Source organism: Fundulus heteroclitus, chromosome 7 (genome assembly GCF_011125445.2).
Source record: "Fundulus heteroclitus isolate FHET01 chromosome 7, MU-UCD_Fhet_4.1, whole genome shotgun sequence".
In the NCBI taxonomy this organism is placed as follows: domain Eukaryota; kingdom Metazoa; phylum Chordata; class Actinopteri; order Cyprinodontiformes; family Fundulidae; genus Fundulus; species Fundulus heteroclitus.
The window spans coordinates 7,920,003-8,029,928 of record NC_046367.1 but is presented as its reverse complement, the minus strand read 5'-3'; the positions used below and the strand labels follow the sequence as shown (position 1 = coordinate 8,029,928).

Sequence of the window (109,926 nt, the reverse complement as noted above, 5' to 3'; positions counted from 1 at the left end):
AAAGATATCACATTTTAATAAGTAATGAACAAAGAAGTTTCTTCATCTTAAAACCTGTGAGTTTTACATTAAATTCAAAAAGCTGCTTGAAACTGCTGTAATACAGTGTCAAATTTTCTGTCTGTATAGCCTGGTTTAGTGTCATTAGAATAACATTTTTTTTTTACATGATAAATGTTTCCTCCAGGACTCATATTGGAAAATAATGAAATCAAAGCAGTGAAAATGCTTACAGTATTAGCCTATGAGCCACCTAGAACAAAATCATATGTGCAGGATTATAAATGGGACTGCCTCAGTTTATGAGTGCAGTTCAGGTGGTGCCCTGCAATATCAGCATAACATTCATGTGGAGTACCTGTGAAGCACTGCTACTTGAAGCTTTGTGATGAAGTGGCTTTAATATAAAATGGTCTCCCTTTAAATGTTAAATTGGCCCTGCAGTATCTCTAAATGATTTTAGGAATTTAGTTGATTTTAGTTTATAGTTAATCTCTACGATTCCAGAAATTTTCATTGAATTTTAAATTATGTAAAGTGCTTTGAGGTGACATGTGCTGTGAATTGGCACTATATAAATAAAATTTAATTGAATGTGAAATGTAGGGTGGTACATTTTGCTTCTGTGCATTATTGTATTTCACGTTTCTTGCTCAAAATGTGTGTTTTATGTTGTTTAATTTTTGCCTTTTAATGTGAATTGTTTGTTTTTGTCTGTTTTTCTATTTTGTGGCCTTTTTTGACAGCAGGCTGTCAGGAAATTAGGGTTTTGGGGGAGAAGGGGAAGAGATGCCCGGGACGGCCCCATCACAGACTGAAGCCTCTGAGCATAGGTCGGGCACTCAAACCTGGGATGATTGATTATTTTTGGGAGATCAAGGACCAGATTGGAAATTTTTAAAAATGCTTATGGAAATCTATTCAACCAGGAAATTCTAACTCAGGCACAAACAAGTCTTCCACATTGTCAATTACCATACTGCTAATTTAGTGATGAAGTGGCCATCACTGAGTTCTTAATTGCAGTTTGGACCTGTCCTGTTTTGTGGATGAGTCAAACCACACAGTGAAGAACGAACACTGGACATACTGAATAATGGCCATGTAAAGATGAACGGCAGCACCTGTGGAAGGCTCGGCTTCTTGTGTTGCCACAGGAACAGTTTCTGCGTGTGAGGACCATCTCAGGTCCTGAGAAATGGTGGTCCCTATGAACTGGAAGTGATCAACAGTGAACACTGTTGTTGAGAATAGAGAAAGGAGACATTGTGGGGAGTGTTTTTCCACTGTTTTGAGTGGTTTAGGCTCCAGGTGGTTCTGATGATACCGGTGGACCAGTCAATCCACCTCCGGGTCCTCTGCAGACTCGTCATTATCCTGGATCAGACCAGTAACATTGATTATCAGGAGAAGATGCTCCTCAACCTCACTTTCTGCTGCCGGACAGTCAGAAAGTTAGAGATCCAATGGCAGGGAGAGGCCACCTGAAGCTGGGTGAGCTTCTTGGAGAGCATGTCTGTGTTGATGGTGTTTAAAGGCTGAGTTGAAATCTACAAACTGAAACATGGGGTACATCCCCTGGTGGTCGAGGACGAAGTGTAGTCTTAGCTTGACTGATTGGTTCTTCCAACCTTTTTGCCCATAAGCAAGCTGCATGGGGTCCAGCAGGGGGATGTCATCTTCTTCAGATGCTTCAAAATCAGTTGCTCTGAGGATTTCATGATCGCAGGCATCGGGCCAACAAGGATGTAGTCAGTGAACTCCATAATGGTGTGTTCCTTGGGTATTAGGATGATCTCTTCCTCAGAGATCTTTTTTCCAGTATGGGTTGGCCTCATAGCCTCTTCGTTGGTCCTACTCAGCCTCTCAAATGTTAAGGGAACCATAGTTAATTTAAGTTAATATGTTATTAACCTAGGTTTTGGAGCAAGGCCATGACTACACCACAACTCTACTTACCCATCGGTCTACTTATACCCAGTTCACCCATCCTTCAGTCTGTCAACGTTCAACAATCCATTCAGCACAGAAACTTCTTCTCATCCTGTGACCAATCAGGTTTCTTGCCGTAACCTTCTGCGCTCTAGGATCTGCGATCCTCACTCTAAAAACATACTTCCACATCAGTTCCAACCAGATGTGGGCTTTTCTCTTTTATCAAGACTAGTGTTGTTTTTTGGCCCCGATACCGATGCCATCTGTTTGTGTATATATGAAGAACTGCATACTACTTAGGGTAGTAGAACTTTTTATTGCCTACCTGGAATGGGTGACAATAGTTGAATAAACTTTTGGCTCTCAAAGGTCAAAATAGTGCAATATTCGTGAAATTATAACATGTATAATAGTAGTGCAACAGTAAGACGGTAAAATTACATTAATAATTGAATAATCTCCTTTAAACCCTGAGTTTTGGCTCTCAAATGGCAAAATAGTGCAACTTTCATGAACTTATATAACATGTATAATACTAGTGGGGAGAGAGAAGGCTGCGTTCAAGTGACATACAAACATCAAAATAGTATCGGTGGCCCTATTTGTTGGTACTTGCCGATACCGATACCACCATTTTAGTGCTGGATCGGGGCCCCGTCCGATACTGGTATCGGTATCAGTGCAACACTGATCAAGACCCAAGACCCATAGCCGTTACTCTGTTTGAGGTGGAAGCCAATCCATCTCTTCCCCCACGCAACATCAGGCCTCCATGATTACCCCACCACACATTGTCACTGCATCCATGCCACAGAGTCCCTCTTCTGTCGCTCCAACCTGCCACAACATAAAAACATAGGTCATAGCAGGCCTGGATTGACCCAGCCAATGGGGTATCGCGCACGTGACGTCACCGTCTCAAGAGCAACGCCCCTTTTGCCGCTTAGGTAGGGCATACAGGAGAGAACGCGCGGATAACCCAGCTATTACAAGCGCAACAGAACCAGCGATATGACCGACTTTACAGCCGTTAAACTTTCCCAAGACGATGTCCCAGGCACACGGATTACTGGTCGAACTGTCGAAGAACACACCAACCTTCAGCTCAAACGATGGCTTGAGGTTCGAGGGCTTAAAAAGACTGGAAAACTGGCCGAGTTGATGAACGGTAAGCTTTGTTTTTTTTTCCTGCGCGGCGGTCATGGCAGCGTCGGCCGTTTTTTTGTTTGTTGTTGTTTGCAATCACCGTCCAGGAATGGGTATATGTTTAATGTTTGTCTCATTTGAAATGTTTTTGAGTAAGCTATCCTGGTAGCAGGCTATAATGTTATCGCCTGCTACCATGATAGCCTATATGCTGTCATGGTAGCAGGCGCTACTTTATTAACATGTCGGCCACCAAAATACTCTTACCTTGACTTGATGTCGCTGGAATTGGGTCAGGATGTTCTTCGGTTGTGCCCTTTCCTCAGACAAAATGCTTGCTACACATGTACTTGAATTTGGTAACTTTTTCCCGGTTGAACTGTTGTGTAGGCCGACCGCCCCGGTGTTCCAAGCGCACACATTTCTCCTTGGCAGTCTTGAAGAAAACATCCTTCATATGCGGCCGATCAGCGTAACTCGAGTCGCTGTTGCACGTTCCATAGCAACAATGTTTAAAAACCATGGTCTTAGATTTGGAAAAAGCAGTCGTTTACCGAGTAAAACCTAGGCTAACGCACGTCTCTTTTACAGCAAAACAACGGCGGCTTTCCGGAGTTTGCCCCACTGCGTACCACGTGATGTGACATCATCGTGACGTTGTGTTTCTAAAAATAGCTCGCGCGCGGTACCCCATTGGAGCTGATGGGCTGCCATCTTGCATGGCTCCCTCACACGCCCACAGTGCATTTATATATGCTGAGGAAGTATTATGCCCATCTTAAATTATCATAACTACCCAAATTTCAACCGGATTTTTCAACGGCTTGGTTTGTTACAAACGGCAGAGAGGTAGTTGTGATACAGGATGCTGTCACATATTGAAAATACGCGTTTGCATGCTGAAATACCGTGTTTTATGCTCTTTGATGTTTTATGCATATTGATAAATGTATAAATTAATACATTTTATATTTTAATACAGAATAAAAAAATATTGTTCATTTAAATGTATTTCACTCTCTCAAACACACACATGTACACACAAGCCTGAGCCTTCTGTACACACCAACAACAATAATTTCTTCATATTTTGTGCATGCTAAGCAAAAGGCGTAGAAAAGTGATCTTTAAAAGTTCCAGGTCATTCCAGTGTCTTACATTCATTCCCCTGCTTGCAGCTGGGGCGACCAGCTTCTAGCAGTGCTGGTACTCTGGTCCTCCAGGGTACTTCATTTTACAATGTGGTGCAGCCTTAGTTTGTAAAATGAGATAAGCATGAAATTATGGTTTTCAATCCCAGGTTTCTGCAATGTGCTCACAGAGTAAGAGCACATCGTCTGAACGAATCGGTGATCTGTACCGCATGATCTCCTTTCTCCCTCTTGCATCGTTTCTCCCTCTTGTGTTTACTCCCACTGGCTCCTATGGTAGTCTAGAGTAGGAGAGACCCATCCAAACATGACTTGGGTAGGTTGAGGGCAAGAACATGCAGAGTCTTCATTGCTGACGCTTCAAGAGCGCATCTGCCCATTTCCCTCAACCGCCTGAGACCTGATGTGCTGCTAACCGAGATGTCTGTGAATTTGGGGTTGATGATAAAATATCCAGAGGGAACTGCCTAGTAGTCTCCTTGTTTTCCTTTGACAAGACATTCTTCATCCACACAACAGCCCCTCACTGGATATTTTCTTTTTCAGACCATTTACGACCAAAGGATCGTAATTTGTGATAATGCAAACAAGCAGCCGTGTCTGAAGTCCTCCAACAACAATGCCACGTTCAGTTACATAAATCTTCCTTTTTCCCCATTGATACTCATTTTGAATTTCAGCAAATCAACTTCACCATGTTAAGAAACCTGTATGCAGAGTTGCTGCCATGTGATGCTGAGTCGTTCCTTATGCTAACAATATTTAAACAAATGAAGCCTAATGTGTTTCAGTCTGAGTTTAGACTTGTTTTGCGTTCTGATGTCCAGGGTGTTCCCCACCTCTCACCCAATGACACCTGGAGATCAGCACCAGCATCCATGCACGGATAAGCAGGTACAGTCAATGGATGGATTGCATTTTGATCACAGTTACTTGATTGAGGGCAGTTTGGTGATAAAAATGTACAGTAATGCATGTAAACGTTTAAAAAAAAACCAAATATATTTTAAAGGCTTTATTTCACAGCAATAATATGCATTTTGATGAATTGGGTTGTATACCAAAATGTAAATTTAGCTGTTTATAACGCCATAAAAAAAGCAATTAATGTATATTTATTTATTAAGTAACTTTAAATTCAGCTCAGAATTTTTAAATTTCCTTTTTGTAAATCTGGATGTGCTGAGTAGAGAATGTAATGGCGTAATAGCACCACCAGCAGGCTGTGCATACAATATGTGCAGAATACACAGCTACAACGTTTAAGGAATACGCCCCCTACTGGCTTCAGTAAGCCGATCAAGAAAAAATCTGCTGGATATTTAACTAGACATTTAAAGACAGCATGTTATAAAACACAAAACAAATGTACGTTTTTAAAGGAAAATTAACAAAACTGTTTTAGCAAGTTCTTCATTTAATTAAAAAAAATCATTTCACAATAAATGGCATACATATTTCAAAGGCATCAACAATCATAAGAGAAAAATACAATACTATAAAATAAACCAAATAAACATGTATGGCCAAAGCTAAGCAAGCAAGAGCAGATTGAAAACCCATTCACCTAATACTCTCAGATCAGATGCTCTGCATCATTTAAAACTATTAAATACAGGCTAAATTAAATATGAACTGTTTTAGAAGTCTGGTCCATGACCAGAATATTTTGGAGGCACAGATGGAGATTTGATGAATTAATGCTTGGGAGTAGTGAAGACCAAAGCCAAAGGCAGTCACATCTTGTGTTTAATGCTCCAAGTTACCAAAGCTTCAAGTTACCCAATCGCTTTTTAAAAAATTCTGGGATCTGGGATCTGTTTGTGCTTGTATTGGTCAATTATTTTTTACATCATCCCTTATCTTTATTATCATACTTCAGTCACACTGTTGTGCATTTGTCTTTTCAAAGACATTAGGCTGCAGTAAATATTCCTCCAGCATTACCTAACTACTATTCTTTAACATACATAACACCTGATAAGTCAAGCTGCCACAGATATATCAAAAATCCTGCATGCATACTTCACATTTTCCTCCACTGCAACAGAATCAATAAATCCTAGCGACTCACATCGCAACAAGGACCCAATAATGTGCTACGCTATGCTGTCTGTGCTGATGGATTCCCTCACCTTATTATGATGGATGCTAAAAACTGAAAGTGAAACTGACAGCTTGTGCTATTTTCTGATTCAATTTACTAATAGTTTCCCCAATTGGGGGCACCCATAACACACCAAAATGTAATTTCCAAACAGTCTTTGGGTGCTTAAACCTGACAAAGATTCATATGGTGACATCACGGGAAAAGTAAGGACCCCCTCCTCACGCAGCAATATTCAGAAATGCAAGCAAGAGAAAATTCCAAGATGTGATGGGACTTAATGTTTCACAAAACCCTCTTAATTTCTTCACATTAAGACTCACATAGCACACTGTTTTTATTAGCCCAGAAAACGTAGCAACATGGCAAACTACGACCACTGAAGGGCAAGAGGTTGACAGCCATGAGCCTTGTTGGAGATAAAAAAGATACATTTTTGTTTCTGGATGAAGTATGTGCATGAGCTCAAGAAATATATATATATATATATATATATATATATATACATACATACATACATACAATGACATGAGTCAGGTCAGTGCCTCAACATGAGTCCAGCATTGACAGCGTACATTACAGAATAACATGATGTAATAGACTTTTCTATAGACGTTTCCATATTTCAAAAGTCCAAAGCCTGATGGTATCCCAAACCCAGCTCAGCAGCCAAATAGAGTAACCAGCTGGAAGCATTGGAGGAATATTTATACAAAACAATTGTTAATGACCCCAAATGCTAAATGCTGTTAATTGTTTTTTTTTTTTTTACATCCCACTGTTCTGTCGCAACATAAATGACAGCAGTCATGCACAAACAGGCACATTTCAGAATATAAGTTAGAACCTCACGTTGAACACCATTAGTTACTGCTTATCCACTCGCAGTCGTTCAAATAAATGCCTTGACAGAGATCCTGCTGTGTGAAGAGCTTAGAACTTCTGTGCGGTGTAGTTTTAGCAGCAACTGCATGCCCCAAACTCGGGGATCACAAGGATTCCTCGTCAGATTCGCTGTCTGTGTTGGCCTTAGCGAGCAGCTCCAGCTCCTCGCCGTCCTGCAACAGCAGAAACAAAGAGGACAACAGAATGAGTACAGGGGGCGGCCAACTCCAGGCGAACGACGTGCGCGGACTGAGATATCGGCCACATTTACACTGGATTTACAAAGCTTAAGCACCCTCTGTTAAGATGACAGGTCTTTCTGATGCAACAAATGAAGATGGCCTGGGCTATGAGGAGGTAACGGCCTGAAACTGAGCCGCAGCTCGCTAGCCAGACCACACAGCGGTTCAACAGGACAGCTGCCCCTCACAGCGGGCCTTGCCATGGTTGAACAGTGGTGGAGCGCCTGTGCTGAGCGTCATATACAGAGGTTGTCTTTTGAAGACAGACGTATGAGTGCTGCCAGCATTGCTGCAGAGGTTGAAGGGGTGGGGGGGGGGGGGTCAGCATGTCAGTGCATGGCTGTCGTCTCAGAAGATACCTCTTCCAAAGATGGTGCACAAAAAGGGCTGTAGATAGTTTGCTGAAGACAAGCAAACTGAGGACGTTGGTTACTGGAGCCATGTCCTGACACCAAGAGGAGTACAAAGAAAAGTGTGTTGTGCCTAAAGTCAAGCATGGTGGCAGGAGTGTCATGGTTTGGGGCTGCATCAGTGCTGCTGGCCGTGGGGAGTTACAGCTCACTGAGGTAACCGTGATTTCTAACATCTGCTGACATACTGAGGTAGAGCAAGGCAGTATTCCAACCAGATACCAACCCAAACACACCTGCAAGATGACCACTGCCTTGCTAAAGAGACTAGGGGTAAAGGCGCTGGACTGGCAAGAGCAGACCTAAACCCTATCGAGCATCTGGCATCCTCTAACAGAAGGTGGAGGAGAGCAGGGTCCACCAGCTCCGTTGTGTCCACATGGAGGAGATGAGGAGGATTCTAGTGGCGACGTGTGACGCTCCAGTTGAGGTATTGCTGAAAAATAATGGTGGCCACACAAAATGTTGACACTCTGGGCACGACTTGGACCTTTTCGCGGAGGGATGTACTCACTTTTGCTGCCAGCGGTGAAAATAGTGGCTGTGTTGAGTCACACTGCTATACAAGCTGTACACTGACGGCCATAAATTGCATCAAAGTGCCATATGTTCATATTGTTCCATGAAAAGATAAAATTTAATATTTACAAAAATGGGAGGGGTGTACTTACTTTTGGAAGATACTGTGTATCTTAAAGCATTCAATTATTTAGTTTCATCAAACCATAAGACTTTCTCCTTTGTCCTGTGACCGTACTGTTTCCAAGAGGGAAGGAGCTAAATTGGGACAATCCTGAAGAAATCTTGTTAGAAGCTGCAGAAGGCTTCAGACGGAGGTGGAGGTACACCTTCCAGCAGGACAACGACCTGAAACATCCACCCAGCGCTACTACGCACCGCTTAAGGTCTAGGCACATTTGATGACGGGTTCGGGCGTATGAATACTTGTTACAAGACACTTTAAGTGAAGATAATCCTACCAGGCCAACAGAACGTTGAGTGCAAACTCTAAGTTTGGTTTAGATGTTAGAGAAAAGTACTGAGTACTGTCGGAGCTCTGAGGGGAAAATACTTTACATTTTTAAACTGCAGTTTAAAACCTGCTGTTTGTTTTTGTAAGCCCGTTCCTGTACTTGAAGACCTAGAAGTGTGCACACAATAGAAGCAGATCAAAGTTACCAGATTCTTACACTTTAACTCTGCTTTACAAAACTATCAACAGAATTATGTCACATATGGGTCCCGTGCAATAACAGCAAGTTATTCTGCTGATATGGAATCAGAAACCTTGAATGCGGAGGCGGAAGAAGCAGCTTCATGGTTGCTCCTAGCTGACCGCACCGTGTTAGTGTGCTGCCGTCTGCTGCTTACCCCTCTGGACCTCTCGAACACCTCTCCATTGATGACCCGCAGCTTCTCCCGTTGTAGGCTGTACTCTGGGTCTTTTGGTCGGCTGCCGTTGTAAATAAAAATGGCTAGCAGGACTATGGGGGCCTGCAGAAAGAAGTCCAGCGAGGGGCGGAAGTCAAACAGGAAGAGCGAGAATCCGGTGACTAGTACGGTGGTGATCTGGCCCGTCAGAACGTGGAACATGTTGTCCCTGAACTTTAAGATGAAGGCAACAGATAAACCCAGGGCAGCTAAGAGAGAAGAAAAAGATTAATCTGACTTTCTCCTGATGCTCAGTGGACCTCAGGCTGCAGCACTATCTGTCAGTACTCACCAGTGACCAGCACCAATGCCAAAGAGTAAATGTTATGTCCGTGGAGAAGGCCACAGTGAATGGTGAGTCCTCGAGCGTCACTGCTGAGCCCCAGAGTCAGACCATTAAACACCACGCCAAAGACATACCTGCAAAAAAACAAAAAACGTACAGCCAAGCCCGATGAGGACCATCACAGAACACGGCGCTCCTGCTGCTTTAATGTTTCCTCCATCCCATCCTCACAGTTTGCTGTTCTGAATGAAGATGCTCTCCGTAAGCTGGTCGCCCTCTTTGAGAATCTTCTCGTTGTAGATGTTGGCCATGGCAGAGATGAAACACTGCAGGATGAGCAGGATGTGACCCACACCTAGAGACTGCATCTTCCCCACTATCCTGTCCCTCCAGGCCTGACCGGGCAGCGACGACGTCCACGATTCAGAGGCGCTGCACACAACAGGGACAACAAGCTCACTACAGCGGGAACAGGTTGTAACTACGAGGGCCTCGGTAATTTGTGGGCCATCTTTCAGTTCTCGTCAGGGACAAATATCATCAAGATGGTTGGACCGTTTGGTAGAGCAGACAAATGTGTTGCTCCTGGGTACTGTTGTGTGATGGCTAACAGAAGAGCCCCATTTGGTTCTTTATAGTTTAGTGAAACACAGACAACTGAGATTTGAAACCAGAGAAGCGTTTACAGATCCTATTGAGCCTGTGAGGTTCATAGATTTAGTTAAAGCAAGCTCTAACCCATGCAGGTTACCTGAATGTTAGACATGAGAGAGATTCTCTCAGATCCGGCTGACAAAGAGACGAGGGCCGAGTGCGTGGCCGCTAATAGAACAAACCAAACCTCTTGGCAGGTGCTCTCCCAATATTTCTGTGCCTGGCGATTGTCTGGTACTGGCAAGGTTGGATGACCACTAAGGTTCTGAGAGGTTCTCCTTTAGATTAAAGTTAAGGATTCATATTGAGTACTGGGCCATAAAACTCTTATTTTGGCTTCTGCGAAACCAATAAGCTTTAGGTAATTCTTGGGTTTTTAATCAGTTTAAGGAGGGCTGTTCTCAGTGTTCATTTCCCTGTTATTCCTTCTTTAATCAGTAATGTGTGGGCTGGAATTAGTTTTGCATTTATGTGACCTTGTTCGTTTTATTAATCAGTAGTGAAAAGAGATTGGTTTGGTTAGTCATATCTAATTCTTGATTTTGTTGGTTTTCAGTTCTCATCAATGTCACAATTTTAAAGCTATAGTTGGTAATCCTGTTCAGAACCCTTTTTGTTATAATAAGTCAAATGGTCCTTCCATCCTGACAGTAGTCAATACATTATGCATTCAGAAAAAGGATGGTAAAAAATTAAATCTCTGTCAGAGCTGCAGGCCTGTAAAAACTCTGACCAATCCTGTCATTCGGTCCAAATGGAAAGAACCAATCAGATGCCTTCATGTCTCGTCCTGCTCTCGCCCCCCTCTGTCCCTCAACATCCAAGGGCATCGCCTCATCTATTGGTCGTCCCACATGCCAATCATTCTGACACGCTCATGTAACGCCAGTGTGCGTGCTCGTTTATTCTTAGTTTCCACTTGCTGGCTGCACATCCGCACTCCCAGTGTTTATGTATCTGGTTAGCTTAGCGGTTAGCTTCAGTGTTAGCTGTTCATTGTAGCGCAACTTCTCTCACCGTATACTTTGAACATAGCTGAGAGTTGCAAGCAGCCAACTGCATTCATGTTTATGAGAAGAAGAGGAAGGGCTCAGTAGAAAGAAATAGGAAAAGAGTGGATTTGGGTGATTTTTTTCACGCAATCCGCCTGAGGAGCGGAAGAGGAGTTAAGACGGTCGTGCGCATGCATGGTTATTTAAAAAGGGACTTGGGTGTTTCTTACTTATATTTCTGGAAAAATCATCTACTCTACATTTAACTTAAGCATCAAATTTCATTTTGATTTTAGCTAAATTATGAATCCTCACAAACACAGAAAAATCTCTTTGGTTTCTTAAAGGATCATCCGTAGAGCTCCTGAGAAGGGAGAAGAATTGACTAAAGACGGATTTATAGAAGTTGAGACCCAACTAATCTTATGAGCATTTATATAATTAAAACATAAGTAATCTACAAATTCAATTAATAAATGATTAAGTAATTTGTCACAACTGTCTCAAAATAGGATGGAAATGTTTGGATAGCCAAATATTTTACTGTATTAGAGTAATAAGTAGCGCTTAAAACTCCATTAAATATTCAAATTAATTGAATAAATTGAGTGGTTTTGTCTGGGCTGCGAATGGTGAGTAAACTCGTCGTTTAGTCACGTCAGGATCTTGTTGGCCTATTAAGAGCTCCAAGCTTCCCCCACAAGATACCTTATTGGGCTCAATTGGTTCATTTTAGGTTTCACAACAACAAACTGCTGGATATGGCCATACAGGAGACTGCTAATGCTCTGGATTTAAAATTAAAATTCACAAAACAGAAACCACGGTCTTTGTGCCCCTGTTGTTTCTCCTTATTTGACAGACCTCCAACCACTTTCAATGAAACGTATCCAAATACTGAACTTCTCTACCGGTGCAGCACAAGCAGGTGCTGCACCGGTAGAGAAGCAGGTAAGCAGGTAAAGATGGTTAAATCAATTCCCTTTTACCTCAGAGTATCTTATGTTGTGAAGAGTGTGAGTGAATGATAGCCTATTTTAACAGCTTAGCTAGATGACGTTAGCAGCCAGGATCTGTTGTTACAAGCTGAAGGTAGCATTACATTTGTAGTTTCTGTTTTACTGTTTGATGATTTTATCAAATCTGTGATTGCTGGACTGTATTTCCCTAACTGGTCAACAGGCCAAGGAGAGGCCATTGCAACTTCAAGTGATTTTTTTATTTTAGTGCTAGGTATACCCCATGTGAAGGCCCTTCTGCATGAGACCCTCAGTTCTTTTAAAGGCATAACTATTTTTTCTTGAAAGACGTTAGTCCCTCTGCCCAACCAAAACCCAGAAAACTGAAGGACGGATTAAAAAAGTCCTATTTTCCTTAGAGGAGATGCAGCTTTTTCCTGTTTTTCCCTCTTCAACTAAAGCTTATTTAATGTAGTTAATAGATGCCTCTTACCTGCTGTTTTTCATCTGCTCCAGGAGCTGGGTGTAGAGAATGCAGGAGTTGGAGGGGGTGGAGAGGGGATTTGAGTGGAGGCCTGGCACCGCTATGGAGTTCTGGCTGCCCCCTGATCCTGTTGTCAAGGAGACGATGGCCAGGAAAAGGATAACTAAAGATGCCCACTGAACCCAAGACAGGCGCCTCCTGAAGGAGAACGGAAACGTGTCCAGTTTGACAAAACAATGAATCATTCAAAGTAGTAAGTTGGAGCATAGCATTAAAATCTTTTATTCCACTATTAAGAGAGTCTGTGCTTTGGGACAGCGTTGAGTCTGAAGCTGCCAAACACCAGTTTAAGGACATCTATTGAACAAGGTCACGCAAAAACAAGGTATGGAAAAGCACCTTTACTTTTTGTATGAATAGTCATATCTTAGACTAGGAACAAACAGGGAAATGTTGTGTTGGGCAGCGCCCACTTACTTTAAAACAACTCTAAAGAGAACAGCTGTGGTCAGGATGACGAAGTTGGAGAACAACACTGCCATGGCCTGGAAACCAGAAGAGAAACAGTCATTGTATGAAACCCTGCAGACCCTCAGAAATAAATGAATGAAGGAGGCTTTTTAAGCATTAAAAAAAAAACAATGTTTAAAATGCATACAAAAAAAATCGGGTTTTAGCCCACAAATTATCTCACTGAACAGAAAACGGTTCAAAGCTCCCACTGCTCTTCATGACCATGCTGGTTTTCTAATGCAGTGGTTCCCAACCATGGTCCTCAGGGACCCCTGTCCTTCGTGTTTCAGGTGTCTCCCGGCCGGCACATACCAGACTTAAATGAATGGATGATTAAGAGGCTTCTGGAGCACTTGATGGCTGCAGTGGAGGTATCAGGTGTGCTGGAACAGAGACACATCTAAAACATGCAGGACAGTGGTCGCTGAAGACCAGGGTTGGGACCCACTGCTCTAATGTTCTCCAATAAACCTCTGAAGCCAGAAACAGAATAGTTACATTTGTACGGAGATTAAATTACACACATGGGGACTCTATTTACTGTTTAGGCGATCTCTAAAGGCAATTGGTTGCAATACATTTTATTTAGGGGTATTGGAGTTCCATTCAATTCAATTTTATTTACAGGACTGTCTCAGAAAATTAGAATATTGTGATAAAGTTCTTTATTTTATGTAATGCAATTAAATGCACGAAATGTCATACATTCTGGATTCATTACAAATGAACTGAAATATCGCAAGCCTTTTATTGTTTTAATATCGCTGATTATGGCTTACAGCTTAAGAAACCCAAATATCCTATCTCAAAATATTAGAATATTTCTTCAGACCAAGTAAAAAAAAAGAGATATATATATAACAGCAAAACAAAATCAAACATTTGAAAATGTCCATTAATGCACTCAGTACTTGGTTGGGAATCCTTTTGCACAGATTACTGCATCAATGCGGCGTGGCATGGAGGCAATCAGCCTGTGGCATTGCTGAGGTGTTATGGATGCCCAGGATGCTTCAATAGCGGCCTTTAGCTCATTTGCATTGTTGGCTCTGGTGTCTTTCAGCTTCTTCTTCACAATACCCCACAAATTCTCTATGGGGGTTCAGGTCAGGGGAATTGGCAGGCCAATCAAGGACAGTAATGCCATGGTCAGTACACCAGTTACTGTGAGAATCTTATGTCATCTCTTAACCACTACCATACTTGTGATTTAGTTTACTGAACCAAGCTGAGTGTTTTTCAAGGCTCGGGAAACCCTGCAGTGTTTCGAGTTAATTAGACGATTCAAGTGATTAGTTGAATAGCCTACTAGTAAACTTTTTCACGATATTCTAATATTTTGAGATAGGATATTTGGGTTTCTTAAGCTGTAAGCCATAATCAGCGATATTAAAACAATAAAAGGGTTTGCGATATTTCAGTTGATTTGTAATGAATCCAGAATGTATGACATTTCATGTTTTTTAATAGCATTACAGAAAATAAAGAACTTTATCACATTATTCTAATTTTCTGAGACAGTCCTGTATATAGAGCCAATTCACGATACAAATGAGTTAAGGGGGGCTGACTACAAATGCCCATCACTTTAAAGAGTTTTTTTTGAAATCTTAAAACAATAATTATTTTTCCTTCCACTTTAATGACGTCCTACTTGGTGTTGGTCTATCAAATAAAATCCGGATAAAATGCACGGAAGTTTGTGGTTGTAATGTGACTAAATGAGGAAAGTTAAAATAAGTTCCGAACACCTCCGTAAGGCACTGTGTGAAGAGATTACGCATCTAACTGTTTACCCACCGGTTGCAGGTAGGTCATCACGTAGAAGATAATGAGGTTGTCCAGAAAGTAGAGGAACGCAGGGACAGCCCACTTCAGAGAGATCAGGAAGGAGGCGCTGGAGGCGCAGCCCAGATCTCTGCATGATCTTCCCTCTGAGAACAAAAACAGCCACATCTCATAAGAACTGGGCTGACAGCTCATTGGCTGACTGAAAACATGCTACCAATATTTTTTCCATCAATTACCATCTCATGGAGGTTGATAGCATTAAATATTCTCCTCAGAGACTGAAAAGTCTGCACAAAACCTCTGACTAAGTAGAATCAAGTCAGACTGTAATAATGATAAAAACATGCCAGATCCAGACAGACGCTGATAAGGTAAAAAAAAATTGTAAAATGTCAGAGGGCCAAAATGTGCTGGACTTAAAATGGTGCACAAAACTAGAAGTAACTGCTTCTGTTGAAAGTTACAATATGATTACACTGAGAGCTACTCACACATTTTATGCCACATGACAGGAAGTGTAAACTGTTGTACGCTCACTAATGCTCAGCACTGCCAAGTGTTACAGTCTTTCAAATTCAGCTTCTGATCCAAATTAATTAGACTCCCTGCTTAGTGCTTGAGTCCCCTCCACTGAAGGTCTCTGGTAATTAGCCACATTATGAAGTCATATTAGAAAAGCCAGCACAGTACGGCTGATTGGGCAACCAGGATCTCTGCTGATTTACAGTCTCAGTGGGCCGTGATCTATTTTAGAATCTATAAACGCCGGGTCCAAACGAACAGAAAAAGATGTTTATAGTGACGTACTGATGCAGTTCTTTGGAACATCTCACTAGCGAGTTTTAGTACTTGCCCTTCAGGTTCTAAATAGCTTTAAGAACTGGGGAGTTTTCAGATCACAGGCCCAAACTGTTACATCATGCTCTTCAAGCCCCTTTGTGATCATCACTTTGTGATGCGTTTTCCCATTTTACCAGAGATCCCACTCTTTATTCACAGCCATGTCCTTGGACAGATGTGTGAGAAAGCCTAATCTCTTAGATTGATTGTTTTTTTTCTGTTATTCCTTTTTCTTTTGTTATTCTCTGTGATTCTTTTTTTTCACACGCGGCCTGTATCAGGATGCTTTCCTGTCGTGACCATGATAGTTCTGACTGGTTCCTCTTCAAATGATTTTCCAGATGTCTCGAACAATCAGAAGGATTCTTCAGCAAAAATACATTTGCAGCAGTCTTCTGATGTCCACCCTTATACTTCTTTAAAGTATTCACCACACAAAGGTGGCGCTAGGAGTTAGGAGTTCATCCTGTAACCATTGAGTTGTCGGTTCATAACCCCACTCCCGACTGGCTCAGTCCTGTCCTTGGGCAAAACACCTCACCAGCAATGCCCAGTGGTACTGATTGTAGGGGATTCCCACTTCTGTCAGTCTGCCCCAGGGTAGGTGAGGCTGCAATGGAGCTCACCACCGTCAGCGTGTGAATGACTGAATGTTGTGTAAATGGCTTTGGAGTCCTCTGGACTTTAGAAAGCGCTTTACAAGTACAGGCCATTTACTACTTACATAATGCATGCTAGATGAGCTCCCACCGCACGCTCTGCATCAGAGGAAACTTGATTATGTAGAAAAACATTTGTTGTTGGAGGACAATTTGATGCAAAGTGATGATAGCGGTAGAGGTTTCATTACAGGTAACTATTGCCAACATAAGAAAAAAAAACGCCATTAACCTGTTGCTGTTATCAGGGCGAGGTACAGTTTTTAGAAAGTTGTAATCCTGAAAAATTCTACATCCTTTAGCATTCCTTTTGAATATAATCAACTACACTTCTGTGTTGATATTCACCGATTTTGGTGAAAGGGTCTAGTTTATAGACTCCGCTCTAATTGATAGCATACGCTTCACAAAAGTCAGGTACCTACACATCGCTCTGTTTGTGCCGAACCGCCAGCACGAACAGAGCAATATATGACAAATGCAATCCTGGGCTCCCATGAAGAGAATAACATGCAATGCTGAATATATGTTTAGGAAAACATCCTGTCAAAATACTGTAAAGAGGAAACTTTCTATTACCATAAGACGAGGCACTTTGATTTATTATTGTTTTAAGTTAGTCTGAAGTTACACTTGGGAAGTGAAGCCTGTTCTTAGCTCTAGCAGCAAACCTTTTGCTATATTGTCATTGTTTACAAAGGCGGGGCCGCCATCTTGTTTTACAAGCATGTTTCACAGCTTGTGTTTAGTTGCCAGACGAAATGCTTGTCTCAGTAGAAAGAAAAAAGATCAGAATGGATTTGGGAGATTGTTTTCATGCAATCCCCCAGGAGAGTGGAAGAGCAGCTTAGACAGGCTTGCGCATGTGCAGTTATTCAAAAAGGGACTTGGGGAAACTTCTGGAAAAATCACCAACTCTAGCTTTAAGTGCCAGGAGGACTGTGACCAGTTGTACATCCGAGAAAATAAAGAAGCCACTGGCCAAAAGAATGGCCCAGCACAGAAGAGCAACATCATCAGACAGAGATTCTGTGGTGTAAGCCAGCAGTCACTCTTTTAGGAATGAAGATGTTCGCATCCGGATAAAGAGGAAAGTTGGTTTGAGATGGGAGTAAAGGAAGCCATTGTTGTGAAGAGAAACTGCCCGTCTTCACACAAGGGTATTGGCCTCAGTGTCCAAATGTCCTCCTCATACAACTCTGTTATTGCAAGCATGACAGCCGCTTTGCAGTCTTGAGCCTTTCAGACAGAAGTCTGATGGCAGTCGCATTTAATAGTAGCATGAACGGCCGCTTAAAAAAAAATCCAATTTCAGCAAGAAATCAGAAATGAGCACCAAGAGCTGCAAAGTGAATGTAGCTTTAGATCATACTGGTTCCTCTCCTGAAATGTGAGGTCTCCTTCTGATCATCTTTAGAGACTATTTATAAGGCATCTTAAGGTACTTTTCAACAGGAACAAACATTATTAATGTTAAATGTTAGAAATGAATGATCAGCACACCCATGTAAATACCATGACACAGATGTTTACCTTTGACTATCACTCTGACCGACATAACCAGACAGAAGAGCAGCTTAAGAGCCTCGGCAAACAGGTTAACAGATGCAGGGAGGAAGTCATACTTGTTTTCTGAAAATAAAACCAAAAAAAAAAGATTAACAAGCTGTAAGACATGTCACCTACGAAAGAGGCAGTCCAATTTTTTCCCTGTTCATGCTCCTGCTGGGGAAAAAACACATCCTACTGGTTACATTCTCTGTAACTCACCAGCATTGGCAGAGAATTTGAGCAGCACAATGCGACTGGTCCCCAATGTAACAAAGCCCAAGCCCAGCGCCAGAGTGTAGAGCGAGGAACGGGAGCAGAGCCTGGGGCAGGAGTAGCAGCACACCATGGCTCCAAGTGGCTGGATCACTGGAAGCTTAGCAGTTCCACCTGGTCTGGGTTCAGGTCTTAAAATCTGTAAGACAATCAATGAGCTCGATGCATTACTGTATAAGGGACCGAAAATGAAATCAACTTTTTGCATCATCTACAGCCGGAATACTAGGTCACCAAAAGATGCCTTTCAATCTGTCTCGTGTAAGAAAACTAAGCACATGGGCCAGTATTTAAATGACAGAATAATTGGACTTTAAAAGAGGGAGTGGATAATTGTATTGTCAGTGCCCTAATAGAAATATCAACCATCATCACCTTCTCTAGCTTTCAGGATCAGTCAACCTATGCTTGAAAGTCAAGCTGATCTCACTCCATGGTGTCCCACTCTACGTAATATAATCTGTTTAAGACCAAAACAGACGCATTTTAGAAAGACTACACAGCCGAGTTTTTCTGTTTTAAGAGAGACAGAAAAGAATTCCCAGCGAAAACTTAAAATCAACAAAACTATTAAAAAACATCTTTAAAATAACTACGGGAGAAACGCTGATCTGATCATATTAAAACGGTAGGAGAGGATGTTTTTCTGTGCTGTTAGCATAGCATTGCAGCTGTGGCGCTACATTAAAGCAACAGTAGAATTAAACTACATATTTTCAGTAAAAGCTTCTACTAATAAAAAGTGAAAGTGTCTCAATTTACAACGACGTACCAGATATTCTTCCTATTGGCCCTTTTTTCCGAAGCATAGCTCAAGCATCATATTCCGTCAAAACAAAACAGGCAGCACTTCCGTATTACTGGGCGTACGCGTTGAGGACGCAGGTGGCGTGATGACGTCATGTCAGTAACAGGCACGTGACAGACGTAAAGGAGCGTAGGACTTTGTAGGACTTTCTAAAACTGTCCCCAGACCAGATACAAAATTGACGGAACGGAAACAAATCATAGATAAATATGTTTGCTCGTACAGTGTGTGTTGTCTGGTCAGAACCGCGGTGAAGTTAGTTTGTGGTTGGGTATTGGAGAGCCATTTGGTCCCTAAGAGCTCTTAATAACTTTGGACAAAAGTAATGTTTTTAAACAGAGGTGAGTTTATAAAACTATTTTTAGTGATTTTCTTGTTTTAATATATATAAAAACAAGAAAATATATATAAAGGGCTTTATATATATATATATATATATATATATATATATATATATATATATATATATATATATATATATATATATATATATATATATATATATATATATATACACTCACCTGCCACTTTATTAGGTACACCTGTCCAACTGCTCGTTAACACTTAATTTCTAAGCAGCCAATCACATGGCGGCAACTCAGTGCATTTAGGCATGTAGACATGGTCAAGAGAATCTCCTGCAGTTCAAACCGAGCATCAGTATGGGGAAGAAAGGTGATTTGAGTGACTTTGAACGTGGCATGATTGTTGGTGCCAGAAGGGCTGGTCTGAGTATTTCAGAAACTGCTAATCTACTGGGATTTTCATGCACAACCATCTCTAGGGTTTACAGAGAATGGTCCGAAAAAGAAAAAACATCCAGTGAGCGGCAGTTCTGTGGGCGGAAATGCCTTGTTGATGCCAGAGGTCAGAGGAGAATGGCCAGACTGGTTCGAGCTGATAGAAGGGCAACAGTGACTCAAATAACCACCCGTTACAACCAAGGTGGGCAGAAGTACGTACGTCGAACTTTGAGGCAGATGGGCTACAGCAGCAGAAGACCACATCGGGTGCCACTCCTTTCAGCTAAGAACAGGAAACTGAGGCTACAATTTGCACAAGCTCATCGAAATTGGACAATAGAAGATTGGAAAAACGTTGCCTGGTCTGATGAGTCTCGATTTCTGCTGCGACAGTCGGATGGTAGGGTCAGAATTTGGCGTCTACAACATGAAAGCATGGATCCATCCTGCCTTGTATCAACGGTTCAGGCTGGTGGTGGTGGTGTCATGGTGTGGGGAATATTTTCTTGGCACACTTTGGGCCCCTTGGTACCAATCGTTGCAACGCCACAGCCTACCTGAGTATTGTTGCTGACCATGTCCATCCCTTTATGACCACAATGTACCCAACTTCTGATGGCTACTTTCAGCAGGATAATGCGCCATGTCATAAAGCTGGAATCATCTCAGACTGGTTTCTTGAACATGAGAATGAGTTCGCTGTACTCAAATGGCCTCCACAGTCACCAGATCTCAATCCAATAGAGCATCTTTGGGATGTGGTGGAATGGGAGATTCGCATCATGGTTGTGCAGCCGACAAATCTGCGGCAACTGTGTGATGCCATCATGTCAATATGGACCAAACTCCCTGAGGAATCCCTCCAGCACCTTGTTGAATCTATGCCACAAAGAATTGAGGCAGTTCTGAAGGCAAAAGGGGGTCCAACCCGTTACTAGCATGGGGTACCTAATAAAGGATTCTAAAGCACCTTACACTACATTCAGTCATTCACCCATTTATTCACGGTTGTGAGCTACATTGTACAGCTGCCCTGGACTGACAGACTAACAGAAGCGAGGCTTCCATACTACTGGCTCCTGGTTGACTGGCCATTAAATGTTTTTCTTCAGTCAAATATTTTGGGTGTCCTTCCACAGGTTTCTCACAGTAGTCTGCTGGAATTTTGACCCATTCCTCCTGATCAAACAGGGGTAACTTAGTCAGATTTGCATGTCGCCTTGCTCACACGTAGTTTTAGCTCCGCCCACAACTTTTCTATGTGACCAAAGTTTTTTGATTGCTACGTTTCAAATCTCTGTTTAAGCAATTTGGTGATGTGCGTTATCTCATTGTCCATTTGAAAGATCCATTTAGGTTGAAACTTTAACTTCCAAAATTGTTCATAACCCTGCCTTTGGGTTAACTTGTGGGAGGAGTAAAAGATTAGCGTCAGGGCAAAGTGGTCCTCCCACCTCAACAACTTGGATCTCATCACCAAAGATAAATTGTCAAAAAAATACCTGTGGAGACATGCAAAGAGCTTGCCAGCAGTTGCAAGGAGCATCTGAATAAAAATGTTCAACATTGCTACTCCTTTAACATTGTTTTATTATATTTAGACAATGCTTATTTCACTTATAAGAAGAAACAAACTTCTTGGTTGAATTAACAAGTTTTGTCTCATTATTTGTCTCATACTTCACAGGGATGTGAATAATGTTGTGCTTAAATCAGAATCAGACATACTTTAATTTTTAACTTACTATGTAATAAACACATTGACAGCCTACATAGGCACCCTCAGTCTTCTTCCTCATTCACCTCCTGCACATTGTAATTATTGTGATCTGCTGCACATGTGATGCTCTACCATAACGGCACAATTAAGCTGATTCGATTCACCTGCTGACCTGCCTTTATATACTGGTTTCTCACAGCCTCATGTTGCCAGATTATTGAATACCATTCCTGAGTAGATAATCAACGTTCTTCTTTGCCAGTTTGCCAATTCTCTGACCAGGTTCTTGTTTTTGGATTTCCCTGTTCTCACCTTGTCTCTGTTGGACCCCTCATTTGGCTTAAAGGTATTCTGGACTTCAACCTGAGCTCATTTTATTCAGTTTATTGATATAGCAGCAATTAAAAAAAAATTATCTCAAGGCACTTAACAAAGTCTATTCAATTGAATCATACAAACAGATTCCAAGTCAAGTACATCCATTCCAAATTGATCCTTGTTATCAAACAATGTAGTCAAGTTTAATTTAATTTTCCAACTGGTTAAATCATTTTCTATCAAATGAAACCCAGCAGGTCGCATTAAGTCATTGACTTTTCGCATTGATGAACATGTAATAACAGCAAGCAGTCGATTGTATTGCTGACTTTGAAGCAATCCCTCATACTGAGCATGCATGAAGTAACAGTGGGCAGAAAAACTCTCCTTTAACAGGAAGAAACTTCCAGCAGAAACAGAACCAGGCTCACTGTGAACAGCTATCTGATTCTACCAACTGGGAGTTTGACAAGACAATTATATGCAAAAACATAATACAGAAGCATATTTAGGAGTACTTTTTATGTGGGAGAAAAGTAAAAATGTAATGGCAAGTAGTAGCTTCTTTGGTGGCGTCATCTAGGAGAGAAACATAGCTAAGCAGATAATCTCTGAACCAGGTTTCAAGTCAATAGTATGACGGAGAGCACAAACAGAAATGAAGTCAAAGCTTAACCAATAGCTATTACTGGAATAGAAACAGGCTTAAACACTGAAAGACAGGGAAAGCCAAGGAGAACATGAATTGTTGGCAATTGTAGCCCAGGTAATGCTCCCCTCCTGGACAGTGTCACAGTTAAACAAAACGGTAGCTACTATCGACAGAACAAAAGAGACAAAAAACACAAACTTTGAAATGACAGCAAATAATACAAAATTGGAGAGTTGCAGGAGAATGTAGGGAATGTAGTCTTTGTGGGTGTGTCTCAATTCAGAGGCTGCATGATTCAAAGACCGCATTTGTAGGCCTATTACATCACAGCGCTGAGATGGAGGCTGTCCTCCAACTCCTTAAAAGGCTCCTTCAAATGCGGCCGACAATGTGTACTTCTTTTCGCCGATTTGAAGGATGGGTCCGGTGTATCCTTCATTGCCCATTCTATCCCATTCCGGGTTGAAGAGAATCAGTCAAATGGAAACAGCAATGGCAGAGAGGAGTAAAAGCTATGAATAAAGTTAAGTATATAATGCTTTCTGTGACAAAAACAGTAACTTTTAAAAGGTTTTTACGCGAGGACTTAGCTGGATCAGCTTTTAGCTGATGTTCTCTGTCCCTATGCAGATAGAGAATGCCTGTCTCCTGACACATTGCTTTCAAACTCTCGCTGACTTTCTGCAATGAGTTAAAACAGAATTTATCAGTCAGATATCTAATGTCAGTGCTTGATTCGTTCATTATTATTATTCTCTACAAATAAATTTATTTAAACTTTGCTCAGAAAGTTATAGGGTAAGTGTTTCAGTAGTAAAAAGTTTTACTAATAAATTATACAAACAGTATTTGTCATCAATTAATTTTATTTAGTAGTATATTTCTATTTCAGCATAAAATTACTTTGGACAATTGGCTGATTAATGAATGAGAATAAAATTAAAGTTAATAAAAAACATTTTAAACAAAGGATTGTGAGCCATCATGAATATGTACTTCACACTGTCTTGGTTGCTTGAAAAAAAGGAGTTACCTGAGTACATGGGACTGATGCATATTTGCTGCTGACAACAAAACAAGCGACTGGCAACCCAGCCAGCACACTGCAGAGCCAGCATAGTGCTGTGCTGAATCTCGTGGCAAGCGCAGCACATTGTGTCCTGTCTGAAAGGCCCATAAGCCTGTAGCAGCATAACTACAGAGATAGCTTAGGACAACCTAAGCCACTCTAAGGAGGGGTTTTATCAAAAAGGAAAGTTTTAAACCTGGTCTTTAAAGTAGACAGGGTGTCTACATCATGGACTAAAACTTGGGAGCCTGATAGCTAAAGGATCTGCCTCCCATTCTACTTTTAGAGACTCTAGGAACCACCAGTAGACCTGCAGTCTGAGAGCAAAGTGCTCTGTTAGGAACATACGGAACAATCAGATCTCTGATGTATGATGGAGCTTGATTATTAAGGGCTTTATATGTGAGAAGGAGAATTTTAATTAGATCCTGGAGACAGCCAATGACTCAGAATCAACTTTATTTTGCCAAGTTTGAGGGTTCAAACAAGGAATCTGACTTCTGATTCCAACACTTGCATCGTGTAAAGAAACTGAAACAGACAAGTAAGAGTAAACAGGCAGTGGACTACAATCTATATCAGAAAATATATTTTCAAGGGACAAAGGTAAGAACAGGAGCAGTAAGTACAGGGGATTTTTTTCTCCCTCAGCAGAATAGCTCTCTACCCTGACTGTAAAAGGGTTCATCAGATGCTAAATAACCTGTGACCAGGATGAGTTGAATCAACAGCTATTTTAACAGTCTTTTTTCTGGCCCTTGACCTGTGCAGGCCATGACTGGATGGTAGGTTAGTCCTGATGATCCTCTCTGCAGCTCTAAATGTTCAATGCAGTTTTGCGAATGAACTGAACCACACAGAGATTGATGAGCACAAGACAGACTGAATGATGGCAACGTAGAAGATGGTCAGTAGCTCATGAGGAAGGTTGTACTTCTTAAGATGCTGGGCCTCTTATAGATGGTGTCGATGTGTGAGGACCATGTCAGGTCCTAAGACAAGGAATAGGAACCAGAAGTATTAAGTTGAATGAACTGAATGGCCAGTAAGATAAGAATTAAATCAATCAAGAGGGATGTTAGGGATGGACAATTGGGGATAGTCTGTGGAGAAGTAAGGATTGAGAAGTTGTATCGAAGGCTGCACACAAGAATGAGAATAGAAAGTAGACCAGAGCCAGCTGTCATCAGATCATTAGTGATTTTTATGAGAGTGGTTTCAGTTATGTGGTGGGGACGGTAACTGGACTTGAATTGTTTATAAAGGTTATTATGATACTAATAAACAAGAAATGTACAGGAAGTTTCACCGTTTTTTTCACTCAGAGCCTTCGGAGGATGCCTCTGTGCAGTGGGTCTGGGTAAAGAGTAGCCTTAACCCCTAGTTCAACAGCTTGAAAAAGCCCTCACAATATGACACTACCACATCCGGACTTCACAGCAGGGATGGTGCAAGCTTCCTCCTTTTCCTCCAAGTGTAATGGCTGTCATTATGGCCAAAGAAATGCAAGGTCTTTGTCCAGTAGTTAATTTTCAAACTGTAATTGGGCATTTCTATGTTGCATTCCAAATAATGGCTTCATGGCCTCTTGCTACATGGAAGATGGAGCGGGAGATCGACAGGTGGATTGGTGTGGCATCTGCTGTGAAGCGGGTGCTGTACCGGTCCATTGTGGTAAAGAGAGAGCTGAGCCAAAGGGCAAAACTCTCGATTTACCGGTCCATCTACGTTCCTACCCTTATCCATGGTCATGAGCTTTGGGTCAAGACCGAAAGAACGAGATCCCGGATACAAGTGACCGAATTGAGTTTTCTCCATAGTGTGTCTGGGCTCTCCCTTAGAGATAGGGTGAGGAGCTCAGTCATCCGGGGAGGACTCAGAGTAGAGCCGCTGTTCCTCCACGTCGAGAGGAGCCAGTTGAGGTGGCTCGGGCATCTGGTCAGGATGCCTCCTGGACGCCTCCCTGGTGAGGTGTTCCGGGCACGTCCCACCGGGAGGAGACCCATGGGAAGAGCCAGGACACGCTGGAGGGACTATGTCTCTCGGCAGGCCTGGGAACGCCTTGGGATTTCCCCGGAGGAACTAGCCCAAGTGGCTGGAGACGTCTGGGCCTTCCTACTGAAGCTGCTACCCCCTCGACCCGACCCCGGATAAGCGGAAGAGAATGGATGGATGGATGATGGATGGGCCTCTTAGTAACTGAGTGGCCTTTCAGCCCATGCAAGTACACAACATGTTTCACCATGGATAAGAACACCCCTACCAGCTTTAGCCAACATCTTTACAAGCTCTTTAACTTTTTTAGCTATTTGTTCAAAATACATTCATCTCTGGGAAACAGAACCAATCTCTTTACTGGACAGTGTGATAGCTGGACATTACCATGGTGTTTATACTTGCACATAATTATTTTAACAGATGAATGTGGCACCGATAGGCATCTGGAAATTGGATCCAAGGATGAACCAGACTTGTGAAGAGAACAAGTTCTCTTCCTGACATTTTGGCTGGTAAATTTGGGGTTTTCCATGCAGCAACACAAGAAAGCGGTGTCTAAGGTTTTGTCATGATCTGTCTTGGATGAACCTAGAACCTAGAGTTTATTGAAGCAGCAAGAAGTGGATGATGAAAGCTAGAGTCATTTACCAGACGGAGGTTGCAGGGGGTACAGGAACTGGCAGACGGGAGCAGACAGGAACAGGAACAGGCATGATGTTCAGAGGACTGGAGACGAACCGGTCACCATGGACAAACTGAGGTGGGTTTATATGGTGGAGTGAGCAGGTGGAATGAGTCCATGGTGATTGTCGCCTGACAGGTGTTCCTAATCTGGACTGCTCTGGAGACGGAGCGAGAAATGTTCAGTATGCAGCCTTCAGGCTGCATCATGACAGGTTTGCCTTTAGAATACATTCACAGGTGTGACTCTTTGTAACTCAAATGTTGAGAATCTACCAGTGAAAGGTATGACATCACCATATGAGCTGTCCGAAAAGCTCTAAAGTTATAGCATAGCCTTACTCCAAAGGTTATAGGAAGACATACTTTGAGAAAACAAGTTTTTTGTATTTTTATAGCTGTTTATTATTAATCTAAGATCTTAACTCAGCATAAGGTAATGGAACACCTGATTGCTGTTTGTTGTTTTAAATGCATTAAATAATTTACATAGACAATATGTATACATACATACATCCATTTTCCAACACTCTTATCCCTATTGGGATCACGAGGGGTGCTGGTGCCTATCTCCAGCTGTCAATGGGCGAGAGGCAGGGTACACCCTGGACAGGTCGCCAGTCCATTGCAGGGCATGTGTATATATGTATACTAAATTGTTTATTTCTCAGAAGCCTGATTCATATGCACAAATAAACATGTGGGTTCTCTGCCTCCATGCAACACCCAAGCAGTATGGGGAAATGTTCTTTGACTTGCAGCAAGTGTTTACTGGCTGACTTTCCAGGGACATTCTGAGGTCAGAAAAATGGGTGATAAGAATTTTGACACATTCCCACGACACTTTTACAGTAAGGATGGGAATGGGTACAACCTCAGGGATGATTCAAGATAAAACACACATACGGCTTCAATTAAAAGAGGGAAGAAAACTATGCTGAGGCGCAGCTCATTGCCCCGGTACATAATGTTTGGAAACAGACGTGTGCGTGAGTGTGTGTTGGCGTGTGTGTGTCAGTGACAGATAAAACAGAGAGCACAGTCTTCTGTCAGAACACTACTTTACAGACTTGCGGAACAGAGCAGTTTCAGCTGGAGGATTGATCTCAGACATGAAGCTCTGTCCTTGGACCGGAGCTTACTGTCTCCTGTCTGTCCTGGTCCTTCTGCCAGCCCTAAATGTTAAAGGGGACCTCCATAAATCCAAGGAGAGACGTTATTACATCGCTGCTGTTGAGAAAGACTGGAACTATTCTGGCAATGACGCAAACAGGTTGGCTAGATATTTATTCTAAACAGTAAGAATGGTGTTGCTCTGCCCAACTGTCTGTTTCATATTTGATGTGTTAATTGTGTAATCTCATTTATAGTGTTTTAGAACTGTCCACTTTGTCCTTGTTTGTTCTTCCTTAGCAGTCCTAACCTATCATTTTGTCTTTGCTATTTTGAAACACACTCACTTTAGACACAGGTGTTAGCTACATTAGAAATTTTTATATTAAAAGGAAAGTAATTTTATACAGTCAGTTCCAGGAGAGTTGGGCAATAAGCAATGGAAAAAAAATATTCTAGTATTTTTTTATCTCTTGGATTTTAATGATAATTTTTTCGCTAATCCTGTGGTCCTTTCAAAGTATTTTGGTCATGAAAGTTATCACTTATGGTAATCATTTTTTGTGCATTTATAATCAAGTTATTACATAGCAATACGTGTTACAAGTCTGTCAACCCAATTTTACCCAATTACCACAGCTCTCCACCTGATACTACATGGGGAAAATAACATTTGCAATACCCAAATATTTCATTTTTACATGCTGATAGGTCATTGATACCAATCTCCAAATTTAGATGTAAAAGGAGCTTGAGGACCGGATTATTTTTTATCACATCAAACACATGCTTTACTTTTGTGAACTTCAGACAGTAATATTGTATATTGTGTCATATGATGGTTGTCTCTGGATCTATGATGACCAGATCTGTCTTTTTTTCTCATTTCCTGTTCTATAAAGACTTTCACTCTGAAGTGCAGGTCATTTGTTTTTACCATGACTAGATGGGAGATTCCCTTCCTGTGTGTTTTCTGATTGATTGATTTATTTTTTTGTATTTTTCCATCATTCCTCAGAATGGATTTAACCTATAAGAAAGTGGTTTTCAGGGAGTATGACAAAGACTTCAGCCAAGCTAAGAGTCATCCACCCTGGTTAGGTAAGTGGGGTTTGAGGTTTATACAAACAAGCAGTTAGTTCATCTGGCCTGAATCATGTCAATACACTGCCTCAAGAGTCATTTATTTATAACATTTAGTTTCAAACGGTTTTCCTAAGATGAACGGAAAGTTTTCTATGAAGAAGACTTTGTGGTCCAAGGCTGCTGGAATATTACAGTGCAGGGGAAAAGTATTTGCCCCCAGCATATTATTTTTCTTTCCTTTTTTGTCATTAATGAATATTTTAGATTGTCCAATACCTTTTAAAATCTGACAAAGGAAACCTGGGTAAATACAACAAATGATTTTGTTTGTTAAGGGGAATGGCTATCAATGTGAAAAAGTCAATAACAATGAATTTAGTTTTACTATCCACATCAAGGCCGGATTTCTGCCAGACCTGTAGAATAAAGAAATCAAAATCATTCAATTAGAACCTGTCTGACAACATGAAGTAGGTTAAAAGAGCTCATAAAGCAACACATCATACCCTGAAAGAAGAAAAACAAAGTACAAAAAAATCTATCAGTCTGACTAAGGTTTCAAAGCCATTTATGAGTCTTTGACACTCAAACCAAAGAACCATTATCTACAAATGAAAAAACATAGAACATTTGTGAACCTTCTGAGAATAGCTGGCCAACCAAAATTAAAGAGAGGGACATCTAAAGCTCTGCAAGCCTCACTTCATCTGTTAAGGTCAGTGTTGAATATTCATCATGAGACAAGTAGAATGGAGAAGAGACTTCCAAGGACAAAACTACTCCTGAACAAAAGAAACATCACACTGGCCAAGGACAGTTTCATATTTGTAAAAAAAATAAGAATCTGAACATCTTCATGATCCCTTAGACTTTTGGGAAAATGTTCTGCAGGCTGATGAGACAAAAGTGGAGCTTTTCTGAAGGTGTCCTTCCTGTTACATCTGTTGTGAAACTCATACAGCATTTCTGGAAGAAAAACATTATATCGCCAGACAAACATGGTGGCGGTAGCGTGATGGTCTGGGACTGCTTTGCATCTTTAGGACCTATATGAGTTACATTCCTCCAGTTGTTTTAGTCTCATAATAAAATTTGTTTGGTGATCTGAACCATTGAAGTATTAAACAGGAAAAATAAACGTTTTTTTGCAGCCCTGTAAGATATGTTCAACTGGTGACATTACATTAAAATATTACATCTTACCTTTTGACCACATCTGTCTAGCAGAGGTTTGAAAATGGATTTTGATGGGATACATTTCTACTAGATATTTTGTGATGCAACGCATAATTCAAAAGGTGTTAAAGCACCTGTTGCATTTCTGAGTTTACATTCTCAATTTTAACAAATTTTGTACCAAAATACAAATTTCCTTCCAGGCTTCCTCTTCAAAAAGCACAACAAACATAAAAAAAATAATACAATGCAATTACCAGTACTGTTGTGCAGCTGTCTACGATGATGCAAAAGGAAACTATGAACTCACATTTTACTCTTTTATACCACAGTAAAATGATTAATAAATATACAGTAAGTCTGAGAGGGTCCAAATTTATCCCAGCGTGTTTTCGTATTGCATCGAAGCACAGAACTGGCCACAAAATTCCAAACTTGAGCATGTGCTTCTCTGCAGGTCTGCTTGGACCCACGCTGAGGGCCGAGGAGGGGGAGACCATTGTCGTCACTTTCAGAAACATGGCAAACGGCGCGTACAGCATCCACCCACACGGAGTGGCTTACGGAAAACAGTCAGAGGGTGAGTGCATATTGACTAAGAGGCAGAGTATCCTGACAGACAGGGCAGACCCTGAAGACAGCACACTGTACTGGGGTCACTTTGGGTGCTTACAATGTTAGTCCCTCCATTACACACACAGCATTGGCCAATACAACAAACAACACTGTTTGTCTTCTTCTAAAATATTAACCAGGACAGGCAGGTCATCAAAGCAGATGGTTCTGAAGTCCAACAGGAGGAAGGGCTAACGGTAACCCTATGAAAATCATGTCTGTGTTCTGATGCATGGAATGCTGCTAAAACCAATTGTGTATTTTAGGAAATTAAAACTTAAGTGCTCCTTAACTTGGAAAAATTCCTCTGTGATTAAATAGAATTCACAGAGTAATTGTTACAAGACATGTTCACAGGAAACACTTCATTTCCTGCTTATTCATTGTAAGGCATTTAAATCATCAGATTAAGAGTTGGCCAATAATCTACTCAGGACTTCGTATACCAATGGGATGCTATTCATCTAACCATTAACTGTTAAGGTTACTGGTAAAAACTTTACCTGCTCTCATGATGAGCATGCTACATTTCAGCCATTCCTTTCCCAGGGAGGACACAACATACAGCTGCAATGATTTAAGAGCGCGAGACTTAGGCTCACAAGTTTGAATTTACAGTAGATTTTCTCCTACCTGTAGACTTGGTAAAAATTGTACATACGGTTGCAATTATATATACAGTGGCACTTAAAATTCTACACACCCCTATTAAGTATGGAATACCAACGTGTTCAAATGAAATAAATAAATAAAAGATTACAAAATAATGATCAACTTGAATAAATAAGACATAAATATTTAAAGTGACAGTAACATTGTGAAATAACTAAATGCTTAAAAAATTATCAGCTCATTATGATAAAATATTTTTCACTCTTTAGAAATGTGTATAATTAAATCTATTTCACATTGATATTTTTTACAATAATATAAATTATTGTTTAGGATTTTTTATTTAATTCCATCAGTTTTTATTTCAAAATGCAATTTTTTAAAAAGCCCTTGTTTATTTCATAATGGTGTTTTTCAGAATTATTTTGTAATGACACAGCATAATCACTCCGCCTGCCAATCAAGAGAAACAGGGCGGGACGAGCAGTGTGATTGGCTGCTTCTTTATCCAGACCAAAGCAATCCAACGTGGAGTTTTGGAGTCAGGCCTGAAGGTCCTAGATCAGGGCTGCATCCTTTGAAGGACCAGGTCATCGTGGGCCAGATCTTGCAGCTATACTGACAGTGCTTTCGTGTAAAAAAGTCATTCAAACTCACATAATTTTCCAACTATTCAAATCCTTCAACTGCGGGCAGGTATGAGGTCTCATAGCGGGGCTGGCAGCCAGGACGAGGCCGAGCAGCTGTCTGTGAGACTGACTGCGGAAGTGGAAAGGGAATCACGGCTCCCTCAAGTAACTGGAGAACTGCTTTCACGTGAAGTCGCCAATAACACTAAAACAAGACGAGAAGTTGCTCTATTGAAAATGTTGCAAGGGTCAGAAAAGTCGCTGGCAACAGCGCTTCTGTGACAGAGAGCATCAGCCTCCTTAGAAAATGACAGGAGGGGTGTGTCTGTCTTTTCGCATCTGCAATCTGTGAGAGCCAGTCATCCACATGAACGATATGATTTGTTTTTGTTAACAAGAGTGATCCGAACCTTTGCTGAGCGGACCGGGTCAGACTATGTTCCCGGTGCTCTCGATGGCTGGCCAGCCAGCCCCAGGCTGTACACGGTTATTATTTTTCCCTTTAGGTTATTTTTATGTCAAAGAAATATCCAACCTTATTCACAGCTTTTCACTCCTCTCCACCATTGTGATTTCTGGTTAAAAATTCAATTCAACTCGCTGTGACACATTCGTAGGCCGAATTTACAGATTTCGCCGGCCACTGTAACATCATCGGTCTACAAATACAGCCTTCGAAGAGTGCAGCCCAGGACAGACTCAACAGCAGGGTCACCAACAGGGTGCCAGTGAGTTGTATTTAAACATTTACATTTAATTCGGTTGCTCTTCCTTTTTAATTATACTTGTATTTAGACCGATTTAAAAGCATTAAAAACATGTTTATATCACATGAAGCTAAGGTGATCTCTGACTTGTTAGTTCAAAGGTCAGTACAGGTAGCCCTTTGTGTGAAACAGTACCAGTGAAGGAGCTCTCAGTTTCAAAAAGGCTGGTGATCCCTGCTCTATAGTAAGCTGCTTATGGAGCCGCCAAGAAAAACTACCGTAATCACTTTTTTAAGGATAAGCCAATGGGGACGCAGGTCCATCCCACGGACGCTGATAGGCAGGTGAAGTGATTCTGCTGAAAAGTGTCATTATGAAATAAAAGAGGACTTTTTAAAAACTTACATTTTGAAATAAAAACTGCCAAAATTAATTAATAAAGCCTCAATAATAACTTATTTTATTGTGAAAAACATTAATGTGAAATAAATATTTTATTATTATACATTTTATATAATGATGATAATGATATGATAATTTTATAAGCATTCAGTTATTTCACAATTTCATTGTCACTTTAAATATATGTATATATATATATATATATATATATATATATATATATATATATATATATATATATATATATATATATATATATTAATTATTCAAGTAGTAGTAATGTAGTATTTATTTATTTAATTTTTAACACTTGGTGTTCCATAATTAAGATGCACGGTTTTTGACATGTAAAAAAATGTGCTACGATAGGTAATTTTAAAACCTTTTCCAAAAATAATGTGGCATTCATCCTGTTCATGATTTGATCTTACATCAGGCAGAATAAATAAGTATGGACTATGTGGTGTGAAAATTAATTCACCAGCTATGAAAGTAGGCATGAATATGTGTGTGTGTGTGTGTGTGTGTGTGTGTGTGTGTGTGTGGGGGGGGGCAATTAGGTTTAGGGATGTGTGTGTGGGCTCTAGCCCATACTTGGCACAGATGTTCCTGTACACTATCCCAGCCACTTAGTTATTGTGTTCCATGGACACTTTACCTGCCAGCATTTTGCACTAAACAGTTTCAGAGACATCTTTTAACAGCCTGCATCTTGGCCCATGTCTGGTGACCTTGGCCAACTAATAGAACATATTGATTTTAGCCATAGTTTCAGTCTGTCTGTGGTAGAGACTATGAAGGAGCTTGTCTTTCCATCATGATTCCTCAAGGCCTTCCTAGTTTTTGCTACCTGGGAGATTAATTTAGTAGATCTTCATTGGGAGTCATCCTTGTGATGTATACAGGATCTTTGCTATTTCATGGATGGAGGTTCTGAGACTCACGAGACCTCTGCCTCCCCCCTTTATCTGGCGTACAATTTCAAGCGGCTGGACTTTGGGTGAAACCTTCCGTGATTCTAATGAGCTTTGCTGCCTTAATATCAGTGGCTTCTATTTACTCCTTTGACCATGTTAGTAGTCTTGCAGAGTATCTGATGACTAGCCTGGCCAGCCGGACTGACTTACGGCGTAAACATGGCACATCAGTGTGGAAAGCAGCGGGTAGAGCTCGATTCTGAAGGCGAGACTAACAGGGTCAGCAGAAACAGGTTAGAACAAACCAAATAAATAAAGATGTGACGCAAACTCCAAGCAACACATTCTGTTATAGCTCTTAGAGCAGCCAGTTGTTATGGATTTAAAGATACACAGCTCATTCAGGAAATAATAAATAGCATCATTAAAACATTGATCTATTGCGGCCGCCATCTTGACTGTTATGGTTACTGAAAAGCGCTGCTGCATTATGGGTAATTCTAGCACTAAGAGTGATGCACTGTAAACTCCCACCTCCCATGCTGTGATTGGTCTTACTAGACCTGAGAGTCTAAGGCTGTCCAGAGTGACAAGCTGTGTAATGAACACACACAGTGTAAGTCAGTCTGGCTGGCCAGGCTAAAAGATGACTGGGAGGGCATAGGTATTGATAGCTTGAACAGAGAAGATCTGTGAAGATGTGGTCGTGGTCAAAACTTGGAGTCAGGCAAGAAAAGACGCTGGATATCCACTTTCTCAATGTTTTAAATAACCTGGCAACTGCCTGTCTGCAGGAGCCTGGCAAACAGGTAGAGGAGAGGAGCTTGATTGAGCTGTCAAGGGAGGCTGCTAATAGGTGCATCAGATGATATGACTGCTGCGGTGCAGGATGAGTGTGGCAATAAGCAGACAGAAAAGCTAGAATATAACATTTTCACAACTTGTCTTACCCTTTTTGGTACTTTGTTGTAGTGTATGTAATTAAAGTGTTGTGGACAAGAGATGTCCTAAACATGTTCAATTTGGAAAATGTTTGCAAGGTAAAGAAGGCAGATATTAACAAATCATGAAGTGGAATACTGAAGGACTGCTACCAAACAGATTGAATGCTCAGTATAAATTAAAAGGTGGTTCCACAAATTATAATTTAAAGGGTGTGTACAGTTATATAATCAGTTTTTTTTCCAGCAAACTTTTTTATTTGTCAACGAAATTTTACTGAACTGATAATAAAGCGGCTTATTATTGCTGTATATCACAAAAACCTAGCATTTTGTCTGGGATGTGTAGACATTTGAGCAACTACATTGGCACTACTATTTGGTTAAGTATTCTGCATTAAGTGTTGTAAAAAAAAAAAAAAAAAAACACTTTGAGGTCATCAACTTCTTCTGGCAAAATGCTGGCTGGAAATGTAACCATTATTTTTTGCCACAATTGGTACAGTTCATTTAAATTAGTTATTTTCTTATGCTAGATCCAGCTTTCAAGCATTGCACTTGTATTTTCATAAGGATTGAGGTTGTGCTCAGAGTTGTGCTCATAGCCTGCTTTATCCAAAACCAGCAATGACTAGTGTTTCAGATCATCGTCCTGTTGTAACACTCAACTGAGGCCAATTTGTAACTGTTCAGCGTTTAAGTTGAGGTGACGTTAAATAATGTGGAATTAGTCCTCCATCTTCATTATGTCATCAAATTTGTGCAGTACACCACTGCCACAATCTGGTCCTCAAGGTCCCGTGTCCTCCAGCTTTTATACGTGTGTCTGCTTCAACACATCTGTCAAATAATCCGGTCATTAGCAGGATTCTGGAGGACCTGACTGGATACTGAGGAGGGAATTCAGCCATTTTAATCAGATGTATTGGACCAGAGAAACATCTAAAAGTTCCAGGACACCGGACCTCAAGGCTTGAAATTGAAGACCCCTGCTTTAAAATGTGTGGTTATCTTAGGTTTGAAATTTTCAACTGTATGTTCAAACATATTATCTTTACACTGTGTCTTAATAGCTCAGTCTTTGCCTTGTCTGACCATAAAATCTTTCTTCAGAGGAAGTTTGCTTGTCCAGTTGGGCAGCTTCAAATTTTAGTCAATCATCCACAGATGTCCGCGGAGGAGGAGGGAGTGGGGGAGCAGCTCTGAGCTCTCTCGCCATAACATCCAGGGGAGTTTTATTGATAGGGGAGGCCAAATACACAATTTGTTATGAGAACAAGCTGCACCAACTTTTCCGTCAGTGTTAAGTCCTTTCATCACTGGCTCCATGTGGCGAATCCAATATTCCAAATTCGTTGAGCTTTTTTCCGAATTTCACATCCATATTTTATCCCATCTCCCCTTTGAGTTCAACCAACGAAGCCAGTCTGCGTTCCAGCACATCCAGCTTGGGGCTCTGCTCCTCCAACTTACAGGTCTGCTCGTTCACGGCCTTAGTGATCGCGTCATATGCAGCTGGTAACCTGATCAAGGCCATAATTGCTACCGACATCCGCTGAATTTGCCGATACATCAAAAATCTACCGAATCCAGTTAGCAGAAATCCAAGTATTATGAATCCAAACATGTATATATCTTCCACGTCGTCGACTGACAAAATCGAAAAACACACCATTTTCCACCTGCTCCAAGAATATAGGGTGTATCCCACGAAATGTGTCCCATCAGGACAGGACGGGTCTCCTTTTCCCTGCCTTCCCGTCAAAAAAAGTTGATCTATAGCATTGAGAGACCAGATAGTTTTCAGAGTTTAGGTGATATGAACACAGCTGCTGCGGGGGGGCAGAGCCGGAGCAGAGAGAAAAGCGACCATCTCCAAAGAGAGAGAGAACAGAAAGGTTAAACCAAGCTTATTGGTGTTGGTTTTGAGGCAGATCCTTCTATCATAGTCGATAGCCTGTTTTTTCACGGCATGGTAAAACCAGATTTACTGTGGAAAGTGACACTGGTGTCCATCTGTTTCCAGAGTCTTGATGATTCTGGGGTTCCAGAACATTCTTCACAGTTTTCTTCCATATACAGGTGCTAGTTTGGTCAGATGGTTAAAACTTTGAGAAAAATGGGTGTTCCAACATTCCAAAACACACAGCAGAACTGGTTTCGAATGGAAAACGTATGTAAATACTGGGCTTGGAGACGGACTTGACCTCAACCATCTTAAAGATCTGTGGACTATGTATGGAACTCAGCTGGAATTACTAATTCTCCCAATAAGAACTATCTGATATCCAGTCACAATTACCTTAGAAGCTTTTTGAGGACTACAAAAGCTCAGTGACTGAGATGCAACCTGCAAATGGACACTTAAGCAAATATAAGTGGGGTGTAAGTATATATCTGACTCTGTAGGTATAACTTTAGAACTGTGAGGATTAGAGAAAATCTGCAATTCATTCAAACCTGAGTGCTTCAGTCTCGTTTTTATAGGCCCCTGAAGTTGTATGTTCTGCATATGATCATTCTACCCTGAAATAAGAACACTGCCTTCTTAAAGGCTCTAAATTAATATTACGTCCATGTCTATAGTGAGAGTATGTATACCTTTGACCAGCAATGCACGTGAGAAAAAAGGTTGTCCTTTTTCACAGGAGCCAACTACTTTGACAACACGTCACAGAAAGAAAAAGAGGACGACATTGTGCAACCGGACGGTGAACATGTGTACTACTGGGAGGTGACGCCAGAGGTGTCCCCGCTGCCTGATGATCCCGACTGTCTGACATATACCTACATCTCCCACCAAAATGTGGTGCAGGATTACAACTCTGGTCTCATTGGTGCCTTACTCATCTGCAAGCCCGGTCAGTGATCTCCTTGTGCTTTGACAACGCATTAACAAATATCTCTAACTAGAAATTCGGTCTAAATTCTATGGTCTTCCTTCTGTTTGAAGGCACCCTGGATGAGATGGGAAAGCAGGTTGGCTTCCATCAGGAGTATGTTTTTCTCTTTGGGGTCTTTGATGAGAAAGAAAGTTTGTACAGTCCAAACGGATATTCTCCGGATGACCATGTCAAATACACCATCAATGGATACACAAAGGGATCCTTGCCTAGTAAGTGTTCTCACTCAACTTATTCTAGAGACAGAACATATGATTGCTTTGTTGGGCAATCATATGTGTGCAATAATAACACGTATAAAGAGGAGCAAACTGATAAGATATGGTCCATTAACTCAGTTCATAAATATGTGAATAACTATGCTTTACTTTTTACCATTCATTCATCCATCCATCCCTGCTTAATATTGCAATTTAGCATCTCCAGTTAGCCTCACAAGGCTGCTTGTAGACTGTGAGAAGAAACCGAAGTACAAGAGTATGAAATGGCAGCAAACTGCACAGAAAGGCCCAGCCAAGATTTAAATCCATGATATTCTTGCAGTGAGCTTTGCTTTAACTGTATATGTTTAACTTTGTAAAACTAGTCAGAAGCTGTGGGGTAATTTTACTTATCATATATCAAGACATTAAAGGCGCATAGGGTTTTGAAGTTAAATATAATTTATTTTATTTTCCCATAGTCCCATGACCTTACAATTGCCCAATGTGTAAAATGAGTTTACCTCCATTTACTGCAGTTGTCTCTATATGCTGGATTAGTCAGTTCATGAGGGAGTGAATCAAACTGAATCATCTAGGCGCAGGTGTGACTCGCTGCACACTCTCGCTCACCAGGTTACTGGTAGAATGGGATTATGAGACTAAGAACAGTTAGTGTGCTGGTTTTAAAAGAAAAGGACAAAATACAACATGGATATGGAAACAGTCAAATCTATGCGCCCACGCAGGGACATTGAAAAAACTGTGATAAGGTGCAGAAGTAAACATAGCAGCATAATGGCTTCTTGCAGTCAAGATTAATTGAGAATATGACCAGGATTTATTCAGAGACAGAGGCAAGCAATTAACGCAGTGGCGGGCTGGGGTTGAAATTCAACCTGGAAGCCTGCTTTAGAGAGACCTTTGATCAGATCGCACGATGGATGCAAGTGGAACCAATTTTTATGTTTTATACATGAAAACTGTATTTGTAGTATAAAAACAATTTTTCCTATCATTAGATACAAACACTATGTGTTTGTATTTAATGATGGGAATAATGAGAATAAAAACTATTTTCAGTTTATCAAAGTTTAATAAATAAGCTACTTATTATAAAAATCAAAGCCTAATATTAAGGAACAAAAACCAAAGCCATATCCTGAAACACAAGCTAGACTTGAAATTAATCATTTTTAGTCTGTTTTAAGATGTGATAAGGCCTTAGTTTGGACTACAATCCTCAAATCTCAAAAGATCATTAATATAATTACATGCAAAGACCTATTACCAACCCAGCCCTGCACCTGAACATGTACCGGGACTGTTTTTAGCTGGTTCCTGTTGCACTTTCCTGCTCTTCTCCATCGTATTCTTCTGTCCCTTAATCTGTCTCTTCCTATTCCCCACTCCCATGACAAGCATTATTCTGTCCCTCTGACACTAACTGTCCCACTAATTTAACAGCAACAATAATGAACTTTTGTCCTGTCTGGTAGTGTAGCACTAAAAATTGTTGTCTTAGTGCCAAAGAGAGCCCAACTGATTTTACTTTCACAAGTGGAGCATTACTGCTTTCACCAAAATGCTATGCTTGATTTGTACATGCAAAAAGCTTTATAAGATTTTATTGTGGGAGTATTTGGACACAAATACATGAAAGTAGAAGAGAGGAAAAAAGGAAGTGAATAAGATGAGACAACCTACTAAAGGGAGAAAAGGTGGAAAAAAATGGGGGAGATGAAAAGGAGAGAACAAGATACCATCGTCGGAATCTGCTTCTACACCTGCAAAGAAAGGTGCAGAAAAATGCTCAATAGTGGCATCAATAGTAAACTTTCTGACTATCGTGTGCTAAGCGTTCATAGGTTTATGCAAAATAGTTCAAATAACTATCTGTTCAATTAATCAGAAAACGAGTTAGAATGCTCTTCTGTTGGCACCACTGCAAACATCCACCATGCCAGCGGGAAGAGGTTTTTACTAGTTTCAGAATAGTGTCTGCATACAGTAATATGAGGCTGAGTAATGATAGTGGGTGACTGCTGCAACTTCTGAGTTGCAGGGGCACTGATGTTTGGTATACAGTTTGGCTTCCTTGAGTTGAGACACCAATGTTATGCCCACATCTTATTTGGTAGCCTGGTTTAGCTGGCAAACAAGTAACGTATTCTAAAGTGATAAAGGGATGACGTTTTAGCTCAAAAGGTGATGCTGGAGCATCATTTACTTTAAATAGTGGAACTTCATACACCACTAACATGCAAGGCAGATGTGCAGCAGTGTATTGTGAAAATTCACTATAGGAAGATTTACATACAAAAAGAGTCTAGAATAACTTTTATCAACTGTTGTGCAATGAGTGAAAACATACAAATCCACCTTTGTTTTTGCCCCAAGATGTAAGTATGTGTGCTCATGCCCCTGTGAGCCTGCACCTGGTGGGCATGAGCTCAGAAGCCGAGGTGTTCTCGGTGCACATGAACGGCCAAGTCCTGACGCACAGTGGCCACAAAGTGTCATCAGTGGGCCTGATCAGTGGTTCCTCTGCCACCGCCAGCCTTGTTGCTTCCCACGCAGGCCGCTGGCTGCTCTCCTCTCACACCATCAAGCACATGGAAGGTGGGTGTTCATGAACATTTAAATAAAACGTCTTTTTTTTTTATTTTGCCCGGCTAAAAGAAAATTAACGCATTGAAACAATTGCAGCTGGCTTGCATGGTTTTGTGGACGTGACGAAGTGTGAGCAATTTAAGGAACCCTTGAGGAGGATGACAATTGAGCAAAGACGAAACAGCAAGGAGTGGAAATATTACATTGCTGCAGAAGAAATCGTCTGGGACTATTCAAACAACCAGAACGAAAATATTGATGAGTGAGCAACATTATTTTGACATACATTGCTAACAGTAAAAAAGTTTTGCACCCTTACAGGTTTCCTTTGTTTTTGCTTTATTTTATGTCAGATCAAGCTACTTTTAATATCAGAAAGGTAACTTGACTACATCCAAAATGTTTGTTTTTTTCAAAGGATGGTTGCTATTCTGAAAAAAAAAAAAAAGCTTTCCAAACCAACCTGGTCCTATGTAAAATATAAAAAAAGTTATGCCCCTTAAATGTAATAGCTGGCTGTCCTACCCAATAACAACTGCCATTTAGCATTATACCTGACATGGGTCTTGAGTTCAACTTTCCATAATTTAGCAACACTGGAGGATTTTCGAGCATCAATGTCTTCTTTATGGTCATGTCACCACATTTCAGTCTGATTTAAGTCCAGACTTTGACTGAACACCATCATTTGGTGTTTTTAAGCTATTCAGAGGTGGCCTTGCTGGTGTGCTTCACGTCATTGTTCTGCTGCGTAACCTGAGTGTGCTTGTGATTAAGGTCACAAGTTGATGGCCGGATATTCTCAGTCAGGATTTTCTGCTAGAGTAGAATTCATGGTGTCACAAATTACGTTCCTGAAGCACCAAATAAGTCTGTGATCAGCACATGAAGACTACCCTGTAGTAGGAAGATTATTGGCCTTTTTGTTCTTCTTGGTCAGCAGTGGATCTGGCCTTGGGACTCTCCCATGGTGGCCATTTTTGTCTCTTTCGTATTTTTGAATCTTTAACTTTGATCATAACTGAATCAAGTGAGGCTTGCAATGCTTTGGACATTGGTATTGGTTATTGTGTGTCCTTCTGGATTAGTTGTTGATGTGCTCTTGGATTCATTTTGGTAGGCCAAGTAGGTTTGCTACTGTCCCGTGTTTTCCCAGGTGGCAACCAGGCATGGGTGTGACCAATGAAACTGAACTTAAAGAATGTGCCGTATTCATGATTTAACAAGGGGGGCATACAGTTATATTTTCACAAGTTGCTTTGGATAGCTTTGTTACCAATATAAAGGGGATCACCTTTTCAAAACAGTATTTTGTATTTCCTCAGGATATCTTTTCAGTGTGACCAGAGAAGCATAAACAGAAGAAATCTGCAAAGGGGCAAACTGTCTTTCTGAAGCATTATAACATGTGACTGATCCACAGTGCAATTCTGTTTTCATTCCCCTACAAGAAATACAAAATGAATCGGTATCTCGGATTTACACTGAAAAGGTTTTCTCTTTGTGCAGAGACTACAAGCTCCAGTACCTGAGACGTTCAGCCAACCGCATCGGATCAAAGTACAAGAAGGCAGTGTACACGCTTTACAAAAATGAATCATTCACTGAAAAGTTGGAAAACAAGCAAAGGAGGGATGAGCTGGGCATCTTGGGTCCAGTGATCAGAGCACAAATCAGAGACGTCATCAAGGTAAGACAGAAACGGAAAGCATTAATAAGTCTGACCTCAGCAATAAAGGTTAACCCAGACATATTAAGCTTAAACCAAACACAAAAGACTGATATTCCCAAACTCAGTGCTGACACAATATTACATAGGGTAGCAGGCACAGTGTGATCATGTTAGCCGGATTAGATTGTGCCTTCATGCGCTCTCTTCCTCCTCCACAGATTGTTTTTAAGAATTTGGCCTCGAGGCCTTACAGTATCTACCCACATGGCCTGACTTTAGAAAAGTCAGAGGAGGGAGTCAACTACCCAGAGGGAGGTACGGATTTTTCCCTAAGCAAGACAGTGAGAAAACGTACGATTTAAAATATATGAAATGATGGAGCTATTTGTTACCTGATTGCCAGGAAACCAATCTCACGGCGTTCAGCCAGGCGAAACGCACACCTACGTGTGGAAGGTACACGAGGAGAATGAGCCTTTACATGCTGACTCCCGATGTCTGACCCGGATATACCACAGTGCCGTGGACACGCCACGGGACATCTCGTCAGGACTGATAGGATCCATGCTGATCTGCAAGACTCAATCTCTCGATTTCAGGAATGTACAGGTGAAGACCACAGCATTTTTAGTTCTTTTTATTTATGTAGGTCCAAGTTACACCAAAAGCTATCTTGTGGGTCTTCAAGGAACAAATCCAGTAACATCCACTGTTTCAGTCACAAATACACTTTTATACTCAGTCCAATAAGAATGAAATGAAATGCTATTCCAAACGAGCAGATTTAGGTAGGCAACAAATTTCATTGAATATTAACTTTAAAAAAAAATCATAATGCTGGGTAAAAACGGGTTACAGTGGAAAGAACACACTCTTGTTGGGTAAAAAGGCCCAGGAAGCCCAAGCCAGAGATTTGTCACATGCCTTGGCCAGCTGAGGCTTAGAGGAAAAGAGACACAGAAACAGACTCATTTATAAAACTACCCAGAGAGAAAAATAACACAATGTCTTGTAATGAACTCTTGTTCTGAGGTGGATAGATGTCACATGGGCCCAACACTGGAGTTAGTGGGTATGTGAGGGTACTCACCAACAGCTTTCTATTCTGCACTATGTTGCAAAAATATTATATATTTTCTGATACTTAATACTGACAAATTAATAATTTGAATACTACACCAGAACCAATAGAAACATATTTCTAATTAAGAAATGTTAAATCATGATCATAGTAAAGCCAACATAATTATCAGGAGGGTTGCTGAATATACACTTTGCCACCACTGACTTTGTCCACAAGTAGTCACAGAAGGTCATTACAGAAGACGTTAGTTCACATAGGGCTGTTTCCAAGCATATTTGTGAAACCAAAAATTAATAAAGATGAAAAATTCAGTACCAAAAGTAATGACATGATTGTGAAAGCAAAGCCCAGTAAAATATCCCCCACACCATTAAACCACCACCACCAGCCTAAAGTATTGATACAAGGCCGGATGGATCCATGCTTTCATGTTGTTGACACCAAATTCTGACCTTACGATCCGAATGTCGCAGCAAAAATCGAGCTGGTAACCTTTTGCCAATCTTCTATTGTCAAATTTTGGTGAGCCTGTGCAAATTGTAGCCTCAGTATGCTGTTCTTAGCTGACAGGAGTGGCACCCGGTGTGGTCTTCTGCTGCTGTAGCCTATCCGCCCGAAGGTTCGAGGTGTTGTGTGTTCTGCATACCTTGGTTGTAACAAGTGGTTATTTGAGTTACTGTTGCCTTTCTATCAGATCAAACCAGTCTGGCCATTCTCCTCTGACCTCTGGAGTCAACAAGACATTTGCGCCCACACAACTGCCGCTCACTGGATATTCTGTCTTTTTTGGACCATTTTCTGTAAACTCTAGAGATGGTTGTGTGTGAAAATCCCAGTAGATCAGCAGTTTCTAAAATAGTCAGACCAGCCTGTCTGACACCAACAACAGTGCCACGTTCAAAATCACTGAAATCACCTTTGTTCTCCATTCTCCAGTCTTCTGTAATGACCTGATGCTCTGTTAGAACTGAAGCAGATTTTTTTTTTACCATGTCCACATGCATTGAGTTGCTGCCATGTGATTGGCTGATTAGAAGTTTGGGTTAACGAACAGTTGGACAGGTGTACCTAATAAAGTAGCTGGTAAGTGTATACTGTATATACAGTATGAAATGTGCAAAAAGGAGAGTCTGTGTGCAGACGGCTGCAATGTGTTGTGTCTGTGTGTGTCCATTAGGGATATCAGGCGCTCCAGGGGTCCTCCAGAGTTTAGCAGTCTCACGGTTTCTGGGAAGAAGCTGTTCCTCAGTCTGGTGGTCATGCTGTTAATGCTCCGCAGCCTCCAGCCAGAAGGGTGCAGAACAAACAGTTTGTGTGCGGTGTGCGTGGGGTCCTTGATGATGCAGGAGACCCTTTTCCTGCAGCTGGAAGTGTAGACGTCTGTGAGGGTGGATAGGCTGCGTCCCACAGTTCTCTGTGCAGCCTTTACCACCCTCTGCAGAGCCTTCTTTTCTGCCGCAGAGCAGCTACTGTGGCACACAGTGATACAGGAGCACAGGACGCTCTCCACCACACATCTGTAAACGGGTGACAGGACTGAGTTCCCCAGTCTGGCACGCCATAGGTCCTCCGTCATGTGGACACACTGAAGCTGGAGAACGCTTCCCTCGCTGTCCCTGCTATATACAGAGGAGGAAGGGGCCGATGTTGGCCCCTTCAGAAGTCCACGATCACCTCCTCGGTCTGCTTCACGTTGATGCCGAGGTTGTTTTCTCTGCATCTATCCTCCAGCTGTTCCATCTCCTGCCTGTAGTCAGATTCATAGTTGTTGAGGATACGTCCAACCACAGCTGTGTCATCTGTAAACTTCACAGTGAGACAGTTCTGGGAATTTGCGGAGCAGTCGTGTGTGAGCGGGGTGAGCAAGAGGGGGCTCAGTACACAGCCCTGGGGGGAGCCGGTGCTATGTCCGGTCTGACAGAAAGTCCAGGACCCAGCAGCAGAGGGTAGAGCTCAGTCCAAGTGTAGTGAGTTTGTGTACAATGGTCTGGGGCATGATAGCGCTGAAGGCAGAAGTAAAATCTGCAAAGTAAGAGTTTTTGTTCTCTAAGTGGGTGAGAGTAGTGTGGACCACAAAAGATGTGGCATCCTCTGTGCATACAGAGCAAAACTTAAGGGTTATGCACTTCTTCAACACTTTACATATGTAGATTTTTTCCCCCCGCTTGCCAATGACTAACATTAAACAGACTCTGGGTTACCCAATTTAACATACTCAAACATTTAAGAAATTAAGGAAACATTTGCTATAAAGATTTAGCATTTTCCTGTTTTAGCCTTTAGAATTTGACTATTTTAAACTTTTAGAATTGTATATACATGTTTGATGTACTTTTGGAGTTTCTAGTTAAAATATAAACTTCAACAAAAGATAATTTGGATCATGTTCTTTGTTCCACAACAGCCACTGGTTTCAGTGTTGCTAGTTGGCGTCATATCTACAGAAGAAGAATCCTTCCCAAACTCTGAAACATCTGAAAATATGTGTTTCGGTCTCAGTCAATGTATAAAGTGGGGGACATAAATATCTGTGACGCTAAACAACATTTAAATTGTAGGGGAGAGTGGGGTAAGATGAAACAGAGGATAAGTTGACCCACCCCCCTGTATCAAGACAACTGTGCATGTGTGTTGTCATATGACCATAAATTCTGCAAGCATCAATCATTTTGCTATCCCTGTGATTGATAGAAGCATCTGGTAATGTGGTATGCTTGAGTTTTAATTATTTGTTTTTACAACAAAAAAAACTGTAAATTTTTTGCATTTCCATTTTCAGATGAAAGTAAAGTTTGTATAATTAACATAAATGTGATCCCTTTTAGCTGAAGGTCAGCTTGAATTGCTAAGCTAGGTTGTTTTTGTTGGCTGTGGGGTAAAGTAATGGAAAAGCCTTGGGGTAAGTTGAGCCACTGAACCACTACTGACTAACATTATGTCTAAAATGTCAAAAAGAAAATTGTAATGCTATATTACATAGAGTTACATAATTTTTTTCTTCCTAATATTTTACACATTGTAGAAAACTAAATATGCCATGAGAATAAAGCAAAAAGACAGACTGGCGGTCTACAATGCTTGAGGAGATAGAGAGAGCAACCAGTGGGGTCAAGGCAGAAAAGTCCATAACAGCTTAGTAAAGTCTCGGTTGAGATCTTGAGGATGAAGAAGAGAGTTTACAATTTCTCTGAAGTATTTGAAGGGTGCACCGCTTAAGAAAACCCAAACTTTACTTCCAAGGGAGATGATGTGGCACCTTTCCCTCAAAGTGGTGAAGGAGCAATCTCAACCTCAAAAGGCTGGAGAAACAGCACAGACAGGGCGACATATATTATTCTGCAACTTTGCGGGGTAGAATGTGGAGTAGTTAGTTGTTGAGAAAACCACACTATACATTTTTGTGAGTTTGTTACAGTTTGTTACAGTTATTATACTCTGTTAACAGTTGTTCAATTGTGTCATCACTTTAAAAAAATATTTGTGTATTTGGCTTGCTATGCATAGTTTAAGATTTTCTTTGGTATAATTTAAAATGGCGCTCTTGTTCAAAGTGGAAAAGCCAATAAGTCAATTTGTATGTTGTTTTTTCTTATGTCACGGATGCATTCTTAGCCTTTGCAGCTTAAGCAAACCCAACATTGATGCGGGTACCATTTTAGATGATTCATTCTGGCGAGCTAGCTAATTTGAGACAACTCTATGTCAAAGTATGTTTCATTACTGGTTTGTCACAGCACAAAAAAATAGAACTTTTAAAATGTAACTTAAACATTTATAACCCTGAAATATTTTATTAGAAAAAAAATATTAGTGATACCTGAAGACAGTAAGAATATTTCTTAAGATTCATCTTTGTCTTCTTTGTTCCTGAGGCAGGAAAACCTCTGACTAACACAAACTAACACATGAATGTGCAAATTATTCATATACATTTCCGCATTTCACCTAATAACACTTTTTGTGTCTGTTTTTTAACAAATCTCTAAAGACTCCCACATTGTCAGGAGTACCGTGTGCATACTGTGAGTTGTGCGGACTCCGCATGGACTGTCCACGGACATTTTAGCCTTCATAGTCGAGCGTACCAATTGCCTACATTTCTTGTGACAAATACCTACATTTCCCACACATTCTGCATGTTGGACCAAGTGGTAGAAGGGATAGTATCAAGTTTAATGAGCTGGTTGAGCACATAGAGCCGTTTCTTCTCCAGCAGGCACCCTCCGCACGTCTGTCAGTGTCACGTCCTAGCGACTACCTGGTTAGAGCAGCTCATTGTATAAACTCAGTGTCACATATAAAATAGTTCAATATGAACATTTCTACTCATCGAGCAGTTTATAGTGTGACACCGCGTAAGCAGTCATAAAAATTGAGCTTTGCCACGTGGAGTTTGCCTTGAGTCTGCATGGCTAAAAGTTTTGTTTTATCAAAACAAAAAGCCTCTGTCATGGATTTGTCTATGGATGAACCCAGAACGTACACCACACACGGAGCTTGGTATTTAGTGAGTTTATTGAATAAGATGGCTATTGGAGGATGAAACCAGAGGGCCAGGGCTGAACTGGAACTAGGGATGTAGATAAAGCAAGAACTGGCCAGGAGGACCAGCAGCACGGCTGAGTGAAGACTTGCAGGAAGCTAAAGTAGGGAGGCTGGCAGGTGGAGTGAGCTCTGACTAATTAGTGACCAACAGGTGTGACTGACTGCAGAGGGAGTGAAGGGTAAGCTGAGAGGAGGAGGAGGAGGAACTGAAACCTAACAGGAATAAAAAACAGACTAAAACTAAACCCTGACAGCCTCTCTCTCTTGTATATCAGATCATTAATATCAATTAGATCAGGGATTCCCAAAGTGTGGTGTGTTGCCCTGGGCGTGTTTACCTGCTGAAGGTAACTGCTGTGAAACAATCAGAAAGATTTCGCTGATTAATAACATCTTTATGGAGCACTCTGTTATTGTTACTCTGTGCCTCCTTACCAGTTCTCGCTCGCTGGCTGGCTTGCCCGCTCGCTCGTCATCGGACACAAATCAATTCAAACTTCTTCGTGTTTGTATTTTACGGCGTAAATTGTGAGTCAGACTCAAATTTAGAAGCTGGTACATGAAATAAATAAAATGGGAACACACACATAGGTAGATTATCAGAGTTTATTCCGTGAATCCACTTGGATGATCTCTGCTTCAGAGACGTTTCACTTTGTGGAAGTGTGACCAACCTTTCTCTGGCTTCTGTTGTGGATGTTGTGTGTAACTTTTTTGCAATTTAATTCAAAGTATGCTCTAGTTTCTACATAACCTTTGTAGTATATATATATATATATATATATATATATAGAGAGAGAGAGAGAGAGAGAGAGAGAGAGAGAGAGAGAGAGAGAGCGAGAGAGAGAGAGAGAGAGAGAGAGAGAGAGATGGATAGATAGATGATAGATACAACATACTCCAAAATACTGATATCAAATCTTTGTGGATGCCCCTTTGTTATACTGGATTTTTTTTCAAGAAGAGAATCAAAAGGATGCTCAGACAATAATCAGTTTTCTGAAGTGCACAAATGGTGTGGCAGTAATAGGTTCTGCTGGAAAATGAAACTGATTTTGTACGGTGGCAATGTGCCCATGAGAAGTCTTGGGTATATTTTGTAAGATATAAATACATTTTGAGGAAAGGCTTTAAAATTTTTCATAACCCTATGATCCTATGTTATTTAAATTAAGATGAGTTGAGAGTTTAGTGTTTAAACCTTATGATGTTCATAAACTGACAATAGAAGGCTTCTTTTTGTTTTTGCAGCTGAGAGCCGACAAGGAACAGCATGCCGTGTTTTCAGTGTTTGATGAGAACAAGAGCTGGTATTTGGAAGACAACATTCGGCAGTTTTGTGACCGACCCAAAGTCAACAAAGCTGACCCCGACTTCTATAAATCCAATGTTATGCACAGTGAGTTTTACCGTTACCACAATAAAATTAACAGCAGAGATCTTGTTATTACTCTGTATTTTAATGCGCCAGCAGTAAATAGTTAAGGTGTCAAAAGTTCTAAATATTTAAATAAATTTCATGGAAATGCAAATACCTCTGGGTACCTAATCTAACTCTAACTCTAGTTTTTTTTTTTTTTTATTCATCATTAAAAATTCATTTTCTGAACCAATAACACACAAAAGTGCTTTGCAAGCAGTAGAACGTGAATAGATTTGAAAACATTAGGTTAAATTCTCTGTTGTGAAAGTAAGCATATGACATCTGGAAGGCAGGTAGAAACTAACAAATGAAGTATGAAGCATTACAAGCAGTTAGCTCCAAGACCGGAAATATAGGAAATTCAAAAGGGGTATCATTTAAAACAGCCATTGTTCTCCGGTGTAAGGTTTTTCTGTATTAACATAATTCCTCTAAATTGTTGGGACTTCTTGTGTATTGCATCCAGCTGTTTGTCACGAAAACTAATGTCAATCTTCTTTCACCTTAAAGCAATAAACGGTCATGCCTTTGAGAGTGGCCCTGTTTTGGGCTTCTGCAATGGGGAGGTTGCAACGTGGCATGTTTCCAGCACTGGAGCACAGGACTACATCCAGACAGCTACTTTCTATGGCCATCCATTTGAGCTGAATCAAAGGACAGAGGATTTTCTCAGCCTCTATCCAATGACTGGGGAGACCATCAAAATAACCATGGACAACATAGGCAAGTCACAGCTACAAATGCACTTTTTATCACTATTGTATCCAGAAACATTTCCAAACATCCCTATGTATATCTGCCTCTCACCAGGTGTTTGGCTTTTGGCTTCATTGAACACACATGAAACAACAAAAGGAATGCGTGTCAAGTTTCAAGATGTTGTGTGCTATCGGGACTATGAATATGAGTATGAGGACAAAGGCACAGAATCAATCGATGAATTTACTCAGTGGAATCCTCCGAGTTTTGAGGAGATCAAAAAGGAGGAGAAATCAAAATCGGAACCAACAAAACCAGTGGAGATAGATATCTTCACAGAGATGTTTGCAGAGGAGTTAGGTCTGCGGTCACTGAAGAACCAGTCTAGTAACTCAGATGTGGAGATACTGAACTTGAGCTTTTTGGACTACGATGTTACTGATGTTCCTCCTGGGGATGGGAATACTAGTCCTAATCAAAAGGAAACAAAGAATAAAACTGAGTCCGTTTCAAATCAGACTGCAATGAACCATACACAATGGAACGTTGCATATGGCCAAAATGTTACGGAACATAACCTGCACAGTAGTATCAGTAAGAATGCAACACGTGTACAGAATAATAGTACTCAATCATTGCTTGACAATGACACAAGTGTTTTTAACGGCCACAGTGTTTTACCAAGCAATCAAAGCTCAGTGACCTCATACAGGAGTATTTCTGTACTTACATCCAGTCCCAGTAACGTTACTGTCATTGTTGCTGGCACAATGAACTCAACAGTTGTCAGTCCTACGCACTCAACTATGCTCAATGCTACAGGCACAACAGTTTTCAATGCCACAAGCTCAACAATTCCTGGAAATGTATATTCAGACAGTGCCAACTTTTCCACTGCAATCAAGGACCCCACCACTCTTACAATGGGAACACAGCAAAAGGCCAACGAAACCACTGGGATCCAGGAAGCCACCAATAACATCATGCCTGTACGATCACAAAACATTACTAATCTTACTATAACATTGCCAGGGGATTCAATTTCCAAAGATGAAACAACAAAATCAAATCTATCTGGCAATAGCTACACATCTGTGGACATGTTGCCTGATGACTCTGAGGTTCAACTCACTCTTACAATGGGAACACAACAAAAGGGCAACGAACCCACTGGGATTCAGGAAGCCACCAATAACATCATGCCTGTACTATCACAAAACATTACTAATCTTACTATAACATTGCCAGGGGATTCGGTTTCCAAAGATGAAACAACATCAAATCTACCTGGCAATAGCTACACATCTGTGGAGATGTTCTTGCCTGATGACTCTGAGGTTCAACTCACTCGAGGTGATGTGTTCTTTTACAGTGGGACTGTGTCCGACCACAGCATTGACCCAACCGACAGTCTCTCTAATGACACTTTGTCACAGAATCTGACTAGAGTGGATGATCATAACATAACAACAGAGCATGGTAACGTGTCAGCTGATGGAACAAACCAGTCACTGTCCGTTCCAGGACTCAGTGTTAAGGAAGTCAGCATGGTTGAGCATAACCACACCAGCTTGGAGTTGGAGGTGTTGGTCAACACAGGATCCAGATCAGATTTATTAGAAAGGAGCTCAGAGAAAGGACCTGCTTTTCCTATAGAGGTTTCCAATTCATCTTCAATTGAAAGTATCTCCAAGGAGATTAATGGTTCATCTAACCAATCTCTCACTGGTGGTTCAGTGAAAGTGCTCAGTTCTGAGGAGTTTGGTGCTTCAGACAGCAGTGAGGAAGTATTTATCTACGTTAAAGAAAACAAATCAGAGGCTATTAAAACAGCTTCCTTAAGACCACAAAGTCACAACTGGACCTATGATGCAACTCACTCCATGGTGCCTGAGGAGATTCCTGACCACATGAAAAAATACTTTGAGAATGAGGAGCTTAAAACGACACCACCTCCCAAAAAATACAAAAAAGTGAGCCTCAGAAAAATACCCAAGAAAGGTGAAGGCATGAAAACAAGGAAGAGGAAGACGTACAGGCCTCTGGCCAGGAGTGGTGTACCCTTTTCCCCCCGAGGATTAAACCCAGGGTTGACGCCCCGAGGGGCAAGGCCCAATGTACCACAGCCGGTCACTGATGACGAGGCATTGCTTAACATCCCCATAGTTATTGGTTTACCCCGGCCTGATTTCAGCGACTATCAACTGTATGTTCCTGGAGATGAACCAGAACATCTTGAGATGAATCAACAAGATGTTACAGAAAATGAATACGAGTATGTGACGTACAAAGACCCCTACAGTGGCCATGAACACATCAAGAATCTCAACCTGGATGAAACTACTAAATACTACTTAGAGTCATCTGGCCCCAATGTTAAGACATATTTCATTGCTGCAGAGGAGGTCGAATGGGACTATGCTGGCTATGGTCAGAGGTAAGCATACTAACAAGAACAAAAAGATGTCTTTTTGCAAAGGAACATTTTAAAATCAATAAAAACACAGTTTGAGTGAACTATGGTAAGAGAAATCTTTTTAATTACCACAGGAGACAAGAAAAATCCCAGCAAAGCATGCGAGAGACCAAGTTTACCAAGGTTATTTTTCGAGGTTACCTGGATAGTAGTTTCAGGACTCCTGATCTCCGTGGAGAGATGGATGAGCATCTAGGCATCCTTGGGCCTCTGATCAAGGCAGAAGTTGAGCAAAGCATCATGGTAAGCTTGGTTCTCTTAGAAGGAAATGACTTTGTTTTTTCGTTTGTTTTTTACTTATTTTAGGATACATGCATAATTCAAATTTGAAGCCTGCTCAGTAGAAATAAAAACTGATCCGTAAAAGGTATTAAAAGGAAAAATAGAGGATACTGTATACAGTGTCATCCTATAATGTTCCAGATCATCAAACAAATCTCATTATCAGACAAAGGGGAGGTGGCTTGAGAAAGTTAATTTACTAGCAGCAAGTTCTTCAATTTCTAGAGTTACGATCATTGGTCTGGTGGTTCTGATTTTGATACTGCAGTATTGTTTGTTTGTTAGCAGCAGTTAAAAAAAAGTTAATGTAGAGTGTGCCCTGTTCACTACCCTGTTCCTGTAGTGTTCCTGAAACAGTTCATGGACAAACGGTAGTGAGACCACCAAGACCCTTTCAGCTCCTGTCACTATCCTCTGCTTGGAGAATAGTGTGTGGCTCTGCATCACTGCAGCCAAAGTATCACACAGACAGTAAAATGTTAGATGAATGCTGGTAAGGAGCTATGTTTGCTTCAGTTTGCTGTTTAAGTGCAGCCACCTGGATCATTTTATTCCGATTAGTGTTCTTTGATCAGGTGAGGTAATAAAGGATCTGCAACGACTGAGAGGAACTTAATGGTATCAACTGTCTCTGCAGCAGGGTTTCAGAAGCTAAGGGGTGAACACTCAGGTATTAAACTACAATGTTAATAATCTTTTTGCCTTGAGCACCGGCTTTTTGCCCTTTTCCTGTTTGACCTGCTCTGTTTTCACTAAATAATCATTCCCTTTAATGCACAGGTGTGTGTGAAGAGCATTGTACTGAGCACACAACCTAGAAGGGTCTCAGATCTCAGCTTGATGAACTTGCAGTTTTGGTAAAGAGTTGGTTGAACCAAGGGATGAGTTTGAATTCAGTGTTTGTGTGTTCTTTATCTAAAAATAAGTCGCTAAGCAACAGTATAAAATGGCCAGGGCTGCACTTAAAATATATGTTTTGAATTTGTTGATAATTATCAATATCGATCCAATATGATTTCTATTTTATCAATGTGGGGTTTTTTTCTATATCGTCCAGCCCCAAATAGAAGTCTTTGGACAGAACCAAGCAGAGCTTGAAGTTTTTTGATGAACAGATGAATCAGCATCAGCAAACCTGGAGCTTACAAAAGGCATTTTCACTCTGTGATATCAGACAAAAACGATGTTACAAGTAAATAAAAGTACCTTAAGTAGGAGGTTGCAAGTGTTTTGATTTTTTTCTAAAATCTTATTGAAAATGTATTGTTAAATATATCTTGGAAAGAGATAAAGAGACAAAGATATTTCCATGACAGAGTGCTGTATATTTTTTGTAGACTCAATTCAGCTTCGTTAAACAGACAACAGGATAAAGAGCATAACAAGTTTATGCCAAAAGTGGTATGATCTATGGATCAACTTCTCTGGAAGTAATATCCTTCTACTAGTAGTTAAACAAAGTAAACAATTTTCTGTCTGTAACTGAGCTAACAAACATATAGTCAGTGTGTTCAACTGTGACCTGTCAAAACTATTTCAAAATGTTTAAAACTTTTAATGTCTGAAATACCCAAAGCCAAATCTTGTCTCCTTTGTCTTGTAGATTGTGTTCAGAAACAACGGCAATCGTCCATACTCTTTACACCCCAATGGGGTTTCCTATTCGAAACAGTTTGAGGGTCTGTCCTATGAGGACGGCTCAAAGCACTGGTATAAATACGACAACGAGGTTCAACCCAATACCACCTACACATACATATGGAAAATCAGTCCTATGGTCGGGCCAGCACCGGGAGAGTCTGATTGTCGGACCTGGGCATACTACTCTGGTGTTAATCCAGTAAGTACTCACAGTAACTAAGAACAAAGCCAAAACTTTCACACATTTTCCTAAAAGCATGTATGAGTCACAAATTGTAGAACTATGCAGTGTCCACATAATCTTGTAGTATAGTGGAGCCAGTGACAACAGTTTGCATAAAACTTGACTTAAAATCTGTTTGAAGGAATCTAGAGCCTTACAGCTAACAAAACAGTTTCTATGTATGGTGCCTTAGAAACCTATTCATTCCCCCTCAACTTTTTAACAATTACCAACAAACTCCAATGTCCCTTATTGAGAGTTTATGTGAAAGACCTGCACAACATAGTGCATCACCGAAATGTGGGTAGAAATTGATTGGTTTTAATGATGCATCATGCCCTGGTCAAGTGTCAGAATTTGATGTAGACCAGGTGTGGTCAAGACCAAGCAGTTCAGCATGGAGAGCCAAAATAAAATTCAGCAGCATTGCAAAGAGCTCCACAACAAAATGTCAACACATTTTTAATAACTCAAATCCTTCAGAAAATCAATTGCTACAAGCTACCTAAACTTTTTTTTTTATGTTTTCGTATCTGATTTTTTTATTCCTTAACTGATAACATGAATATAAAAACAACTGAAGCCAGATAATGCCCTCAGGAATACCTAGGGTGGTCCCCCCTTTCTAGACTTCAAGCCATGCCGCGACCCCTGCTCCTGGTGGTCAATCTAAATACTTGCTCCCAAACAGGTATTACAAGAATACTGTGATTTATAACAACCCTTTGTTTAAAACAGCGAACCGTGCAGCTTTATTTAGCCCCATCCAAATTCCCATCAACCCCGACCAGCAGGATACTGCCACTCTGTCCTCTGTCAAAATGGCAGATTCAGGCATTTATGCAGTGCTAGTTTTCCACCACCCGAAGCATTTTGCATGCGGAACAGGTCATCTAATCTCGTCTGGATAGAGCAAACTTTCTTCCACAGTTTTGCCATTTCTTCTACATGCCTTGTGACTTCTTATGTCTTTTTTATAACAAAAAGTGGCTTCCGGCCACAATTCCACAATGCCAGATTTGTGGAGTGCACGGCTGTTTTGGATGACTGATTGAACAGAGCTCTTTAAAATGTTTACATCTGGCAGTTTTAAACTAATCCAGTTTTAAACTTCTCCGCAACTTTCTCCCTGCTGGGTTTTCTTGGTCTTCATGATGCTGATTGTTTACCAACGTAGGGCCAGAAACTGAACAGCTGCCTTCATACTGAGATAAAATTACACACAAGTGGACACTATTATTAATATGGTGAGTTCTTAAACCAAGCAGTGGCCCTTGATTTTGTTTATTAATCTATTATTTTAGCTCGAATGGGGCTGAATATATAGCCTGCATGGCACACTATTCAGATTTCCATTTGTAAGATGTCAAAAACATGGATGATTTTCCTTTAATTTCTGCCTGCACTAATTTTTGTTGGTCTAACTTATAGAAGCCCAGTAGAAAACAGTATTTGTGGGTCTAGATCAAATAAGGTCAGCAACACATTGCATAAATAATGTGCTTTTAAAACATTTCTTGCAGGAGAGGGATATCCACTCCGGCCTGATTGGTCCTTTGCTGGTGTGTCGAGAGGGCACTCTGAAGAACAAACCCCTAAACATGAGGGAGTTTGTGCTGCTTTTTATGACCTTTGACGAGTCTCGGAGCTGGTACTACGATCGGAACCGTGAAGTCATTCAAAGGAAGACCCGAAAAAGAGTTTGGCATAACTACGACATGGAGAACCTCAAGTTCCACTGTAACATTTTTTAACCTTTGTGTCTTGATTAAAATATATCAGTTAATTTTTAAAGAAAACATTTAAATTATATTTTGTTATAATTATTTCAGTATAAAGACTTGAAACTATGGGCTAAGTTGCCTACTGCCCCATTTTAAGGATTAGAGGAAACCAGTAATCAAATTGCCTATTGTGTCTGTTTTCATGTAGCCATCAATGGAATAATATTTAGCCTTAAGGGCCTGAGGATGTACACCAACCAGCTTGTGCGGTGGCACCTGATCAACATGGGTTCACCCAAAGACATTCACAGCGTTCACTTCCATGGGCAGACTTTCAAGCACATAAAGACCAAGAGCTACAGACAGGCCGTGTTCCCTCTGCTGCCCGGTGAGAGAAACACAAACAGCAGTCCAGCAACACACACACACACACACACACACACACACCTCTTATGATATAATACCATCCATATGGTGACATGGTGTTTATAATACTCTGCTATCTTTGCAGGCAGCTTTGCAACTCTGGAGATGTGCCCTTCTAGACCTGGTCTGTGGCAGCTGGAGACGGAGGTCGGTTTAAACCAAAAGAGGGGGATGCAGACGCTCTTCCTGGTTCTAGATAATGGTGAATGCAGTTAAAAGTCAAACACATTTCTTATGAGCCTGCAGAACTGGCCACAACAGCTAGTTTACGTTTTGGATGGAGCAACTAATACAATTACTGCCCCCTGGTAACGGTGTGTTTTAAAGCCTCAAAATCCAAACTTTTTGACAATGACGCAGTCATTGGGCACAACATCTTTACATTAAAAGCACATGGTGGCAAAAAATAAAATAAAAATGATTTGAATATTTAATTTTTACTAACAAAACAATTACCAACGTTAATGATGTAGTTTAGCGACCAGTAGTCTAGTCACTGCAGGTCTAAAACATGAAAAGGCCAAGATCTCTGTTGAATGTTTCATAAACCTTCATCAAAATATGCCATGATAACTAAAGCTAGTCCAGCTAACAAGGCAGTACAAGTTGGTACTCAGGCATACATAATGCAGTGGCCGGTGAGAATGTTTTCCTTTAGCCACTAGGCCTCTGTATAAAGGAAAAATTATGGATTACCAAAAAAAGGTTTGTGTAGATGGGCTGCACAGTGGAGCAGTGGGAGATAGGCACCAGTAACCCCCAGCGACCCCATGAGGGATTAAGCAGGTCAGAAAATGGATGGATCGTTTGTGTAGACTGAATAATTCTCAAAGTAATTAGTTGATTTCAAAACTGCTAGTTAAGTTATCTTATATTGTAAATTAATTATATAAAGTTTTGATAACCTGCATGGTTATCTAAATCTCTGCCGCACCTAAAACTGTAATTTAACTTCTACTGCGATTTACAAAAGCTGTACGAAACGAAATTTCGTTCTGTACGCACTTTGTGCATACCGAATGACAAATAAAGTTGTCTAAGTCTAAGTCATAAATATCTTTTTTAAAACAAATATTTCTTAATATGGGTTTTATTTATCCCACTGAATAAAAGTACTGAATTTTTTACATTTTTATTTTGCTTTTGAAATCAAATATATATTTATTGTATCTTTTTTATACACATTCTTATTGGGGGTGCAAATAATTGAAAATGTTCTTATTTGATGCCAGAGATAAACAATCAAACAAAAAAGATCCTTTACAAGGATGTCATTCATCTTATAAATCTTGTCAATCCAAAAACCTTTTTTCAGGTTTAAGACTTTTTTTTCCAAAAACAATTCTCTTACACTGGCTGGTTGTAATATAACGATTACATGTTTTATATGTATTTAAGACTGTTACCGTCCTCTTGGTCTTGAGTCCGGCAGCGTGAAAGATAACCAGATCACAGCCACCAACACAAGAGGTATTCACACCCCTTCTTCTGCATCTGTTCAACTAACAAGTGAATCGCACCCACTCAGAAATAAATGACATGCAGGCCAACACTGATATAAATGAACTGTCCTAATTTTTAAGGATACTGGGCGCCCCATCTTGCCAGACTAAATAACGCTGGTAAATACAATGCATGGAGCACACAGGAGAAGGGCAGCTGGATTCAGGTAAAAATTTAAAAAATTTCCCACAGTATGCAAACTTTCCTTGTTTAATTTGTCTCGGAAGTCAGAGCTTGGAGCTAGAAATGCCTGGTTTCCTGATTGGTAGGATTTGTTCTTTTGATGCCAACTGCTTTTAGCAATACAAGGAGATAAAATATACTTTTGTCCATTTTCTATGTCAGAAGTTCAGCTTTGATAAAATTCAGATGTATTCAGAAGATGCAAAACTCTGGGTTTCCCAGCAAGCTCCGCCTTCTCCAGTAGCAATTCCTGTTGTTTTTCCGAATGGGGACTAGGAAAATCTTGACTTTCAAGTGCAAAAAGAACATACTTCATACATTTAATTAGTTTTTTGTGGACCTCCTGCTGTAAGGTGGACTTTGAACGACCAGTTGTGATCAGCCGGGTGGCCACACAAGGAGCCAGGCAGTTATTTCAGTCCCAGTATGCCACAAATTTCTCCATCTCATACAGCAATGACCGACGCAAGTGGATCTTTTACAAGGGTGACAGCAGGGATTTCTGGAAGGTAGGGAAGTTTGGGCCATACACTTCCACATCCACTGTCGCTTGTTTGTGACACTGTCTGTCCTTGTTCCATCAGACGTTTCAAGGAAACGAGGAAGCCTATGAGAAGAAGGAAAACACTTTCTTTCCTCCTGTTATTGGACGGTTCATTAGGATCCACCCAATCACCTGGTATAACGCGGCAACAATCCGCATGGAGTTCTACGGCTGTGAGCTTGATGGTAAGATTTTGTTTAGCAAGAGAATGTGGACAAAAGTCAAATAAATACTGGTTTGGTCTGATGTATGGCGTGTGTTGGGTGTAATCTCTGTCATTTGCATTACGGAATCACGTATTATTTTCTTGTTTGGTGGCTTAACATTTCCTATGTAATACCGTCTAAAGGAATGCTTTAGTGTCTGACACCAGCAGATCCGTAAGCCGTCTTACTTTCAGGGCAGGACCTCCATGGATCAGACTTGTTCAAACAGCCCTGGGTAAATTGTAGCCAGTTTTGCCCGTAAAACCATCCCTGAGCCATTTGGTGCATTATTGTGCTGAAAAAAGGTGACAGTCATAAGGTAGTTGTGTTTCCATTAAAGGGTATGCATGGTCCACAACAATAGGTTAGATTGGTAGAATGGATCACAGTAATATCCACATGTATGGTTGAATTCAACATTTCCCACCAGAAATATTTTGTAAAGCATTGAACTGTCTCTTCCATAATGTCCTCTTCCCATCATCCATCCTGGTGCCATGTGATCCCCAGATAAGAATTGGTGTGTCATTGTTTTATGAAATGTTTATTTCAGGATCGGGAGAGATCGGCAAACACAAATAAGGACTCAAACACTGTTTCTGTTAGAATATAAGGCACACATTTATTATTCCCCACAGAACACAGCAACACACAACAGCAAGCACATCGCACACGCAAAGTAGCAAGCACTTAAAGCCTGGCAAGCTTTCAAACAGGCGTGTTGTTCCATCTCTTACCATGGTTAGGACTGGGAAGTCGGTCAGTCCGGTTAGAGAGCCATCCACGCGGCCGAGCGTCCATACAACCCACGGCTGACTTCAACAACTGAGGGCGGTCCCCTCCTTTTTATACCAATAAACAAAGTATCAGATGGGAGCGAGAGTGGCCACTTCTCCCTCCCATCTGAGCTGTTCGTCCCGTTTCCAAAACAAAACCATTCCCAGCATCTCAGCAGTGTGTGAAGCAAAATAATATTGCAAATTCAGATAATAGCGCAAATATAAGCAAAATAAGGAACACAGAATCAGTCTTTCCCACAACACATTGTCATAGGTTCCCACCACAAGTAAAGCAAAATAACACATGTTGTTCTTAGTTTTATGTGAGCAACATAACAGACAAGAGCATATATGTTGCTCTTAGTTTAAAACTAACCAGTTTTTCCCAAAATACATTGTCAAAGAACAAAAATAATTCTTTAATGTATCAGTCATTCTGGTTGGACAAAACTGCAAGTCTTTGACCCCCTCATGTTGCATGAGGGAACCTTGACCTCCTATGATCCTGTTGCTGGTTCTCCACTGTTCTTTTCTTGGGTCAATTTTGATAGATACCCACTCCTGGAGACTGGAATACCCTACAACACAGACAATTTTGGACATACTTTGATCTAGGATTTAGGCTATCCAAAACTGGGGATGGGCTGAATAACAGAGTTATTGCTGTAACTCCAATAACTCGGAGAAATATGACACTGATTCCAGATTGTTGAACAAATCAGCCCCACTTTAAAACAACCCTGTAGGAAGGTGCCACTCTGTTAATTTGAGGCAGTAGGTGAAGCATTTTGTGTTTACTGTGGCCAAAAGGCTTTTACAAAGCTGGGAGTACTTTCTGTTGGTATAACGATATATATTTAAAGAGGACATATGCTTGTAAGTTATTTTTACATTGAAATCATTCAGTTGTGGTTTATATAATTTATGGTTTATTAATTCCTTTATTGTTGCCCCACAGCCCCTCTCTTGCCCTTGTTCTGAGGAGCGTCTGGGAGCTACTTCTTTTGCTGTGATCTCTTTAAATCTAAAGGAGGCACTTCAGACCCCCCCCCCCCCCCCCCCCCCCAGATCACAGAGCGTTCCACTCCACCCACTGTATACACTGGAGTGCTAATAGCCCGCTGTTAGAACGAGTCACTTTGAAGCCACCAGCCGCCATATTGGTACTCCCTATTTCCCCCCAGTAACTAGGGAATATGTGCGCTACAGCATCGAATAACGAGGGTTTTCTAATGTTCAGGGGGGGCTTAAAACCTTTAAAATGTCAAATGCCATATACTTTATGTTATGTTCTAAAACTAGCAAGTACTGAGAGAGTCATGTGCTGAAATATTTCGCATTTTATTCATTTAAATATATAAATATAACATTTATAAATATATAAATAACAATATACAAAACATATATTTACATATATGTATACATATATATACATATACACATATTTATATATACATATATGTATATTTAATATGAATAACATGTAAAATATTTCAGCACCTAGTTTCCTAGTGGTTGATAGTGTTAGAATATCCACTGACTGTAGAATTACCTGTGAAACGTTTTCACTCAGCCAGAAAACTGCTTGTTATTGCAACCAAATCCTATGGGATTCTGTGAGAGTAGGGAGTAGCAAGATGGTGGCCAGTGACTTCAGTTTTTTGGCAAAATCAGCACTCCAGTGTATTATATAGCTCAGTGACTCCACCCTGTTCGGCCATTTTTGTAGTGTGCTGTGGGACGTTGTACTGAGCAAGAGTAATCCGCTTGTAGCTTCGGCATCCTTCAGCTTGGACTAAAAAAACACAAAAATACTATTTTAATATTATATTGGTTCAGTGCACAGTACTTTTCATATTAAAGTGTAATTTAGTACAAACTGTTTTGTACAATCCAAAAGGAAAAGATTGACATAAGAATATAATAAAAAACAACAGCAATTTACAACCTCCCCTGGAACCCTACCACTAGCTACATCCAAGCCTTTTGACTCAAGCACTAGAGGGTTGTGTTATGAATTTCCATTTCTGATGTCTGTTATTAGGCTGTTCAGTGCCTTTGGGGATGGAGAGTGGATTAATCAAGGACAGTTCCATCACAGCCAGCTCTGAAGCCCCCAGCTGGTTCTATGGACCCTGGAAAGCCTCTCTTGCTCGCCTCAACACACAAGGCACTGTCAATGCATGGAGAGCTAAGGTAGTTATCACCTGTGATATGTGATATTTATATATGCAGTGCCTTGCAAAAATATTCCCACACTTTGAACTTTTTCATATTTTGTCGCTGCACCACCCCAAACATCAATATGTATTTGGAGTGATGTAGTGTAATAGTCCAACCCAAAATGTTGTATAGCACTGTGATGGCTTGGTTATGAAGCAATACTCCATGTATAGCTCATGGAGTCCTGTTAAATGCATCATGTGGATGGAGTTGATTTTGTCAGATAAAGCCAAATTGAAACTTTTTGGACTACAAACAAAATGGTTTGTGGTCAAAAATCAACACAGCATATTCCCCTGATACTACCCCACACTGTAAAGTATAGTGGTTCCAGCATCATGCATCATTTTCTTTAGCAGAGGCATGGAAGCTGGTTAGATATGTTGGGAAGACACATATTTATATATATATATATTTATTTATATATATATATATATATATATATATATATATATATATATATATATATATATATATATATATATATATATTATAAATATATATATATATATATACACATTTATATATATTTATATATATTTATATATATATATATATATATATATATATTATATAATATGTATAATTTAACAGGGACAGTACAAATTGATGAACATTTCTGTAAATGTGTCAGTATTAGCTACAAAGCTCATTTTCAACCGTTGACCCTCGACCAGGTGTATAAGGCCAACAAATATTAAAAGTTTAAGCATTTAGGAAAAGAATAATGAGGATAACAAATCTGAAAGTTCATGCTTGTTGTATAACTCGCCCATTGACAGCTGGAGATAGCCCCTCCCCCCCCCCCCCCCCCCCCCCCCCCCCCCCAACCCCATGAGGGATTAAGCGGGTCATAAAATGGTTGGATGATGTTTGTGATTGTCATGTGACAAAATGGAAAAATAGTCCAAGAAATAACAATTAACTCTGAACAGGAACTATTGCATAGAAACTGAAGAAAAAAATCAGGGATCTTGTACCATGGAAAAGTGATCTGATGCTGACTATACACAAACTCAAGTGGCAAGACCTTTGATAACATTTGAAATAGTTAATAAAGTTCTTGTGACCTATTTCATTCAGCACAGTGACATGAACCAGTGGCTCCAGGTGGAGCTGCCCAAAGTTAGGAAGATCACAGGTATCATAACACAGGGAGCCAAGTCTATGGGGAAGGAGATGTACGTCATCAAGTATGCTCTGCAGTACAGTGACAATGGAATACACTGGACCTACTACACAGATGATGATGATATACCTGTAAAGGTGAGTTCATGAAAATAAAACTTATGTTTCAGGAACCGCATTATTGCAGTTTTTTTCTTTTGTAGTTAAAGAGGTTCTAAAGAATCTCTTTCTCTCTGTCTCTCTCCTCCCCTCTCTCTCTCCCTCCTTCATAAATCTAGATGTTTGATGGAAACGCAAACAACAACGACCATGTGAAGAACTACATCTATCCTCCCATCTTCTCTCGCTTCATTCGAATCGTCCCCAAAAGATGGTGGAACTACATCACCATGAGAGTAGAGCTTCTAGGCTGCGACTTTGAGTGACACCTGCATTTTCTGATTAAGTCCTTCCAAGAAATAATGAAAAAAACACAGCAAAAACTTCAAAAAAATTTAGAATCTAGGTACACAGATACACAGTGCCCTGCAAGATTATTAAAACCCCTTGAACATGTTGTTATTTCATACTGGTTACAACTACAAACCCCAGGAGAATTTAGGCGTCTAGACACTAGAAAATGTCTGCCCATTACTTTAAAAAAATAGCTTTGTGGTCAGTCAGACTTGATGCAGACCATCTGTAACTGTCAATCTTCAAGTCTTTCCACAGCCTCTCAGTCAGATTTGGGTCTGGACTTTAACTGGGCCATTCTAACACACAATTCTGCTTTGACTTAAACCACTCTATTGTAGTTCTGGAACGTGGGAGGGCATTTACCAGAGTTAACTATGTAGCATGCCCAAATCAAGAGTTTTTAGTTGATATAAACCATTGAAATGTAACCCTGGCTGCATGTTTACACTGCAAAAACGGATATAATAATAAGTAAAATGTTCTTAAAAATTAGTGTTTTTGTCCTAGATTTGAACAGTTAAATAAGCTCATCTGCCAATGGAATGAGTATTTTGACCCCTAAACTAAGATAATTAGACATCCTGCACTTGAAATAAGATGATGGAGATGAGTTGTTACTATTTTAAGGAAAAAAATCTTATTCCATTGGCAGATCATCTTATTTACCTGCTAAAATCTCGGACAAATACACTAATTTTAAGAAAAAATTATTTATTTTTAGTTCGGTTTTTGCAGTGTATGGTTGTTGTCCTGCTAGAAGGAAAGGCTCTGTCCCCCAATCTGGTGTCTTTTGCAGCTTCTAAAAGGATTTATTATGACCAGAGCACCTTCCTCTGCATGTGTGCTGGCCCCACTACCTAGCTTGGGTTAAACAGGACTTCTAATAACTTTCTTTAAAACGTTGTGATTAATAGCATTAATAATGATTAATGCTTTGCTTTCCTTCACTGGTATGTTCCGAAAGGTTTGTAGTTGTTTTAATGGACTGAATAGTCTTCTGACGTCTGAAGGCATCGGGTTACTGTGTGTTTCCTTTAGGAGTATTAGAGTTAGAGAGGGTTTATACTAATACATGCTACACTTGTTGCAGTACATATCCCATAAACAATGGAAGGATGTCATTAAAGTATGTAAATGATTATACTAAGTTACGGCTCATTTTTTACATCTTTTTAACAAAGGTGGTTACTGCTATGAAATAGGATTTCATGTGAAAGTTACATGTTGCAATGAATTTAGAAAAAAGTATTTCGCGAGAACATATAGTTCCTCTTCCCATGTGTAACAATGCAAATGCGGCAGATATAAACGCCATGTTTCAGTAAGATTTCAATTGCTTTGCTAAATATATTGTGTGTTCCATTAGAATAACAATCATTACAATCCATGTGTGCATCGAATCTTTCAGCACTATATTAATGGAACTTTCATGGAGAGTAGGTAACCAGGAAGAAGAATACTGGATGTACATCTCTCCAGCCAGGTGACCTGAAAGCAAAACCAGACAATGATCCAAAAAATGAGCTCTGAAAAGAAATAAAACGCACAAAGAAGAGAAGCAAACTCAGCAAAGGTGAAAGTAGAAACCTGAGATAAACATGTCATAAGAAACAGAATGAAAAATGTTTTTTTCTTTTGTATTTTATTTCATTATTTTATATGATTTCCAATTTCTATATAACTTGTTATCAGAAAGCCAGACTGAAAGTTATTTGTAATCTTTTGACCACTAAATGTCAGTAACTGTTACATACTCTTCCTTTAATAAGTTATAACACAAAGTAAGAAATAAATGTGTTCTTTGTTTGAAATACATATGGATTTGCTTAGGCTTATAAGTATTATAAGAAATAGAAGTGAACTCATGTAAATATGTAAGTAGATTTAAATGATTGCGTTTCAATAAATATGATTCCTGTCTTTGTGTATTTAGTGTCAACCAGTGATCAATCAAAGTCGTGGGTCTCCTATCCTGGGGCCTTACAGCCCTCTCTCGGTTTCTAAAGCGTGTCACTTTTGGCACCTCTGCTGAGGCCAGTCCTGTCATCAGGACACCGTGGGCCTCCAGAGTCAACAGACGTGCACAGCTGCAAACACACCTTCTGTTTATCCATTTGCTGGTTATGTTAGTCTGGGCAGTCTACGTGTAAAAGTCTCACCACAGATTTGCTACCTGCTACTGATCTGTGAAGCCAGCTTGCCTCATGAACAGCTTTACACAGTCCCCATGGGCACATCACGTTAGCTCAGAGGACTCATTAAACTCTGGTCTTGACTGTAACATAAAAAGCAACTAAATGGCTATTTTTTTGTATATAAACCCTTACAAAAAAGATGTGTGAAAGGTTAATCTCTGACCAATGTGGGGATTGTGTTTTGCATCGTTACACAGTGTATAATAATTATATATTTGCTATTTATACACTAATTCCCTGCAGGTTAAATTTGTCACCTTGTGTCATTAGTCTCTTTTCACTAAAAAGAAAAGTCGAACAAGAAAGATAAAGAGCATTTAATCATAATTATACATCTAAAAATCCCCCATTGTAGTTTTTTACTCAATATTGCTGTGTAAGGTATAGAGGGAATAAACTGAATAACTGGCTGTGGCATTAGGCATTTGGGATTGCTAGTAATGAGTGTTGTGCATTGCTCTGGAGGAATTTTGCCCCACTCTTCTTTGCGGGATTGTTTTAATTCAGGCACACTCAAGTCTTGGCCTGGTTAGGGTTATCCCACAGTGTCTCATAGATTTATGCCAAGACTTGACAATTTTAGGCCACTTCCAACCCTTCATTTAGTTTTTGAGCCATTTAGAGGTGGAATTGTTGGTGTGCTTCATTGTCCTGCCATATAACCCAAGTATGCTTTAGCTTGAGGTCACAAACTGACGACTAGACATCCTCCTTCGGGTTTTCAGCCAGAGGGCAGAATTCGTGCTTTCTGTTATGTTCTGTGAGTCACAAAGTTCCTGAAGCACAAGCACGCGCCAAAGAATAACCCAAAGTCTTGGAGATCATCAGTCTTTTTTTGACAAATGCGAGAGGAACCTTTGAGCTTTTTCTAATTGTTACTGTTTTTCTTTTGGGTCCGCAGTGGTTTTGGTTTTGGAACCTTCCCATGGAGACTATTTCTCCCTTTCTTATTGTTGAATCCTGAACACTAAGCTAAACTGAGTCAAGTGAGGCCTGCAGAACTCAGATGATGTTCTGGGTTCTGTTGGGATCTACTGTAAGAGTCATTGATGTGTTCTTAGAGTCATTTTAGAAAGCAAATGACTTCTAGAAAGGCTCTCCACTGTTCCACGTTTCCCTGTGGTTCCCTGGAGACCTGGACGCCTTAGGGATAGCTTGATTTTCATTGTGAGTGAGGCTAGAGAAACTAAACCTAAAATCGAGAATCAAAACGACTTCTGGCGACTTCTGGAAACATCAAAGAACTTCTGAAGCCTGTCCATTGGAGCCTGTCCATGCATGCAGCATTTCACTTTAGTCTTCCACTAACCCGTACCTTCACAGTAATCCCATCCGTACTGTACAACTGCAAAGCTGTGTCCCAACCTTTCATGGATGGGTTAGGAAGTTGTTCTTTAGTTGCTTTTCTTGTCAGCTCTGATGCTCTACCAGCAGATGGCGCTGTGAGATCAGTTTTGCTCCTATAGCTAAAACCTCCTGTCAAAGAGTTAAACCTGTCTCACAAATGAAAACCTCTCAGCAGGGCTAGAGATCCTAACAAACACGAGCTGTGCAAAATAGCAAGACTTATGAAATATTTGTGGGTAGAATGCAGTTTTATGCTTTCTCTGCATGATAAAAAATCTTGTTCTGTCTGTAAATGACTCAACTAATTATTTGGATTTATATCTACAGGATCTTTACATTCTGTAGTGTCCTGAACCATTGGTAATCGGTACAACCAAACAACATCAAACATAATAATATATTGCTCATTGTTGTTTTATTTTCATTGTTAGGGGGCACTAACAATGTTTCACAACAATTTGACAATAAGCCGCAGTTAAGTTTCTCTCCATTGTCTTAGTGGCACAACCTCTGCATTAGTACACTAAAGTCACGTTGGAGGCATCTTCACTGGGAAAATGAAGCCATCAGAACATGCCATGTTTGATGCCATTGAACAAATGACTGCCTGTCGTGTGGCAACGTGGATCTGGACTGGCTGAGAAAACAGCCACAACTCGGGAAAAGTGTAGAGTCTACACTTTTCTCATTTTCATCTGTTCTGATTGGCTAAACGCAGCTAAAAGAACATCTAATCATGCTGTTAATGTAGTATTTCTTCATTTTGCTACAACATCCCTGCAATGATGACATGTGTCTACTCCAGGTAAGGGAGCTATTACCGATAGAAAGTACATTTGAAAAAAACAGTTAAGTGGTTCGTTTTGACTTTATTTCACAAAAGACAATGAGCTTGTTGTAAATTAAATTTATCTAGTTGTCTGCAAAAGTTTTTTGCTGTCTCTATATTGCTTTAAAATATTTTTAATGCACAATATAAAAGAAAACGCTAATATTAACACATGTCTTGTTTTATGTAATATTTGTACATTCAACCTACTTATTGGCATTGGTGAGAGCTACTAGACACAACCAGTTTTCCCTTGAATGGAAGCAGTAGTTTTTACCATGTGGGTATCAGCTTTTATTTTTCTCATGGCACGGCGACTTGTGATAATAATAGCAGGTTCTCAACACTCGATATAACAGCACCTGATCCCTTAGTAAACCACAGACATAGCTGAAGATGATGCAGGTTCTGATATATCGCCATGATCACTGTGTATTATGGTCTGCCTGGTGACACAGCAACTGGATCCTCATCAGAAATATCTGCAGATCATGTTCTGCTCGGCGGCCCACACCATAGCTGTTTACAAACAGGATTTTGGGGGTGGGGTGGGTTGGGGGTTAACCGGGAAACATTTCATTACTCATTGGGCTCCGTCGCACACACACATCCTTCCTATAAATACAAAGTGAGGACCGGGCCTTCAGTTCCATTGACTTCCATTCATTTTCAACCTTTTCTATGGCCTAATCCTTAATCTGACCCTCACCTTAAACCTAAATCTGGAACAAACTTTCAGAAAACAGCCAAAACACAGAATTCCTTTAAATCAAGACAGAAAAGCCACCCGTTTACAGTTGCTTTTTACCCATTATAACAAGGCAAGGCAAGGCAAATTTATTTATATAGCACAATTCAGTACAAAGACAATGCAAAGTGCTTTACATGATTAAAATATAGCACATTAAAACAGAATAAAATCAAGTAGGAATAAAATGTAGATAGAAAATAGAACAAAAAAGTGGTGATTCAGTTAACTAGAACAGTTGAAGGCAATCCATGTTCATGTTTATAACAGAAACATTGATTTGACGTGTATTGATGTTTTTCAACTTGATAAATGTACTGTTTGTTACTGGTCTCACAACCACTGACCATTTCGATGCGATTATGTGTTTATGTTTTCATGATGCAAAGCACTTTGAACTGCTTTGCTGCTGAAATGTGCTATACAAATAAACTTGACTTGACCTAAACCTAACCCCTAGCCTAGAAAAAAAAGTGAGGACCAAAAAACAGGTCCTCACTTTACTAGTAAAATGTGCAAAACATGTTCTCACTCAGCTGCAAGTACAAGTACACACACACACACACACACACACACACACACACACACACACACACACACACGCCCTGCTGCGTCACCGCCCCCTTGGAGCCGGGCTCGTTTAAAAGCGCCAGTCCTCTGCCTGAGAGCTTACTGAAGACCTGTAGACGGGACTCACTGGGATATTCTATTCAACTGACATTTTTTAGGAAATTACCCGATAATCATTGACCCGGCTGGTGACGTCATGAAGTCCCCGAAACTAAAAACTCCAGGTATAGTTCCGTGTTTATTCATCATTAAAACAACCCGCGTCTCGTTTCCTCTGTCACCTGGTTGAACGTCAAGGTGTAGGCTTCGCTCTCCAGCGATGGACTTTCACTGTAACTGACCCTTCCTGCCTCCCGTTGCTCCGCTCTGCAGCCAAGTTCGTCAAGGAGGAGGACCTGAGCGACGTCCTGTGCGAGTTCGACGCGGTGATCGAAGACTTCACGTCGCCCGTGGAGAAGCGACACTTTCGGTACGACGAGCACCTGAAGACGGTGAAGCGGAGGAGCAGCGTGAGCGTGGTCAGCGACAGCGGCATCAGCGACACGGACAGTGAGTGCTGCCGCTGCCTCCAGGGCTCCCATCCTCCTCCTCTCCGCTTTTCTGCTCGCTGATCGGGGTTATTATTCTGCTCATATGGTCCCACATAGGTGGGGGCTGCTTTAAATCCGGTCACTGACAGAAGCTCTTAAAAGTCAGGTGATTTCAAATAGAATGCATGTTCCTGACCTGAGCTTCCTCTGCAGTGCGCATAACGCTCCTCTTTTACCTTTCATTTAAACCCACATACACATGCAGGTATGCAACATACCTGCATGTGTAATTAGCAGTGACAAGGTTGCATGGGGGTGGGGGCTATGTTTATATGCACAACATTTAATGATCGGATTAGAATGTATTCAAGAAGTATTAAATAATCAGATTGTACTGTTTATATGGGCACATAGCAGTTATCAAATTCCCTTAAAAAACACAGAAGAAGTACTTCCATCTTTACTAAACAAGAAAAATAGTAAACAAAGCAATGCTATATGAGTTTGCTTGTCTTCTGAGCGCCCAGGCTGGGCCCTCCTTGTCCTTCCATCCAGGCTGGACATGCACAATGTTCTAATTATGGTTGGAACGATCAAATTAATGAAAAGATCAAATTAATGAAAAGTGGGCTTCAATCACTAATAAATAATGAAGTAATCATATGTTTTTTTTTTTTATTAGAGTAGACATACTTATAGATTAACATGTTTAGAAGTTAATGGATCTATAAAGCACTCATTTATCTATTTATTCTTCTTCAACTATGGCATTTTTTGGACCTCTATTTGCCACAGAGATGTGCAGCAAAACACAAGATAAGTGAAAGCAGCAGCATTATGTTGTGACCGTTAAAATGAAGCTTGGATTTTAGGATAAGGATTTTCATTTTCAACTTAACTTGTAGATCTGTCAGTTGTTGTTTTTTTTTATTCTAAACATGATTTTATTTGAAATTCAACTTTTACAATTCAACATTTTCAGTGTCTCAGTATTTAGAGGACTTTGGGGCAAATTTAAAAGCAGTCTCATTCTTGGTAAAGTTGACTTAAGCTATGAAGTGAAAAATCAAGTCTCTTGGGGGCCCTAACCACCAGTTACATTTGCTTTGGGGACGCCTCTCCTCTTTAGCAAACAGCAGGCTAGATTTGTTTTCCCCCCTAACAGAGTTAAGATCAGACCACTGCTGCATATCTTGCCACAGCCGCCCCTCTGCTGCCTCCTCTCTGCAGCTTACTGTCACAGATTCATATATTGCTTTTGCATAGAGTGGTTAAAAAAACCCACGTCTACCCCAGCTGTGGATCTGGCCCCAGGCCCTCAGCTGGGACAGATTCAAATGCTGACATACTGAGAAAACTATCCTCCAGACCCACATATGTGGAAATGCTTCCCCCACACATGTATAAGTGGGTTAGACTTCCGAGGAAGAGTGTGAAATAAGCTTTGTGGCCATAAAAAAAATGTTTTTTGATGGCGTAAACATATTCAGACCATCTTCATCCAATCAACCTTTCATATTGCCTAGTTTATTTATTTGTTTTTTAGTCAGAATATTTGTCGTACCATTACAAACAGCTTCTTCCAACACGTGTGACTGGATCAGTGGTAGAAAAAAAACACCAGGGAGGGGTCTGAACTTGTGTCTTTGGAGCTAAGGAGCCTGTTGGTTTGCTCAAGGGATCAGATTCCTGTCAGAGCCGGGTCCTCTCCAGGGCAGTCTGATGAAGAGAGACCTGTCCGGCGCAGGGATGATCTATTGTCTCCCAGCCTGATGGATTGATCTGCAGGTGAAGGTGCAGATAAATGAAGAGAGACGGCGCCCGCGGTGTGCTGACATGTCGATAAGAAAAGGAACGACTGAAGAAGAAAACGATGTATCAAATATTGATGCTAAGTTCCTGTCTATGAGTGTGTGTGTGTGTGTGTGTGTGTGTGTGTGTGTGTGTGTGTGTGTGTGTGTGTGTGTGTGTGTGTGTATATGTGTGTGTGTGGGCGACCTCTGCCTCATGCTGGCTGTGGGTCACTGAGAGGCGAATAAGTAGGTGCTTGACATCTGACTCGCTGTTAAACTCCTCTGCTGTTCTGCAGACTGGAGCGAATTAGAGCTTCGAGTTCCACCTTGTCCTCTCCCTGTCACGCTCACTTAAGGCTATAGGGGAACGTGAATGAGGCGAGTTAAAGCCCCACTGAGTCATTTTCGAGTGGCGCTCCCCCTACAGGATCCTTTGAAAATAGCACTGTCGTAAATACTCGCTCCCCTTTCGCATACCCACCACGCCCCACAGCAGGCCCGTATTAAAACAATGTGGTGGACATGACAGACAGTAAATGTTTTATTCAAAACTACTACATCCATCAAATAAATTGGACCACATTTTATTACTATTTGATCCTTTTCAGTCCTTAGAAAAATCAAAAATATTTATCACAAGAGAAAATTGGTCAATTTAATTCTATTCAATTAAATTTTATTTATATAGCGCCAATTCATGAACCATCTCTTTCCAAAATCAAATTTAATCAGATTATACAGATTGGTCAAAAAACTTTCCCATCTAAGGAAACCCTGAAGGTTACATCAAGTCTTGACAAGCAGCATTCACTCCTCCTGGAGAAGCGTAGAGCCACAGGAAGAGTCATCTGCATTGTACATGGCTTTGCTGCAATCCCTCATACTGAGCAAGCATGAAGCGACAGTGGGAAGAAAAACTCCCCATTAACGGGAAGGAAAAACCTCCGACAGAACCGGGCTCAGTATGAACGGTCATCTGCCTCGACCGACTGGGGTTACAGAAGACAGAGCAGAGACACAACAAGAGAGACAAACAAGCACAGAAGCACATATTGATCTAGTAATCTGTTCTACATTAGATGGTAATAGCGGGTGAGCCGTCTTCTCTGGTTGATGTCACAGTTAACAGAACACCAGACCAGGTGTACCTACTATGAAGAAAAAAGAGAGAGAGCAAAAAGTTCAAAGCTGAAATGACAACAGTCATTTCAATGCAATGCAATACAAAACTAGAGAACAGTAGAAATCAGCTGAGTGATAAAATAGGCCCCGATGTCCTCCAGTAACCTTAGCCTATAGCAGCATAACTATAGAGGTAGCTCAGGGTAACATGAGCCACTCTGACTAGAAGCTTTGTCACAAAGGAAAGTTTTAAGCCTCGTCTTAAAAGGAAACACGGTGTTACCTTTTTATCTGATACCACAGTATCAACGGTGCTACAATTGGCCGCCGCACTTTTCTTGCTGTTTAAAGTCTTGTTCATGAGCATATAAGTAGAACAGGTTCTAAAATGAGCGCTGGTCGCAGCACACAATAGAGATGTTTGTTTTGTTTCTTTTTATGTGTGGCCCTGTCCCTCCCCAACTTGTTGCTGTGCACTGTCAGCTGTGAGGTGACAGAAAGTAAAGCTCCTACAAAGTCAGCTATCTGGAAATATTTCTGCACCTGGAACACATGGATGGTCATGGCATAGAAACTAAAATCTCTCTTATTAAAGGAATGCTGTTTCAAAACAATCATTGAGCACCAGGTGTGTTATTCTGACAAATTAAGAAATGTTTAGACAAATACAGTTTCTGCACTCCAAATGTTTCGATAGCTATGTTTACATGCACAACATTTTATGATCGGATTGAAATGTATTCATATTAATAACCATAAAATAATCAGATTGTACCGTTTATATGGGCACACAATCGATTAATCCGATCACAACGTGAGTGTCTATGCACCTGGCTTTATTCAGAATAGAACCACTCTGACATGCGCAGTTATGAAATTCCTCTATAAAACACAGAAGAAGAAGTACCTCCATCTTTTCTAAACAGGAAAAAATAGCAAACAAAGCAGTATTGCAAGTTTGTTTGTCTTCCGAGCACAAAGGCTGAACTTGCACCAGCTTCTAACTACGGTTAAAACATCACTGAATAAATAACAGTTTTGAGCTCTTTCAATATTTTAAATAGAGAGGTTGCACACACATTTTTGCATTTCCGCCACTCACCAACATAAAATAATTCCCGTTTACGTCGGGCGCACATTGAGAATAACTTGACCCTGACAAGCGTTTACATGCATGTTGATTGGATTATCAATCTGCATAAACCACCCCTCTCATTTGGATTACAATTTAATTCAGATTGAGCTGAATCCGATCACAATGTTCCGATCGGCTTGTTTACATGACGCACTTTTGTTTTGATCGGCTTTTATTCCCATTACTTTTGTCCATGTAAACGTAGCTGATGCTGAATCTTTTCGGGGTTCATTTTTGACATCTCTCTGTCTGAGGAAGTAGGCAGTTACTGTTCACAAAGCTTTAGAGCCACACAGTGAGAAAAAGGTATAAACAGAAGTTGTTCACATGAACTAAGTCTCATAACAAGTATCTGCTTTTCCGTGTCTCCGGGAGATTTTCTGCCACGTGCACATGCTGCATGTGGATGACAGGCCGCATACAAAGGCTGCCATTAACAGAGAATTCAGACGAGGAGATGCTCCACTGACACAGATCAGCACAAAAGGGAACGCTCACCCAGACTAATTTGTCTGTTTTTTTTGTCTCTCCGACAGGTGCCGATTCGCTCAACAGAAATAGCTTCAGCTTTAGTGATGAGAGGCTGAACTCCCCCACCGTGCACTCCCCCGCTACAACCTCTCCACCTCTGATGTCACCCAAACGTGAGCTTGGCACCTCTAACACACTCACTGTTATCCTCACCGCCTATGGAATGGGAGGATTATCCCATAAAAACAAAACATTTAAGGAGGAATAAACATAAGAAACAGTGAGTTAAAATGCATGTCATAATAGTTAAGAACCACATAAGGAGCGGTAGGGTTGTCATCTTTACCGATTAAAGTTTTTCCTTACTTATACCTGTTGAATAAAGAAAGTAATGCATGTTGTTATATAGCACCAAATCCCAATAAATTGTAATCTTGGGGTACTTTAAATGCAAACAACTATAAATAATTTAACTCACCATAGGGATATCCACAATCATTACCGTATATACCAATTGATTCAATTAGCATGCATATCAAAATATTCAGATTATGAAAATAATGAAATGTCAAGAACAGGGCCACAGTTGCTTGTTAACAGGAACAAACTTTACCTTCTAAATTAAATTCCACAATTATTCATTTAGATAAAATTTTAGGATTTGTATTCTTTCATTTCCAGTCACTACTCAGCCTTTGCACACACAGATACACATGGGGAAAAAACAGTTAACTAATTGATGGCATAATTCCTTTAATGCGGAAGACCGTGTTCTGGCCTCCATTGGTGCTTTTCAGTTTTATAAAATAGCAAGAATCTCAGGAAAATGTTTGATTAGGTTGAAATAGCTGAAGGAGTAAGGATAAAATACATATATAGGATACATATTTATTTATGAACAAGGAGTTATTATTTCACGATATTTTTGCCACTTCCGTTATTCCATATTTCCTTCGTGAATCCCAGAGAAATCCAAGTTTGAGCCATGTTGGAACATTTTACATGCAGAAGATTCTGATGAGATTAATATCACGGAATTAATAAATCACCCAGAGAAAATACACGAGGCATCATATAGTGTCTGAAATGTCTTTCTGTCTCTCCTGCAGCCAAACTGGGTGACACTAAAGAGCTGGAGGACTTCATCGCCGACCTGGACCGGACATTAGAGAGTAAGTGTTAATGCAACCCGTCTGTCACAACTCGATGATTAACTAGCCGGTACGCCGGCGCCACTCGCTCTTCGGGATTAATGTGGCCGTTTGAGTCAGCTATGCTAACGGCCTCTCGTAAAGCGGTGCATGGGTCCCTACCCTCGGCTTTCCATGAAACAACGATGCGCCCGGATACCTTCAGGCCTCTCGGGTTACACAGACACGGTTTCACTTTGCTGCCTATCACCTCAGTGTGATGTAAATTCTTCTACAAACACTGTGAAATTTGCGGTTTGCAAAAGGGTCCATCTTTTACCTCTTTGTTTGCACATGTAACTCACCTGATAGTCTTTTTTTCCTAATCCATTCTGAAGGATTTATCTTAGGAGCCCACAGTCTGCAGAATACAGGATCTCACTGTTAGTTCCAGAAACTGACAGCATGCATGATTACAGAGTTGACATTTTAATCTGGCTCATATTAGCATGGTTAGTGATCTCTTTGTGCATTCCCTCTAAGTGGATCCTTAAATGGATTTCCAAAAGACTGCCAACATTTCCGGACTCTCCATTAAAATGAGTGAACTTTGCTGTAAAACATTCACCTTTCCTGTTATCTGCTGAAGACTCCATCGTTGGTGCATAATTGAACAGAAGGAATCACCAAAACGCCTCTGTAGTAAATAGTTTTCATTCCGGAAAGTTCTTACAACTTTTGTTCATCTTCTAACTTTATCTTGAACTCTTTTACTGATGCTGAAAAAAGTTTTTGTTCCACAGGAACAGAGTGATGATTCCTGCACAATCCGGTAACCTTACTTGGTGTGTTCACTGATATGAAAAAATACATCAATTATTTTATTACAACCACCCAAACATCAATCAGAGCTGGTCAAGTGTGATATTCCCCTTCTCTGATCTCTCCTTTTCGTCAGTGCATCCTTATAGTGTATGATTGTGTCGTAATGGTTATTATAACCTTGCTCTGCTTTAACATGATTCCCCCAAAACTCTGACTTGAAATGAGGAAGAAGCTGAGTTGTTTACCTCACAGAACATCATGGAAGGTACGATGTTCTGTAACAGCACATAGCTGAATTGTGTGGGACCTCTGTAGCTGGGGGTTGTGTGTTGGAACTTGCATTTAGGATGAGGAATGTGAGCTGCTGGAAGCCAGAGAGCACAAATGGAAACTGTAAATGTCAGAAACGAAAACACACAGAAGCAGCAGCCTTTCGCCGTTCCGTAAAACTGAACTGAGGCAGTCAGCCTCGTCTCCTGTCAGCCCTCCTAAGAATCCCGGGTTTTACGATGCCCAGCCTGTTAAAGCAAGCGTGTGCCGCTCTGGGAATAGATCCAGCGACCCAGAAGCCAGCACTCCTGTCCTGATCAGGTCTCTATCTATCTCTCTCTCTCTCTCTCTCTCTCTCTATCTATCTTTCTGTTCTTAGGCATGTGACCCAGGAGCTCTCTGCCATCTTGGAGCGTAGCCATGACGGAAGGAGGGAGCAGATTTGTGAACGCACACTGAGCAGTTAAAATGCACCTGCCCCAACACATAGAGAGCGCCACCCAACAGGATGCAGCTGCACGGAACAGCAGCTGGCAAAGCACCCCGCTGCCGCATCAGATCCATCCAGAAGCCCTAAAGTCTGCTGCATCCAGTCCACACACAGTTTCTGGACTCTGAAGACTACAGGGAGGGTCCCGATCCTCTCTGCTTTCATTCGAACTAAAAAGTTTCGAGTTTGGATCCCATCCTAATGGACAGGCCAGACTCCACTCCCTCATCCATAACCTGAGCTGGAAGAGTAATAAAAAAAAAAGGCTCTTTATAACAGATTTTTTTTTTTAAAGCTTCTTGGTGTAAATGTACGATTCTTGTTGTGAAATATATTTTTGTATCTTCTGTATATAATGTCTCAGATTCTATTTTTGCTGATTGGAAATATTAAGTTCAGGCTCACATTGACTGGAGTGATTCATTGTGAAGGGAAAACTGGAAAGCAGCGTCTGTATTTAGTACAGTTAACACCTGCCAGAGAAAATATTCAACTATTAAATATTGTTAACTTTGTAACATGGGACTCTTGTATTTATTTTAAATTCAAACAACTGCCTCCCTTTTGTCTCCTGTCTGCTTCATACACAGTCATAAAAAGTGTGGAAAAGAATGGCATGAAGTCGTTTTCAGGTCATGTAAGAAGGAAACAAAACAGATCTAATATACTTTCAAGAATTTCTACAAATGAGTTGCTTCAAAAGTGCTTATAATGCCCTTTTTTTTACATAAAACATACATATAGATACCATGCCAGCTTTCATAAATAAACCATTATCTCAGGTTTATTATTGAAGGCATAATTATCTTGTTTATGTTTTTGGTTCCTGACTGAAAATCCCAGATGTTGACATGGTTTGGGTGTTTTAGAGGCTCTGTGAAGTTGTTACTAGTAATAACTTCCTTATCCATAGACAGATGTGATAAAGCAGTGAGTTTGTAGAAGAGGGGATCACACCCAGTGGGAACTAGAAGGCTAAACTCCTGTTTGAGCTGATTTTAGTGTCTAAAGCAACTCTTTCACTGTGAGAAGCTTCTTTTTTATTTTGTTTTTGGTTGTAAAAATGGAAGAGTAGTCAGTTGAATAGTTGCACTACTAAAGATTACACACAATGTATGGGATCAGTATGAAAAATCATATCAGTCTTATTATCAGACTCAAGTCTTTAAACATCCTTTTCATTCAAAGGGTAAATTCTTGTTTTTCAGGGAGCCTACATTGCATGAAAGTAATGGGAAAAACATTTTGTAAAGTCACATTTAATCTCAGAATCACAACATTAACAGTTTAACTGTAAATTCAAAGATCATATTGTATTAGTCCATTTTAAACTAATAGTAGTTGCACTAAAATGATGATCAATGACCTAACAAGAATGGATAAACAAACATGAAATCTAACTAATTAAAGCAGAATCCCAGAATTTCAGATTTTGCTGTCACTTGTAAAAGCCTCAAAGATGGTAAACTCCAGAGTTTTTCCACATCTCATAGTAGGATATTATCCCAGCAAACTCAGTCAGCTGATCCGGTGGACCGATACAGCAGCCAGCCTCTGCTGACATAATTTTGCTCAGCTGAGTAATCAGTGCTAAACGTTGGTGTCCTGTGAAAGTATAAAAGGTTCAAATCCGCTAATAAAGCGCAACCACACGTTTTGCCATATTTCACTTAAAACTCACATCAGAGACCCTCATGTCCTCCATGCAACAACTATTTTAGTCTTCCATTACACGTCTGTTTTCTTATCTGTAGAGCTGTGGTGCAGTCCTCCAAAGAGGAAGAAAATAACTATTAGCGTTAGCAACGAGATGGAAAATCCACTTTCTTCTGAGAATGTATCTTATAGAGGTAGGAACAGACATACTGAAATAGACTCAACAAATCTCCTAGCTTCTATGCCCATTCATCATCCACTCCACAAAGCAGCGCTTATGTAACGTCTTTAGCAACAGGGTCTATTTCCAGAGGTGGAGGGAGACTGGAGGGTGTGACCCCACTCTGCAGCAGCTGAGGCAGAAGTCTCCTGATGTCACAGGCACCCCTCTGTCTGTTGACCACCGGAGGTCAAAGGTCACCAATGGGTGGCAGGCGTGCTTGAATGCTGGTTTCATTCAGACGGTGCAGCAGGTGCAGACAGACTGGCACGAGCTGTTAAATGGAGTCAAATATTCTCTTTTCTTCAGGTTTGTTATGGGGGTTTAAACTTTCAGTTCCTTTTAACATTTTGCCAGCACTGCAGCATGTCATCAGTGACACGGTTCTGGCCTGTCAATGTCTTGCTTCTAAAGAATTTTAAAACCCGAAGGCATTGCACAGCAGGTTAGATGAAAAAAGCCGTTTTAAATATGCACCATATTAACCTGAAAAACCAGACTGATAATATATGGTGCCCTGGGTTAGTTCTACACATTATTAATCTGGGTCAGCTCCCATCGAATCCGTTTGGGGAAAGGAGGGACATTCAGCAGAACTTTCCAAGCTGATTGGGCAAAGCAACACCTAGTGCCCGTCTACCAAAGGTTGGTTTTAGCCAATCATGGCATCAGATGAAAATGTTGTAAGGAGGCCAAAACCCTTCTTGTTATTCCTCTTTCAAAGATGAAATTGGGGATTATGACAAAACTGATGTAATAGCGCCTGCATCCTCCTGCACTGCCATGATTATTTTGGTTTGGCTCGGCAGCTCTTGCTTTTGTCCAAGCAGGATGTCCCGCCTTAAACCATAATACTGCAACGTGACTGACCGACTCATGCTGGGTTTTTTCTCCAACAGTTGTGGAACAAGAGGGATTCTCGTCATTTAATGCCATTTATCTTGATTTTACCTGATAGACTAGCACAAGGTAGGCAAAAATTGTGAGGCAAAGGAAAAAATTATACACGGTTTCCAAACCTTTTGCCAAAAAAATTAAAAGGAAATAGTTTGCCGTGCATTTGTACCTTTTTTGACACTCCTAAATTAAATCCAGAACAACTAATTGCATTTATAAGTCAATAGAGTTTATGGGGAATTGGATGGAGCTAAACAACACAAAGATCGTAAAGATCCAACTGTATAATTGGTGCATATGTGACGTAAACATGCAAGTTGGATCCTCTGTTTGTTCGGCACATACATGCAATTGCACAGTGCTTTCAATCGTTCTGTTAAGTGACTGCTATCTGTTTTTTTTTTTACTTGTACATTTAAATAAGATTCAAATGTGCAAGTATCGATTTTAGCTTCTCAGGAAGTGTTGGCAGTGCATTCAACTTGAACATTATTTCTTGATTTGTGTCTGTGTGTTATGTGTGAAATCTGATCCCGTGTCTCACCAAAATTTCATTATGGTAACATAATAGCCCCATTTACACTACCCTTTTTTAACCGATCCGTGCCGAGTTTGGACCGAGCTTGGATCAGTTAACCGTGCCGAGCTTGGTTCTTATTACCGTTACACATCACGCTAGCACGGTTCCTCACCTCCTAGTGACGATCTACGGTACTACTGCTCTGTAGGATTGAAGGAGGGAACCAAGCAAATAAAAATGGCGGTGTCCGTAACATTCAGGAAGTTATGCTTGGTTATAATTGTGATATTTTGTTGTTTGCGGACAGTCAGGCGAAGGCAGTTAGGGTGCAACCTTTGGTGAATTTACTTGACGGAGTCGGCTTTTGGGACGTGGATAAGACAAATGAACGTCTAATAAGGATTTACAGACGCAGGAAACACAACAGACGCTGAGGTTCATAAGCAGAGTCATCACTGGAAACCGTGTGGCACGGTAAGGAAGCTAGTATTATTATGAATGTCTGAAATTTGTCTGAATGGAGTGTGAATCGGGACGTGCAGCCAGACACGCCGGAAAACCCGCTGACAGTCAGCTGACTGTAAGGGGATGACGCGGTCTGCTCATGCGCTCCTCGTTATCAGGGAACCGGGCTAAAAAAAACCAGTCCGAGACCTGGTGGGGAACTGGTCTGCAGTTAGCGCGGTCCGGTTATCGTTAGCGCGGTCTGGTTCAGTCTGCTGACCATTTACACACAAGAGTTATCTCGGTTACCGAGCTCGGACTGGTCTCGGCTCGGTTAAAAAAGTGTAGTGTAAACGGGCCTAAAGACGCGCTTGATTCAAGATTGTTCTGAAATCTTGATTTTGTCACCGGATTTAAAACCCAGCCCACACACATGCACCCTATAAAATCAGGTTTTAACAATTTGCAATTCAGGAAGTGTCATTTTTGAAATCATAAACTCTTTTGCATTTGCAAAAAGTCTGTCCTGCATAATGTTTTGTGTTATTGTGGACATGGCCCACAATAGCATGGCTTTGTGCCTCAACTAAAGTCATTTGATCTTCATTTCTTTAAGAAATTTGATTTCTGTCTTTGTCTTTTGGAGGGTCCTAATGTTGGGCTGATAATATTGGGTTGTAGTCAAGTACCTAAACATATAAAGATGCTGTATATTTTTCTCAGTGCAGAGAAGTATGTACCGTACTCACATTTAGCCCATAGCTGCTTGTAAAAAAAACAAACTCATGGCCCTCATCTTCATTCATCACTAATTGCTTCCCCCCAGTTACAGCAACTAATCACAGTCTGCAGATTTTGCCTATCCACTATCACTCCATGCCAGTGTGGATTAATCTGACGACAGGAAGCTGGCATGGAGACACCGGTTGTTTCTTCAGTACAGCTGGCAGAGTGAAGCTGGACGTACTTGGAGTCCAACTATCTGCACTGCTCTGCACCATGAGCATGGTTTTTAAGACTCTGGCACTGATATGAGCGAGACCGTGTTGACACAACAAATGATCCCCCTGAGGGCAAGGGACGGTGTCCTCTCAAGTGTTGGCCCTGGCAAGAACAACCAGCATACATCCTGGCATGGGGGTGTGGGAATGCTGAGGAGGCAGTAAAGAGAATACAGCTGGGGTTAGTCAGAAAATAAGAAAATCCTCTGCAACACGGGAATTTAAAGTGAAAACTAAGAACTCTGGCAGGACAAAATTCAAAAGGTGTAGCCATTAAGAAAACCTTTTTACTAAACATGTGAGAGAAACAGAGAGACGCGTGAGACAGATTACATATTAAAATGCTGTTTTATTATGTCTGTCTCTAACTATTTTCAGGAACCACACGCTTGTGTTTTAGTAGTAAGTTTAATTTTAATTGATCATTTTATATGTAATATTAATGTCTAAAAGATGACATGGCATTGACCAGGTGTATGTAGTATTTAGCTTCCAAGTTAAAGCTTTTTTGACAAAGGCAACACCAGTCAGTCTCTGTGCTTTAGCTGCTGCATACTGTATGTAAGTCTTTACATTAAGATGGGATCTCATGGGAGGTCCCCGTCGACTGCTGTGGTCATTCTATGAATAAGCTGGGCAGGGACGCACAGATGTGCTTCCACATCACAAACATACAGGAGCACCCTCAGCCAAATGTAAGGTTGGGCTTTCTGTTGGCTTCTATCATCGCTGGTGTCCAGATGTTCCAGCTTGCAGCCTAAAAAGAGTGAAAATGAATGTGTGGGTTCACATGGCTTTGATCTGATCACCCTTTCTGGGGTACTGTCACCTTGTACTTCTAAGGTTTGTTTTGAGTGCGTTTTAGTCATAGATGTAATTTAAAATTCTCCTTCTAACATATAAAGCCCCTAATAATCAAGCTCCGTCGTATATCAGAGATCTGATTATCCTAACAGAGCACTTCGCTCTCAGACTGCAGGTCTGCTGGTGGTTCCTAGAGTCTCTAAAAGTAGAATGGGAGGCAGATCCTTTAGCTATCAGGCTCCTCTCCTGTGGAACCAACTCCCAGTTTTGGTCCGTGAGGCAGACACCCTGTCTACCTTTAAGACTGGGCTTAAAATATTCATTTTTGACAAATATTCTAATTAGCGTAGCTCAGGTTATCCTGAGATATCTCTATAGTTGTGCTGCTATAGGCTTAAGGCTGAGTTATACTTGTGTCTTGCGTTGTCATGCTGGTCTGTGCTGACTGGGCGTGACCCCATTGAGGTGTTGTAAACATTGACATGGACGTAGTTGCAGTATTTGCCAAAGACACAGGGGGCAGTACTAAAATTAACCAGTGGAAATACTTTGAAAAGAGAAGAACAAGTTGACGTCACACTTCCAAAATGTCTATGCACTGTATTGTAAACAAGAATGAAGAATAGTTTACGTATTTATGGCAGCTAAACAGAAACAAACTGAGGGCTAAAGACGTAGAAGATGGTATGTTCACCTGTTGCATATAGGAAGAAGTGAAGATGCGACTATCTGTAAAGCCCAAAGGGATCTTTTATAAATAAAAAGGTAAAAAAACTTTGATATCAGACAAGTTTGACTTGAGTAGACGAAATGCAATTCTCAATGAAGTCCTACCAAACAACATGGCCTTATGTGGAAAAAGTTAATCGCAAAGTGGGCTAAGGTCTCAGGAACATTCACCTTCAGTGAGATGAATTCCCAATTCCACTTATTGTCCACAAGCAGCAAAGCAGCCCCCATCCATCACACTACCACCACCATGTTTGACAGTTTTACTGAACATCCAACTTCATCACCATCATGTAAAAAGTGTAATGTTGGTCTCGTCATTCATCTTGGGGTTTGCTCTGATTGGTTGTGTTTTCAGTCCGCCACTAATATAATTTTTTGCCAAGTTGCTTTCTTTTTGTTGAATCATGAACGCTGTCTTCAACAGAGCCTGACTAGTGCCTGCTGTGTTCTTGTATAGGGTCAGGTAATGTTTTTTCCCTCCTTAGTAAATGAAATCATAATTTGAAAACTGAATCTTGTAGTTCCTCAGTTTATCTTTGACTAATTCTAAAATGTGTTTGATCGTATACATTTAAGGGTGACAGAAGGTAAAAGCAGAAGAAACGTGTCAAGAGGGCAAATGCTTCATCACATTTTTTAAACTCTCTTTAGTAATGCAACACATACTTTTAGTTTATTTGGTCACTTAGAAACAAAAATGGAAATTAAAAATGTGACAGTTACCTGTGTGGGTGAATCACAAAACATTATTAACAGTATTGTGACAACAGAATTATGTCTGGAGGTCATGTAATAACTCAGATCTATTTATATCTGTGACTCAGTGGGTGAGACTTCACTCATTTGCCTGTTGCCTGTGGTTTTCTTTATATGCTGACACAAGACAACTTAAAATATATCAAATCCGGCCTTAAATCTGTGGTTGAATTATTTTACATTTTTTGATTCTCATCCCAACGTTTAAGGAAGCATGTCAGAGAAGTTGCATGCTATTTGTGTCTTTTTCAGATACGCCAGAACTTGTCCGCTGCAATTATCTCATTCCCACACAGCTTTCTACACCATCTGTAATAATGTTGGCGAAGATTGTGAGACATTGTTTGCAAAATCAATTGTTGCTTTGCAAACAAAGTCAAACATCTAAAGATGGCGCCAGGAGAAACTCTTGTATCTTTTGATGTCACTTCACTTTTCACTTGCATACCTACATCACAGGCGAGAGAGACAGTCAGGAAACGTAGAACATAACCTTAACAACAGGACTAATTTAACTTTGTAGCAGATCAGTACCCTACTAGACCTTTCTCTTTCCACAACATATTTCAAGTTCAATCATCACTTTTACAGACAGAAGCATGGTTGTGCTATGGGTTCTCCAGTGTCACTGATTGTAGCCTACCTTTACATGGAAGAAATGGAAAAGAGTGCCTTAGACTCTTTCAGAGGAACATCACCAAGCCACTGGTTCAGATATGTGGATGACACTTTGGTCAAAATCCAGGCAAAAGAAGTAGACGCTTTCACCAGACACATGAACTTAGTGGACAACAACATCAAGTTTACCAGAGAGGATGCTGCCTTTTTTGGAATGTTTGGTGATCATGGAAAGAGATGGAAGCCTCAACATTGAAGTCTACAGGAAGCCTACTCAGACAGACAAATATCTTCTTTTTTATTCTCACCAGCCACTGGAACACAAACTTTCTGTCATCAGAACCTTACAACACCGGGCTGAGCATGTCCCAACTAAAACAGAGGGGAAGAACAAGGAACACAAATACATCAAAGATGCTCTCTAAACCTGTGGGTACCCTAACTGGGCCTTTGTCAAATCAACAAGGAAATCCAAAAGACACGCCCCAGAGGAGAACGCTTAGAAGAGCAAGTGCGAAAACATTGTCATCCCAAATGTTGCTGGAGTCTCTGAAAAACTCAGGAGGGTTTTCTCTAAACACAAAATCCCAGTACATTTCAAACCCAACAGGACCCTCAGACAGAGGCTGGTGCATCCCAAGGACAAAACCCCCAAACCTAAGATGAGCGGAGTGGTGTATGCAGTTCAGTGCAGTGAGGAATCTTCTGATATTTATATTGAAGAAACCAAACAACCTCTCCACAGACGCATGGTTCAACACAGGAGAGCTACCTTCTCAGGACAAGACTCTGTAAGCAAGGATACCAACCAGTTACCAACCAGTCCTTAAGGTGTCCACCTACACCTTAAGGACAAAGGACACTCTTTTGAGGACAAGATGGTTTGAGAGAGGAGTGAAGGAAGCCATTAACGTAAAGCAAGAAAAAACAACTTTAAACAGAGGATGAGGGCTCAGGTTTCAACTCTCAAAAACTTACAACACAGCGATAGGTTTGATTCTTGCCAAGTTTCAACCCAATTCACTCCTCCATCCATGCGACCACAACATTCCTCCTGGGAGCCTAACGACTCTCCATTGTGAGGGCCGATCAGTTCCAGGTAAATCTACATGCAAATTCAAGCTCTAACGAGGCCTCATCAGCAGGTCTGTAAAGCTTGGAGCTCCACGCTACTCCAGATATTTTCTTCCTGGATGGGAAGCGGACATCTTCAGCTTCAGAACAGAAGTCCAGTTGTTTTATTTTTCATCCTTTTGTTGGATTAATCTGTAATAATCAGATTTTATCCCCAAGTGTTGAAAATATGATGCCTTTTCAGATGAAAACATCAGTCGGGTGTTCTCCCTGTACAGTGTTATAAAATATACAAGGAGCTTGCATAAAAGCTGCAGTACATGGTTATGTGGTTCTAAATGGAAGTTCCTATTTGGGAAATAAACTGGAAACCTTCCAGAAGTCAGGAGACTAATCTGGAAAGTTGCAGGTTTCTAACCAACCCCATCCTTAAAATCCATTATGGCTGCAGTTAATACCAGTAACATCTACAAATGTAATTAAACGTGTAACCGTTCTATTCACACTGAACCGTTTTGGTACAGCTTTAACAGTCCAGAGTTTCCAATCTGTCCAAAAACACATTAAAATGAGGAGATCACAAATCTCATTGGTCTGAGGACACACATGTGCATCTGCTCATCTCTGTTGACTGCAACAGCAGAGGAAGAGTAGTTTACGATTCAATCTAAACAAGTTTACACCAAAGCAATGCAAAAATGGCTGATTTCAATGAGATGTAGGAGCCTGCATGCTTGATATTACCAACAGCGTGAGTAAATTTTGGGTTTAGTGATCTAAAGGAGGAGAATAAGTGAAGAAGATGCACTCTGCTGCATTGTGCTGGGCAGAGGTGGCTTTAATTATCATTGTGAGTGGTCAATGACTGGATCGATTAAATAATCAGGCCTTGCAAAGACTTCACAGTAGATAGCTAAAAAAGTTATCAAGACATACTATGTGTGCTTCTTTGTGTCTGCCTGACTTTTTGCATGAGGAGAGGAGCAGTAATGATGGCTCATAAAATGGGATAAAGCTGGCGGAGAAGCTGCGGTTATATCACTGAGGACACTTTAGGTCATTGGCTTCTCAGCCAGAGCTCCCAGCTGTCTGCTACAAAGGTCCCTTTGTACAAAATGATGATGCAATATGTTACCTGTGCAATCTTGTCGATTTATCAATGTTTAATAATATTTATCACTCTGCACACCACCACCTTCTGTAGAGCACATCCACATTTTGTATAATGTTATGTTGTTTTTATGTTACTTCCTAATACCTTACCTGCTAATGGTATATGTTATATATTATACTGTTATATTCTTATTTTCTTAAGTTTCTTTATGTCTTTCTGTTGACCATGAGAGCCCTGCACAAGAATTCCGCTGGTCTGTCACAAATAAAAATCTTGAATCTTGAATCTTCCCTTTGTGCTTGGCTGAGACAAACCAGGAGGGCTTTTCTACAGGGGAAATTTGATCACTGGTGGGCTCTACACTCATATCGCAAAAAAGCTTCGATTGGCATTTCTGCCTCTTAAAAAGGGGCAGCAAAGGACAACGTTGCATTACTAGTAAAAATAAATTACATTTAGTGTTTTTAAAGTTGCATTGGATTTGGAGAATCAGAGTAAAAGGGACTGAATGTGTAATTTTCCTTCCATTTTTATTTATTTCCTAAAACCCCAGTAAGCTAAACTGAAGGTTGCAATGTGAGACAAAGTAAATAAATTCATCCATCCATCCATTTTCTAACACTTCTATCCCTTGTGGGGTCACAAGGGGTGCTGGTGCCTATCTCCAGCTGTCAATGGGTGAGAGGCGGGGTACACCCTGGACAGGTCGCCAGTCTATCTCAGGTAAATAAAGTCAACGGGGTATAAATAGTTTTGTGAGGCAGAGATGCTGTAGTTGTAATGGATAAAAACCTGGGGATGAACATGAACCACAGTAGACGCCTCTGTGAACCAGTTTACTGACAGACTGTGAGTCAATCCACGGTCCGTAAGGATCAAGTGATGTGACCTAATATTTCCATCTGATGAGTCAGGGGACTGCTGCACATATAAAGCATGTGGTAACTCCAGCAGAAAAGGCGATGACTGCGTTCGCCCCTCTTTGCAATGGTCATTTGAGACAGTCTGACTCCCATCCGTCTCTCTGTCTGTTTCCTTCCATCTGTCCGTCTGTATTCCCGCATCTTATGGTTTTGGTTTTATAGCTCTTTTACTTAACTGAGGTAACAAAACTTTCGTTTCCACTTCCTTCCAGCCCATCATCAAACATGTAAGCACCTGTCTAACTCTAATGAATCACACAACAAGAGCAATCAGGTGGATTTAAAGGGGACAAATCAGGCAAAGTCCATTCTATTATCTCTTAAATACATTTTGTTGCGTACTTTGCTTTGAGTCTCTAGGAATGCAGAAAATTTTAATGTAGTCTGTCTAGGAGCTGCAGAGATATTTTTATATTTTTATTTGGGTCATATTTTTCAAGCTGCTCAGTTTTCTCTGTTTCATTTTACATATTTTGAGGAATTACTTCACAGTATTTTCTGTGAGGCTACAAAACAAGGACATGGACCTCTGGCTTAACAATTTCCTGAATCCAATATATTTATTTCTCAACCTGAAGGATGCTGAAACTACAAGTGGGTAAGTAAAAGTGTTCATTTCATTACAACATCGGCCAGCGTATGTGGACGCTCTACGACCTGCAGGAGGGAGGGGTCTGAAGTGCCTCCTTTGCATTTAAAGAGACAGCACCGAAACAAGTTGCTTTCAGACGTAGCTCCGAACTGGGATAAAAAGAGGAATGTGGGGATAAATTGACGTGGAATTCATACAAAAGCATTTGCAGTTCCACTTTACATAGCCACAACTGAATGATTTCAATGTGAAAGGGAAGCATTAAAAAGCATGATATGTCCCCTTTAAACGCAATATACATCAGTGAGAGGCATACATCTCCCCCACTAATAAATTATTGCCTCTCCCAGATGGGCTGGGGATGATCACCTAATATACTATTAATTTTTAAACAGGTTAAGCCTCCAAGTAAGGAAGAGGAAATAAAGTAAGAGGATTTAACAATGAATAAAAACTGTAATAATGGTGTTAACATGATGGCATTGATTCACATATTTATTTAACTTGTTTTAATCATGCATTTATATTTGGCTTTCAGTGTTGCACTGTGTCTAAGCTACAGGGCTGTGCGTGAAGATCCTTGAAGATGTAATTTTTTGTCCATCACTTATGATAATTTATTACAAATAAACTTGATTGTGAAAGCTGATTCTGATCATACTTTCTGTATGAGCCTAATAACAAGAGGAAGAGAGTAGGTTATCTACCCAGAAATGGAATGTCCGGGCTTGCTCTGTCCTTGATCAGTGACAATGCAACCCTCATGTTCCATATGCTCTCATAGCAAATGAAATAATAATCCAATAATTGTTTCTCTTTTTTTTTTTCTAAGAACACTACGAGCCAAGTGGTCGCCAACATTCTAGGCAGATAATGAGCTAAACAAGATAAACTAAAAATCAAGATGTCTAAAGCAGTGAAACCTCAAACCCCGAGCTTTAGATAGGACAGCATCACCTTTTAGCACAGATAAGGACGTGTGAACCACATGGCTCATCTCTGTTCAGCTGCAGCTGGTCAGGTCCAAGCTTTCCAGACTAAAGAGTATCAGCAGCTGTCAGGAGAAGTTTTCTGTCTGCACTGCAAACAAATCTGTTGTTTTTACTGAAAGACCTTGGCACCTGTGGTTACCAGAATCTTTCTGTAAACAATACAGTAAAAATGTAAGCAAGGTTACCAACCAGTTTACAGAACCACCTGTATATTTTACACGATAAAACTGTGAACTGCTTGTAATCTTTAAATGTATATTTAACAGCATTATTATTAATTTTTTTTAGGATTATTGTGGTGCTAGTGGACCTTTTTATTGAAGGAAGGCTGACAGGAAATAGGGCTGAGAGGCAGAGGGGAAGACATGCAGCAAAGGACCGCAGGCTGGAATTGAACATGGCCGCATGCGCTACCCCTGCCCCATCAGTGAGCTCTAATTGTTACCTTTAAATACATGAATTATGATTATGGCCCATGCCATAAATAAACTTTTAAAATCATAAGTTATAGATTTAAAAGCAACAATTAGGGCCCACCGGTGGCACAGGGGTAGCGCCCATGTCCAGCCTCAGTCCTTGGCTTGCCTGACCCAGGTTAAATTCCAGCCTGCAGTCCTTTGCCACATGTGCAACCCCCCCCCCCCCCCCCATTTACATTCTATAAATAGGGCCACTAGTGCCACAAATAAAGCCTAAAACACATCTATTAAAAATAGCTGTTAAATATATATTTCAAAATGTAAAGATAACTAGCAGTCCACAGTTTTATCATGTAAAATATACAGTTGGTTCTGCAAACTGCGTAACATGTTTACTGAAAAGTTCTGGTAACCACAGTTGCCAAAGTTTATCAGTAAAAACAACAGATTAGTTCTTACAGTGTGCAGTTTGCCATATAAAAAGAACAAAAAAAAAAATCAGCACGGGCACAAATACATCTTTAGAGTGTTTTTTGTTGTTGTTGCTGCTGCTGTTACTAAGCTCAGCATTTTTTTTAGTCTAGGCCTCAGAGTCAAAGCACTAAAAGAGTCACCTACACAGCTACGACAACACGGACGGCTCATAACCTCAAAAACCTTCAGCGCAGCTTACGTATTTATGCTAGAAAACACGTAAGGGACTAAAATAAATAAAAGGTTATCTTTTATACTGGTTTAAGTTTATTGAGTGACCAAAATGTGCATGAAATTATAGATGAATGAAGTATTAATAATTGAGCTCCAACAGATGCCGTCTTGTGTGACCCTCCTCATGCACTTTATCGGGCCTCCCACCCTGCTCACACTGGAGCCTCCTTGTCTCCACCCTCCCCCTTTATCAGTGTCACTCTCCTTTTCGCTGCTACTGTAAACATGTCCCTGTCTATCATCCATTATCTACTGTCTGTCAGTGTCTCTTGCCTTTCACTGCATGCAAAACTTAACATTTCTTAGAGGGCTGGGTTGACCTCGCCTCTCTATCTCGGTCTTCATCGCCCCTTCAAGTCTTTCTGCCCTCCTTACTCCCCGCCCCATGGCTGGGTTAGCAAGGTTGAGCCTCAGGCTAACATACACACCCTGTAATTAAGAGGTTACATGTGACCGGACCTTCACAGGAATCGGGTCCTGAAGGTGAAAAAAAAAAAAAAGCAGAAATCTGATTCATTCACCTGCAGAGCTGAAGCGGGATGCAGCAGAGCCTCTTTAGCTTCGAGAGCAGAAACTGTTGCGCTGCGTCTTCAAACGGACAGGTCCGAGCACGAGCGACGCGAGCTGACAGGATGATTTGGGTGAGATTGGTGGAGGAGTGTGATATACGGCAGGAGTGGATGATGAAACGGTGAGCAGGTGTTCCCACAGCAGGCCATGCAGGAGCAGGAGGATTTTTCTTATGGATACTAGCTAAGTATGAGGCTAGTATCACACCTTTTGTTGGTTTGGGATCCAGAGCGCTGACGTATGCATCCGGTATCTAGGAGAACTGCGCTGAGTGGCTGAGTCAGGTTTCCCCATCACTTTTTTTTTCATGTCCTTCTTCGTTACTCCTATAAAAGTTAAAGGCAACATGCTGAACTTTTAAGCATCGTGATCTTTAAACATCTCACAAAGCTCTATTGAATCCCTCCTCCAAACATAAATGGTCCAACTACAAACCTACCAAGACATGACCATGCACCTCAGCCGACAGGCCCAGCAAGGATGAGATTAATAATTATTATTCATTATTATTATTATTTTACTAGAGCTGCTAAACAATTGTGAATTTCTTTTTTTATTAATTATATTCTGTTGCATCAAAGAAGCAGCCAAGAGCCCCTGGGTAACTCTGGAGGAGCTGCAGAAGTCCACTGCTGAGGTGGAAGAATCTGCCAACAGGATGGCTATTATTCATGCACTCCATAATTCTGACCTTTTTGGTATTGTGGGAGAAAAAGAGAGAAGCCATTTTTAAAATACCGTCATAAGAAATCCTCTCTAGAGTTTACCACAAGCTATGCAGGAAACACAGCAGACACATAGGGGAAGGTGATTTGGCCAGATGAGAACAAAGCTGACCTTTTTGGAGTAATTTCAAAACACTAACTGACGCAGAAACCTCAGACACCCTTACAGTAGAAGACAGCAGTGGTTGCATCATGCTATAGGAGGCTTTCTATTGCAACGACAAGGAAGATGGTCAGGATGGATGGTTTTTCATACAAGAGTATCTTGTAAGAAATCCATACCATATGTATAGAAGTGGCTTACAGCGATTTCCAATAACAAAAAAAAATTATGTTGAACTTTTACTAAATTTTCAAATAATACTGCAAGATCAAATAAAAAACAAACAGCTAGCATCACTAGTTTAACCAAGGCGAGATTTAAATTTCACAAAGTGCATTAAATCGCGGCGTGGTCAGCCTGGGCTATCAAAGTAAAAAAAAAACTGAAGCTTTGCAAAAAGCAGCGGGGAGGAGAGGAAACTGTGCTCGCTCAGAGCGGCATTTCCTGAACGTTGACATAATTAGGCTTATCAGGGCTCAGCCGCGCAAGTACAAGCCAATCTAAGAGTGGCGTTACGCTAATTACACCCTATCAGTGATTTCAAGCTTTGAAGAACTGCAAGTTGCCGGTATTTATTCAGTGAAAGAGTAAACACCGTCCTGTTTTTAATCCCTCGGCCCATTAGCTAGCAAAAATAACCCTCCTATTAAGGATTAAAAGAGTCCCAGAGCAGCAGCCTAGGTGGTGATATGAAGGGAGGGATGTTGGGAGGTGACGGAGCAGGAGACAAAATGCCTTTCCTTATTATTCCCACTGAACTCTGGCCTTTATTATGCTTCCTGGCCTCAGTGGAGGGAAGGTCAGGAAAGACTGCCATACATGCACAGTCTGTTACTGTCTGCCAGACGCAGAGTCGTGCCAGGAAAGCATGCGTGGGTGAGGGGGGGAAATGCGTGCGGATTCGGAGGAGCGGGATGATTTTGCCTTCGGTTTGGCTCACAAACACATCTCTGCCGTCACCATTTCTGGTCCCATTCATCGTCTGCAGGCTCAGACTGTGTCTGCAGGACACCACGGTTCTGAGGTCAACAGCTCCACCCTTGTTTGTTTCTCGCCCGTGACGAGAGAGCACAATGATGCAAAAACATTTGAAAGAATGCGCGACGAGTGACTCTGGGCAGGCAGAGTAATAAAACGCACGTGTAAAAGCGAGCACATGTCGGGGGGCTTCACCTAAAAGAAATCCAAACCAGCAGAATAATCAAATCTTATCAAACGTGAAATGTGCCGGGATCTGGTCACAGAAAAGGAAGACGTTTGAGCTGAAGTACTTCCATGCCAGACCAGACTTGGTTTGATCTGCTGGAGGAAGCTGCAAAGAAAGACAGAGGGGGAGAGACAAGAGGCAAATCTGCAAAACACATCAGTGCTGCATCTGCTGAGTCCAAAGCACATTGAAATCAGGGAGCACACTGCAAAAACGGATCTAAAAATAAGTAAAATGTTCTTAAAGTTAAGGTATTTGTCCTTGATTTGAGCAGGTAAATAAGATTATTTGCCAATGGAATGAGTATTTTTGACCCCTAAAATAAGATAAGTAGACATCCTGCACTTGAAATAAGATGATGGAGATGAGTTGTTCCTATTTATGTGCAAAAATGTTATTCCATTGACAAAACATCTTATTTACCTGCTCAAATCAAGGACAGATACACTAACTTTAAGAACATTTTACTTATTTTTAGATCCGTTTTTGCAGTGCAGAACAAGCTGCAAACGGCAGCCACGGCAAAGAAAACCCACTTGGGAACAAGTTTTAAACTAAATGTTTTTTCGTCAGCATGAGCGCACAGTCAGCATGGGAGGAACATCTTCTCACGCCGCTGTGAGCCGGCCTGAGGATAACGCCGCAGGTTTCACCTTCTGACCATGTGATAGTGAAGTGTACACAGTGTGTGACTCCAAACCTAGCTAAAGCTGGGCTGAGCTTGGCAGGAACAAACCTGAATAGCATGCAGGAATGTCCTGCAGCTTGCCTTACACTCAGCTTGATGTCATTTCCAGTGAGTAACACAGATGAGTGCAGAGCGAGCCGTACACATGATCACATGTAAACATCCTGCATGTGTTCAGGTAGAAAACAACCTGTATTTTTTGCTACATGTGTGTATTTCTAGTATGAAAACATGTACTGTTACTCCTCTGATAGACAACTACTAAATTAAGTACTACTTTTCACAGACTATTATACGTTCAGTACAACAAACTGATGGTAGCCAGTTGATTAGTCGGGCCATGTGCCTGAGTGGCCAGCCTGACGCTACCTGATAAGCAGATATGATGCCTGTATCTTGGTATTCTTAAAACCAGCTTTGCCCAATGGGTCCTTTTGTTAGTTTCTGCACCCTCACTCTCCATGTTTCTAGCAATAGCAAACATTTCCAAACAGCTAAAATTGTCTTTTTTGTAAGCGGGGGAACTGGGGAGTGGCAGTCATTGCTCTATATCAGGGGTGTCCAAACATTGCGGCTCGTGGACCGAAATTGTCAAGTAAAAAGCACGCGAGGGCCAAAAAATTAATAAAAAAAATAACATAACCAAACAATTGCGTCATTATTTTACCTGCTCTACAAAATCTGATAATTTTAAATAAACAAATTAGACTATCTGTATGTAGCCAAATTTAATAAAATACAATCCAATCAGAGTTTAGTGCAACAAAGTCAGCATTTGAGTTAATGTCGCTGGATAGATGTAGATCTATTTAAAATTTAAAGAGAATGTGTGGTTAATAAAAGACAAATATTTTCAGTGTTGTACCCAACATTTAACAGTACAATTTTAACTTGTCTGTAATAATTATAAATTACAAAGTACTGGTTTGCCAAATCTTTCTTGAGATGCAATTGGGGGCCACACAAAATCAGCACAGGACCCCGGGCCACACTTTAGACATGCCTGCTCTATATGTTTCTTAGCAGCCTTCAGTCACTCCAAATTGTTCCGGCAGGGTTCGGCAGTTTTGAAACGGAGACCCTTTACAACCTTGAAATCAACTGAAACGGGCTTAAGGTCTAGAGCTCAACTTGGATTTTCAGGAGCCACAACCTTAAATCCAGTGTAGCTGCTGTACAACAAAGATAAAGGTGCAACACTGATGGTTTCTAGCTCATAAAATCTGCAGAAAAAAACAAGTATTGTTCAATGTCTATTTGTGGAACCATTCCTTTAGTGATTTGATGCATGAAATGCAGAGAAGTATGTTGTTAGTGGAGTGTGTTTCTAATAGTAGATCCAATATTTAAATTACAACACCAATAAAAAATTAGTATAATAGGAGCTGAATTTGTCTCCTATATGTTCTACTCCGACCTGTCCAGGGTGTACCCCGCCTCCCGCCCAGTGAACGCTGGAGATAGGCACCAGCACCCCCCGCGACCCCATGAGGGATAAAGCGGTTCAGAAAATGGATGGATGGATGGATGTTCTACTCCCAGCTGATCTCCGTGTTACAGATTCATGACTGCATTTCAAATCCAAACTCAGAACTCATCTGTTTAAAGTCATATCATGTCTGTTTTTTATGGTAAACTATGTAAGGCAACCTTGAGTGTCAAGAAAAGCGCCTACAAATAAAATTTATTATTTATTTATTATTTATTATTATTACTATTTTGTAGTTGCAGATAACATTTTAGAAACAATGTCCCTCCTCCTAGACTGACACATTGAGCAAGAGGATTTTGCAAAGACAGCTCAACTATTGGACTTTGGTTCTGTTTTGACATTTAGGGTTAGAGTTTGGTGTCATGTTGGATTCATTTAGAACTTTAGTGTGTTCTAGTGCTTTGTTATGATCTGCTCCACCACTGCTCTAACCCAGTGTTTCCCTTGTGATTGGTTAATTGTCTGTTTTTGGGGCAAATGCTACATGGAGTTGATTCTGTACTCCAAGCTTAGCTGTAGCCTCAGTTTGCCCTAAATCTCATTTCTCGCATTTCTCTCATACATGTTTTTTGCAATTTTTCCCATTACCTCCTCTCAGCAGATGCAGTCATTTGTTAATCAGTCACCTCTTTCACATCAAGCTAACACACCTCCTCTGTATTCATGCTTAGTTCTCTGCTAGTCCCTGTTGGATTTTCTCTCTTTGTCAGTTTTTTTTTTTTTTTTTTCAGTTTCTATTCAGTTCCTGTTTCATTTATCTTGTTGTCTACCTACATTTAGATCCCCATACCTCCAACACCAATGACATAGAATGCTACAAGATGAAGCAATCCTATTGAGACAACCACAGCAATGGCCTTGTGAACAGCTTTTCTGTGCTTATTAGGTTTCTGAAAACAACCTTTTCATATACTGTATATGCACAGCGTAGCACTGGAGTTTTCTGAAAGGCCCCATTTGTGTCATGTTTGTTAGAAAAGACATCTGTGGAGCAACAGATAAATGACTTTAGGCCCTTTCACAAAACACTTCAAGGCGGGATTAAGATGTCTTTTTGCTTGTCTCCTTGTTTTCTGTGAAAGTGCCGAAGCAGCGAGCGGGGTTGAAGTCAACCCACCTCTGTTACGCCCCTGACTCACCATGCGAGTTAGTCACAGCCCCGCACCAGCGGTATTGTAGAAATGCTAAGCTAACTGTGGGGGTCAGGGTAGTGATGCGGTGATCATATGGTTTGCATTTGGCCAGTGTCAGGAGTTGAATGCGTAAACAGCATCCAGAAATCATTTCTGATGAGAAGAGCAAGAAGGGGAGAGATGTAAGTCATATTTGAAACGTGGGCCGGGCCAACGAGAGATTTCTGCACCAAGTTGATCCAACATTAACGGTTTGAAAAGACGGATGGGGTTGTCATTCTGACGTTTATGCATCATGATATCTCGTTCTGTCTCGTACTTCTGACTACATTCTTAAAAAGTAAAAGCTCTGCAGGATATCACCCTCAACAGTTGTGATGTACGAACAGCCAGAGTGAGCACAGATCCGTCTTTAAGGGTTTATGACAGAAATGGTTAATGAAAAAGACTTTTTAAGATGTTAACTGGAGCCAAAATATATTTGCTTAAAAATGTGAATTTTGGTACAAATGCAATGCATGTCGGCAAATGGAAAAAACACTTCAGAGTAGTGTTTAGAGTTCACTGCGATCCCCTGCATCAGGACGGGGTATGTTGGTTTTTCAACAATCTCTCTGTGTTTTTTTTTTTATAACTTTTTATCTTTATTTTTGAGGACCAAGTCGTCATCTGAGGAGGAAGTTTTAATATTCTGAGTACCCCAAAGTGGTCAAGTTAAATAAACTACGAAGTATGGCTCCACATTAACTGTTAATTCCACTTACCCAGCATGCAAGGTGGGTGAGTCTTCATCAGTGCAGATAATAAACAACGTAATCTATCGCAGTAAAGAAGACACATTTTCCAACAACACCATGTCTTCCAATGAAAGTGTAACAGAAGGCAGATACACACTAGCGTGGCTGGGTTATTGCTGTTATTGTCAAACCAAAGTAGAGCAGGAAAACTGCGGCTAATGCTCAACACCACACAGTGCAAATTTATCCAAGTTACATCTATTGAGTATAAATATGGACTTTTAGCGTCAATGTTTAGATAACGTCCGATTTCAGGGCTAAAAGAAGGCGGAGGCAGAGAACAGAGATAATCTGAGCTGAGTAAAGAATGTGCCAGAATCTCCTGGACTTGCTGCTTCCACATGCTTGGCACGTCCTGTCTGTGTGTATCCCACTGTAAGGAAGGGAAATCCTTCTTCATGCCTCATAAATCACCTGGTGTGAAAACTCACATGTGCATGTCTGCAGATGTGTTGGTAAGCGAGCACATGTCGTAAAAGTGCATGTAAATAACTAAAAGTAGATATGGGGGGAAAAAAATAATTTGTATTCTCTCAATCCGCTGCTGTTTATGAAGAATGTGACTTTTAGATGGAACTAAACTCTGGAAACTGAAACTTCTGCAAGAGTGTCCGTCACAGTATGTCCATTTCCTTTTTAGCGATTCCAACTGACTTTAGTTTTGCTTTAATTCTAATTTTAATAACGTTTCCCCATCCTGGTTTGGATGCGGCACCGCTACGGGGAATTCATCTGCTGCTTCTTGCGCTACTGTTAATAGATTTATTTATTTTTCTCGATTAACAAATGGTGCCACGCACTAATTTCCATGCTGGGTGTCACAAAGGTTCTTCTCTGTTTCACATCATTTGGATATCAGGCGTTTAAAGCTTGGAGGATAAACAGTTTCTTAGTCGTCAGGAGCAACAGGATCATATCTGCTCCAAGAGCTGACAGCAGCAGCATGTGCTAAAAACCACATCCTGTGCATGATGTAAGACTGGTCACAGGACTGGACTGAGGCCTGAAGCATCTGAATAGGAAATGTTATTGAATCAGCATTGTCTGATTTGATCATCATCATCATGTGTGTGACAGATGGAAAAAAAGTGACCCTAGAAGACCTCCAGCATTAATGAAGAGCTGAAGTGAAACATTTTGTGGTTTTATTAAAATGGCCATAATAACATTGGGAGGTTTTTCTCTGACTTGAAAGGATGGGTGTGTCTTCAAAATCACAACAACATTCAGAAAAAACAGTTAACTGTAAGAAAACTGATTCCTCTCAAACATTGAAACTGACTGTCTGTCTTTTTATTTTCCTGTATGTTAACACTGAGTCTCTCTCTATGTGAACTCTTATCAATATGTTTAATCCCCCCACCTCAGGCCCACCAGAGTTACTCAACAACCCCACACAGCTGAGAAAAGGACATTTCGAGACAGCGAGTGTTAATCCAGTTAAAGTTTAACTGAAGATCCCAGGCTGACTGAGCATACGTGTGTTGTGTCAGATCTAATCCTTCAGCTTCTCCTCCGACATGAAGCAATTTGACCGTTTGATTTCTGACTGGAACACCATGGCTGCTGCTTGAACTCACCCTCCCTCATATATTTGTAGTTTATCGTGGCATACAGGTTTGTCCATTTTGTAATGCCACAATAATTGCCATGGTATGTTACAGGGATTTTTTTTTTGTCATAGATCAGCATAATAAATTACTTGACTGACAAATAGGAAAAAGAGGCACTTATATATTCATTTTTTACCAATAAATATCAGATTTACTGTCATGCCTCTAAACCAGCACGACTAACTTCTTTAAATTTCATCACCTAATTAGATATTCCATATACAATTTAATTTCAATATAAATTAACCTGATCTGTAAAGGCTTCAGAGGTTTGTTTGAGAATATTAGCGATCCTGAAAACCAAAAACAATTTCCAAAACTCTGAACTTCTTACCGAACACTGTTCAGGTTATCCCAAAACAGAAAGAGTGTGACTCAACTATAAACTAACCATGACTTGGATGTTTATCCAAACAGGGAGGCTGGAAAAAGAGAGCATTCATCATAGAAGCAGCCCAGTGGCCCATGGTAACTATGGAAGAGCTGCAGAGTCTGTGATTCTGTGAAGTTTTCCCCAAGTCCACGGGGGGATCGGGTGAAAAAATCTCCCAAATCGACTGTGGTCTTATTTCTTTCTACCGAGACCTTCCTCTTCTTCTAATAAACTTTTGCGCGGTTTGCTTCTTGTGACTCTGAGCCATGTTCAAAGTCTACAGTGAGAGCAGCGGCGCTACAATGAACGGCTAACACCAAAGCTAACCGCTAAGCTAACTGGATACATAAACACTAGAAGTGTACGTGTGCAGCCAGCTAGCAGAAACTAACAAGGAACGTCTAGACTGACGTTACGTGAGCATGTCAGAATGATTGGCATGTGAGAAAACCAATAGATAAGGTGATACCCCCAGAACTTGAGGGACAAGGAAGGGGGGGTGAGGGGGCAGGACCAATCCTGTAACCAATCCCTGCCATTCGGACCAAACAGCTGTGATTGAGTTTTTATAGAGCTGCAGCTCCCACAGAGAACAATTTTTTAACCTCCTTAATCTGAATACATAATGTGTTTACTACTTTCAGGATGGATAGACGATTTTACCCAGTATAATAAAAAGTGTTTCTGAACAGGATTACCAACTATAGCTTTAAGTTGTCAACTACACCAATCTGGCCTTTATAGAAGATTGGGAAGAAGAAAACCATTGCTGAAAGAAAGTCATAGGAAGTGGCATTTGCGTTTTGCCACAAGTCATGTAGGGAAGACAGCAGACAGGATGGTGCTCTGGTCGAATCAGACCAAAACGTTGTGTGTGAAGGGAAAACAAACACTTCACATCACCCTGAATACGATTCCCAACAAGAACCGTGGTGGATGTAGTCTCATACTGTAAGTAAGCTTATCTTCAGCAGGGAAACTGGTGACGGTAGAAAGATGGATGGAGCTGTGAATACAGGATGATCCTGGAAGTAAATCTGTTAAGTCTTCCAAAGATTGAGATTGGCCTAGTCAAATATCAAACCTAACTCCAGTTTTGAAAGTGGATACGACCCCAAAAAAAACTTTTCACATCCACTCTGACTGTGATTCGGTTACTAAAAACAAGAAGCAGCAAATATTTCAGTTTCTGTCTGAGACATACCCGAAAGATTTGCAGGTGTCATTTCAGCAAAAGGTTTTTCTACAAACTATTGTCTCAGGAGGGCTGAATACAAATATGGATCACTTTTTATGTAAAAAACAAACAAACATTGAAATCGATGTAATCTGTTCCTTTAGTTTGACCTTAATTGATTACTTTGTGTTGGTTTGTGACACGAAATTCCACGTCAAATACTTTGTTTATTCTCTAATTTACTTTTATGTACAGTAATGTTCTTCCTCTGGTTGGTTGCATTTGTGTCATATAGGGCCGGGGGTCTTTGCCCCCCCCCCCCCCCCCCCCCCCCAGCTCCACCCCTGCTGTCTTTGTCTGATTGGGCACTATTTACACATTTTCACTTAGGGGTGCACTCACCTTTGCTGTTAATGGCTTAAACCTAAATTCCTGTGTGTTGAGTCATTTTGAGGAGACAGTAATGTTACTTAAGCTGGACACTGACTGACTCCATTGTTTGTGTCATATCTTCTGCGCTGTCCTGTGAAAAGATACACTAAAACATACAAAACAATGCAAGGTGTGTACTTACTTTTGTGAGGTACTGTATATGACTGTTTACTATGTCTAATGATGTAGGAGTTCTTAAGCTTTCCACTTTACAGAGAAGTACATGGACACTAGTGTTTGGGGCTTTTTATTTTGGCCTTCTGCAGCCAGAGGTTGATCTGAGACGGAGTGTGAGCTGGAGCTGTGCCCTCTTGTCATACGACACTGAAGCATCAGCGGATCAAGGCAGCTCTAGCCAGGACACATTTATCTGCTGCAGTTGCTGTGCTCTGTGAAAACAGTGCTAACTGGCCCAAGGCTTACCCGTCACCAGAGACATGCTTCTCTTTTCTTCACGTCATCTTCTGTAGCGGGTTCTCAGAGACAGGCTGTAACTGATCCGATGTCTCTTTCTGACTACACATTGTCTGCAAGGTAAGGACTTCGGCAACACATTTGAAGAGCTAACATTATTAACAGGCTGACACAGTTAGCTCATAAAAAAAACATTAAATAATTTGCATTTGAAATGACGACAACCAATAAGACCTTTCCAAACAGACCAATAAGCAATAAACAGGATGGGGTTTGCTACATGGCCAGACCAGAACCTACCCAGAGGTATATTCAGACGATGTATTAGCTCCCAAAAGACAATAACCTCCTTATTTCTTATAGGAATGGCTTACATTTGTGTATTCTGACCTAGGGTACAGTTCCTGTAAAACTCCATCCAGGTGATTTAAGAATTTTTGTTCAGAGCAGCAGCAAACTTGTGTATATGTTCACAAGATTTTTAGGAAACTACTTCAGAGGACTGAGAGAATGCTCCGGTTGAGACCCAGGATAAAAAAGCTTTTAGTCAAGCGATTTATTTCTTCTACAGGTCAGACAGTAACTGGGTAGAATCACCAGCTGAAAACTGCATCTTTTATTTACGTACTCGCGTTTTCGCCGTTTGAGTTCGTCTGGTAATCTGAAACGTGTGTGTGTGGGACAAAAAAGCAGAAACCAGTCTGCAAAGAGGCCAACACTTCTTCAAAGCGGTCTATGGCTGATGCCACATAAATGGGACTTTTTTTTCACTGCAGCCATTTTACAAGAAACCACTTCCCTCCACCTGCAGCCCACACCGACAACCAAAAGCCAACCACAACACAGGACAGGAACCTGGCATAAAGTCTTGAAGTAATTCATAAATCCGTTTTTATCTGGAAAAGCAGAATAATGTGGGCTGTCATCTGATGGCTGTGGGTAGATTTTAAACCAAATAATCATTATTCATAAGTGCAGTTTCTCCTACTTTGACTGAGACACATGTATACATGATGGAAGCTGCACGGTCAGGCAGCCAAACACAGACGGAGAGTGATTCCACTGCATATAACAGGGTAGCAGGGTTGGTGGACACACTGTCAATGACTCATCAGACATATACGAGCATTACAAATTCAGTGGGATTCCTCCCTGAACAAGGATTCACTGCTATTCTTTTTTTTTTTTATTCAACAGAACATGACACGACGACGCCACACGTTGCTGACCAGCTATTGGCTCCTGCTAGATGGGTTTAAACAGGAGGTCCAGGGTGTTTCTGCACAGCTCTGAACTCCTTATTGGTTTTATTGATAGACCTTTATCTGTACAGGTAGTCTCCTGCATGCTACACGGAGGCAGTTGTCATAAGAAGCCCCGTCAGCGCCTCTGAAGGCATCGCAGCACATTATTGCAGATCAGAGCTGAGAAAAACGGCTGAAAGACTGACGCCTTCTCCTCCCTGCAGACAACAGGCTGGCCCTTCCTCTGGTTGTGTGTGATGTATACTTTCACTCTCATTGTCCTGGGGACACTTCTCTCCTGGGTAATTTTATCCTGTTGCCCCCCCCCCCCCCTCCTCCTGTTTGTGCAGTGTGTCCAGTGACTGCTGCTCTGCTTCTGGCTCCTCCACCAGAGATGAGACATCGTAGACCTCAGAAACTGACCAGACCAAGCCTTTTATTTCCAGCTAGCTAACCGTAAAATAAATCCCCTCTGAGGCTCAGAGAGATCCTTCACAATTAGCCACAGAATAGCTAAAAGGGACACTTTCAAATGATGATTTGAGTCCAAACCGCTGTGGCATCTGAGCTGATTTTCCCTGATGTGCTGAAACACGGCCGTGTAATCCTCGTCTTTAGAGCCGTTTGTTTTTCAGCACTACACGAGCAGTCTGCCGGGCGGCCCATCAACATTTCTGTGTGTCAGGTGCTCCGCCGATCTGTCTTTGGATCTGTCGGCAGCTCGGCCCACAAGGCTCCTCGTACAACTCAATTAGGGGTTGAAAGAGGCAGCAGGTTGCTCCGGTTCCCTCTCTCTCTCTCGCTCTCGCTCTCTAGAATTTGTTCTTCTGTTCAGACCCAAACACATACTGTATATTTAGAGCAAATTGTACTTTTTTTTTTTTTTTACCCCCCTTCCTTTTTATTTAAGTCCACAGAGTGAAACTGATATTGCTGCCCAGACACTCTTGCACACTAAGCCTGGGATAATTAGTAGGCATCACTGACTGTGAGCTGTTATTACTGTCTAATGAATTTGTCATAAAGCTCTGGCAATGCCTCCCACTGTCTTTCTCTACCCCAGCAGGCACTGCTTGGCTGATGCCGGATCGTTACTGTTCCTTAATCCTGCTCACTCACTAACAAACAACAGGAAATGTTGGTCTGTCAGAGGGATCAGTGTTTTTAGTAACTACGTTTGAAAGGCCAATCGCTGTTTTAAGACCTTGAAGGAAGAAATGAATTAAACAAAACAAACAAAAATCCCACTTGGCCTCATTCAAAAGGGATAATGCTTTTCTGCGGGTGTTGTCTGTGGCATCAGCTTGAGCCCCACAAACTAGTATTAAACATGTGGTCTCAGCTCATCCCCATGGTAACGCGGTAAGAAATCGAGATGCAGCACAACGTTTCCCACGAGGCAGAACCAGTGAATCACACGCTGACAACGTCTGAAATTCACACAGTCCTGTTGCAGCATCATTAATAAATCACAGGGAGCAGACGCACCCAGCCTCTGCTTCTCCCATGCGGTCATACCGCTGCAGTTTAGCCTCCTGTTGACACATACTGTACGTCGGTCACCTTTAGTGCGTCCCAGGCCCAGACTCAGAAACGATGACGCCGGCCCAAAGTCCCTAAAAGCATTTCTCAATCACCAGCTGGGTTTGACTGATTTCTGATGCACAGCTGCATGAAGTGACAAACTGAGTCACCAAGTGACTTAACGTCACGTCGCGCGAACCCAGAACAAACTCACACCTCGACTAATGCCTTGCTTGTCTAGACGGCTTAATTCTCTGTTGTGGTAACAAGGGGATTTTTCTAAGCAGCAGGGCAGTTGGGTAACACAGGGAGGCATGTGTGCCGGCCCAAACCCGGGCTTTAAGATCCAAAATACGGGTTTAATGAACAACGTGTCAACAGATGAGTCCTGCGGAGGGAGCTGACCTGGAAGGCAGAACTGTCCGCAGATTGAAGTTAGCACCACTGAACTATCTCCACAGGCTGACCACTGCTGAGCCAGGAGCTGATGAGGGCGGATGGATGGAGAAAATATCTAAAAATTACACAATCCTTTCTCTTTTGCCTCGTGTTTTTCTGCTAGTTGAGCTGCCTGACATAATGGCTGTCCAAAACTAAGTCCTCTCACTATCAGCGTGGCTTCGTTGTTCCAAAAGCCAGTCTGAGAAGAACAAGGAGAACCATGTACACTCAACCATATATACTCAACTCAAGTGTGTCGAGAAAAAAATCAGAGACACTGCCTGAACACAGAAAGTCAGAGATTAAACGAGCTCAACACAGTAACAGGGTTGTAGCTTGTATTAGGGCTGGGCCGGTCCCTGGAGGGAAGTGTAAGAGTGCTGCTGTCATTATGTAACAGGCTGATGAATGGATCATTAGAACACATGGAAAGTCTGACCAGAGGGAAACGAGAGAGAGGCTTAGCGCTCTGTGATTCAGAGGACTCCTCCAGTTTTCCACGAGGGGAAAAGTCTAATTCGGGGAACGTGCTCACCAATTTACGGTCTCCTGGTTGAAAGTGTTTATCAAAGCAAAAGCCAAGCAATTTCTGTAGAAAAAACAAACAAACAAAACAATACTGCTGCTTCTCACTTTCCAAAAGGCATACTCACAGGGAAACATGGCAGTGGCAGCATCATGCTCTGGTTGTTTCATAGCAGGAAAGGCATGGATTTTGTTACCATGTTCCCTGTTGTTAGAAATATATATAAAAATGCCTGAAAACATATTTCCACTATTTTTATACATTAGACATACTTACATTGGTTTCAGAATAAGTCTGAATGTGGAATGTGGAAAAAGCGAGGTTAAAGTTAACAAGAAATTTCTCATTTCATGAGGTGTAATATGGACGCGATGGGCCTGTGCTTTGTGTTCAGGAAGCCCAGCCTGCTTTGAAGGCGACCCTCAGCCCACCTGCACCGTCTCTCATCCTCCTCATGACAACAGCTCTAGATTCTCAGTGGGTCAGGCTGGCTTGCAGCTCAATCAGACGCAATGATACTAAGTGCAGTAATGCAGGAATTGATCATTTGAAAATGATGTTTAGTTTTGGTCTGGCTGTTTTCACGGTTATTTTCCAGTACCTCCTCCACTCCCTCAGCAATCAGCCACACCTGTTGGGCACTAATTAGTCAGAATTCACTCCACCTGCCATCCTCCCTACATAAGCCTCCCTCAGTCTTCTCTTCCCTGCTGGCTCGTCTTCAGTCTCCACCAACATGCCTGTCTAGTCCTGTTCTCATCAGTTTCCACTCACTCCACGTCTGTCAGCCTGGTTTGTTCCCTGATTTGTTGCTGGTTCTCCTGCCTCCTCTCTGCCTCAAGTAAAGCCTCTGCTAGCTGCTGGATTTCTTGCCACCTCTGTGTTTTAAGTAAGGCCTCTGCTAGCCCCTAGATCTCAAGAACTGTCCCTGCTGGATTTACTGCAGCCCCTGTGCTCCAGGTTTGCTCTCTGCTCGGTTGCTGGACTGCCTGCTACCCTGTGCTCCAGCAGTCCTACACCCCAAGAACTGTCTCGCTCTGCACCTTTGGTCTGACAGCAGCCCTGCATCTCCTAGCAGTCTCTTCCAGTCAGCCTGCTCCTGCACCCATCATCTCCAGTCCGGTTACTAACTCTGGTCATCATCATTCTACTCATTACTTTCAATACACTGCAATAGAACAAACTGTGTGTGCATGCTCTGTCCGGGTTCACGTATGACAGTATCTCCATAAAACCTGTCAGCAGAAGGAAGTATGAAGAGCTCTAGTGCTGACTGTGGACTCCAGAAAGCCAAGTGGACCAGAACCAGTAGATGACCTGGTGTCCCAAACCATCCCTGACTGTGGAAACTTCAACCTGGACTTCAAGCAGCGTGGATCCTGGGCCTCTCCTCTCTTCCCTCTGACACTGGGGCCTTGTTTTCACAAAAAAAAAAAAAAAAGTTGTGTTCACCTGGATGAGGAATTTTGGACCAATGACCTTTGACCCCTGAATCCAACCCCTTTTCTCCCAAGAACAGGTAAGACACTTCTGATGTTGCCCTGGTTCAGGAGAGGGTCCGACCAGGAATGTGAGAGTTGTAGCCTGTGTCCTGGATGCGTCTGTGAGTGGGTTTGGGTTTTAACTCTAGGTGAGCCATAATTATCATAATTATGAAAAGTATCAGAAATAAACACTTTAAAACATATGATTCTGTTTGTAATGAATCCATTTAATACAAGTTTCTCTTTCTGTATGAAATTAATTCACTTTTTGGTGACATTCTAGTTGTTTTTAAAATCCTGTAAGCACTTTGAGATTTTGATCATGATGTTATATCGATTTGTTTGAATGACGATACAATATTTGCAGATATCACCAACTCTCTTACGATTTCCGAAGTGATATTATCTGCCAGTCTAACGGCATTATTTACATTCATATCAGCTCACACAAAATACAGACAAATTTGATTTAACCATTTTATTCCTAAGCTTTCACAGGTATCAGGAGTTTAAAGAAAAACAAACATTCTAATAATAAAAAATAATAGACTGCCTCTACTCAATCCCTACTATAGTCTCATGCCTGAGTTTCAAAATAAAGGCCTATCTTAAAAATGACGATATGGATCGATATTTTCATTTTGCACCAATGTAATTGTATCGTTAATCATTCAATCCATATATTGACGTGGATCCATGTATTGTTACACCCCTAATAAAATGCATTACTATTAACATTTCTATTATACAAGAGACGTGTCTGCCCAAGTAGTCAGTTCAATCTGGGAGCAGCTGTAGGCAGGGAGAAACATCAACAGTAACATTGCTTTATTCAATTGTTGCACATTACTTTGACATGTTACTTCATCTTAAATTAACAACCATGTACAAGTAAAATCTATCATTTTAAGAGTTAAAATGTTAAAATGAACCAGTATAACACTAACATTTAAGCGATGTGTGATGAGTTAATAAAAACAGGAACGCGGGTCTGTCAGAGGGATCAGTACAGACAGATTGATCAACATATTGATCCCTCCTGCTCTGGGCAGCGAGGCGTGAATATTAAACATGACAAGCAGGGGCGAACTGAGCTGGGCTCTGATGCACGTGCCTCGTGTCTGTGGAGACTATTCCTGTTAGCATGCAGTGACAGAGACCCCACAGTGACCGGTGTGTGTGTGTGTGTGTGTGTGTGTGTGTGTGTGTGTGTGTGTGTGTGTGTGGGGCAATGAAAGAAGATCTGAGATTCCTTGCAGGACAGAGAGCGCAGAAAGCGTCACGAGGTTCAGCAGCCAGGAAGGAAAAGGCGTGTGCATGTTGACATGGATGCTGTACAACAACACACACAAACGCACAAACACACACACACACAAACATGGCAGGGATTTGTGCAGCAGCGGCAGCCTTTAAAGAGCGTGTGATCAGGTGGGGATCACCCCGCTCACAACTCCAGCATTCCAGAGGAGCCAGGTTGTTGCTGTGCAGCAAATCTAAATGTTGTATAAGGTTATGTCTCCTTGTAAGGGTCAATATGTGTGTGTGTGTGTGTGTGTGTGTGTGTGTGTGTGTGTGTGTGTGTGTGTGTGTGTGTGTGTGTGTGTGTGTGTGTGAAAGCTGATGAGCGAGGAGGAAATCCAAAATAAGCGGGGCTTTGTCGAGTTCTTTCCCCTTCCCTTTCAGATGCCGTAGCCCAGAATAGGAGAGACGTGTGTGAGTGCGTCAGCTGGGCGTCTGGACGCACACATCAGATCAACAGCTTCAGCTGCGTTTGATCCCGGCGCGGCGGCCGACACAGGGTCCGGGCCATTGTGACGTCAGCGCCGAAGCGCGGGTCATTTCAGACTCCTGACGCCACAGAGGACCCTACAAAGCATCCAAACACAACTCTGCCCCATATTTTCTGAGCCTTCTACACTAAAAGCCGCGGAGCTGTCTGTCCCCTTCAGGCGAGGCTGGAGACCCGAGCCGGCTCGGTTACACGACCCGTCCCAGAGAGCTCGGTAAGGACACATCGTGAGAAGTCACTGCCTCCTGTTCAGTCTGTCAGTGGAGGATGTGCCGGCGTCAGGCGCTGGACAGCATCGTGGATGTGAAGATCTGCTGCAGAATCTGGGGGATCTGCTTGGTGTCCATGGCAACAAAGGATCTGCCAGCTGGAAGGGTCCTCTGGAGTCTGAAACAAAGACGAGGAGTGTTTTCCAGAAGATGAACACAGAGCAGAGCTTGTTTGGTCTGTGAGCGTGAGACAGACGTTTCCATCAGCAAGTTACACTCTGTGTCCCTCAGACACCGAAACGTAGCAACCAAACAACCCAATGAGTAACGCTGGGAATCCTCTGTCCATCCGGACCAGCTATCAGGAAATGTTACAACGCTTCCTACGTGCTTTCACTAGGTAAAAACCCAGACCTTTCTAGACTCATACATCCAGAGCTCTCTGTCCTGTTCCTTCCTGTAGCTAAAATTCCTCTCTGGATTTTGAAAACGGATTCTATACGTAGGTTTTCCACAGAAAACCTTAAAGGAAAGGAAAAATCTTCTCTTTTATTCAGATCAAACTATTTTCAGACCCAGAAGGCAGGAAGCCAGATAACTAACCATACTCTAACATTCACACCTCTAGTCAGTTTAGATTGAGTTTATTTAAGAGTCATCCACCTCTGGTGCCCAGCCCACATGGGCTTACAGGACACTCCATGGATAAAACAAAATGTTATATGCAGATTAGATGCTAAACGTAAATATCTTTGCATTTTTAAAGTCAAACACTCGCTGCTCTCTATTCCATGTGTACAAATAAAAGGAACAAATGCAAAAATGTCCCTTTCATTTATCCGTCTTAAAAATTTTATCATCAGGTAACAAGAAAGTCTTACATCAGAATAAAACGGACAATAAAGAACAAAGCGATCCTCATCTTCCACAACATCACGTCACAACAAACAAACCCTCTCCTCTTCATGGAGACCGTTATACTCGCCCACTTCCACTGCCAGAGGTGGGCTAGCACTGCTGATCTGGGCACAAAGGGGCCGCTGTTTCAGGATAAATTCAACTTTACGTAGGGTTCGATCCGATACGCTTCCTTAAATTGAATATAAGTTCTCAGTCTTCTTTTCCTTCAAGTGTCCTGTTTCCATTGTTCTTTAAAGTTGGTTTTAACACTAACTTAGCTGTGAACAACACCTAAGAACCATCTGACAGCTCTATCCCGAAGAGCACTGATACGTTTAACACCAGGAGCATAACACAAAATAGGGTTGTTGGTTAACCGAATAACTAATTTCTTCACCGTGGGAGGAAGCTGGGGCACGCCGTACAACGGAGAAAAGGGAAACCACACGGGTGCTCCCTTCCATCAGGGAAGAGAAAAATACACAAACCAGCCTGAATACCTACAGACAGCTGACAAACCAACACCGATTGGACTGGAGAGTGAAACGGTAGACTGATGGGCGTTGCCAATATAAACACAGAAACCTGCTCACCTCTCAGCCTGATCACCAAGGGATCCGATAAAGATGGCGAAGGCGTTGACCTGCGGGTCGGAGGTCAAGACCTGGGCGAAGCGTTCCGGCCTGATCCCGTAGCGCTCCAGGTTGGCGTCGCTAAGCACCACCACGAAG

General features: G+C 41.1%; 4 protein-coding genes across 7 annotated transcripts in view; 2 read left to right on the top strand and 2 right to left on the bottom strand.

Moving 5' to 3' along the window:
- Window positions 1-7,095: 7,095 nt before the first annotated feature.
- On the bottom strand, window positions 7,096-19,203 carry slc35a5 (solute carrier family 35 member A5). 2 transcript variants are annotated; one of them, XM_012876342.3, is made up of 10 exons: window positions 19,082-19,203; window positions 18,256-18,448; window positions 18,019-18,117; window positions 14,996-15,129; window positions 13,160-13,227; window positions 12,692-12,880; window positions 9,825-10,025; window positions 9,600-9,727; window positions 9,248-9,516; window positions 7,096-7,397 (listed from the first exon to the last, which is right to left on the bottom strand). In XM_012876342.3, exons 2-10 carry the CDS (start codon window positions 18,380-18,382, stop codon window positions 7,329-7,331), a joined length of 1,284 nt encoding a protein of 427 aa, XP_012731796.1. In that variant the 5' UTR covers window positions 18,383-18,448; window positions 19,082-19,203; the 3' UTR covers window positions 7,096-7,328. The 2 variants fall into 2 exon arrangements, with proteins under 2 accessions (XP_012731796.1, XP_021179165.1); XM_021323490.2 differs by lacking the exon at window positions 19,082-19,203 and adding an exon at window positions 18,685-18,766.
- Window positions 19,204-27,328: 8,125 nt separating this feature from the next.
- On the top strand, window positions 27,329-63,946 carry f5 (coagulation factor V). Its single transcript, XM_036138853.1, has 25 exons — window positions 27,329-27,571; window positions 28,430-28,512; window positions 30,131-30,253; window positions 37,145-37,357; window positions 37,450-37,611; window positions 40,000-40,221; window positions 40,309-40,474; window positions 41,722-41,902; window positions 42,103-42,199; window positions 42,288-42,493; window positions 48,765-48,912; window positions 49,447-49,659; window positions 49,747-52,072; window positions 52,186-52,354; window positions 53,997-54,233; window positions 55,781-55,997; window positions 56,190-56,369; window positions 56,493-56,609; window positions 57,806-57,877; window positions 57,991-58,076; window positions 58,447-58,602; window positions 58,678-58,822; window positions 61,667-61,818; window positions 62,929-63,111; window positions 63,252-63,946. The coding sequence occupies exons 1-25, from the start codon at window positions 27,411-27,413 to the stop codon at window positions 63,396-63,398; spliced, it is 6,162 nt and encodes a 2,053-aa protein (XP_035994746.1). The 5' UTR covers window positions 27,329-27,410; the 3' UTR covers window positions 63,399-63,946.
- Window positions 63,947-69,209: 5,263 nt separating this feature from the next.
- rgcc (regulator of cell cycle) lies at window positions 69,210-77,402 on the top strand. Of its 2 annotated transcripts, XM_012876344.3 has the most exons (5): window positions 69,210-69,342; window positions 69,491-69,667; window positions 74,235-74,342; window positions 75,279-75,341; window positions 76,774-77,402. In XM_012876344.3, the coding sequence occupies exons 1-5, from the start codon at window positions 69,315-69,317 to the stop codon at window positions 76,779-76,781; spliced, it is 384 nt and encodes a 127-aa protein (XP_012731798.2). In that variant the 5' UTR covers window positions 69,210-69,314; the 3' UTR covers window positions 76,782-77,402. The 2 variants fall into 2 exon arrangements, with proteins under 2 accessions (XP_012731798.2, XP_012731797.2); XM_012876343.3 differs by lacking the exon at window positions 76,774-77,402 and having other exon boundaries at window positions 75,279-75,352.
- Window positions 77,403-107,110: 29,708 nt separating this feature from the next.
- The window catches only part of vwa8 (von Willebrand factor A domain containing 8), a 116,509-nt gene continuing 113,693 nt past the window's right edge, over window positions 107,111-109,926 (bottom strand). For both annotated transcript variants that reach the window (XM_036138850.1, XM_012876345.3), the window contains exons 44-45: window positions 109,789-109,926; window positions 107,111-108,473 (exon numbers count right to left, since the gene is read on the bottom strand). The exon at window positions 109,789-109,926 is cut by the window's right edge and continues 101 nt beyond it. In XM_036138850.1, the coding sequence (XP_035994743.1) occupies window positions 108,365-108,473; window positions 109,789-109,926 (247 nt within the window). In that variant the 3' untranslated portion in view covers window positions 107,111-108,364. The remainder of the gene's footprint in view (window positions 108,474-109,788) is intronic.

Excerpts from the sequence above, each read along its gene's own strand:
- slc35a5 (XM_012876342.3), bottom strand. The coding sequence starts at position 18,382 with ATGGTGTGCTGCTACTCCTGCCCCAGGCTCTGCTCCCGTTCCTCGCTC. Across the intron at positions 15,130-18,018 it reads GGTCAGAGTGATAGTCAAAG|AGGGAAGATCATGCAGAGAT; the intron begins GTAAACATCTGT and ends TTTTGTTCTCAG. Across the intron at positions 9,728-9,824 it reads TTCATTCAGAACAGCAAACT|GTATGTCTTTGGCGTGGTGT; the intron begins GTGAGGATGGGA and ends GTTTTTTTGCAG.
- f5 (XM_036138853.1), top strand. The coding sequence starts at position 27,411 with ATGAAGCTCTGTCCTTGGACCGGAGCTTACTGTCTCCTGTCTGTCCTG. Across the intron at positions 41,903-42,102 it reads AAATCAGAGACGTCATCAAG|ATTGTTTTTAAGAATTTGGC; the intron begins GTAAGACAGAAA and ends CCTCCTCCACAG. Across the intron at positions 55,998-56,189 it reads GGAGAACCTCAAGTTCCACT|CCATCAATGGAATAATATTT; the intron begins GTAACATTTTTT and ends GTTTTCATGTAG.
- rgcc (XM_012876343.3), top strand. The coding sequence starts at position 69,315 with ATGAAGTCCCCGAAACTAAAAACTCCAG. Across the intron at positions 69,343-69,490 it reads CCCGAAACTAAAAACTCCAG|CCAAGTTCGTCAAGGAGGAG; the intron begins GTATAGTTCCGT and ends TCCGCTCTGCAG. Across the intron at positions 69,668-74,234 it reads CGGCATCAGCGACACGGACA|GTGCCGATTCGCTCAACAGA; the intron begins GTGAGTGCTGCC and ends TCTCTCCGACAG.